General features: G+C 39.4%; 4 protein-coding genes and 1 long non-coding RNA gene across 15 annotated transcripts in view; 4 read left to right on the forward strand and 1 right to left on the reverse strand.

Moving 5' to 3' along the window:
• The first annotated feature begins 8543 nt into the window (after nucleotides 1–8543).
• LOC120745501 (nuclear GTPase SLIP-GC-like) lies at nucleotides 8544–46065 on the forward strand. Of its 5 annotated transcripts, none has more exons than XM_040050419.1 (24): nucleotides 8544–8771; nucleotides 9478–9559; nucleotides 9720–9832; nucleotides 10155–10193; nucleotides 13254–13295; nucleotides 13401–13439; nucleotides 13862–13886; nucleotides 14029–14100; nucleotides 14374–14461; nucleotides 14665–14881; nucleotides 15039–15236; nucleotides 16545–16751; nucleotides 16851–17017; nucleotides 22173–22230; nucleotides 22309–22396; nucleotides 22525–22646; nucleotides 22861–23037; nucleotides 23129–23277; nucleotides 23368–23485; nucleotides 23595–23703; nucleotides 43048–43178; nucleotides 43450–43537; nucleotides 43617–43703; nucleotides 44564–46065. In XM_040050419.1, exons 2-23 carry the CDS (start codon nucleotides 9493–9495, stop codon nucleotides 43697–43699), a joined length of 2397 nt encoding a protein of 798 aa, XP_039906353.1. In that variant the 5' UTR covers nucleotides 8544–8771; nucleotides 9478–9492; the 3' UTR covers nucleotides 43700–43703; nucleotides 44564–46065. The 5 variants fall into 5 exon arrangements, with proteins under 5 accessions (XP_039906353.1, XP_039906383.1, XP_039906364.1 ...); XM_040050449.1 differs by having other exon boundaries at nucleotides 43617–43661; XM_040050430.1 differs by lacking the exons at nucleotides 23368–23485; nucleotides 23595–23703 and adding exons at nucleotides 42629–42746; nucleotides 42856–42964.
• A 1781-nt stretch (nucleotides 46066–47846) lies between these two features.
• LOC120745360 (nuclear GTPase SLIP-GC-like) lies at nucleotides 47847–71591 on the forward strand. 3 transcript variants are annotated; one of them, XM_040050162.1, is made up of 26 exons: nucleotides 47847–48458; nucleotides 48594–48675; nucleotides 48846–48958; nucleotides 56262–56343; nucleotides 56504–56616; nucleotides 56938–56976; nucleotides 58630–58671; nucleotides 58776–58814; nucleotides 59237–59261; nucleotides 59404–59475; nucleotides 59749–59836; nucleotides 60040–60256; nucleotides 60414–60611; nucleotides 61880–62086; nucleotides 62186–62352; nucleotides 67765–67822; nucleotides 67901–67988; nucleotides 68118–68239; nucleotides 68453–68629; nucleotides 68731–68879; nucleotides 68970–69087; nucleotides 69197–69305; nucleotides 69392–69522; nucleotides 70054–70141; nucleotides 70224–70310; nucleotides 71175–71591. In XM_040050162.1, exons 2-25 carry the CDS (start codon nucleotides 48609–48611, stop codon nucleotides 70304–70306), a joined length of 2592 nt encoding a protein of 863 aa, XP_039906096.1. In that variant the 5' UTR covers nucleotides 47847–48458; nucleotides 48594–48608; the 3' UTR covers nucleotides 70307–70310; nucleotides 71175–71591. The 3 variants fall into 3 exon arrangements, with proteins under 3 accessions (XP_039906096.1, XP_039906103.1, XP_039906086.1); XM_040050169.1 differs by lacking the exon at nucleotides 71175–71591 and adding an exon at nucleotides 70833–71168; XM_040050152.1 differs by having other exon boundaries at nucleotides 47850–48458; nucleotides 71185–71249.
• Nucleotides 71592–75404: 3813 nt separating this feature from the next.
• On the forward strand, nucleotides 75405–90163 carry LOC120745440 (nuclear GTPase SLIP-GC-like). Its single transcript, XM_040050301.1, has 24 exons — nucleotides 75405–75735; nucleotides 75870–75951; nucleotides 76119–76231; nucleotides 76395–76436; nucleotides 76572–76610; nucleotides 77577–77615; nucleotides 77907–77931; nucleotides 78093–78179; nucleotides 80263–80350; nucleotides 83353–83569; nucleotides 83691–83906; nucleotides 85651–85854; nucleotides 85945–86120; nucleotides 86722–86815; nucleotides 86898–86985; nucleotides 87103–87224; nucleotides 87436–87612; nucleotides 87704–87852; nucleotides 87942–88059; nucleotides 88169–88277; nucleotides 88364–88494; nucleotides 88786–88873; nucleotides 88967–89011; nucleotides 89830–90163. The coding sequence occupies exons 2-24, from the start codon at nucleotides 75885–75887 to the stop codon at nucleotides 89859–89861; spliced, it is 2466 nt and encodes an 821-aa protein (XP_039906235.1). The 5' UTR covers nucleotides 75405–75735; nucleotides 75870–75884; the 3' UTR covers nucleotides 89862–90163.
• Nucleotides 90164–122666: 32503 nt separating this feature from the next.
• Nucleotides 122667–124747, forward strand: LOC120745532. The gene is made up of 5 exons (XR_005698651.1): nucleotides 122667–122870; nucleotides 122988–123087; nucleotides 123206–123265; nucleotides 123356–123770; nucleotides 124437–124747. It is a non-coding gene; the product is annotated as an uncharacterized LOC120745532 (long non-coding RNA).
• Nucleotides 124748–138916: 14169 nt separating this feature from the next.
• The window catches only part of LOC120745372 (nuclear GTPase SLIP-GC-like), a 12450-nt gene continuing 7187 nt past the window's right edge, over nucleotides 138917–144179 (reverse strand). For 4 of the 5 annotated variants that reach the window (XM_040050209.1, XM_040050184.1, XM_040050203.1 and 1 more), the window contains 11 exons: nucleotides 143759–143813; nucleotides 143578–143665; nucleotides 143351–143472; nucleotides 142780–142956; nucleotides 142538–142692; nucleotides 142284–142401; nucleotides 142044–142152; nucleotides 140485–140615; nucleotides 140220–140301; nucleotides 140049–140132; nucleotides 138917–139943 (listed from right to left, as the gene is read on the reverse strand). In XM_040050209.1, coding sequence (XP_039906143.1) covers nucleotides 139903–139943; nucleotides 140049–140132; nucleotides 140220–140301; nucleotides 140485–140615; nucleotides 142044–142152; nucleotides 142284–142401; nucleotides 142538–142692; nucleotides 142780–142956; nucleotides 143351–143472; nucleotides 143578–143665; nucleotides 143759–143813 — 1162 coding nt within the window. In that variant the 3' untranslated portion in view covers nucleotides 138917–139902. The remainder of the gene's footprint in view (nucleotides 139944–140048; nucleotides 140133–140219; nucleotides 140302–140484; nucleotides 140616–142043; nucleotides 142153–142283; nucleotides 142402–142537; nucleotides 142693–142779; nucleotides 142957–143350; nucleotides 143473–143577; nucleotides 143666–143758; nucleotides 143814–144179) is intronic. The other variant, XM_040050193.1, reaches the window with a different exon arrangement.

Raw genomic sequence — 144179 nt, forward strand, 5'->3', positions numbered from 1 at the left:
TCAAAAAGCAAGAAGAAGAAGACAGTCTGCCTGCTGTTTGCAGTTAGCAAAATATATGGAGAAGTTCTTAAAATGCAAAAAGGAAGATAAAGGTGACAACCCCCTCCCAAAAGTCAAAATGTTTGTGCAAGTACAGCTTTGACTTCCTGAAGCATGGGTTTGTGAACAGAGGAAATGAGGCGGACCCGAGAGCCCAATGTGTGGAGTAATGCTATACATTGAAGCACTGAATTGATTTGGCCTGCCACTGTATATACAGTATGTGCCATGAGATCATCGGAGGGGCTGCTGCAAAGAACACTCAAACGACACTGCGAGCCACCGTATCATGGACATGGCCAAAATTAATTTATTCAATACAGTGTTAATATGTGAATGGGCCCTGGGCCACTTTGTAGTGAAAACGTCAGGCCCTGAGATAAAAACAAAACAAAAAAAACAAAATGTAAGAACCCCTGACATAAGTGATAATGGCTAATTTAAGCAAAAAGCGTCTTCCTCGTTTTCCACAGTAACAAGGTGGACATAGTAATGAGCAGGTCGATCATTGATGTGATATGCCCATTTTGTGTGTATTTTTAATTTATTCAATTTATTCAAAGTAGTAGATTTGATCTAGAAAACCTGTTTAGTTTGAAATATTAGTGAGGACTCACTTGACAGTAGTCTTACAACCGACTGCCCACGGCTGTTGCATTTGACAGAGTAATGCGGCTGCTTCACTTAGGCTACTAGCAGGTTATTGAGTAGACATCTGTGTAGCGGTTTGAAATGTACCACTTTTTCCTTGTCAGGAAATAACTTCCTGTTCATCTGAAATGGCTTGGTTTTCAGTGGAGAGTGTTTCAGTAATAATGTTCTTTATGGCACCTCATAGCATTTTTGACCCATGACAGAGATGTATTAAAATAAAATGAAAAAATAAGTAATTTCAAATCAAACTTAACTTGAACAATAAACTTATTGCCATACATTTTACATTTGGTAAGTGGTCAGTAAGAATGCGATACATTGCTCATTTTGTATATCAGTTTGTTCATTTTGCTCATTTTGTTATAATGGTTCCTAATTCCTGCTAAACACTTTCACTCTGACAGAAGCTAGAATACTCTCTGACATGAAAGTCATAATGAACAAAGTCAAGCACCATATAAACGACAAAGAACAGCTTGGTGCTTTTATAAAGTGAGTATATAAACATTTAAGTAAGACCTTTTACTTTAGGGATAATTAAGCGTTATTTATACAGAGGACCAAATCTCTTTTTGTAAAACCATTTTGGTCAAAGGAAATCATACACATAAGACAATAACATATATATGTTATTATATGTATACTATTACTATTATTATTATTTATAATAATACATTATATATATATATATATATATATATATATATATATATATATATATATATATATATTTATTTATTTTTTAATTCATTCATTTATGTCTGTATTAATGAGGCATGGTGTATTAATTGCTCTGCGAACTGAAGTAGAGTAGAAAGGTTTTATATAAGTACCAGTACATTTACTAAATGACATCATTCTCCAGAAGACACAGGAAAGATTATCCTTTAACTTCCCAAACTCTCCCTGCACCACCTTCATCTCTGAGGAGTCCCCCTCCAGTCATAAGGCTCACAGTCAGAGCATTCTGCGGCACAGGGTCCTCCCTCAAAGGTGCAGACATGTCTTTAATTCAACTTCCAGCTTCAACAGGAGGGATCAGAGTGGTCTCTGGGTATGACATACAATGAAAAAGAAAAAAATGTTTTGACACAAATACAGAAAATTAAGGAAACAGTCACATTACCTCTGATAGCTTGACTTAAAAAGAACTAAGCTATTGAAAGAAATACTGTTGCACAGTGTAGTTGGGTTTACAGAAAAAGAAGCAGGCCAAGGATTAGCTGAAGTGATTTAAAGATTAATGACAGGAACAAATACATTTGTTTTAAGACTGTGTTCAGCTGACTCAGTGAAAGCTAACTCTAGCACTATCAGAGCTGTGATGAAGATGTATTTTTTTCTGTCTGTGAATAAAAATCATTCATGACTGATTTTGTATTTGTAACAACAGCCTAGTGTCCAAGCTCAGCATAAAGCCAGCAGCTGTATTATCACAGCACATCATCATCATCCATAACCCATACAGGACAGACTGTCAGAAGCTCATTGACAAGAGTACTTACAACATGAAAACCACACACATACATTTAAAAAAAGAAATAAAAACAGCAGGTCTATTTCTGTCAGTGAGTGTTTTTAATGTTCGTAAGACATGAACACAACACTGTCAGAATATTTACCATTACAACATGACAGCGGCACACACAAATAAATGAAACCTCCTGTTCATTCATTATTTAGCTCATCACTTCAGCACAGCTGACACAACTGTTTAACCAAACGGTGGACGTTAACTGTCATGAATCCGACAAACCTTTAAAGCACAGCTGCATATTCATTCTGTAGGTTTACTCTTATTTCAAATAACCCTTTTCTGACCTGTGATTAATGAACACAGAGCTCTGAGATCTGATTTCATCTCTGGAAGTGGAAAGTGACTCAAAACAACACCGGAAAACCATAGTGGACAAAAATATATTACATCTGTAGCGATTTAGCACTACCATAAAGAATGAATGGGAAACTGTTTTGATCCGTTTATCTAAGGTTGTGTGACATGGGTCATGTTTCTCATTTTCCACTTTCAGCATGTTTGACAAAAGCAGTGCACAAAGTGCCACTTTCAGTATCCCTGCACTTTCTAGAAAATCACAAAGCGTTGTCCTTTTATACTTTAGAGAAAGGAGCAAATTTATCAGATTATCATCGAGTCTTTTATTATGTCACAGAGGTGAAATGTGTTAAAAAAACATTTTGAGTACTCCAAATAGTGTTTATGCAAATCATTTCTTAGATGACATAATATAATATTCATGGCTCTTACATACAGGCAACATGCTTCAGGAGATACAAACTTTTTACAGGTTTAAGGGGACTCAGTTTACTATTTTAGACCAATGAAGTTATAATTTATTAAAAGTTGTAATTAATACCTGTATCACCATGTTCTAAGTTAGTGTTTATAAATTAAGAACATGTCCCTCTGGTGTTCCTTGGTGTCCACCTTGCAGAGAACCTCTCCTGGACACTCAACACCAACTCCATAACCAAGAAGGCCAAGCCATGTCTCTGCTTCCTGCGGAAGCTGAGGAAATCCAAGCTGCAAGTATGAACTCTATAAATTCAAATTTTTTATTTGTCACACACACACAACCATACACAGTATGACATGGGGGTGAAATGCTTGTAGCTGTACAATGCCCGACCATTAAATGACAGAAAAAAAGTTTTACAATATTTACAATTTACTACAAAATTTACAAATTAACTTAGGAATTTACAGTAAAGAATGTGCAAATAGCAGAAAGAGATTATAAAGATTATAAATTATAGGAATTATAGGATTATAGGAAATGTGTGATGGTGCGTGTGGTGATGTGATATGTGTGAGAGTCCAAATAGCCTGGGGGAAGAAGCTTCTCCTCATTCTCTCTGTTTTGGCCTTAAGGGAGCGGAAGCGCTTCCCAGACCTCAACAGCGAGAAGAGTCCATTGTTGGGATGGGAGAGGTCCATCATAATCTTCCTAGCTTTGGACTTGCACCGCTTGGTGTAGATGGACAGCAGGTCAGGGAGCTCTGATTGAATGATGTGTTCGGCTGAGCGCACCACTCTTTGCAGATCTCACCTGTCCTGCTTGGTGCTGTTCCCAAACCAGGTGCAGATGTTTGCCGTCAGGACGCTCTCGATGGTGCAGGAGTAGAAGTTCTTGAGCACCTTCAGTGGCAGATGGAAGTCTCTAAGTCTTCTGAGGAAGAAGAGACGCTGACAGGCTTTCTTAACCAGGGTGTTGATGTGGCAGGACCATGACAGGTCCTGAGTGATGTGGACACCCAGGTATCGGAAACTGTCCACTCTCTCCACTGGCGTGCCACTGATGATGAAGGGTTTGTAATTCCTCGCCTGCTTTGTAGTGAAGTCCACGATCAGCTCCTTAGTCTTGCTGATGTTTAGGAGGAGTTAGTGTTCTCCAAATACTTTGAAATTATAATCCAACATTGCACGAGAGAAAGAAAACAAAAATTATAATTTGTAAATTCATTGTGTTCGGTAGCACCTAATCCCTTTAATTTCCAACTTTGAACTCCCAAGGCTGGCTGATCATGATGGAAACTAGAGGAAGAATCCTGAATGCTCCTACTTTTAAAGCCCATTTGCACATATGCATGACACCCTCCTTCCCCCCTTCCTCTTACCAGATGTGGTTTGCTCTGTGAACCCCATCCTGTTGTTTCTCTCCCTCTCTGTGATGTTTCACACTGATAAATTTGGGAAAAGGGTCAGTTATTCATTATAGTGGTTATATTTTCTCATCCATATAAAGTACTTTATTGTGCATTTATATGATATAGCTGTTTCACACATGAATATGTTCTTCTTTTTAGCTCTATCACGTGTACAATATATAGTGGAACCCCGACTTACGAAATTAATTTGTTCCAGAGGGTTAAATGGGGTCTTCGTAAGCCGGGGTTCCACTGTACTTTCCTTCATACACTTCATGCATAATCATGTATTAATTACACATGAATGTTGTGCGTTTACCAATCACAGCATACTTAATATAACTTCTTTCTTAATCATAGATGGCAAACTCAGAGAATCTCACATCTCTTAGACTTCCACAATATAAACATGATTAACTATTTACAAAATAATATTTAAATAAACTCAATTTTATCACTCTGCATCCCGATTCCCATAAAAAGGCTGGATGTTCAGACGAACCAGGGGATCTCATTGTCTTTAGTACTTTGAATCTGGAATGAAAATAATTTGTTTTCATTTTATTATCACATCACAAACTGCAGATATTTTATGTGGCCCTACAAATGTTTTCATGCTGTCCCTTTTTGTGTTTTGCAAAATTTAAAATGAATACAGCAGGGAGGAAAAGAATGCATGTTTGTGTGAACCACAATCATTTTATGTAGCAATAAAACATTTGAGTATGTTCAATACGCCATTCTAAAAACACAAACACTGATTCAGCAACAAATTAGAGCCACGATTTATCAATTCTTTTTGCTTTAATTGTCAGTGAATTTATCAGGTATACACCATAATTCAGCAAGTCAAACTTTACAGTTGCATATTATTTGTTGTTTGAGGGTGGGCTGTTAACTATGACAGAGAACATTTACAATTTATATTTTTATTAGTATTTGTAAGGATTAAAAATGGTAGTAAAGATTTCAGAGGTTGTTGTTTTCGGCCCTGAATATCTTAGAAATATGGCACCTAACCAGATTTTTACTCTGGATGGCATTATCTTCACCTCCACTAACACTGTGAGGAACCTTGGAGTGATTTTTGACCAGGATATGTCCTTCAATGCACATATTAAACAAATATGTAGGGCTGCTTTCTTCCATTTGCGCAATATCTCTAAGACAGGGGTGTCGAACTCCAGGCCTCGAGGGCCGGTGTCCTGCAGGTTTCAGATCTCACCCTGGGTCAACACACCTGAATCACATAATGAGTTCATTAACAGGCTTCTTGAGAACTTCAAGACATGTTGAGGTCATTTAGCCATTCAATCAGCTGTGTTGGATCAAGGAAACATCTAAAACCTGCAGGCAGTAGCAGTTTTTGATACGGGCGACACGGGCGGTTGCCCGGGGCGGCTGCCCGGGGCGGCATCACGGGCATCGGCAAAAATAAAAAATAAAATAAAAATTGTCCGTACTCATTCTGCCCCGAAGTCATGCCAGCGCATACTGGGGTTTACTATTGCCCATTTGCGGGAGTGAGGGCGCCCTCCGTTTGCGAGGTGCGCCTGCTGCTTGTGGCACAGAGAGGAGAGGGCGGGGCGGCGGGGGATTCTCTGACCGGCTGGAGCAGCATCTAATAACCAACTCGCAAAATAAAACAAAATAAAAACAAACCAACAAACACGAAAACACCAGACATTATGACACAGATTTATAATTTGCACCGATGTTTTTTCGAAATTGAAAGTGAGCGCGACAGCCCTCGGTGCGCCTGCTCGCTGCTGAAGTCAAAGTAAACTTTATTGTCATTTCCGCTACATACAGTCCAGTATATAGAGAGACGAGACGACGATGCTCCATTTACAGCCGTGCAAGTAAACAAACAATAAATATAAGAAGAGTAAGAAAATAAATATACACTTTAGGACTGGGGGTAAAGGGATCAATAACAATTTAAAATTTATATTTTATAGTTTGATGATTTAAAGTCTGACACACAACCTGTCGAAAGGGCAGGGGGCGGCTACTTCCAGAGCACATTTAATTCATAATGATGTAAATCCAAGCCCATTATGTATTCATGATTTGAATCCTGGGTTGTGTGAAATCCCAGAAATACACCTTAGACAACGTGAATCTGTGAACTAAGGTGTAGGTCTGTTAGGTTATGTTGTGGTGATCCTCGAGTTGGTGGATTTGTGGTCATACTGGAGTGCAAAATTAAAACCAAGATGGACAAGAAAAGTTCAAAGCCATCAGGTCCTCAGTTTAGAAAAAGAGAAAAGAAGAGGAGGAGAAACGAGCAAAAGATACAGGTAAGCAGATGTGTCAGTGGATAATGGCAGGTCATGTAGCCTGAAACAATCAGAATCAGAATACTTTATTAATCCCTAAAGAAAATTATGTGTGTTACAGTTGCTCCAAGAAGAAATGGTAAAAATAGTAACAGTAACAGACTAAACTCCAAACAATACATTATGTTACAGATTTGAATATTAATTAGTCATTGTCAATTGTTGATTTGTCCTGTTCTCGTCTGGTAGCTGTTTGCATACTATGCATGTGTGTGTGTGCATGTTTCTCTGGTGAAATTCAGTATGGTTCCGACAACAGTTTTATGTTTGTTATGCTTTATATTTATACACACACACACACACACACACACACACACACACACACACACACACACACACACACACACACACACACACACACACACAAAGTTTTATGTGTCAGAGGGAATGTTCGCCCAGGGCGCCAAACAGGCTAGGACCGCCACTGCGTGCAGGACACCGACCCTCAAGGCCTGAAGTTCGACACCTGTGCTCTAAAACTAGAAATATCCTGTCTCAGAGTGACGCTGAAAAACTAGTTCATGCATTTATTACTTCTAGGCTGGACGACTGTAATTCATTATTATCATCAGGATGTCCTAAATTATACCCATTATATTGGTATAATAGCTCCCTGTTAAATACAGAATTGAATTCAAAATCCTGCTCCTCACATACAAGGTCTTAAATAATCAGGCCCCATCTTATCTTAATGACCTTGTAGTATAGCACTTCGCTCTCACACTGCAGGCTTACTTGTTGTTCCTAGAGTATTTAAAATATTAAAAGTATTATTTAAAAGTAGAATGGGAGGCAGAGCCTTCAGTTTTCAGGCCCCACAATATAGAACCAGCTTCCAGTTTGGATTTGGGAGACAGACACTAACTCTTCCTTTAACATTAGGCTTCAAACTTTCCTTTTTGCTAAAGCATATAGTTAGGGCTGGACCAGGTGACCCTGAATCTTAGTTATGCTACTGGGGGATTCCCATGGTGCATTGAGTATTTCTTCTTCAGTCACCTTTCTCACCCACTATGTGTTAATAGACTTCTCTGCATTGAATTGTACCTGTTATTAATCCCTGTCTCTCTTCCACAGCATGTCTTTATCCTGTCTTCGTTCTCTCACCCCAACTAGTTGCAGCAGATGGTCGCTCCCCCTGGAGCCTGGTTCTGCCAGATATTTCTTCCTGTTAAAAGGGAGTTTTTCCTTCTCACTGTCGCATAAGTGCTTGCTCATAGGGGGTCATATGATTGTTGGGTTTTTCTCTGTGTGTATTATTGTAGGGCCACCTTGCAATATAAGGAGCCTTGAGGCTGTTGTTGTTGCAATTTGGTGATCTATAAATAACACTGAAATGAAACGAATAGTAATAATAAAGAACTTTTTTAAAAAGTCTTCATCACCCAACATTGTTTCACGCCTTTATTATCAGTACAATGTGGCAGCAGATAATAAAACCTATGGTGATATTTTTAATCTAAGAACCTTAATGTAGTTTGGCAACTTGATAATGTTAGTGGCTCCATAATATAGTTATTTTTCTGTTTGCCTAAGAAGTGAAAGATCCCTGATTTGATTCTGGTTAGCAGCACAAATTCTTAACATGTCTGTTGTGATGAGCTCTTGTGAAAAAGGGAACAGCTGAAAGTATTTTTCTCCCTTTTTTAATGTTTTTTTTCCAGTGTATTTTAAGTATAGATGAAACTGCGTTTTTAAACTATAATATTTGTAAACGTTAAACTTTAAAAAAAAAATCCCCGCTTCCTCTGAGGCAGGTTACCCGTCTGGCACCCACTCCCATCTGCGCTGCACAAACACCTCCTCTTCCTGCCTTTCTCGGTTCTCCGTTCTGCTGTTCCTGCTCCCGCCTTATTCATGTTAGATTTACCTTTCTATTATATGTATATGTACATTTCTATTATATTGCAGTTGCAATAGTGCAGTCTGAGCCACACAGTTCCAGTTTGATTTTAACCGTATCCATTTGTGGACTTTGCTTTTTGCTCGATTTTTATTTTTCCGCCTGTTTCCTGTTTGTGTCTCACTGCTTTCTTCACCAGCCTTTTCCAGCATTACTTCTAACAAAAGGTGAGCAGTTTAAACTTTTAATCTGAATTTAATATCAGTGTCTCTGATTATATATGAGAGTGCGACGATGGCGCACTTGGACAGTTCTTTTAAAGTTGACAAACAAACAAAGTCTCCACTGTAGTTAAATCTAGCTTTTACCAATTACGCCAAATTGCCAAGGCCAAGCCTTATATACCCAGTAAGGACCTTGAGAAATTTATCCATGCCTTTATTGCATCTAGATTAGACTACTGTAACTCTATTTTGGCCTCCAATCCCCTTCTCCGCAGACTTCGGCTTGTTAAAAATGCGGCTGCACGCCTCTTAACTGGAACTGGCAGGTTTGATTCTATCACCCCTATCCTCGCTGACCTTCATTGGCTTCCCATCAAATACCGTATTGATTTTAAATGACTATTGGTTACCTTTAAAATTATAAATAACATTGCTCCCAGCTATCTTGTTGAACTTCGCAGCTTGTACACTCCTAGTAGATGCGCTGCAGCTAATTAGTGCTCTCCGCCTGTTGGTGTATTTATTCCGTTAGTTTCCTTTCTTTAAATTATTGTATTACTGTAAAACACTTTGGTGTACCGCTGGTTTTGAATGTGCTATACAAATAAAGTTCTATTGTATTCTGTATGCATTAAAGGATTAAAGTTGATCATGATGTCTAATCTGTAAAGCAGTGCTGTCTGGTTAAATATTGCATTTTATATTTCAGTTTCATTTCTTGGTCATGGATGATTTCGTAAGAAACACACTGCTTGAATGGGGCCTAAGTGATTGGGTGGAGAAATTTAAAGGTAAAGTATTGATCTGATTGACAGATATTGATTACGATTTGATCTGTTAACTGTAAAACAGCTTATAGAACTGTGCGGATTGCTTTTTCACTCATTAGCGAGAATTTCTGAAGCAAGTTGAGAATAATCTTTATCTCTTCAATTTTACTTTTAATTACAGATGAACAAATCAATGCGGAAAGTCTGTATTATCTAGATGATCGAGAAATTGATATTTTGATCCCAAAAGCTGGACCAAGAGTGATATTCAAGAATAACCTCAAGCTGTTAAAGGTAATTGATTTCTTTGACAATCATTGTTATTTTAGTGTACAGAGGTTTAATTTTTGTTAGAACTATCTTGATATTAAAAACATGTACTGGCAGTAACAATATGTAGCATAATTTTTTTTTTAAATTCTTCACTAATATGGATTTACAATGTTTTGGTGGTGCTAGAAAGAAATAAACACACATCAAGACATAGTCACTTCTTTTCAATTAAGTTACAAACTATTTTGTTTCCTTGAGATTTAGTATCTATACGAGAAATACAATTTTTAATACATGTTTAAGTGCTCAGTATTTTATTTGGCTTTGCACTTTTTATCTGCAGGGTGAACAGGAGCATGCAGAAGCAGCTGGTTTGGTTCAGGTAAGGATTATAATGAATTTCAGACATTGGGCCAACTACCTGAGACAAAATAGAGTTTCATTCTGTTGCCTATAGCAGCGGTCCCCAACCCCCGGGCCTCGGACCGGTACCGGTCCATGAGTCGTTTGGTACCGGGCCGCGAGAGTTGAGGCTCAGGTGTGAAATGTATAGTTTTCAGGGTTTTTATCGGTTTTCAGCGTTATTTTGTTATCGTTTTTATCGTTTACTCTGTTTTCCTGGGTCTTTTCACATGTGTTATGAATAAATTTTCTTTTTTTTCGGTACCGGTACTAGTTTTATTTTGTTGTATTTATCCGCGACACCTTAAAGGCCGGTCCGTGAAAATATTGTCGGGCATAAACCGGTCCGTGGCGCAAAAAAGGTTGGGGACCGCTGGCCTATAGGGTTACATACCGATTGAATATTAATTTTAGTGACCTTCGATTGACATAACCGGATGTCAGTATTGCCAACGTAAATTACAATTTTACTGAATTTATGTTTACCCTTAGCCAGCAGTTTTAAATTTCCCTCACTGTCGCCTGTTCAGGCCATCTTGACTGATGTCTCTAGCTCAGTGTTGGGGAGTAACGGAATACATGTACCGCTGTTACGTATTTAAAATACAAAATATGAGTAACTGTATTCCGTTATAGTTACCGTTTAAAAAGGTGGTATTTAGAATACAGTTACTTTGTTGAAATAAATGGATTACACAGCGGTACTTCCCTGTTTCATATTGTCGCGGGTCAGGACTGTTTGGGTTTTGTTTGACAGCTACGTGCTGTTGTTCCAGGCTGCAGCGTTACGGTTGCCATGGTTGCAGGGTGACGCTCTCTCTCTCTGCGTGTTTCCTGGGTGAGAGAGCGCCTGTTGTTGTTGTGCTAAGCTAATAGGCAGAATGCTACAGGTATAGCTCTAAAGAATGTAGCATCATGGGCAGTGTAGTCCGTGCTGCAGGGAGAATGGACTGCCATACCCGTTATGTGTCTGTGAGCGAGGGAGGGAGAAAAAGAAAAAGTATGAGCTGTCATCGAGCAAAAACGGGAGCTGGAAGCATGTAAATATAATAATAACCACTGCAGCCAAGAAGAGTGCCTGACGAGCCCAGTTGTAAGTAAGCTATTAAGACTTGACTGTACACTGTGTTCGTGTTTTCCTCCGAAAACAATAAGTTCTGTTGGAGCAGCCTTTCAACGCCTCTCTCTGTCTCTCGCAAGCAAAGTTGACCCAGACAACAAAGTAAAGCTAGTTTTCGGCCCGACACAGAACCCACCGTATTAGCCAGAGGTCCCTTTACTACGGTTCGGAGCCGTGGACCTTGAGTAACAGTAATAAATCACAGCAATAGTACATTCACGTAGTTGTAAACAGCATGAGAATATATTAAGTAATCCAAAGTATTCAGAATACATTACTCTCATTGAGTAACGTAACGGAATACGTTACAGAATAGATTTTGGGGCATGTATTCTGTAATGGAATACATTTTAAAAGTAACCTTCCCAACACTGCTCTAGCTTTACATGTCTCAGAACAGAATCACCAATTACCAGAGTTTGATCCCCTGCGGGTGTGTCGCCAAATAGGGAAAAACAATTAGACACAACATGAATGGGTTGGTGGTGTACCAGGGGCTTCCTCCTCATTGTCACCTAGGGCTGCCACAAACGATTATTTTGATAGTCGACTAGTCACCGATTATTTTTGCGATTAGTCGACTAATCAGATCATGCATCCATTGGACATAAAACTACAGCTTATTGCACCAGCAGCATCTGCTCTTATATAACTATCATTAGCTTACAGCTTTAAGTGTTTAAGGTATGTGCTAACTAAAAATAAAGACAAGATGATAGTTTGTTAAATTGTAATGAAATTTGCAGATTGTTTCGGTGAAGTTTAATAAACTCCTTGCTATCTAAAATATAATGGGACACCGGAGTATATTCTCGAGCATCTCACACTTCTGATAATCAGCTGTCTGCTTGATGTTTATTCAGCTGTGTAAAAACTATAACTTTAATCTCAGCCAAACTGATTTACTCAGGAACAAATAAAATACTAAAAAAAGGCCAAACAATAACATTTTTAAGTTATCTAAATGACTTATATATCATGTTTAACCTGAGTAGCGAAAGACGGTGGTGGGTTTGAAAACGATTTGCCGGGAGTCCAGTGTTCTCACGGGCTCTAGTGAGCCTTGAACCCCAGCTAGCTATCGAGCTAGTGGGTAACAGACGTCTCCGAAAACGTCGGAGCGCTTTTGAAAATATGTGGTGTCTTGATAAACTGAGCAGATATTTGAGGTTTACACAGCTACATTCTTGCCTGAAAACATGTTAAACGTTTATTTTGTGACCCAGAAAGAATAATAAGAGTAATGTTAACACTAACTAGCTGCCGCCATTGTTGGAAACTGAGCTGGGCTGCGCTATGAATTCTGGGACACAGCTACTTCTTCTTCTTCGGGGTTTAACGGCAGCTGGCATCCTTGTACATGCAGTGCTGCCATCTTCTGTTTCAGTCCGTTATTACACTCTTAAATCCTACTACTCATTCCTGTGTCTTTTGGGATCTTACAAAGCTTCAAACGACGTGTTGACTATTAAATCAGTCGTCAACAATTTTAATAGTCGACGTAATCGTGACTAGTCGACTAATCGTGGCAGCCCTATTGTCACCCAGTCATCTTGTTTCCCCGACTGCTCGGGACAATCTGCCAGAGGAAGCCAATGGGGCCTACACTACCTTCGGCTGTGCCGGCTAAAGGGGCCTGGCTAGCTACGGGATGTTTAAGGGTGTGAAGTCGAGTCTCCAATTCCGTGTTCCTGAGTGAATGGTTGAAGATTACACCTTGAAATACGTTATAAGTTTTTAATTAAATTGGCTACCCAGATAAACTACACAAAAACACCACTGTGTGTTGGAACAAGAAGTCATACTCTAATGCAGAAAGCAAACACCAAGTGACCCACTGGTGACAATGTTTCACTGGCAGTAATTATATTTAATTGTATTAATTCTTAACTAAGATTTTAATTGTTTTGATTGTGATAGGAAGAACAAAACTCAAATCAGGAACCAATTGTTCTTTTCCAAGTAAGTTAAAAACTGTTTTTTTCCCCCTTCAGATTTAATGTCCATATGACAAATATATGTTTAAGAGCTTAATATTAAACACTGCTTTGCACTTTTTATCTGCAGCTTAAAGAGGAGCATGAAGAAGCAGCTGATGTGATTCAGGTAAGGATTATACTGAACTTCAGACATTTGGGCCAACTGCCTGAGACAAAGTAAAGCTCCATTCTCTGGTTTATAGAGATTGACCACTCTCTACAGAAGCCAATAAATGACTGAATCTAAAAACTTAATTCATAGGGGGTTGGGGAATATACATTTTGCCCTAGCTAGGAGGTTTGCCAACCGTCTCTATAGCTCTTTGTGACTGGGACTTAATTATGCGAAAGAATTGTCTCATAGTATCACCAATGTTTACTAAGAAGAAGGTTATTATAATTTATTTTTCATCAGTCTGCTGGCTAATAAAAAAAATCACTGCATTTACGTTTGTTGATTGTAAAACTTGTATGTTAGTGTCCTTTAAATGCTGTTAACGAACAATGCCAATGCAAATAGTGATCTGTATAGCTGATATTCATCCTCAGGTTTTGCCATCCACAAGTTCCAAAGGTAAGATATATACTATCTATTACATCTGATATTCATCTTTCAAAGCAGAAATATTTTTATTTTGACTAAATGATTCCATTGAGCTTAAGTTTGGATATCGAGAGAGACCCAGCCAACAAACGGATATTTTTTTGTGGCTTAGGAAAGCGAAAGTCGGATCTTCAGGCTGAGTCCCTCAAATGTTTCCCAGCAGCTAAAAGACGTTGTGACTCAGGTATTTTTATTTGTTTCTAAACAACATATCCAATGAAATTTTTCTTGTATAGCAGGAAAAAACTTTATCATCAGGTTGCTGGTATCTGAGGTATTATATTAAATTTTTCTTATTTCAAATCAAACATTGAACAATCAACTTGTGCCATAAGTACTTGGTAAGTGGTCCATAAGAACCTGATACATTACCCTTTTTGGATATCAGTGTATCACATTGTGTGTTTATAATGGTTCATAATTCCTGCTAAACACTTCTTTACTTTCACTTTGACAGACACCAGAATATTGTCTGAAGTGAAAGGCATAATGAAACAAATCAAGGACCATATAAACGACAAAGAAGAACTTGGTGCTTTTATAAAGTGGGTATATAAACATTTAAGTAAGACCTTTTACTTAAGGTATAATGAAGCTTTATTTATATGAGATCCATATCTCTTTTGTAAGACCATTCTGGTGAACGGAAATCATATACACAAGGTGTTCACAAAGAGATGGCTTTCTAATTTTGCGATACATTTCATTGTTGAATAAATTAACTCACATTTAAACTCTTGTTCCATAGGAATAAAATCAGTGATTTAGAGATTAACAAGAGAGAGCTTGTTGGTGTCTTTGGAAGAACTGGGGCTGGAAAGAGCTCGTTAATCAATGCCATCATTGATGAGAAGAATCTTTTGCCCACTGGAAGTATCAGCGCATGCACCTCAGTCGTGATTAAAGTGGAGGCTAACACACGTAGCTTAAAGTATGAAGCGGAAATTGAGTTCATTAAAAAAGAGGTACAATAAAATGAATGTTTATTTTTTACAGTATATGTATATATAAGTATGTATATAATAATTATATAATACATAATTATAATAATTATAATTTCTAGTTAGTCTGCATGACATTTAAGAAAACCCAAATATTGTTTTTGTTTTTATCTTGTTTTAGGAGTGGCATGACGAATTATGGTCACTGAAAACTTACAAGAAAGGTGATGAAGACTATCGGGACATGGTTAAAAAGCTGTCAGCCCTGTATGGAGATGAATGGAAAGACAAATCCCCTGAAAACCTTATAGAACCAAAGTATTTCAAAAATATGCCAGAATTTCTAGCGTCCAAGAGGAAATCTTTGAATTATGACACAGTAAGGTCAAATGCTATTCTATTACTTAGAATGTTTCTTGTTTTACTGAGTAAAATTTGTTTGCAAAGTCTGAAATTGATATAATTTATAGACGGCCTAGTCTATGCAAATTGGGCTTTAACTGTTATTTAAAAAATGAAGAAAGAAAAAAAAAATAGAAGCAGAGTAGAATATAATGCATCTTTGATAAGTGCTACAGACCAAAATCACAAAACAAATCCGTTCTTGCCTTATCAAACCTCAGTGCTGCTTTTGACCGGTTTAAAAACTAGATGTGATCAAAGGACCAAAGACACAAACAAAAATGTGAATGTTTATTTACAATGTTTTCCAGCTGCCTCCTGCAGCTCAGCACACTGAGCTCCCTTGTCAGGTCCTGCCATCCTACTTAAATAGGGAAGACTGATTCTTATATAGACCTTTTCTACTTTATCTGAGCACTCAGAGAGTGGAAAAACAAAAACCTCATTGAAGAAAAGCATTTCAGACATATTCCAGAATTTTTAAACTCCATGAAGAAATCTTTGGAATGTGACACAGTAAGCTCAGAAACTCTAAATAATGCATTCTTTGAGAAAGTATTTATGTTTTCAGTTTGCGAGGACTGACATAATTTACTGTCGGCCGACTCTATAGAAATTGGACTAATTTAACTGCAAGTTTAGTGGATTTGTAACTGAGAACATTTTTATTTATCACACCTCCAAATCCATAAAATGACAACCAAATGTACCAGGGCAGGTTCTAATTCTTTTTGTTTTTTAGTTTTTTAACAGAATGAGTGATAGTCGCTGTGCAACTCAGCAAGTTCATCAAGGAATAGCTTTAAAAAGGAGAAAAAACAAACACATTTGAGTTCCACTGAAATGGATTTAGAGGATTTGAAACAAACACAAAATCATATTATGGATAGATGGTATGAGAAAAGCTTTCAAAAAGTTTTTCATCCTAAAGATGTCAGTAGTAGCTCCTGAGGTCAAGAGTGTACATATGGTTGTACATACTTACATTAGCCTGTGCTGTATTTTGGGTTTTCTGCTCCTAATTTACTGTAATTGTAAGTTTTAGCAAGATTGTAAAGATAGATAGAACTTTATTAATTCCACGGGTTGGTTCCTCTGGGAAATTCAGTTAGGTATAGGTACGTCTTCGGGTATAGTATCACTAAAAGCTACAATACTCACTACACGTTATCGTTGCTCTTCAGTCATATTTTACGTTGCACTCTTTAATCCAATTTGTAAGACACGTTCAGTGATTGTACAGGTTACGTGTTTTGCATTATCGTATTTATTTCATTTATTACAGGCTCAAGAGCTATCTCAAAACCTTCGTATATACACAAAGGGTGGACCAAAGCAGGAAGATGGATATAAAGCACAGCAGTGGTTTTGGCCACTAGTGAAAAGTGTGACTGTCAGGGTGCCACACAATGAGCTCCTCCAGCATGTCACACTTGTGGACCTTCCTGGAAATGGTGATCGTAACAAGAGCAGGAACGAAATGTGGAAACAGGTATTTTATTCACATCCACTGCATCTTGTTTTGTCCTGTGTTGTCTGAACATTGTTTTGTGTAATTATTTAAAATTGACATTCTATGATTCTCTTTCAGATTGTTGTAGATTGTTCTACTGTGTGGATTGTGGCTGAAATTACTCGAGCAGCATCAGAAGTTGAAGCCTGGGAGATCCTAAAAAGTGCACATGGCCTCATTGGAAATGGTGGTCAATGTCAGCAAATCCACTTTATCTGCACCAAGTCTGATCCTGCAGATGATCGGTAAGTGAATTACCAAACCACACAGTGCTGGATGTGTTGGCAAAAGTACTCAATAACTGATATCAAAAATCATATTAAAGACACATACTTTTTTCAAGACTAAGATAGTACCAGTTTACTAGAGAATGCATTTCTTGAAGAAAATTCAGTGTGAACGCTGACAGCTGAATCGTTTGAGTTGAATTTTTGTAATTACTTAGTCTTGTACAGCAGTGTGTACACTGAATACACCAACTCATTCACATGAGAGCAGAAGTTCACACAGAAGAAGTAGTTTCAGAGTTTGAAAGTAGCTGAACAGAATAAGCTCATTAATGACAAAAGAAAATTTAGACTTTGTGAACTTCACCTTTCAGCAATTCTGCACTTTGATTTTCAGATGAATGGTTCGGTGTATTTCAGCTCAATGGATATTTTTCCAACCAAAGGTTCAGAAGTTATGACATTTCATCTCAAACAATTCAGCTATCCACATTCACACTTGAGTTTTCTTTAGGAAATGTGTTCTCTAGTTATTCCTTTGTTGTTATTTCAAGGGCAGGGATTTTTAAAATTTTTTGAAAAGGCTTAAGGTGTTCCAATTGCATGTTAAAGAATAAATTGTGCCATGGATGTTACTGTCAGTGGCCATTTTGCTTATTTGTATTTTCATTGGATCGTTGTAAAGCAGCAGCCATTTTGTTTATTATTAATCTATGTCTTTAGCCGCTAACTAGTCTCACACCGTTTGTCGCTTGTCCGTGAGCTGCGTGCTTCCATTCAGATTTTTACAATTTTATACACTTTCTGAAATATTCCTCTTTTCTGCTGATAGGGTCACATTGACTTTGAATCACTTTCCTTCTTTTAGGCCATATTTCTCTCACACCGTTTGACTTAGACCCTACTGTTACACCAAATTGACCAGAGCAACTGTCTGCAAAACTAAGATATTTATTTCACTTCATTTCTACAGTTTTTCTGTCTCTCAAATCCCTCCCCATTCATGTGTATTGGAGAGTTAGCATGAGGCTAGTGTGAGGCACACAAATCCTCAGGTGAATTTTTTTCCTTTAACATCTAGATACATGCTCAATCATCCAAGTAAGTTAATCCCCAAAAGTTGATTCTGTTCAACTGGACATAGTGTTTTCAGTGGGAGAAATGTTTCGTCGTGACGAAAACTTACTGCAGGTTTCCCCAGCCTTATAAACAGTACCTGGAAATTCACTCCCTGTTTAATTCCACCAACCACTTTTGGAGCAAAGTTTTTACAGAACATTTTTTAACTCGCGTGACCTTAAATTTAAGCTCTACACAAACAAAAATCCACACATGTGTAGAACAACTTCTTGGGATCCCCACAGTTTTTAAAACACATCGATATCACGTTCACTTCCCAGTTTATAAGCAATAAGGCAACAATTCACTCTATTACAGCATCCCTCATTTGAATATAATTTGTGTACTGGTTTGTCTGTGTCTCACCATAGTCTGGGCCCCACCTATGAGGTAATACTCACCACAAGGCTCATCTACAGTTTGTTAGCTTGTCATGTGTCTCACTGAGAGGTTTAGTGGGTAAACTGCTACTCTTTTTGTGGGGGGCCATTGCGTATTGGCTGTAATGCATTCAGTGTGAATGCAGCAACAGCCAATGAAATAAAAAAAGATTGCTTACACAGAACCGTCAGAGAACAGGTTCAAGGCCTGGTAGGAACAAAGCTTGTGTTATATTATCAAAGGATAAACACCAGTTTGTACTTAGATAATGTAGGTAACATTAATTTTTCGCATTACTTTATGATTTTATTTGATTGTCTTGTTTATTTGTAAATTATATTATATAGTGTTACCACCCTTGGTGTGTTTCTGCATTAATTACCTATACTTTCATGAAGTACATTTGAGATGATGTCCTGCTCGCTAAACACTGTTCATAGTGTTGAACTCTGCTTGTTAACCCCTAACTATGGTTGAACTTAGCTTGAGTAGATTTTTGTGGTGTTACTGATCGTGAGGTTAGCCTTAGTTAGCTTTAGGTTTAGTTAATTTTGTGCTGGTTATATGCCCAGTGGTCTGCAGTACGCGGCCCTGTCGGTTTTCTGTTTGAATTTTGCAATAAAACCTTTATTTCACTCCCTGTCCCCTAGCAGAGGGGGTTGTAACAATACCATGATAATCCTGTGTTGTTTATTAGGTGTATGCAAAGACAGTGTTTTGCACCAGGAAGCATCTCTGTATAGACAGTATAATTTAGAAGGGCAGTAAAGAAAGTCTGCATGCAAGTATCCTTGGGCAAGATGCTGACCCCTGATTTGCTCTTGATTGATTGATAATATGTCAAGAGATTTATTCTAAATGACACTTCTTCAGCTGAGAGTCAGAGAGTGGATACACACACACGCTGCAGGTTTACTTGCAAGGGCGGTCACAGAGCGCTCACACGAGAGTGGGGGCCCTGTGATCAGCGCTCTGTTCTTGCACTTGTCTTTATTTATACATGAGAAAAGTAATACAATAATGAATACATTTGTTCTGTGGAATATTGGTGCGTGTGTGTGCGTGTGTGTCTGTGCGTGTGCGTGCATGTGTGTGGTGGAATGTGTGAAGCAGCTCTTTTTCCTGGTAAGAGGTCAGAACTGCTTGTTCTTACTATCTTACTATCGCTGTGGGAAGATTCAGATAAAAATATCAGAACAAGTTTTATAAAGAACAATCAGTTCTAAGTAATAAAAAGGTCATCATGCAGTATTCTATCACATGTAAACTTATATCATTAAAAGCTTATATTGACTACTAAGTACAATTTTCCATTGACATAATACTTTATTCATCCCGAGGGAAATTGGGTTGCTGCCAGCCTTGCCAGCGCCATCTTACCCTTCCGACCATACATACATTACGTCACATGGGGAAGACAGGTCAGAGAGGTATAACAATGGAAGGGGTTAGGGAGGGAAAAAAGAACTCCCCAGACTGGGCTCCAACAGGGAGATCAGTTTGACACAGAAAAAAAAACACCTCAGCACATAGCACATGAATCATCACATCTGACAACATAGAAGACACTTCCAAGGCGTTTGGAGGGGGTGGGGGGTGAATGTAGGTCTGTGTCAGTGTACATGCGTGTGTGTGTGTGTGTTCCGTGTTCAGCTGATCTTCTTCTCCAAGATCTTATCCATATTGCGTTCAATAAACACAGTCTGAGTACTCACAGCCCTGCACATCGTCTATCATGTCAGCCAGCCTTGTGGGATTTTGAACAGCTGTAGCCACTTCTTGTTCTTCAATAAGCCAGGTCCGAGCCAGCTCCAATCAGCCAGAATTCTGTTATCGTGGTTCCGAATTGATAGATGTCATTCAATGTCCTCCATCAAGAGTGTCGCCAGACACACGGCGCAACCAACCATCTGATGTATTCATCTTAGTGTGAAGTTCGTAGGATTTGAACACAACACTGTCAGAAACCCACCCAGCTTATTTACCATTACAACATGGTAAATGGTCTGTATTTGTGTAGCCACAGCCACCCTGGGGCGCACTGACAGAGGCGAGGCTGCCGGACAATGGCGCCACCGGGCCCTCTGACCACCACCAGTAGGCAACGGGTGAAGTGTCTTGCCCAAGGACACAACGACTGAGATTGTCCAAGCCAGGGCTCGAACCCGCAACCTTCCGATTACAAGGCAAACTCCCAACTCTTAAGCCACGATCGCCATGACAGCAACACGAATAAATGAAACCTCCTGTTCATTCATCATTTAGCTCGTCACTTCAGCACAACTGACACAACTGTTTAACCAAATGATGGACGCTAGCTGTCATAAATCAGATAACCCTTCAAAACACAGCTGCATATTCGTTCTGTAGGTTTACTCTTATTTCAGATAACCTTTTTCTTACCTGTGGTTAATGATCACAGAGCTCTGAGATCTGATTTCTTCTCTGGAAGTGGAAAGTTTTAAAAGTGCTGCGACTCAGACTTGAAACAGCGCCGGAAAACCATAGTGGACAAAAGTATATTACATCTGTAGTGATTTAGCACGGTAAGGTTGTGGGTTCAAGTACAGCACGGGACATGTTTCTCATTTTCCACTTTCAGCATGTTTGACAAAAAGGTGTCACTTTTAATATATCCCGTGGTATACACATAGCTAAACATAACTTTCTAGAAAATCACAAAGCGTTGTCCTTTTATACTTCAGAACAGGGTCTCAAACTCATGGCCCGGGGGCCACTTGCAGCCCACGTCACCCCCCTCCTTGCAGCCTGTATATTGACGTGAAGAAATATATTGCAATTTGGCCCTTTAAGTTTGTTGTTGAATGCAATGTTAAAATAAGTTATTTAAAAATTATTTAATATGAAGGAATATAAGCAGAGAGTACATTTATCTGACCTGCTGAAACCACATTCATCTTCTCGGGCTTTAAGGTCATTAGATCACAGACTGCTGGTGGTACCGCGCACTCGTTTTAAAACTCGTGGTGATCGGGCCTTTCAGACTATGGCACCACGGTTGTGGAATTCTCTCCCACTGTCTCTTCGCTGCATGGACTCCATTGATTCTTTTAAGAAACAGCTGAAGACATTTTTATTTAGAAAAGCATTTGATTAATTTCTTCTTATGCTGTTTTTATAGTTTTATTGTTTTACATTGTTTTATTTACTGTTATATTGTTTTTATATTTCCATTTCCTGTGTGGTAAAGCACTTTATGATTTTTATCTGTGAAAAGCGCTATATAAATAAATTTTACTTACTTACTTACAAACATTTTGAGGAATTGTGTTAGTTCAGTGAGGGAGTTATTTGTAAATAAAACTATTTTCACTAGCAGTCAGAACTATTACTTTAACTACTGTGGTCTGCAGAATCTATATAAGCATGTGGCCATTTACCATTGAATGAAACCATAAACAATAAAAAAAAAGGTCAGGAATAATAGAAAGCACGATCCATCAGAAAATAAAAAGAAGGCAGAAAAGCGGGGCCTGAAGTGGTCAGTCCTTTAATTATGCTGATCTTATTGACACATCTTTTTGAAGTGGTAAAGGTATCTTGCACTCCACATGCAAATCCTTTGAAAGACAAACACTCAGCTATTTTCTTGATGTGTTGCTGTATGATTAAGCTATATGTTGAGTCCAGTTTTCTTTTCTATCCATTTAAGAGTTGCACACAACAAGGAAGCCAAGGAAGAAGTGATGAACGAATTCCAGGAACTGAGTGTGAGTTTTAAAGATGTTCAAACAGTTTTCTGTAATGGCGAGGCAAAGCTTTATTAAAATTAAAACACATTATTTCAGGAGCAGTTCAGCGATAAAGGTTTCAAAGTGTTCACAGTGAGTGCTGATGAGTTCCTGGAAAGAAAACGTGTAAAAGAAGATGACAATGGTAGGTTGTAAGCATGTCAGAATATTTTGTGATTAAAAGAAAAAATCTTATTCAATGCACATCTTGTTTTATTTTCCCTCTATGTAAACCAGGACGAAGTTACTAGATTAAATTACTTTTATTTACAGAAATACCCAAACTTCAAGACTTCCTGCAAAATCTCAACGACTGCCACTCTGAGACAATAAACTATGTGAATGGAGCTTATGGGATTCTGTCTTTGATTGAAGGTGCCAAGTGTAGCAAAGCGGTGAGATCAAGTTATCTATGTGGAACTATATATTAATGACAAAATTATAACTTCAAATGTTTCCATAACTCTGACACCTAACAAGATTTTAGTTATCAAGATTTCTTGACAGGAACTGACTGAAAAAAATTTCAAAATGATGAATGAAAATAGAGAGTTGTATTTATGTTATTACTGCTTTAATAGAAAATAAATATACTTTTTTTAATTTCAGGGTGTTGGAAAAGCAGATGATGTATGTAAAGTTCTCGAGAAAAACATGAGAGAAGAACTTGATCAAGTCAAAAGAGCAGTTGATGAAGCGATCAAGGATTTTGAACAGTGTCTTACAGAAGGCGTTAAAAATTCCAAAACCTCTGAAGAAAGACTGAAATTTTTTTTGGACCGTGATGTATGTATCTGAATTATAATTAACATCAAAGCAACAAATTTTGCACTTTATATGAGCACGTGTTTAGAAATGGTTTTCCAATTTGTTTCAGCAAGAGCCTGGTTTTTTCAAGACACTACAGGCTGTGGTTTGGAAATACGGCATCCACCAAACAAAAAAAGGGGAACACATAAATCTCAACACAATGTTAGCTTCATGCTTGACTGACAGCATTGATGAAAAATTCAGAAAGACCTTCCCGTAAGAATAAACACACTTTAAACTGTACACTATACTTAAAACGATTAAAACAAACTTGTCAATACTGCCATCATGAAACATTTTTTTCAGAAATGATGTTAAAGGCGGATCTTTCAATGGAGTCATCAGTGGATTTTCACTTGACACAAAATCACTGATTCAAAAATACCAAGATGTCAAACTGCAGCTGATATTTCTCCAGACAGAGGTACGACATGAAACAATCCAGTTTGTCAGTCCATTATAGCAGAATTGACCTATTCACTCTACAAATACTAATTCTGTTTATTAACTCATCCATGTTTCATGTTTTTAAGGAGGATAAAATTAAGGCAAAACTCAACAAAATAATCCTAAAGGGGAAGAAAATCATCTACAACAGTCTAACAGAGACAATTGAGAAAAACATGAAAAAGTGCTATGAAGGTAAGAAGATTGTCAGCTTGTCACTATAATAAATCACAATTGTACATAAAAAATGTTTTGACAAAGTTTATTCTTTTCTTGTAGACGCACGAAAAATTTCTGGAGATGATGCACTGAAAAAAATGAGGAAGACTATTGAGACACATGTATCCTTAAATAGGAACATGTATGAGGATGCAAAAAAGACCATGTTGAAGAAGATGAATAAATTGATGGTTTGTCAAATTATAACATACAATGACACCAAGTTGTGTTTTTTCTGTATTTGAGTGCTTTGGCTCAGTCTGAACATTCTCTAAACCAGGGCTAGGCAACTCCAGGCCTCAAGGGCCGGTGTCCAGCAGGTTTTAGATATCACTCTGGGTCAACACAGCTGAATTGAATGATTAGTTCGTTACCAGGCCTCTGGAGAACTTCAGGACATGTTGAGGAGGTAATGTAGCAATTTAAATCAGCTGTGTTGGATCAAGGACACATCCAAAACCTACATGACACCAGCCCTTGAAGCCTGGAAGTTGCCCACCCCTGCTCTCTAAACATTAGTGAGGCTGCTGTTAATATTTTTATTTTTCAGCATTACAAAGATTTAGTCTGATACGATGGGTTGGACTGAAGAGTTTGAAGTATAAACTGGCCACAAGCACTCTAAACAAACATCTACCCATTAATTTAGATGTTTCAATTGTTTTAAACCTCAATATTTGACTTTGGAAAAAGTAATAAAAGCTCTGATGTTTTAATTAGACGATCATCTGTAAGGAACTGGAGGAAACCATGGACCACTCCATTAAACACTCACTCAAGGCATCAGCTTTGAGTGAGAGTCTCCCAGGTAAAGAAAATATAGGCTATGAAAGTAAATCTTGTATGTTGAACAATGCCAAAGCATGTTTTATTTATTTTTTTGTTTTTCAGATGTTTCAGAGCATCTTGAAACTGTGCAGCAACATTACAATGAAGTTAAGCGCAGTCAAGAGGGAGAAATGACATCACAGTAACCAGGTAAATATTTAAATGTTATTTCATGTCACAGAATTATTATTAACCATTTTGTGCTAAATTACTTTAGTACTTCCTGTGAATTCTCAAAGAGAGGGGGTGAAATCTGATGACAATCCTAAGAACCTAAATATACATTAACTTTTGTCATAATTTAAAGATCCGAAATAACCATTTTAAATTACATATGGCCATTTAAGCTGTCCGCTTGTATTTTCATCATCTCAGCTAAAAAAAAAAAACCCCAGCTGGTTCTTATCTAACATTGTGCCAGGTAATGTTATGCACCGGTGCCCTAAAAATCCTCATTTCTCTCTGATAAAATGTTTAATTATATTCTTACATTGGATGAGAGTTGTTTTCACGAAGTGTTAAAGTGTGACACCATAATGTTAGATTTACTTTAAAAGAAGTTTACTAGCAGCTGCTAAACAACTGCTAACAGTTGTGAAAACAGCAGCACTACCAACATAAAAGTTCAGGTTTTGCTCAAAAACTTCTCTGAAAATTCTCCACAGTCTTTGGACAGAAGTGACTTATTGACTCATATCAGACTGACAGCTGAGGTAAACATGCTGAATTAATTATTGCTGAGCACAGACAAAGTATTTGAATAATATCACCACTTATAATTTGTGTTATTTTACCCTTTTTACATCAGAGTCACCACAAAACATGTTAAAGTGTTTCCAAAAATGATTTTCTACACAAACAGTAACAGAAACAACAGATATTAAGATTTTCTATTCTAGGCTGAGGAGCTTTCAAGACATCTTAAAGCACATCTTAAGTACTGACACTTGTTCTGTTTGCCTGAGCAACTGAGTGTTAAAAATCTTTGTGCTTATTATTACTGGATGTTTCAGATTTGCTCCACACAGTAACAGCAGAAACCTGATGACCCACTCAACATCTCTGAGGGAACACTGACCAAAAGCATGAGGTCTCTGGATATCACCACAGACATTTCTGTTGTGTTGCCTGCTGTCTTTGAATGCTGTGTTTGACTTTTATGAATTTGATGAAATTAGATTTTTCAGTCTTCACTGAGAGAAGCTCCTGGGTTTGAATCCAGTTTGAGGCCTTTCTGTGTGGACTTTGCTTTTTCTTCCCGTGTCTGTGTGGGTGCTCTCTGTGTACTCAAACTTCTTCCCACAGGCCAAAAACATGCATGGGGGTTAGGTTCATTGGTGCTATTAGTTTTGTATTTTGTCATTCATTTTTATTTTTCATTTCTGTTTAGTTTCAAGACTTACAATTTCAATTTATTTTTCATTGTTTGAAAATGTTTAGTTTTAGTTGGTTTTTATTACTGTTACATTCTGATTTTATCTACTGTTTTTTTTTCTTTTAATCAATTTTAAATCATGCCTTTTTATTGTTTTTTAATGTCTCTGTAAAGCACTTTGAATCACCTTGTTGTTGAATTGTGCTATATAAATAAACTTGCCTTACTGTTAATTTTTTTTAAATTACTGTTGTATTTAGTGGAAATATCAGACAAAATTTAGGAAAACCAGTGGAAACAATAGAAATGTTTCACTTTTTGAAAACAGTTGGCCCATTTGTCTTGTCACATGTCCAGTGTCTCAAACATGTCCATCAATACCAAGTCGGGCGCATTGTAATAACATTTTTACCAAACTAACAAATACTGAAACTAAAACTATTTCCTCTGATTTGTATTTCAAATGAGCTCATTTAATCATTTCTGTTGATTGTTGTTTTTATTTTGTTTAACTAAAATATTCATATCTAGTCTTAGTTTTTAGTTTAGTTTTAGTTGAGTGTAATAACCTTAGCAACCTGTTCAGGGTGTACTCTGCCTCTCGCTTGACAACTGGGAAAGGCTCCAGCAACTCCGAATTGGATAAGCAGAAGAAAATGGATAGATGAAGATTTTTAAGCATGAATTCCTCCCAGGGTTTTTAAGGTTTTAATTGTGAGGGTCTAAACCAAAAGGGCAGCACTCTGTGCAAAGATGTTTTGATATCTATTTTCTCCATTTTGTTATATTTGTTCATTATTTGTAGACCCTAGTTATACAGAAAATTATACAGCGGTAGAACTACAATGTTACAGATTTTTTTATATCTGTAACATTGATTTTATATTTTAGTGCTTTAAACCACAGGGATACTGTGATATTCAGATTCTTTCCAGTTTTAAGGATTCAATTTCAGTACATTTGAATATTTATTTTCGTGATGTATTTGTCATTTTATTCTTAAACTTCTATAGCACATGTCTTATGTATACCATTTTACTTAGATTTCTAACCTAAATATTAATTTTCTGTAATACAATGGTTTCTTTGGTTGTCATAAGTAATAAAGCAGCAGCAAAAATGTCTCACCTTCTACTTTAGTTATTATATCATATTGTTTTCTGTTGTTTCTATTCTGTATTGATTCTATAGTTGTAAGATGGAAACATGGTTTTTCAAACCCTGTTCTTGTGTTTTTTTTCTGACCCTACAACTAAGCTACCTGCCAAAAAGTATTTTGCAGTACCACAGTAGCTTGTAACAAAGAGCAAAATTATCTATGAACTGTAAAGACTGAACCACAAACCATTAATCAACCAGAAGTCAAATGATTGTGGATCCTGCTTCATCAAAAAGGGTTCTTGTCTAAGTGGCCTTACAGGTCAAATACAATCCTCCAGTCTTTAATCCTCCATCTCTCTTCTATAATTCTATAATAATGAACTTTTATGGCCAAAGTTACCTTTTATAACCTTTACATTTACTGTTTCACAAAGGGTTAAAAGACCAATGTCTACAATTTAGACTTTTTGAATGCAGAATATTAAATTAAAGAAATTTAGCAGGAGCAAAGGAAAAATCAACTAATAATAATCATCGCTTAATAAAAGCCCTTGAATTCGACTTATGTAATTAACCTACTCTAATGTAGATTCCGAAGACTGATTTTTGGAGGAATGAGAGAAAGGAGGACGGGCTCATCCAGGCCTGACGATGATTTATCAATTTGGACATGTGTTACACCCCATTCCTTCGTCTTACCAAATGTGGTTTGCTCTGTGAATCCCATTCTGTTGTTTTTCTCCCTCTCTGTAAAATTTCACATTGAGAAGTTTGGGAAAAGCTTCAGTCATTCATTACAGTGGCCATAAGCTCAGTTTTATCACTCTGCATAATTCAGCAAGTCAAACTTAACAGTTGCATGTTATTTGTTGTGTGTCGCTGGGCTGTCAACTTTGACAGATAACATTGACAATTTATATTTTTCTTAGTATTTGTGAGGATTAAAGACGGTAGTAAAGATTTGTGATAAAACTGAGGTTGTTCAATTCGGCCCTGAATATCTAAGAAATATGGTATCTAACCAGATTTTTACTCTGGATGGCATTACCTTGGCCTCCAGTAACACTGTGAGGAACCTTGGAGTGATTTTTGACCAGGATATGTCCTTTAATACACATATTAAACAAATATGTAGGACTGCTTTCTTCCATTTGTGCAGTATCTCTAAAACTAGAAATATCCTGTCTCAGAGTGACGCTGAAAAACTACTTCATGCATTTATTACTTCCAGGCTGGACGACTGTAATTCATTATTATGAGGATGTCCTAAAAACTCCCCAAAAAGCCTTCATTTAATCCAAAATGCTGCAGCCAGAGTACTGACAGGGACTAGAAAGAGAGAGCAGATTTCTCCTGTATTTGCTTCCCTTCATTGGCTTCCTGTTAAATCCAGAATTGAATTCAAAATCCTGCTCCTCACATACAAGGTCTTAAATAATCAGGCCCCATCTTATCTTAATGACCTTGTAGTACCATATTAGAGCACTTTGCTCTCCCACTGCAGGCCTACTTGTTGTTTCTAGAGTATTTAAAAATAGAATGGGAGGGAGAGCCTTCAGTTTTCAGGCCCCTCTTCTGTGGAACCAGCTTCCAGTTTGGATTCGGGAGACAGACACTATCTCTACTTACTCATAGAGGGTCATAAGATTGTTGGGTTTTTCTCTGTATGTATTGTTGTAGGGTCTACCTGTCATGGTTCTGGGTCAGTTTTGACCCAGTATTTTGAGATTTCATGTTTTGGTTTGATTTTGTATTTTTGGTTATTTTCTTGATCTATTGTATGATGATGATCATGATGATTATTTAGTATGTTCCAGCTTATTCTGGTTTAGGTTTAGTTCTGCCCGTGTAAAGTCCGTGTTTCTCAGTCTGCGTCCTTGTGTTGTTTCCTGTTTTATTTTGAAGGTTTGTGTCTTATGTCAGTGTGTCCAGCTTCGCTCCCCCTGTCTCGTTAGCCCCTATCTCTCCCAGCTGTGTCTCCCTCCTGTTTTCCATTCCCTGATTACTTCCCTGTGTATATTAGCCCTGTGTTTGCCCTTGCTCAGTGTCACATCATACCCTCAGATTATGCCTGTGTGTTTTCGTTCTCAGTGTTCACTTCATGTTTTGTTTTCGTGCCAGCAATAAAGCTGAGGTTTTGAGTTGCGTTCTGTTTTCCGAGTCCTGCATTTGGATCCTCATCTCCGCCTGCCCGCACACAGAGCCCTGACACTACCTTACAATAGAAAGAGCCCTGAGGCAACTGTTGTCGTGATTTGGGGCTCTACAAATGAAATTGAATTGAACTGAATTGGACTGACTGGAATAGTAATAATTAAGAATTTTTTAAAAAGTGTTCATCACCCAACATTGTCTCACACCTTTATTATTTGTACTTGGCCAACATGTGGCAGCATATAATAAAACCTATGGTGAAATTTTTAATCTAAGTACCTTAATTTAGTCAGGCAACTTTGCCTAACGTTAGTGTCTCCATAATATAGATATTTTTTTGTTTGCCCGAGAAGTGAAAGATCCCTGGTTTGATCCTGATTAGCTGCACAAATTACTAACATATGAAGCTGTCTGTTGTTGTGAGCTCTTGTGAAAAAGGGAACAGCTGAATGTGTTTTTTCTTCCTTTTTTTTTAATGTTTTGACTTCCAGTGTACTTTAAGTATACATAAAACTGTGTTTTTGTCTTGTTTTAACCTATAATATTTGAAAACTTTAATCCCTTTGATTTATTTTAAACAACAACAAAAACCCACTTTCTCCGAGGCAGGTTGTTACCTGTCTGCCAGCCACTCCCATCTACGCTGCACAAACACCTCCTCTTCCTGCTTTTCTCCGTTCTGCTTTTCCCTGCACTCACTTTACTCATTTTACTGTTGGATTTACATTTCTATTTTATGTATAGATGCAGTTGCAATTGTGCAGTCTGAGCCACACAGTTCCAGTTTGTTTTTAACCGTATCTGTTTGTGGACTTTGCTTTTTGCTCGATTTTTTTCTTCCCGCCTGTTTCCTGTTTGTGTCTCACTGTTTACTTCACATCTCCCTCAGCAGCCTTTTCCAGGATTACTTTCAACAAAAGGTGAGTTTGAACTTTTAATCTGAATTTAATATCAGTGTCTCTGATTATATATGCATTAATGGAGACGTTTGTCACAAATCTAATCTTTAAAGCAGTATTGTCTGGTTAAATATTGCGTTTTATCTTACAGTTTCATTTCTTGGTCATGGATGATTTCGTAAGAATTAAACTGGTTGAATGGGGGCTAAGTGAGTGGGTGGAGAAATTTAAAGGTAAAGTATTAACGTGAATCTGTGATGGGTACAGATATTGATCCTGATGGGATCTGTAAACTGTAAAACAGCTCATAGATCTGTGCCGATTGCTTTTTCATTTATTTAGTATTCCTGAAACAAGTTAAGAATAATCTTGATCTTCAATTACAGATCAAGAAATTGATGCAGGAATTATTTGTGAGCTTGATGATCGAGAAATTGAGAATTTGATCACAAAAGCTGGACCAAGAATGAGATTCAAGAAGAACCTCAAGCTGTTAAAGGTAATTACATTTTTTTTTTTAAACAAGCATAGTTATTTTAGTGTACAGCGGTGAATTTTTGTTAAAATTATCTGGATATTGAAAAATGTGCTGGCAGTAATATTATGCAGTGTAAATTTTGTTAAATGTTTACTAATATGGATTTACAATGTTTTGATTGTACAGGAAGAACAAAACACAAATCAAGAAACAGTCAATTCTTTTCAAGTAAGATACAAACTATTTTGTATCTTACTTAATATTAAACACTGCTTTGCACTTTTTATCTGCAGCATGAAAAGGAGCATGAAGAAGCAGCTGATTTGGTTCAGGTAAGGATTATACTGAACTTCAGACATATGAGCCAACTGCCTGAGACAAAATAAAACTCCTTTCTTTTGCCTTTAGGCATACAGTATTAATTTTAGTGACCTCCCATTAAGGTAACCAGTGTCTCACCAATTGGGGAAAAACAGTTAGAGACATGAATGGGTTAGCAGTGTGCCCGGGGCATCTGTTTAATACTATGCTTCCTCCTCATCATCACCCAGTCATCTTGTTTCTCCGACTGCTCAGGACAATCTGCCTGAGGGAGCTAACGGGGCCTACGCTACCTTTAGCTGCACGGGCTAAAGAGGCCTGGATAGCTATGGGATTTTTAAGGGTGTGAAGCAGAGTCTACAATTCTGTGATCCCGGCCTCCAGAGCTGCAAATAGGCTACATTTTTTGCAAGTATCATTATTGCTGAAGGAGGCTGAGGAGTAACTAAACATCTGATACAATGAGCAGGAAAGTGCAGGAGGGACAGGTGAAAAGGCCATGCTGCTAATGAGTTGGCTATGGCCAAGCTAAGCTAGTGAACCACTGAAGACACAGTGAGTGAATACACAGAGTGTGTGAAGATTACACCTTGAAGTAAGTTATAAGTTTTTAATTAAATTGGCTACGCAGATAAGCTACATAAAAGCATCACTGTGTGTTGGAACAAGAAGTGATAGTTTACCGCAGAGAGCGAACACCAGCGACCCACTGGTGTTTGACAGCATCTCACTGGCAGTAATTATTTGTAGAGTAATTTTATTAATTCTTAACTAATATAATTTGAGTTGTTTTGATTGTGGCAGGAAGAACAAAACTCAAATCAGGAAACAGTCATTTCTTTTCAAGTCAGTTTAAAACATTTTTTTCCTTCAGATTGAATGTCCATACGACAAATATAATTTTAATACATGTTTAAGAGGTTAATATTAAACACTGCTTTGCACTTTTTATCTGCTGTGTGAACAGGAGCATGAAGTAGCAGCTGATGTGGTTCAGGTAAGGGTTATACTGAATTTCAGACATATGAGCCAACTGCCTGAGACAAAGTAAAGCTCCATTCTCTGGTCTATAGAAACTGACCACTCTCTACAGAAACCAATAAATGACTGAATCTAAAAACCTAATTCATAGGGGGTTGGGAAATATACATTTTGCCCTAGCTAGGGGGTTCGCTAACCGTCTCTGTAGGTCTTCATGACTGGGACTTTGTTGTGGAAATTTTGACAATAACCTGGAACACACCCATTGAGCGTTTTGAAAAGGGTGTAATAAACACATTGCAATGTGGATAGAAGCATCCCAGCCAAACCACTAGGATCATCTCTGAATCGTGGCCACCGCCCTTACATCTTATATACCCAGAGACAGACAAACACACTCCACAAACTCTTACATGTTGGCCCCTGTCACGGGGAAACTATACCATCAGCCTCATGCTTAAAATCCTCTCCCTCTCAGAGAGAATTATAACCTTGCTTTCTGCTTAACCGTCACCTAAAGATTTACATCCCTGAAAAGGAGAGGGAGTCTCACTATCTGTTTAACGTCTCCCATGAACTAACAATGCCCCCACTTTGTCAGTGTGTGTGTGTGTAGAGCACAGGGCTCATTTCTAGTGCACATGCATACAACTAAGTGACAGGAGTGCTCTTGCTATACTAAAGTGAGAAAGTGATATTACTATTACTAATGTGATATGATTAAACATGTGATTAATACATGAGAACAGAAATCTGCCACCAAAACGTAATTATGTAAAAGAATTGTGTCATAGCATAAGAAGAGGGTAATGGGAGGGCGTAATGTATTCTTCATCAGTCTGCTAGTTGAAAACATAAATGCATTTAAGTTTGTTGATTGTAAAACTTGTACGTTAGTGTCCTTTAAATGCTGTTAAAGAGCAATGCCAATGCAAATAGTAATAATTTCCTGTATAACTCATATTCATCCTCAGGTCTTGCCATCCACAAGTGATACAGGTGAGACACATGCATCGTATTTATTGCATCTCATATTATTCTGTGTTTTAAAGGCACCAATATTTTTTGCAATCTACATAACTTTACTAAGAATAGATTTACTGAGAGAAAGACTTTTTTCTTTTCTTATTATTTTTTTGTTGTTTTTATCCAATCAGGAAAGAGAAAATCAGACCTTCAAAGTGATGCCAGCAGGTTGCAGTCACCAGCTAAGCGACAGCGTCTGTCTATGCCAGGATTTGAAGGTATTTATGTTTCTTACTAAACAGTGTCACAGTTTAAGGGCTAAACCTCTGTGCAGCACAATTTGTCCAACATCTTTGATGCTAGAAATTACTTTTTCTTTGGGCTTTTGTCAAAATTTAACAGTCACATGATGCATGGGATATTAGGGTTGATTGGTAAGTGGTCACATTATGGTCCTGATATACTCTAATTCACACAGGTTTGTTTTGTTTGTTTTTTTAACATGAGATTTTACATTTTCTGGTTATTCTAGTCTATAATTTCTTCTAAATAGTTCTTTACTTTTATGCCAACAGAACCAGTCATACTGTCTGATGTGAAAAGCATCATGACATTTGTACATGCCAGACTAAATAAGCAGGACAAACTCAGTGATTTCTTAAAGTGAGTATTAAGTTTTTTTCATATTTTGTAATGTATGTAACAACTGTAAAAGTCAAATGCACTCTGTTTGTCCTAAAACAAAACACCCAACACCTTTCATGAGGCTAACCCCCCCACACATACACATACACACACGACGGTGCAAGCTGGACACTTAAAGGCCGATGCCGACAAGAACAAAACAATTCTTCCCTGAGAAACGATAAGTCACTGACTCTCTTGCCCGATTCCGCAAGGCCACCTGCGTAGGCTGCAGACTGTTGATTTTTGCCTAACTGGGAGAAAGGACACTTTCTCAGGCTGAACACAGGACACATATTCTCACACGCATGCACACACGTACACTGCCACTGATATGCACTCACCCCCCACCCTTCCCCGAACCCAATGCCTCCCATCCGATGTGGACAGCGGCTCAACTTCGGAAGCACGATCGTGGCGTCCCAGATGCAGCTGTGCACATTGGCCTATTCCCCGCCTGTTGCTTGTCTTGTTTGTCATGGTGTTAAGGTGGGAAAATATCAGAGCCTCTTTTGTGCTATGGAATTTTTGTTTTTATTGTATTTACGGTCAGCAAGGTCCAATTTTCAATACAGGCAACTGCAAGTGACAAAGATTCATTCATTCATGATTCAGTAGTAAACTAAAACTATCCAAGTTAAGACCAACAAAGACGGATATTTTTAGGAAGTTTTGGTGACTTAGCTACATTTTTGTCCTGTTCCTGGTATTTACCCATTCTTGGGGGAAACATTTTCACTTTAACTGACACAAAAAGGAAGGTGTGGATCAATTCAATTCAGTTAAATTTTATTTATATAGCACAAAAACCAAACAGCAGTCGCCTCAAGGCACTTTATATCATTATTTATTAGATCAAAACAACATACAGTAAACAATTAGTGGAACAAGTGAATAAAACTGAAATATATAGTGATAATTGATTGGAAAATCACTACCATGATTATAACTCTCTTTTAAACTCTCTTTTTTAAATCAATTAACTATATTTAAAATCTTGTTCAACAGGAAAAAAATCAGTGATTTGGAGACAGACAAGAGGGAGCTGGTTGGTGTCTTTGGTAAAACTGGGGCTGGAAAGAGCTCTTTGATAAATGCCATCATCAAAGAGAAGAATCTTTTACCTTCAGGAAGTGTCCATGCCTGCACCTCAGTCATGATCAAAGTGGAAGCCAACACACGTAGCACAAAGTATGAAGCAGAAATTGAGTTCATTGCAAAGGAGGTAAAATGAGTTCTCAAAGTTTGATTTGTTTTTGAAGCTAAATCATGTGTTACACTGCAGTTCTTGGAGCTTAAGGCTGAGTACATACCTCAATAAATGGCTTGTCATCTATTTTTGTAGGAGTGGCGTGATGAGTTGTGGTCATTTCATCAGCTTCTTGACAATAATAAAAATCAGAAAAGGGAAGACGATGATGATTATCATGATGCTGTTGAGAAGCTGTCAGCACTGTATGGAAAAGACTGGGAAAAGTCCTTTGAAAACCTCATGGACTGCAAATATTTCAAAGAAATTCCAGAATTTCTCCAATCCAGGCGGAAGATGTTGACATGTGAATCAGTAAGACAAAAACTCTCATATTACTACTATAACAGACAGCCATGATAGACTACACACTGGGGATGCTGGGAAATGCACACAGGTGAAACTAGGACAACCTGGACACAAAAGGGAACTGACCAAATTAACAAAAGAGTTATGGAAACATAACTCACTTCTGAAAACAGAATGCAGCATAGATTCAAAAGTCTAAAAACCATAAAACACTGAAAACAGATCCAGTGATCCCAACGAAACAGATCTTACTGAGATCCCATAATCACATTTAGATGATCACATATCCAGAAAAAAAATCTGTTCTTGTAATAACTGTGGTTAACAGAACCCAAGACTGGTCCAGGTCCATTATGTAGAGCAGTGTTTCCCAACCACTCTGAGAAGTGATCAGGTGTGCCGTGGAAGACAACTACCTGCTCTAATTAAACGGGTTACCAACTGCTAGTAAAAATGAAGAAGAAGAAATTACACAATAGTCATGCTGTGAGTGAGACGTCGTAGCACGTAATAACAATAGATAAATATTTGAAAAGAAAAAGTAGTAAATCTGACCTGGGTCCTGGAGAAAATTGTGACCCAGATGAAGGCCCTAGCATGAGTAGTGGTCAGAAGAAAGCTAAAAAGGTATATTGGAGACAAACTGCTATACCTGGTACGCGGAAAAATTATCAATATGTTATTTTGTCTTTTTTTCTTTGGTGGTGTGTCGTGTGATTTATCTGATGTGAAATATGTGCCGTGGCTCCAAAAGGTTGGGAAACACTGATGTAGAGCATGATTTATTTTTATTTTTAAATCGCAGTAAGAACCTTTACCTCTTCACACGACAGTGATCAGTTCCTTGTTTTAACCTACTTACCCTTTTTAAATCGCTCTGTAGAAATTCGCTGCTGAGCAAAGTCAACAAAGTGGCCACAAACTTTAGTAAATCAGTGCCTGACAGTCGGTTGTGTCGGTAATGGCATAAAGTGGTGTAAAACCCTGACAGTCAAAACATGCCAAGTTATCCGCTGTAGTGATCCCTTGTAAATAAGGGAGCACCCTAAAGTAGCTTATTAATGTCCCAAAGTGGTGGATAACTGCAAAATACACAGATCAAGTAGTTTCTGCCAATAGTAATACTAACTGTTTGAGACCAAGAGTGTACTTAGTGTGATTTTAAATACAGAATAAAAACTTTTAAATAAATCATAAAAATTTATTTTAATTTTGGTTTTGAATAATAATTAGGCACTTTCTTGAAACTATCAAATGGTTGATTGTTCTAAAAAGGATTTCACATGACCTGAATTTTTATGTCACTGACTTTTTAATGGTTTTTGTAAAGCACTTTTTGTGAGGATTGAAATTAAACTGCACTGCTTTTTTTTTAAATTTATTGCAGGCTAATGAACTTTCTGCAAAATGTGTCAAGTACACAAGAAGTGATTCAAAACAAGGAGAAGGCAATGAAGGAAAAACATGGTTTTGGCCACTAGTGAAGTGTGTGACTGTCAGGGTGCCAAACAATCCTTTTCTCCAGCATGTCACACTTGTGGACCTTCCTGGAAATGGTGACTGTAACAAGAGCAGAGATCAGATGTGGAAAGGGGTAATTCACATTTACTGCTCTTTGCTTATACTGTGTTCTTGTGCAAACAGTAATGTCATCTTTTGATGAAGCACTGAGACATGTTATTCTCCTTTCAGATAGTTGGTGATTGTTCTACTGTGTGGATTGTGACTGAAATTAATCGAGCAGCATCAGAGAAAACAGCCTGGGGGATCCTGGAAAGTGTCAGTAGTCTGATTGGAAATGGTGGCGAATGTCAGCAAATTCACTTTATCTGCACCAAGTCTGATCTTGTTGATGATTCTGATGATCTGTAAGTAAATTTTGCATGCTGATCAACTATACAGTGTTTCCATGTAAGATAAACCCAGGCTAGAATGAAACACAGAGTTGAGTCTTTGTTGTAATGAATGCAGAACATTCGGGTCAAAATGAGTCTCAGAGGCAGATACAATCATATAAGGTTTACTGAAGATGGTGGACAGAGTAACAAAGAGAGGGGGGGGGGGATAGTGGAGAGTGGGACAGGCAGGGGAATTTACACTGTCCTTCAGCAACAAAGTTAAAGTAGTTGCTGTGACAAAAAAACATTTGTATGTAAGCATGTCAGCGTGTGGTGACATCACGATCCAAATAAACATGCTGGCCTTTCTCCAAGTGCTTTAGAATAAATGGTACCAATCTCTGATATTTGCGAGTTTGTTTGTTTTTTAAACAATCAAAATAAATACGTTTAACAAATAAAGTCATATCATCATAAATGACTGGACCTGCGAGGCAGACTCGCACAATTGAAGCTCAATAGGTTTATTTTCAATGAAACCAATATATACAATGAACTGGTGAATTAGTGGAGAGCACCACCCTAAGGTGGTGGTCTGGGGGAGAGTATGCAATGACTGGCAGTAAATATTTTGGTGAGAGGCTCTGACAACCCAGGTTAGAAAGTAGGAGTATGAGAGGATATTACTCAGACCAGACATTTAAAATTAGAATGCAACAAACTGGAGAACCACCACCATCAAGCAGAGAAACATTGCCACAGCCAGTTTTTTTTTTCCTCAAAGATATTTTTATTCATTTGAAGCAGCAAAGAAAAACAGATTTGTTAATTGTTAAAGAATTGTTAAACAGCAAACAAGTAAGTTTCACAGTGACTGTTTGAACTGAAATACTAGAATACAGATTAATGACACACTCACATGTCTTATAATTGCTTTTATCAGTTTACCCCCTGCCCATACCTATAATGCTGGAAGTCGGGTTCGCAACCTGGAGGCTGGAAAAGTATTTCAGGAATTGCCCCCACACCTTGTAAAACTTACTGCTGTTATTGCTAATCGCATACCGGATCTTTTCAAGGCTCAGATAGTACATAAGGTCCCTCAGCCATTGAGCCTGGGTGGGCAAAGGGGCACTCCTCCATCTAAGTGGGATTGCACGTCTAGCTACAAGGGAGGCGAAGGAGAGCATGCAATGCTGTGACGAGGTCAACCGTGCATCAGCCTTCCCAGTGGTGCCAAAAAGCGCAACTAATGGATTAGGATCCATATGGTGTCCAAGAATTAGGGACAACGTTTGAAATATATCACTCCAGAATCCTTCAAGGCTAGGGCACGCCCAGAACATATGGATAAGGGAAGCCTCTGCACTCCCACACTTATCACAAGTGGGGTCAACATTTGGATACATACGAGATAGTTTGACTTTGGAGAGATGGAACCTATGCACAACCTTAAATTGTAAAAGACAGTGGCGAACACATACAGTGGGGCAAAAAAGTATTTAGTCAGCCACCGATTGTGCAAGTTCCCCCACCTAAAATGATGACAGAGGTCAGTAATTTGCACCAGAGGTACACTTCAACTGTGAGAGACAGAAAAAAAATCCATGAATCCACATGGTAGGATTTGTAAAGAATTTATTCGTAAATCAGGGTGGAAAATAAGTATTTGGTCAATAACAAAAATACAACTCAATACTTTGTAACATAACCATTGTTGGCAATAACAGAGGTCAAACGTTTACTATAGGTCTTTACCAGGTTTGCACACACAGTAGCTGGTATTTTGGCCCATTCCTCCATGCAGATCTTCTCGAGAGCAGTGATGTTTTGGGGCTGTCGCCGAGCAACACGGACTTTCAACTCCCGCCACAGATTTTCTATGGGGTTGAGGTCTGGAGACTGGCTAGGCCACTCCAGGACTTTCAAATGCTTCTTACGGAGCCACTCCTTTGTTGCCCGGGCGGTGTGTTTTGGATCATTGTCATGTTGGAAGACCCAGCCTCGTTTCATCTTCAAAGTTCTCACTGATGGAAGGAGGTTTTGGCTCAAAATCTCACGATACATGGCCCCATTCATTCTGTCCTTAACACGGATCAGTCGTCCTGTCCCCTTGGCAGAAAAACAGCCCCATAGCATGATGTTTCCACCCCCATGCTTCACAGTAGGTATGGTGTTCTTGGGATGCAACTCAGTATTCTTCTTCCTCCAAACACGACGAGTTGAGTTTATACCAAAAAGTTTGCTCACCGTTCTCATGATCATTTTGACCCCACGGGATGAGATCTTGCATGGAGCCCCAGATCGAGGGAGATTATCAGTGGTCTTGTATGTCTTCCATTTTCTGATGATTGCTCTCACAGTTGATTTTTTCACACCAAGCTGCTCGCCTATTGTAGATTCACTCTTCCCAGTCTGGTGCAGGTCTACAATACTTTTCCTGGTGTCCTTCGAAAGCTCTTTGGTCTTGGCCATGGCGGAGTTTGGAGTCTGACTGTTTGAGGCTGTGGACAGGTGTCTTTTATACAGATGATGAGTTCAAACAGGTGCCATTCATACAGGTAACGAGTGGGGGACAGAAAAAGCTTCTTACAGAAGACGTTACAGGTCTGTGAGAGCCAGAGATTTTCCTTGTTTGAGGTGACCAAATACTTATTTTCCACCCTGATTTACGAATAAATTCTTTACAAATCCTACCATGTGGATTCATGGATTTTTTTTTCACATTCTGTCTCTCACAGTTGAAGTGTACCTCTGGTGCAAATTACTGACCTCTGTCATCATTTTAAGTGGGGGAACTTGCACAATCGGTGGCTGACTAAATACTTTTTTGCCCCACTGTAGGGTTCACTAACTTGAGTATTAAGTCACATGTAGGGATGAGTATTGATAAGATTTTCACGATTCCGATTCCATTTTCGATTCTGTTTAACGATTTGATTCTTTATCAATTCTCTTATCGATTCTTTTTTAAAAAAGGAGAATACTAAGGTCGATTATATATCTTCTCTTTGAACAAGATAGAAATTTAGGAGTAACATGGCCTTACAAACCCAACAGTGAGATCCAGCCTACGGCTCTTCAATGGAGTGCCACAGGGTCCCCAGGAAAAAAAATTGTAAATGTAAAATAATAAAATAAATATTCTTCTGTAGCAATAACAAAGTATAACATAAATTATTCTTTAGCAATTACACAAGAATATCCAGTAATGTCCCTGCCTACAATTAAACACATTCACTTACCGAAAATCGGAGCATCTGCTGTGGCAAATGGGTGACAGCCTTTTACCTCAAACTTAGTCACTGCTCGGTGACATTCGTCTATCCTGGCCGGAAAGAAGATGCTACCGGTAGACTGCAGCGAGAACTGCCAGCATCTGAGCCAGACTCTCTCTGTCTCTCTCATCATGGTCACCTAAATGCAGTGCACAGTAATGGCAGGTTTTGTAATAAGGCAGATCGCGCTAACATAATATGCACCGTTAGTTGATTATTTACCTGCCGCATTAACGGGAGAGGACGTGTAAACGTTATCGCTGCTGCTGCGTTGAGATTCATGAGTCCGGAGTGGAATTTAAAACACGACATTCATTTAAGGTTATCGCGTGTTTTGTGAGCAAATGCTTTTGCACATTCGTAGTGTTTCCTCCCTTAAATGAAATATCTACTTTGCAAGTATTGCAAGTTGGCCTGTTGTCATCCATTCTCGTAAAGTATAACCAAACTTTTGAGCGTTAGGCGCCATGTTTCCTGCCAGGTAAATGACGCTCCGTAACATGGTGACGTCATTCGGGGCGACTGAAATCCATAAGGGAATCGTTTGCAAAAATGGCAAACAATTCCAAGGGATTGAAACAGTGGAAACCGGTTCTCAACAAGAACCGGGTTTCGATACCCATCCCTAGTCCCATGTATCCATAGACAATGATTGATTTGAATCTCGTTCCCAGGCCATTTTAATCCGATCTATCGAAGAACCATTCATGCTCACCAGCCTGTCATACATAAGAGAGATAAATCCTTTTCGTGTTGGAACTAGGGTAACGAGCATATCCCCTGGGCTTGCAGCTGGTGCTACCGGGAAGTTTGGAATCTGAGATTGGAGGAAATGTCTGATCTGCAGATATCTGAAAAGATGTGTACGTGGGAGATTAAACTTATCAGAAAGCTGAGCAAAAGATGCAAAGGTATTGTCAAAAAACAGTGAAGTGAATGGTGAAGATCCAATCAGGACAGAAGAGCCTGTGGTTGAGTGCAATGGCAGGTGGCTCTATAGCCGTATTCACAGCCAGTTTTTAAATACAATCTACATGTTAACAATGAGTTAAAGATGTGCAACAGTCAGGGAAAGCTCAGCTTGGTCAGAAAGGGAGATTCCCATATTTTCACCAAAAAGGCCAGCAATAAAACAAAACCACCCAGCCTGCCGCAGATTAGTGATGGTGATGATAATAGTGATGATGGTAACAGTACATATTTGCACATTTCTTTTAGTTCATCAGCTGATATCCTTGATCGAATAGTTAAAAGAAACATTCAAGCCAAGGATGGAGTAAGGAAAGAATTCAACAAGCGAACCAAGATTAATGTGAGTTTTATAGGCTTACAGAAAATAATACAGACTCTCCATAGTTGTAAGGATGCTTTAAAATCAAGTCATTTCCCCCCCAGAAACACTTCACTGATGACAGTTTCAAAGTGTTCACAGTGAGCTCCAAAGAGTTCCTAAAAGGGAAGCATCTAAGTCCAGAAGAGACTGGTAGGTGAAGTCTTGATGCACATGATGTTTTAGTTTGCTCTGACTGAAAGAAGAATTATTTAATTTGAATTAAAGTACGTAATGTTAAACTGTGGCACTGAAATTTCTTCTCAACAGAAATACCAAAACTTAAAGGATTTTTGCAAGATCTCAATGACTGTCACTCAGAGACAGTAAACTACGTGAGTGGAGCTTATGGGATTCTGTCTTTGATTGAAGGAGCCAAGTGCAGAAAAGAGGTCAGGTCAATGGTGGAACAATATTTTAATGACAAATTGATCACTTCAAATGTTTCCATAAATCTGACACCTAACAAAATTTTAGTTATCAAGATTTCTTGACAGGCACTGAGTGACAACATTTCAAAATGATGAATAAAAAAAGAGTTATATTTATGTTATTACTGCTTTTATAAAAAATAAATATACTGTTTTAATTTCAGGGTGTTGGAAAAGCAGATGATGTATGTAAAGTTCTCGAGAAAAACATGACAGAACAACTTGATCAAGTCAAAAGTGCAGTTGATGAAGCGATCAAGGATTTTGAACATTGTCTTACAGAAGGCGTTAAAAATTCCAAAACCTCTGAAGAAAAACTGAAATCCTTTTTGGACCGTGATGTATGTATCTGAATTATAATTAACATCATAGCAACAGATTTTGCACTTTATATGAGCATGTGTTTAGAATTGTTTTCCTGATCTGTTACAGAAACAGCCTAGTTTTTTTTAAGACACTAGAGGCTGTGGTTAGAAAAGACGGCATCCACAAAACAAAAAAAGGGGAACACATAAATCTCAACACAGTATTAGCTTCATGCTTGACTGACAGCATTGATGAAAAATTCAGAAAGACCTTTCCGTAAGAATAAACAAATATTAAACCGTACCATATTAGACTATAATTAAAACGATTAAAACAAACGTGTCAATACTGCCATCATGAAACATTTTTTCAGAAATGATGTTAAAGGCGGATCTTTCAATGGAGTCATCAGTAGATTTTCACTTGACACAAATTCGCTGATTCAAGAATACCAAGATGTCAAACTGCAGCTGATATTTCTTCAGACAGAGGTACGACATGAAACAATCCAGTTTGTCAGTTTATTATAGCAGAATTGACCAATACAATGAAAAAAATCTCATTTTGTATTTTAACTCATCCATGTTTGATGCTTTTAAGGAGGATAAAATTAAGGCAAAACTCAACAAAATAATCTTAAAAGAGAAGAAAATCATCTACAGCAGTCTAACAGAGACAATTGAGAAAAACATGAAAAAGTGCTATGAAGGTAAGAAGATTGTCAGCTTGTCACTATAATAAATCACAATTGTACATAAAAATGTTTTGACAAAGTTTATTCTTTTCTTGTAGATGCACGAAAAATTTCAGGAAATGATGCACTAAAAAAAATGAGGAAGACTATTGAGACACATGTATCCTTAAATAGGAACATGTATGAGGACGCAAAAAAGACCATGATGAAGAAGATGAATGAACTGATGGTTTGTCACATTACAAATTATACTGAGACCATGTTGGGGGGTTTTCTACATTTGAGTGTTTTTGCTCAGTCTGGACATTCTCTAAACATTAGTGAAGTGGCTGTTAACATTTTTATTTTTGAGCATAACAAAGATTTAGTCTGCAATGATGAGCTGAACTGAACTGAAGAACTCTAAACAAACACCCACCCATTAATTCAGGTGTTTCAGTTGTTTTAAACCTCAATATTAGACTCTGTGAAAAGTAATGAAAGCTCTGATGTTTAATTAGATGATCATCTGTAAGGAACTGAAGGAAACCATGGACCACTCCATTAAACTCTCACTCAAGGCATCAGCTTTGAGTGAGAGTCTCCCAGGTAAAGTAAATATAGGCTATGAAAGTAAATTGTTAGTAAAATGTTGAACAATGTTTTTATATATTTGTTTGCTTTTCAGATGTTTCGGAGCATCTTGAAACTGTCCAGCAACATTACAATGAAGGTAAGGGCAGTCAAGAGGGAGAAATGACATCACAGTAACCAGGTAAATATTTAAATGTTATTTCATGTTACTTTAAAAGTTCCTGTGAATTCTCAAAGGAAAAAGGGTGAAATCTGATGACAATCCTAAGCACCTAAGTATACAGTAACTTTTAAATTTTTTCTGTTTAGTGTCAATAAGTGTGCCATAATTTAAGATCAGAAATAACCATTTTAACCCTGGAGAACCCATGGGGTCAAATTTGACCCCATGGGTTCTCCAGGGTTTCCCTAGAAAACCAATGGGGTCGGCTCTGACCCCATGGGTTCTCCAGGGTTAAATTACATATGTCCATTTAACCTGTCCATTTGTATTTTCATCATCTCAGCTAAAAAAACAGCTGGTTCTTAGCTAGCATTGTGCCAAGTAATGTTATGCAGTGTTAAAGTATGACACCACAATGTTACATCTGCTTTAAAAGAAGTTTAGCAGCTGCTAAACAACTGCTAACAGTGGTGAAAACAGAAGCACTACCAACATAAAAATTCAGGACATACTTCCCTGAATATTGTCTTTGGACAGAAGTGACTTATTGACTCATATCGGACTGACAGCTGAGGTAAACATGCCGAATTTGTTATTGCTGTGCACAGAAGAAGTATTTGAATAATATCACTACATATAATTTTTGTTATTTTACCCTTTTTACATCTGAGTCACCTCAAACATGTTAAAATAAAGTGTTTCCAAAAATGATTTTCTACACAAACAGTAACAGAAACAACAGATATTAAGATTTTCTATTCTAGGCTGAGGAGCTTTCAAGACATCTTAAAGCACATCTTAAGTACTGACTCTTGTTCTGTTTGCCTGAGCAGCTGAGTGTTAAAAATCTTTGTGCTTATTATTACTGGATGTTTCAGATTTGCTCCACACAGTAACAGCAGAAACCTGATGACCCACTCAACATCTCTGAGGGAACACTGACCAAAAGCATGAGGTCTCTGGATATCACCACAGACATTTCTGTTGTGTTGCCTGCTGTCTTTGAATGCTGTGTTTGACTTTTAATGAATTTGGTGAAATGAGATTTTTCAGTCTTCACTGAGAGAAGCTCCTGGGTTTGAATCCAGTTTGAGGCCTTTCTATGTGGACTTTGCTTTTTCTTCCTGTGTCTGTGTGGGTGCTCTCTGTGTACTCCAACTTCTTCCCACAGGCCAAAAACATGCGTGGGGGTTAGGTTAATTGGTGATCTTGGATATAGATGTGCATGTGAGCAAGAATGATAGTTAGCTGTGTGACACAGTTATTATAGTTTTGTATTTTGTCATTAATTTTTATTTTATTTCATTTTGACTTTTTGTTTTTATTTCAAGTTTCAAGACTGTTCTTGTTTCAATTTATTGTTTGAAAAAGTTTAGTTTTAGTTGGGTTTTATTACTGTTATATATATATTTTTAATTATTGTTGTATTTGTAATTATTGTTGTATTTAGTGCAAACGTCAGAGGTAACATTTAGGAAAACCAATAGAAATAACAGTTGGGTCAACTGTTTTTTTTTATAACAGTTGACCCACTTGTCTTGTAGATGTTCAGTGTCTCAAACATGTCCATCAATAACATGTCAGGCGCATTGTAATAACATTTTTACCAAACTAACAAATACTGAAACTAAGGCTATTTCCTCTATAAACTGATTTGTATTTCAAATGAGGTCATTTAATCATTTCTGTTGATTATTGTTTTTATTTTGTTTAACTAAAATATTCATATCTAGTCTTAGTTTTTACTTTAGTTTTATTTGAGTGGAATAACCTTAGCAACCTGTTCAGGGTGTACTCTGCCTCTCGCCTGACAACTGGGAAAGGCTCCAGCAACCCTGGATTGGATAAGCAGAAGAAAATGGATGGATTGAGATTTTTAAGCATGAATTCCTCCCAGGGGTATTACGGTTTTAATTATGAGGGTCTAAACCAAAAGGGCAGCACTCTGTCCAAAAATGTTTTGGTCTCTTTTCCCTCTTGTCCCCCTTTTGTCATATTTGTTCATTATTTGTAGACCCTAATTATACAGAAAATTAGATACAGCGGTAGAACTACAATATTACAGATTTTAATTTTAGTGCCTTAAACCACAGGAATACTGTGATATTCAGACTCTTTTCAGGTTTAAGGATTCAATTTATGTTTTTCTTTCAATAGCAGATTTTCTTTCCCTTGTAGTAAATTTGAATATTACAATTTAATGTCTTTAGATATGATTCATTTATATTCATGATGCATTTGTCAGTTTTATTCTTGAGACCTTTATAGCACATGACTTATGTATACCATGTTCTTACATTTCTAACATAAATATTATTTAGTGTAATACAATGGTTTAATTTGGTTGTCACATGAGTAATAAAGCAGCAGCAAAAAAATACGTCTCTGCTTCTGCTTTAGCTATTATATCATATTGTTTTCTGTTGTTTCTATTCTGTATTGTTTCTATAGCTGTAAGATGGAAACATGATTTTTCAAATCCTGATCTTGTTTTTTCTGACACTAAAAATAAGCTACCTGCCAAAAAGTATTTTGTAGCACCACAGTAGTTTGTAACATACAACAAAATTATCTATGAATTGTAAAGACTGAACCACAAACCAAGTCAAATGATTGTGGATCCTGCTTCCTCTGAAGGTGTTCTTGTCTGGGTGGCCTTATAGGTCATCTACAAACCTCCAGTCACATGTCTTATCAGCAGCTCTCTTCTATAATCTGTGTACCTGGTAACTAACTGGGTTAAAGTTTAGTGGCCTGTAAAATAGGGAGCAAGGATCTGTTAACATTTATAGCCAAAGTAACCTTTTATAACCTTTTGTTATATTACAATATTACAGGTGTCATCGACCTGGGTCTGAGCGACCCAGGGTCCACGAGCAGTTGGGGTCTCATTTTATATATTTTTCTGCACTGTGCTGCCTTTCCCAAGCATGTTCATGCTTGTGTGTGTATAGGGAGGTGTGTCTGTGTGTGCGTGTGCAGTTGTGACGGGCACCTTCAGGCTTGGTGGGTGTGGCCCTGCCAGGTTGCTGGCCACACCTGAAGATCATCACACACCTGGAGCTGATCAAGCCTCGTTGGGCAGCTGCTTAACAGTGCGGCTGAGCGCTCCTTGACGTGGGATCGTTGTGTGAGACTCCACATCAGTTTCCTAGAGTTACAAGTTCAGTGTGTATATGCCCGCCGATAAAGTGTCCTGATGGCTGCCTCTATTATTTTTCCCCCCAGGAGGAGTGTGGAACGGTAGAGAAGAGCAAGCATGGAGACTGCAGAGACACAGGAGCGGAGAGCACTAACACGGACATTTTGGGAGAAGACACTGCACGGGAGTCGACGGAACGCACTGGAATGTATTGTTATGTAACATTCTCTTCACTGTAAATAAACGCACTGCTTTCATCGCATCTTACCAAGTGTGGTAAGAGGAAGAAGGGGGGAAGATGGGCATCCCATCCTGTTGTTTCTCTCGCATGTGAATATACTTTCCTTCATACACTTCATGTATAATCACATATATTCTATTAATTACACATGAATCTTCTGCATTTACTAATCACAACACACTAAATATAACTTCTTTCTTAATCATACACGGTAAACTCAGAGATTCTCACATCTCTCAGACTTCCACAATCTCACGCAGAAACACAAGGATGAGCAAAGTAGTCAAAAACACTTGTGGAATCTGGGTGAAAAAGTCAGGTATGAAAATAATTTCATTACCCAAACTACACTTTCTATTTCATCATGTTGATTAAATTTAAACACGATTAACCGTTAGCAAAATAACATCTAAGTAATCTCGGTTTTATCACTGCATCACGATTCCCATAAAAAGGCTGGATGCTAAGTCCTTTTACTCCACTTTTAGAGATGAACCGAGGGATCTCATTCTCTTTGGCACTTTGAATATGGAAGGAAAATCATTCGTTTTAGTTCTATAATCACATCACAAACTGCAGATATTTTATGTGGCCCTACAGATGTATGTTTTCATATGCTGTCCCTTTTTGTGTTTTACAATCTAAATACACTAACAGTAAAATGAATAGCGCAGGGAGGAAAAGAAGGCATGTTTGTGTGAACCACAATTATTATATGTAGCGATACAACATTTGAGCATGTTAAATACGCCATTCTAAAAACACAAACACTGATTAAGCAACAACTTTCAGCCAAGATTTATAAATTCTTTTTCCTTTTAACTGTCAGTGAATCTACTACCTATACACCATAATTCAGCAAGTCAAACGTAACAGTTGCATTTATCTATTGTGGGATGGTTGTGGCTGGCCCGATGACTGTGACATAACAGAGTGGCAATTTCTATTTTTATTAATACTTTTGAGGATTAAAGATGGTATTAATAATTATTGTTTTAAAAGTGTTCATCACCCAACATCGTTTCACTCCTCTGTTAAAAAGTAAAACAAAAAAGAAAAACAAAACATTTGCTCCGAGGCAGGTTATTACCTGTCTACCAGCCACTCCCTTCTGCACAAACACCACCTCTTCCTGCTTTTCTCAGTTCTCCGTTCTGCTTTTGCCTGCACCCGCTTTACTCGTGTTGGATTTGCCTTTCTATTATATGTATAGATGCAGTTGCAATTGTGCAGTCTGAGCCACACATTTCCAGTTTGTTTTTAACCGTATCTGTTTGTGGACTTTGCTCTTTGCTTGATTTTTATTTTTCCCGCCTGTTTCCTGTTTGTGTCTCACTGCTTCCCTCACATCTCCCTCAGCAGCCTTTTCCTGCGTTACTTCTAACAAAAGGTAAGCAGTTTGAACTTTTAATCTGAATTTAATATCAGTGTCTCTGATTATATATACATTAAAGGAGAAGCTGTTCACAAATGTCTAATCTTTAAAGCAGTGCTGTCTGGTTAAATATTGCATTTTATCTTACAGTTTCATTTCTTGGTCATGGATGATTTCGTAAGAACCAAACTGGTTGAATGGGGGCTAAGTGAGTGGGTGGAAAAATTTAAAGGTAAAGTATTAACGTAAATATGTGATGGGTACAGATATTGATACTGATGTGAACTGTTAACTGTAAAACAGCTCATAGATTTGGGCTGATTGCTTTTTCAGTCATTAACAAGAATTTCTGAAGCAAGTTGAGAATAAACTTTATCTCTGCAAATTTATTTTTAATGACAGATGAACAAATCGATGCTGAAAGTCTGTATGAGCTTGATGATCGAGAAATTGATAATTTGATCACAAAAGCTGGACCAAGAGTGAAATTCAAGAAGAGACTCAAGCTGTTAAAGGTAATTAAATTTCAAAAAAAATATTGCTATATACAGAGGTGAATTTTTGTTAGAATTATCTGTATATTTAAAAATGCACTGGCAGTAATAATCAGTGATGGGAACAACAGCAATAAAAGTAACGCTGTTACTTTTTTCAGTAACTAGTAATCTAACTAATTGCTATTTCTATCTTTACAATGTTGTTACTGTTACTAACAAGAACATGTGGTGTGGACACATTACAGTTTTTCAACACACAGATGGTTGAAGCTGTCTTCAGCTAATTTAAAGTGGAGACTTTCAGAATTTCAGACATATTAGCCAACTGCCATATTAGCCAACTGCCTGAGACAAAGGAAAGCTTCATTTTGTTGCCTATAGGGTTACATACTGATTCAATATTAATTTTAGTACCAGGAGCTTCTGCTTAAGACTCTGCTTCCTCCTCATCGTCACCCAGTCATCCTGTTTCCCCGGCTGCTCGGGACAATCTGCCAGAAGGAGCTAACCTTTGGCTAATAGATTGTAATTGTTTTGATTGTGGTAGGAAGAACAAAACTCAAATCAGGAAACAGTTAAAGTGGAGACTTTAAATTAGATTTTCTCCTGAATAGTATTGCTATGTTTGCTGCAGGAAGAAACTGTAAAAGCTGCATTTTCTAAGGAGCAAAAACAAAAAACTCCACCCTTTCTATGGGCTTAAATTGTGGTCATAAATATTTTGTACTTGTAAATCAAATGTGTAGTTGTAAACTCAGTTTTGTAACCTTGTAAACCAGAATATCTAAAATTTTGTGGTTTGTGCATCTATTTGTGTGTGTCTGTGTAAAAAAAAAAAGAAAAAAGTGTTTTGCATAATTTAAAATGAATACAGCAGGGAGGAAAAGAATGCATGTTTGTGTGAACCACAATCATTTTATGTAGCAATAAAACATTTGAGTATGTTCAATACGCCATTCTAAAAACACAAACACTGATTCAGCAACAAATTAGAGCCAAGATTTATCAATTCTTTTTGCTTTAATTGTCAGTGAATTTATCAGGTATACACCATAATTCAGCAAGTCAAACTTTACAGTTGCATATTATTTGTTGTTCGAGGGTGGGCTGTTAACTATGACAGAGAACATTTACAATTTATATTTTTATTAGTATTTGTAAGGATTAAAAATGGTAGTAAAGATTTCAGAGGTTGTTGTTTTCGGCCCTGAATATCTTAGAAATATGGCACCTAACCAGATTTTTACTCTGGATGGCATTATCTTCACCTCCACTAACACTGTGAGGAACCTTGGAGTGATTTTTGACCAGGATATGTCCTTCAATGCACATATTAAACAAATATGTAGGGCTGCTTTCTTCCATTTGCGCAATATCTCTAAAACCGGGGTGTCGAACTCCAGGCCTTGAGGGCCGGTGTCCTGCAGGTTTCAGATCTCACCCTGGGTCAACACACCTGAATCACATGATGAGTTCATTAACAGGCTTCTTGAGAACTTCAAGACATGTTGAGGTCATTTAGCCATTCAATCAGCTGTGTTGGATCAAGGAAACATCTAAAACCTGCAGGCAGTAGCGGTTGTTGATACGGGCGACACGGGCGGTTGCTCGGGGCGGCATCACGGGCATCGGCAAAAATAAAAAATAAAATAAAAATTGTCCGTACTCATTCTGCCCCGACGTCATGCCAGCTCATACGGGAGTGAGGGCTCCCTCCGTTTGCGAGGTGTGCCTGCTGCTTGTGCCACAGAGAGGAGAGGGCGGGGCAACGGGGGATTCTCTGACCGGCTGGAGCAGCATCTAATAACCAACTCGCAAAATAAAACAAAATAAAAACAAACCAACAAACACGAAAACACCAGACATTATGACACAGATTTATAATTTGCACCGATGTTTTTTCGAAATTGAAAGTGAGCGCGACAGCCCTCGGTGCGCCTGCTCGCTGCTGAAGTCAAAGTAAACTTTATTGTCATTTCCGCTACATACAGTCCAGTATATAGAGAGACGAGACGACGATGCTCCATTTACAGCCGTGCAAGTAAACAAACAATAAATATAAGAAGAGTAAGAAAATAAATATACACTTTAGGACTGGGGGTAAAGGGATCAATAACAATTTAAAATTTATATTTTATAGTTTGATGATTTAAAGTCTGACACACAACCCGTCGAAAGGGCAGGGGGCGGCTACTTCCAGAGCACATTTAATTCATAATGATGTAAATCCAAGCCCATCATTTATTCATGATTTGAATCCTGGGTTGTGTGAAATCCCAGAAATACACCTTAGACAAAGTGAATCTGTGAACTAAGGTGTAGGTCTGTTAGGTTATGTTGTGGTGATCCTCGGGTTGGTGGATTTGTGGTCATACTGGAGTGCAAAATTAAAACCAATGGAAGATGGACAAGAAAAGTTCAAAGCCATCAGGTGCTCAGTTTAGAAAAAGAGAAAAGAAGAGGAGAAACGAGCAAAAGATACAGGTAAGCAGATGTGTCAGTGGATAATGGCAGGTCATGTAGCCTGAAACAATCAGAATCAGAATACTTTATTAATCCCTAAAGAAAATTATGTGGGTTACAGTTGCTCCAAGAAGAAATGGTAAAAATAGTAACAGTAACAGGACTAAACTCCAAACAATACATTATGTTGCAGATTTGAATATTAATTAGTCATTGTCAATTGTTGATTTGTCCTGTTCTCGTCTGGTAGCTGTTTGCATACTATGCATGTGTGTGTGTGTATGTTTCTCTGGTGAAATTCAGTATGGTTCCGACAACAGTTTTATGTTTGTTATGCTTTATGTACAATCCTTAATATTTATACACACACACACACACACACACACACACACACACACACACACACACACACACACATAAAGTTTTATGTGTTAGAGGGAATGTTCGCCCAGGGCGCCAAACAGGCTAGGACCGCCACTGCGTGCAGGACACCGACCCTCAAGGCCTGGAGTTCGACACCTGTGCTCTAAAACTAGAAATATCCTGTCTCAGAGTGATGCTGAAAAACTAGTTCATGCATTTATTACTTCTAGGCTGGACTACTGTAATTCATTATTATCAGGATGTCCTAAATTATACCCATTATATTGGTATAATAGCTCCCTGTTAAATACAGAATTGAATTCAAAATCCTGCTCCTCACATACAAAGTCTTAAATAATCAGGCCCCATCTTATCTTAATGACCTTGTAGTATAGCACTTCGCTCTCACACTGCAGGCTTACTTGTTGTTCCTAGAGTATTTAAAATATTAAAAGTATTATTTAAAAGTAGAATGGGAGGCAGAGCCTTCAGTTTTCAGGCCCCACAATATAGAACCAGCTTCCAGTTTGGATTTGGGAGACAGACACTAACTCTTCTTTTAACATTAGGCTTCAAACTTTCCTTTTTGCTAAAGCATATAGTTAGGGCTGGACCAGGTGACCCTGAATCTTAGTTATGCTACTGGAGGATTCCCATGGTGCATTGAGTATTTCTTCTTCAGTCACCTTTCTCACCCACTATGTGTTAATAGACTTCTTTGCATTGAATTGTACCTGTTATTAATCTCTGTCTCTCTTCCACAGCATGTCTTTATCCTGTCTTCGTTCTCTCACCCCAACTAGTTGCAGCAGATGGCCGCTCCTCCTGGAGCCTGGTTCTGCCAGATATTTCTTCCTGTTAAAAGGGAGTTTTTCCTTCCCACTGTCGCCTAAGTGCTTGCTCATAGGGGGTCATATGATTGTTGGGTTTTTCTCTGTGTGTATTATTGTAGGGCCACCTTGCAATATAAGGAGCCTTGAGGCTGTTGTTGTTGCAATTTGGTGATCTATAAATAACGCTGAAATGAAACGAATAGTAATAATAAAGAACTTTTTAAAAAAAGTCTTCATCACCCAACATTGTTTCACGCCTTTATTATCAGTACAATGTGGCAGCAGATAATAAAACCTATGGTGATATTTTTAATCTAAGAACCTTAATGTAGTTTGGCAACTTAATAATGTTCGTGGCTCCATAATATAGTTATTTTTCTGTTTGCCTAAGAAGTGAAAGATCCCTGATTTGATTCTGGTTAGCAGCACAAATTCTTAACATGTCTGTTGTGATGAGCTCTTGTGAAAAAGGGAACAGCTGAAAGTATTTTTCTCCCTTTTTTAATGTTTTTTTTTCCAGTGTATTTTAAGTATAGATGAAAATGCGTCTGTAAACTTTAATCCCTTTGATTGATTTTAAACAAACAAACAAAAAAAACAAACCCCACTTCCTCTGAGGCAGGTTAACCACCACCCACTCCCATCTGCGCTGCACAAACACCTCCTCTTCCTGCCTTTCTCGGTTCTCCGTTCTGCTTTTCCTGCTCCCGCCTTATTCATGTTGGGTTTACCTTTCTATTATATGTATATGTACATTTCTATTATATTGCAGTTGCAATAGTGCAGTCTGAGCCACACAGTTCCAGTTTGATTTTAACCGTATCCATTTGTGGACTTTGCTTTTTGCTCGATTTTTATTTTTTCCGCCTGTTTCCTGTTTGTGTCTCACTGCTTTCTTCACCAGCCTTTTCCAGCATTACTTCTAACAAAAGGTGAGCAGTTTAAACTTTTAATCTGAATTTAATATCAGTGTCTCTGATTATGTATGAGAGTGCGACGGTGGCGCACTTGGACAGTTCTTTTAAAGTTGACAAACAAACAAAGTCTCCACTGTAGTTAAATCTAGCTTTTAGCAATTACGCCAAATTGCCAAGGCCAAGCCTTATATACCCAGTAAGGACCTTGAGAAATTTATCCATGCCTTTATTGCATCTAGATTAGACTACTGTAACTCCCTCTATTTTGGCCTCTGTCAGTGGTGTGTGACATTTTTAAATACGATGAAGGAATACAAGACAGTCAAAATGAGTTTTATAGAGCTACGTGCACGGGTGAGTGATCGAGTGATACTCACAACCGAGGCATTGCAGTCAGATTTATTTATACCAAGAGACAGTTGCATAGCATTTCCTGTTTTTCAAGCTTACTTAGTATGTGTGTGTGTGTGTGTGTGTGTGTGTGTGTGTGTGTGTGTGTGTGTGTGTGTGTGTGTGTGTGTGTGTGTGTGTGTGTGTGTGTCAGGATGTAATGGCATGTGATACAAAAATATATGAACATTTTAATACATTTGAAAGCTTTATAACGGAGGTATCTTTTAATAATAGACATCTGCAGTTTAAACTTAAAAGTTACTTCTATCATTCCCTGCTGTTGTTCAAATATTTTGCATCTTATCAACTTCTAGTCACTTGCGGGTACATTTTCAACTAGAGTGTCATTTAGCAAAGTTAAATGTTCAACATTATAAATTCTTTTTCCTTATTTATTAATACTGCCAACACACACTATGGGGCTTGGTGGTACTAGGGTTGGAGGAGGTTATTGAGGCAGCCTTCTACCCTGAGCTAAACTCAGGGCGGCCTCAATTTTGTGCGATGAAGCGCAACCTTTCCTCTTCCCCACCACACAATACCTCACAGGGAAACAGAAGAGTAGTACAGAGACCTAGAGTCTCTATTCAAAGGCGTACTTACTCTTTACACACATACATTACGCGCTTAAAAAAACCTGCTTTTACTCGACACTCCTTCCCTTATTAAAGTTTTTAGCGGGTGCGATCCACACAGGAAATGCAATCCCGTCTTATAGGTTACTTTCTAACCTGCCCTTGTTAAAGTGTTTAGCGGGTGCGATCCACACAGGAAGTGCAATCCCGTCTTATAGGTTACTTTCTAACCTTCGGTCCACACAGGACCTCTCTTAGTATCCACACAGGATTCTCTTATTATCCACACAGGATTCTCTTATTATCCACACAGGATTCTACGGTTGTGAGTGTCGTTCTAAAGTCGATTTATTCTAAACGCATGATGTTCATGACTGTGTTATATTCACCTTCAAAGTAGCGCTGTGTTCTTTCCCGGTGTAATCGAGTCCTGCCGCCGTGAAGCCTGTCTAAAACACTGGCCAGTAGACGAATTTTTACGACTCTGGGCTTTCCTCGTCTTCCTGGAAGCGAGCGTTTGCAGTGCAGGCGATCACAACGTCAGGATCCGATGACTCCGTCTGTGGACAGTTAGATGATATAATAATATCAGTCAACTCTCCGGCTCGGAGGACCAATTAAATGTCAGTGGTGTGTGACATTTTTAAATACGATGAAGGAATACAAGACAGTCAAAATGAGTTTTATAGAGCTACGTGCACGGGTGAGTGATCGAGTGATACTCACAACCGAGGCATTGCAGTCAGATTTATTTATACCAAGAGACAGTTGCATAGCATTTCCTGTTTTTCAAGCTTACTTAGTATGTGTGTGTGTGTGTGTGTGTGTGTGTGTGTGTGTGTGTGTGTGTGTGTGTGTGTGTGTGTGTGTGTGTCAGGATGTAATGGCATGTGATACAAAAATATATGAACATTTTAATACATTTGAAAGCTTTATAACGGAGGTATCTTTTAATAATAGACATCTGCAGTTTAAACTTAAAAGTTACTTCTATCAGCCTCCAATCCCCTTCTCCGCAGACTTCGGCTTGTTAAAAATGCGGCTGCACGCCTCTTAACTGGAACTGGCAGGTTTGATTCTATCACCCCTATCCTCGCTGACCTTCATTGGCTTCCCATCAAATACCGTATTGATTTTAAATGACTATTGGTTACCTTTAAAATTATAAATAACATTGCTCCCAGCTATCTTGTTGAACTTCGCAGCTTGTACACTCCTAGTAGATGGGCCTGTTGCTCTTAGTGCAACCTAGGGCACGGTTGAAGACCAGAGGGGATCGTGCTTTTGCCATAGCTGCACCCAAACTCTGAAATAATCTTCCTATTTTGCTATTCCTGAGTCTGAATCAGTTCAATCTTTTAAATCGCGGTTGAAAACCTTTTTAATTCGATTTAGCCTTCCCTAGTTAGTATTTGTATCCTGCAAATGTTCTTTTAGAGTTTTAATGATTTTATTTTATTTTATTGCTGAATAATCTCCTAGTCGAGTTGTGTTTGTATTTTCTTTTGCATATTTTCACTGCGCTGCAGCTAATTAGTGCTCTCCGCCTGTTGGTGTATTTATTCCCTGTTAGTTTCCTTTCTTTAAATTATTGTATTACTGTAAAACACTTTGGTGTACCGCTGGTTTTGAATGTGCTATACAAATAAAGTTCTATTGTATTCTGTATGCATTAAAGGATTAAAGTTGATCATGATGCATTAAAGGAGAAGTTGATCACAAAGATCTAATCTTTAAAGCAGTGCTGTCTGGTTAAATATTGCATTTTATATTTCAGTTTCATTTCTTGGTCATGGATGATTTCGTAAGAAACACACTGCTTGAATGGCGCCTAAGTGATTGGGTGGAGAAATTTAAAGGTAAAGTATTGATCTGATTGACAGATATTGATTATTATTTGATCTGTTAACTGTAAAACAGCTTATAGAACTGTGCGGATTGCTTTTTCACTCATTAGCGAGAATTTCTGAAGCAAGTTGAGAATAATCTTTATCTCTTCAATTTTACTTTTAATTACAGATGAACAAATCAATGCGGAAAGTCTGTATTATCTAGATGATCGAGAAATTGATATTTTGATCCCAAAAGCTGGACCAAGAGTGATATTCAAGAATAACCTCAAGCTGTTAAAGGTAATTGATTTCTTTGACAATCATTGTTATTTTAGTGTACAGAGGTTTAATTTTTGTTAGAACTATCTTGATATTAAAAAAAATGTACTGGCAGTAACAATATGTAGCATAATTTTTTTTAAATTCTTCACTAATATGGATTTACAATGTTTTGGTGGTGCTAGAAAGAAATAAACACAAATCAAGAAATAGTCACTTCTTTTCAATTAAGTTACAAACTATTTTGTTTCCTTGAGATTTAGTATCTATACGAGAAATACAATTTTTAATACATGTTTAAGTGCTCAGTATTTTATTTGGCTTTGCACTTTTTATCTGCAGGGTAAACAGGAGCATGCAGAAGCAGCTGGTTTGGTTCAGGTAAGGATTATAATGAATTTCAGACATTGGGCCAACTACCTGAGACAAAATGGAGTTTCATTCTGTTGCCTATAGCTGCGGGCCCATCCCCCGGGCCTCGGACCGGTACCGGTCCATGAGTCGTTTGGTACCGGGCCGCGAGAGTTGAGGCTCAGGTGTGAAATGTATAGTTTTCAGGGTTTTTATCGGTTTTCAGCATTATTTTGTTATCGTTTTTATCGTTTACTCGGTTTTCCTTGGTCACCTAGGGCTGCCACAAACGATTATTTTGATAGTCGACTAGTCACCGATTATTTTTGCGATTAGTCGACTAATCAGATCATGCATCCATTAGACATAAAACGTACAAGCTTATTGCACCAGCAGCATCTGCTCTTATATAACTATCATTAGCTTACAGCTTTAAGTGTTTAAGGTATGTGCTAACTAAAAATAAAGACAAGATGATAGTTTATTAAATTTTAATGAAATTTGCAGATTGTTTCGGTGGAGTTTAATAAACTCCTTGCTATCTAAAATATAACAGGACACCGGAGTATATTCTCGAGCATCTCACACTTCTGATAATCAGCTGTCTGCTTGACTTTTATTCAGCTGTGTAAAAACTATAACTTTAATCTCAGCCAAACTGATTTACTCAGGAACAAATAAAATACTAAAAAAAGGCCAAACAATAAAAATTTTAAGTTATCTAAATGACTTATATATCATGTTTAACCTGAGTAGCGAAAGACGGCGGTGGGTTTGAAAACGATTTGCCGGGAGTCCAGTGTTCTCACGGGCTCTAGTGAGCCTTGCCCCTGGCTCGCTATCGAGCTAGTGGGTAACAGACGCCTCCAAAAACGTCGGAGCGCTTTTGAAAATATGTGGTGTCTTGATAAACTGAGCAGACATTTGAGGTTTACACAGCTACATTCTTGCCTGAAAACATGTTAAATGTTTATTTTGTGACCCAGAAAGAATAATAAGAGTAATGTTAACACTAACTAGCTGCCGCCATTGTTGGAAACTGAGCTGGATCGCGCTATGAATTCTGGGACACAGCTACTTCTTCTTCTTCGGGGTTTAACGGCAGCTGGCATCCTTGTACATGCAGTGCTGCCATCTTCTGTTTCAGTCCGTTATTACACTCTTAAATCCTACTACTCATTCCTGCGTCTTTTGGGATCTTACAAAGCTTCAAACGACGTGTCGACTATTAAATCAGTCGTCAACAATTTTAATAGTCGACGTAATCGTGACTAGTCGACTAATCGTGGCAGCCCTATTGTCACCCAGTCTTGTTTCCCCGACTGCTCGGGACAATCTGCCAGAGGAAGCCAATGGGGCCTACACTACCTTCGGCTGTGCCCCGGCTAAAGGGGCCTGGCTAGCTACGGGATGTTTAAGGGTGTGAAGTCGAGTCTCCAATTCTGTGTTCCTGAGTGAATGGTTGAAGATTACACCTTGAAATACGTTATAAGTTTTTAATTAAATTGGCTACCCAGATAAGCTACACAAAAACACCACTGTGTGTTGGAACAAGAAGTCATACTCTAATGCAGAAAGCAAACACCAAGTGACCCACTGGTGACAATGTTTCACTGGCAGTAATTATATTTAATTGTATTAATTCTTAACTAATGTAGATTTTAATTGTTTTGATTGTGATAGGAAGAACAAAACTCAAATCAGGAACCAATTGTTTTTTTCCAAGTAAGTTAAAAACAGTTTTTTTCCCCTTCAGATTTAATGTCCACATGACAAATACATGTTTAAGAGCTTAATATTAAACACTGCTTTGCACTTTTTATCTGCAGCGTGAACAGGAGCATGAAGAAGCAGCTGATGTGGGTCAGGTAAGGGTTATACTGAACTTCAGACATTTGGGCCAACTGCCTGAGACAAAGTAAAGCTCCATTCTCTGGTTTATAGAGACTGACCACTCTCTACAGAAGCCAATAAATGACTGAATCTAAAAACTTAATTCATAGGGGGTTGGGGAATATACATTTTGCCCTAGCTAGGGGGTTTGCCAACAGTCTCTGTAGGTCTTTGGGACTGGGACTTAATTATGCGAAAGAATTGTCTCATAGTATCACCAATGTTTACTAAGAAGAAGGTTATTATAATTTATTTTTCATCAGTCTGCTGGCTAATAAAAAAAATCACTGCATTTACGTTTGTTGATTGTAAAACTTGTATGTTAGTGTCCTTTAAATGTTGTTAACGAACAATGCCAATGAAAATAGTGATCTGTATAGCTGATATTCATCCTCAGGTTTTGCCATCCACAAGTTCCAAAGGTAAGATATATACTATCTATTACATCTGATATTCATCTTTCAAAGCAGAAATATTTTTATTTTGACTAAATGATTCCATTGAGCTTAAGTTTGGATATCGAGAGAGACCCAGCCAACAAACGGATATTTTTTTGTGGCTTAGGAAAGCGAAAGTCGGATCTTCAGGCTGAGTCCCTCAAATGTTTCCCAGCAGCTAAAAGACGTTGTGACTCAGGTATTTTTATTTGTTTCTAAACAACATATCCAATGAAATTTTTCTTGTATAGCAGGAAAAAACTTTATCATCAGGTTGCTGGTATCTGAGGTACTATATTAAATATTTCTTATTTCAAATCAAACATTGAACAATCAACTTGTGCCATAAGTACTTGGTAAGTGGTCCATAAGAACCTGATACATTACCCTTTTTGGATATCAGTGTATCACATTGTGTGTTTATAATGGTTCATAATTCCTGCTAAACACTTCTTTACTTTCACTTTGACAGACACCAGAATATTGTCTGAAGTGAAAGGCATAATGAAACAAATCAAGGACCATATAAACGACAAAGAAGAACTTGGTGCTTTTATAAAGTGGGTATATAAACATTTAAGTAAGACCTTTTACTTAAGGTATAATGAAGCTTTATTTATATGAGATCCAGATCTCTTTTGTAAGACCATTCTGGTGAACGGAAATCATATACACAAGGTGTTCACAAAGAGATGGCTTTCTAATTTTGCGATACATTTCATTGTTGAATAAATTAACTCACATTTAAACTCTTGTTCCATAGGAATAAAATCAGTGATTTAGAGATTAACAAGAGAGAGCTTGTTGGTGTCTTTGGAAGATCTGGGGCTGGAAAGAGCTCGTTAATCAATGTCATCATTGATGAGAAGAATCTTTTGCCCACTGGAAGTATCAGCGCATGCACCTCAGTCGTGATTAAAGTGGAGGCTAACACACGTAGCTTAAAGTATGAAGCGGAAATTGAGTTCATTAAAGAAGAGGTACAATAAAATGAATGTTTATTTTTCACAGTATATGTATATATAAGTATGTATATAATAATTATATAATACATAATTATAATAATTATAATTTCTAGTTAGTCTGCATGACATTTAAGAAAACCCAAAGATTGTTTTTGTTTTTATCTTGTTTTAGGAGTGGCATGATGAATTATGGTCACTGAAAACTTACAAGAAAGGTGATGATGACTATCGGGACATGGTTAAAAAGCTGTCAGCCCTGTATGGAGATGAATGGAAAGACAAATCCCCTGAAAACCTTATAGAACCAAAGTATTTCAAAAATATTCCAGAATTTCTAGCGTCCAAGAGGAAATCTTTGAATTGTGACACAGTAAGGTCAAATGCTATTCTATTACTTACTATTACTTAGAATGTTTCTTGTTTTACTAAGTGAAATTTGTTTGCAAAGTCTGAAATTGATATAATTTATAGACGGCCTACTCTATGCAAATTGGGCTTTAACTGTTATTAAAAAAATGAAGAAAGAAAAAAAAATAGAAGCAGAGTAGAATATAATGCATCTTTGATAAGTGCTACAGACCAAAATCACAAAACAAATCTGTTCTTGCCTTATCAAACCTCAGTGCTGCTTTTGACCAGTTTGAAAACTAGATGTGATCAAAGGACCAAAGACACAAACAAAAATGTGAATGTTTATTTACAATGTTTTCCAGCTGCCTCCTGCAGCTCAGCACACTGAGCTCCCTTGTCAGGTCCTGCCATCCTACTTAAATAGGAAAGACTGATTCTTATATAGACCTTTTCTACTTTATCTGAGCACTCAGAGAGTGGAAAAACAAAAACCTCATTGAAGAAAAGCATTTCAGATATATTCCAGAATTTTTAAACTCCATGAAGAAATCTTTGGAATGTGACACAGTAAGCTCAGAAACTCTAAATAATGCATTCTTTGAGAAAGTATTTATGTTTTCAGTTTGCGAGGACTGACATAATTTACTGTCGGCCGACTCTATAGAAATTGGACTAATTTAACTGCAAGTTTAGTGGATTTGTAACTGAGAACATTTTTATTTATCACACCTCCAAATCCATAAAATGACAACCAAATGTACCAGGGCAGGTTCTAATTCTTTTTGTTTTTTAGTTTTTTAACAGAATGAGTGATAGTCGCTGTGCAACTCAGCAAGTTCATCAAGGAATAGCTTTAAAAAAGGAGAAAAAAACAAACAAATTTGAGTTCCACTGAAATGGATTTAGAGGATTTGAAACAAACAAAAAGTCATGTTATGGATAGATGGTATGAAAAAAGCTTTCAAAAAGTTTTTCATCCTAAAGATGTCAGTATTAGCTCCTGAGGTCAAGAGTGTACATATGGTTGTACATACTTACATTAGCCTGTGCTGTATTTTGGGTTTTCTGCTCCTAATTTACTGTAATTGTAAGTTTTAGAAATTCAGTTAGGTATAGGTACGTATTCAGGTATAGTATCACTAAAAGCTACAATACTCACTACACGTTATCGTTGCTCTTCAGTCATATTTTACGTTGCACTACTTCTTTAATCCAATTTGTAAGACACGTTCAGTGATTGTACAGGTTACGTGTTTTGCATTATCGTATTTATTTCATTTATTACAGGCTCAAGAGCTATCTCAAAAACTTCGTATATACACAAAGGGTGGACCAAAGCAGGAAGATGGATATAAAGCACAGCAGTGGTTTTGGCCACTAGTGAAAAGTGTGACTGTCAGGGTGCCACACAATGAGCTCCTCCAGCATGTCACACTTGTGGACCTTCCTGGAAATGGTGATCGTAACAAGAGCAGGAACGAAATGTGGAAACAGGTATTTTATTCACATCCACTGCATCTTGTTTTGTCCTGTGTTGTCTGAACATTGTTTTGTGTAATTATTTAAAATTGACATTCTATGATTCTCTTTCAGATTGTTGTAGATTGTTCTACTGTGTGGATAGTGGCTGAAATTACTCGAGCAGCATCAGAAGTTGAAGCCTGGGAGATCCTAAAAAGTGCACATGGCCTCATTGGAAATGGTGGTCAATGTCAGCAAATCCACTTTATCTGCACCAAGTCTGATCCTGCAGATGATCGGTAAGTGAATTACCAAACCACACAGTGCTGGATGTGTTGGCAAAAGTACTCAATAACTGATATCAAAAATCATATTAAAGACACATACTATTATCAAGACTAAGATAGTACCAGTTTACTAGAGAATGCATTTCTTGAAGAAAATTCAGTGTGAACGCTGACAGCTGAATCGTTTAGTTGAATTTTTATAATTACTTAGTCTTGTACACCAGTGTGTACACTGAATACACAAACTCATTCACATGAGAGCAGAAGTTCACACAGAAGAAGTAGTTTCAGAGTTTGAAAGTAGCTGAACAGAATAAGCTCATTAATGACAAAAGAAAATTTAGACTTTGTGAACTTCAGCTTTCAGCAATTCTGCACTTTGACTTTCAGATGAATGGTTCGGTGTATTTCAGCTCAATGGATATTTTTCCAACCAAAGGTTCAGAAGTTATGACATTTCATCTCAAACAATTCAGCTATCTGCATTCACACTTGAGTTTTCTTTAGGAAATGTGTTCTCTAGTTATTCCTTTGTTGTTATTTCAAGGGCAGGGATTTTTTAAATTTTTTGAAAAGACTTAAGGTGTTCCAATTGCATGTTAAAGAATAAATTGTGCCATGGATGTTAATGTCAGCGGCCATTTTGCCTATTTGTATTGTCATTGGATCGTTGTAAAGCAGCAGCCATTTTTTTTATTATTAATCTATGTCTTTAGCCGCTAACTAGTCTCACACCGTTTGTCGCTTGTCTGTGAGCTGCGTGCTTCCATTCAGATTTTTACAATTTTATACACTTACTGAAATATTCCTCTTTTCTGCTGATAGGGTCACATCGACTTTGAATCACTTTCCTTCTTTTAGGCCATATTTCTCCCACACCGTTTGACTTAGACCCTACTGTTACACCAAATTGACCAGAGCAACTGTCTGCAAAACTAAGATATTTATTTCACTTCATTTCTACAGTTTTTCTGTCTCTCAAATCCCTCCCCATTCATGTGTATTGGAGAGTTAGCATGAGGCTAGTGTGAGGCACACAAATCCTCAGGTGAATTTTTTTTCTTTAACATCTAGATACATGTTCAATCATCCAAGTAAGTTAATCCCCAAAAGTTGATTCTGTTCAACTGGACATAGTGTTTTCAGTGGGAGAAATGTTTCGTCGTGACGAAAGCTTACTGCAGGTTTCCCCAGCCTTAAAAACAGTACCTGGAAATTCACTCCCTGTTTAATTCCACCAACCACTTTTGGAGCAAAGATTTTACAGAACATTTTTTAACTCGCACTTGTGACCTTAAATTTAAGCTCTACACAAACAAAAATCCACACATGTGTAGAACAACTTCTTGGGATCCCCACAGTTTTTAAAACACATTGATATCACGTTCACTTCCCAGTTTATAAGCCATAAGGCAACAATTCACTCTATTACAGCATCCCTCATTTGAATATAATTTGGGTACTGGTTTGTCTGTGTCTCACCATAGTCTGGGCCCCACCTATGAGGTAATACTCACCACAAGGCTCATCTACAGTTTGTTAGCTTGTCATGTGTCTCACTGAGAGGTTTAGTGGGTAAACTGCTACTCTTTCTGTGGGGGGCCACTGCGTATTGGCTGTAATGCATTCAGTGTGAATGCAGCAACAGCCAATGAAATAAAAAAAGATTGCTTACACAGAACCATCAGAGAACAGGTTCAAGGCCTGGTAGGGACAAAGCTTGTGTTACATTGTCAAAGGATAAACACCAGTTTGTACTTAGATAATGTAGGTAACATTAATTTTTCACATTACTTTATGATTTTATTTGATTGTCTTGTTTATTTGTAAATTATATTATATAGTGTTACCACCCTTGGGGCTGTGTTTCTGCATTAATTACCTATACTTTCATGAAGTACATTTGAGATGATATCCTGCTCGCTAAACACTGTTCATAGTGTTGAACTCTGCTTGTTAACCCCTAACTATGGTTGAACTTAGCTTGAGTAGATTTTTGAGGTGTTACTGCTCGTGAGGTTAGCCTTAGTTAGCTTTAGGTTTTAGGTTTAGTTAATTTTGTGCTGGTTATATGCCCAGTGGTTTGCAGTACGTGGCCCTGTCGGTTTTCTGTTTGAATTTTGCAATAAAACCTTTATTTCACTCCCTGTCCCCTAGCAGAGGGGGTGTATGCAAGGACAGTGTTTTGCACCAGGAAGCATCTCTGTATAGACAGTATAATTTAGAAGGGCAGTAAAGAAAGTCTGCATGCAAGTATCCTTGGGCAAGATGCTGACCCCTGATTTGCTCTTGATTGATTGATAATATGTCAAGAGATTTATTCTAAATGACACTTCTTCAGCTGAGAGTCAGAGAGTGGATACACACACACGCTGCAGGTTTTACTTGCAAGGGCGGTCACAGAGCGCTCACACGAGAGTGGGGGCCCTGTGATCAGCGCTCTGTTCTTGCACTTGTCTTTATTTATACATGAGAAAAGTAATACAATAATGAATACATTTGTTCAGTGGAATATTGGTGTGTGTGTGTGTGTGTGTGTGTGTGTGTGTGTGTGTGTGTGTGTGTGTGTGGTGGAATGTGGGAAGCAGCTCTTTTTCCTGGTAAGAGGTCAGAACTGCTTGTTGAGCTTCTTACTATCGCTGTGGGAAGATTCAGATAAAAATATCAGAACAAGTTTTTATAAAGAACAATCAGTTCTAAGTAATAAAAAGGTCATCATGCAGTATTCTATCACATGTAAACTTATATCATTAAAAGCTTATACTGACTACTAAGTACAATTTTTCATTGACATAATACTTTATTCATCCCGAGGGAAATTGGGTTGCTGCCAGCCTTGCCAGAGCCATCTTACCCTTCATACATTACGTCACATGGGGAAGACGGGTCAGAGAGGAATAACAATGGAAGGGGTTAGGGAGGAGAAAAAAGAACTCCCCCAGACTGAGCTCCAACAGGGAGATCAGTTTGACACAGAAAAAAAAAAAAACACCTCAGCACATAGCACATGAATCATCACATCTCACAACATAGAAGACACTTCCAAGGCGTTTGGAGGGGGTGGGGGGGTGAATGTAGGTCTGTGTCAGTGTACATGCGTGTGTGTGTGTGTGTTCCGTGTTCAGCTGATCTTCTTCTCCAAGATCTTATCCATATTGCGTTCAATAAACACAGTCTGTGTACTCACAGCCCTGCCCATCGTCTATCATGTCAGCCAGCCTTGTGGGACTTTGAACAGCTGTAGCCACTTCTTGTTCTTCAATAAGCCAGGTCCGAGCCAGCTCCAATCAGCCAGAATTCTGTTATCGTGGTTCCGAATTGATAGATGTCATTCAATGTCCTCCATCAAGAGTGTCGCCAGACACACGGCGCAACCGACCATCTGATGTATTTATCTTAGTGTGAATGTTAGATATAAAACACTTGAATATAGAAAAAAGTGTTTGAATGAAATTTTTATTTAAAGAATTGAAAATAGCAGGTCTGAGCTCTATTTCTGTCAGTGAGCGTTTCTAATGTTCGTAAGATATGAACACAACACTGTCAGAAACCCACCCAGCTTATTTACCATTACAACATGACAGCAACACACGAATAAATGAAACCTCCCGTTCATTCATCATTTAGCTCGTCACTTCAGCACAACTGACACAACCAAATGATGGACGCTAGCTGTCATAGATCAGATAACCCTTCAAAACACAGCTGCATATTCGTTCTGTAGGTTCACTCTTATTTCAGATAACTTTTTTCTTACCTGTGGTTAATGATCACAGAGCTCTGAGATCTGATTTCTTCTCTGGAAGTGGCGACTCAGACTTGAAACAGCGCCGGAAAACCATAGTGGACAAAAGTATATTACATCTGTAGTGATTTAGCACTACGATACAAAACGAATGCGAAACAGTTTAGATCTGTTTGTCTAAGGTTGTGGGTTCAAGTACAGCATGGGACATGTTTCTCATTTTCCACTTTCAGCATGTTTGTCAAAAAGGTGCCGTGGTATACACATAGCTAAACATAACTTTATAGAAAATCACAAAGCGTTGTCCTTTTATACTTCAGAACAGGGTCTCAAACTCATGGCCCGGGGGCCACTTGCGGCCCACGTCACCCCCCCCCTTGCAGCCTGTATATTGACGTGAAGAAATATATTGCAATTTGGCCCTTTAAGTTTGTTGTTGAATGCAATGTTAAAATAAGTTATTTAAAAAATATTTAATATGAAGGAATATAAGCAGAGAGTACATTTATCTGACCTGCTGAAACCACATTCATCTTCTCGGGCTTTAAGGTCATTAGATCAGAGACTGCTGGTGGTACCACGCACTCGTTTTAAAACTCACTTACTGGTGATCGGGCCTTTCATACTGTGGCACCACGGTTGTGGAATTCTCTCCCATTGTCTCTTCGCTGCACGGACTCCAGTGATTCTTTTAAGAAACAGCTGAAGACATTTTTATTTAGAAAAGCATTTGATTAATTTCTTCTTATGCTGTTTTTATAGTTTTTATAGTTTTATTGTTTTACAAGAGGCGGCACGGTGGCACGGTGGTTAGCACTGTTGCCGCACAGCAAGAAGGTCCTGAGTTCAATTCCACCATCAGGCCGGGGTCTTTCTGTGTGGAGTTTACATGTTCTCCCCGTGTCTGCGTGGGTTCCCTCTGGGTACTCCGGCTTCCTCCCACTGTCCAAAGACATGCAGTTTGTGGGGATAGGTTAATTGGATAATCCAAATTGCCACTAGGTGTGAATGTGAGTGTGAATGGTTGTCTGTCCTTGTGTGTTAGCCCTGCGACAGACTGGCGACCTGTCCAGGGTGTACCCCGCCTCTCGCCCCATGACAGCTGGGATTGGCTCCAGCACCCCCCGCGACCCTGAAAAGGATAAGCGGTAGCGGATGGATGGATGTTTTACATTGTTTTATTTACTGTTATATTGTTTTTATATTTCCATTTCCTGTGTTTGTGATTTTTATCTGTGAAAAGCGCTATATAAATAAATTTTACTTACTTACTTACAAACATTTTGAGGAATTGTGTTAGTTCAGTGAGGGGGTTATTTGTAAATAAAACTATTTTCACTAGCAGTCAGAACTATTACTTTAACTACTGTGGTCTGCAGAATCTGTATAAGCATGTGGCCATTTACCATTGAATGAAACCATAAACAATAAAAAAAAAAGGTCAGGAATAATAGAAAGCACGATCCTTCAGAAAATAAAAAGAAGGCAGAAAAGCGGGGCCTGAAGTGGTCAGTCCTTTAATTATGCTGATCTTATTGACACATCTTTTTGAAGTGGTAAAGGTATCTTGCACTCCACATGCAAATCCTTTGAAAGACAAACACTCAGCTATTTTCTTGATGTGTTGCTGTATGATTAAGCTATATGTTGAGTCCAGTTTTCTTTTCTATCCATTTAAGAGTTGCACACAACAAGGAAGCCAAGGAAGAAGTGATGAACGAATTCCAGGAACTGAGTGTGAGTTTTAAAGATGTTCAAACAGTTTTCTGTAATGGCGAGGCAAAGCTTTATTAAAATTAAAACACATTATTTCAGGAGCAGTTCAGCGATAAAGGTTTCAAAGTGTTCACAGTGAGTGCTGATGAGTTCCTGAAAAGAAAACGTGTAAAAGAAGATGACAATGGTAGGTTGTAAGCATGTCAGAATATTTTGTGATTAAAAGAAAACAATCTTATTCAATGCATATCATATTTTATTTTCCCTCTATGTAAACCAGGAAGAAGTTACTAGATTAAATTACTTTTATTTACAGAAATACCCAAACTTCAAGACTTCCTGCAAAATCTCAACGACTGCCACTCTGAGACAATAAACTATGTGAATGGAGCTTATGGGATTCTGTCTTTGATTGAAGGTGCCAGGTGCAGCAAAGCGGTGAGATCAAGTTATCTGTGTGGAACAATATATTAATGACAAATTGATAACTTCAAATGTTTCCATAACTCTGACACCTAACAAGATTTTAGTTATCAAGATTTTTTGACAGGAACTGACTGAAAAAAATTTCAAAATGATGAATGAAAATAGAGAGTTGTATTTATGTTATTACTGCTTTTATAAAAAATAAATATACTGTTTTAATTTCAGGGTGTTGGAAAAGCAGATGATGTATGTAAAGTTCTCGAGAAAAACTTGAGAGAACAACTTGATCAAGTCAAAAGAGCAGTTGATGAAGCGATCAAGGATTTTGAACATTGTCTTACAGAAGGCGTTAAAAATTCCAAAACCTCTGAAGAAAAACTGAAATTTTTTTTGGACCGTGATGTATGTATCTGAATTATAATTATTATAATTAACATCATAGCAACAGATTTTGACCTTTATATGAGCATGTGTTTTTAAAATGGTTTTCCAATTTGTTTCAGCAAGAGCCTAGTTTTTTCAAGACACTACAGGCTGTGGTTAGAAAAGACGGCATCCATCAAACAAAAAAAGGGGAACACATAAATCTCAACACAATGTTAGCTTCATGCTTGACTGACAGCATTGATGAAAAATTCAGAAAGACCTTCCCGTAAGAATAAACAAATTTTAAACTGTACACTATACTTAAAATGATTAAAACAAACTTGTCAATACTGCCATCATGAAACATTTTTTTCAGAAACAATGTTAAAGGCGGATCTTTCAATGGAGTCATCAGTAGATTTTCACTTGACACAAAATCACTGATTCAAAAATACCAAGATGTCAAACTGCAGCTGATATTTCTCCAGACAGAGGTACGACATGAAACAATCCAGTTTGTCAGTCCATTATAGCAGAATTGACCTATTCCCTCTACAAATACTAATTCTGTTTATTAATTCATCCATGTTTCATGTTTTTAAGGAGGATAAAATTAAGGCAAAACTCAACAAAATAATCCTAAAGGGGAAGAAAATCATCTACAACAGTCTAACAGAGACAATTGAGAAAAACATGAAAAAGTGCTATGAAGGTAAGAAGACTGTCAGCTTGTCACTGTAATAAATCACAATTGTACATAAAAAAAATGTTTTGACAAAGTTTATTCTTTTCTTGTAGATGCACGAAAAATTTCTGGAACTGATGCACTGAAAAAAATGAGGAAGACTATTGAGACACATGTATCCTTAAATAGGAACATGTATGAGGACGCAAAAAAGACCATGATGAAGAAGATGAATATATTGATGGTTTGTCAAATTATAACATACAATGAGACCAAGTATTGTTTTTTCTGTATTTGAGTGCTTTGGCTCAGTCTGAACATTCTCTAAACCAGGGCTAGGCAACTCCAGGCCTGAAGGGCCGGTGTTCAGCAGGTTTTAGATATCACTCTGGGTCAACACAGCTGAATCAAATGATTAGTTCGTTACCAGGCCTCTGGAGAACTTCAGGACATGTTGAGGAGGTAATGTAGCGATTTAAATCAGCTGTGTTGGATCAAGGACACATCTAAAACCTACATGACATCAGCCTTTGAAGCCTGGAAGTTGCCCACCCCTGCTCTCTAAACATTAGTGAGGCTGCTGTTAATATTTTTATTTTTCAGCATTACAAAGATTTAGTCTGATACGATGGGTTGAACTGAAGAGTGTGAAGTATAAACTGGCCACAAGCACTCTAAACTAGCACTCTACCCATTAATTTAGATGTTTCAGGTGTTTCTAAACCTCAATATTTGACTTTGGAAAAAGTAATAAAAGCTCTGATGTTTTAATTAGACGATCATCTGTAAGGAACTGGAGGAAACCATGGACCACTCCATTAAACACTCACTCAAGGCATCAACTTTGAGTGAGAGTCTCCCAGGTAAAGAAAATATAGGCTATAAAGGTGAATCATGTATGTTGAGCAATGCCAAAGCATGTTTTATTTATTTTTTGTTTTTCAGATGTTTCAGGGGATCTTGAAACTGTGCAGCAACATTACAATGAAGTTAAGCACAGTCAAGAGGTAGAAATGACATCACAGTAACCAGGTAAATATTTAAATTTTATTTCATGTCACAGAATTATTATTATTAACCATTTTGTGCTAAATTACTTTAATAGTTCCTGTGAATTCTCAAAGAGAGGGGGTGAAATCTGATGACAATCCTAAGCACCTAAATATACATTAACTTTTGTCATAATTTAAAGATCCGAAATAACCATTTTAAATTACATATGGCCACTTAAGCTGTCCGCTTGTATTTTCATCATCTCAGCTTAAAAAAAAAAAAAAAAACCCAGCTGGTTGTTATCTAACATTGTGCCAGGTAATGTTATGCACCGGTGCCCTAAAAATCCTTATTTCTCTCTGATAAAATGTTAGATTATATTCTTACATTGGATGAGTTTTTTTTCACTAAGTGTTAAAGTGTGACACCATAATGTTAGATTTAATTTAAAAGAAGTTTACTAGCAGCTGCTAAACAACTGCTAACAGTTGTGAAAACAGCAGCACTACCAACATAAACGTTCAGGACATGCTCAAAAACTTCCCTGAATATTCTCCACAGTCTTTGGACAGAAGTGACTTATTGACTCATATCGGACTGACAGCTGAGGTAAACATGCCGAATTTGTTATTGCTGTGCACAGAAGAAGTATTTGAATAATATCACCACATATAATTTTTGTTATTTTACCCTTTTTACATCTGAGTCACCTCAAACATGTTAAAATAAAGTGTTTCCAAAAATGATTTTCTACACAAACAGTAACAGAAACAACAGATATTAAGATTTTCTATTCTAGCCTGAGGAGCTTTCAAGACATCTTAAAGCACATCTTAAGTACTGACACTTGTTCTGTTTGCCTGAGCAGCTGAGTGTTAAAAATCTTTGTGCTTATTATTACTGGATGTTTCAGATTTGCTCCACACAGTAACAGCAGAAACCTGATGACCCACTCAACATCTCTGAGGGAACACTGACCAAAAGCATGAGGTCTCTGCATATCACCACAGACATTTCTGTTGTGTTGCCTGCTGTCTTTGAATGCTGTGTTTGACTTTTAATGAATTTGGTGAAATTAGATTTTTCAGTCTTCACTGAGAGAAGGTCCTGGGTTTGAATCCAGTTTGAGGCCTTTCTGTGTAGACTTTGCTTTTTCTTCCTGTGTCTGTGTGGGTGTTCTCTGTGTACTCAAACTTCTTCCCACAGGCCAAAAACATGTGTGGGGGTTAGGTTAATTGGTGTTATTAGTTTTGTATTTTGTCATTCATTTTTATTTTTCATTTCTGTTTAGTTTCAAGACTTACAATTTCAATTTATTTTTCATTGTTTGAAAATGTTTAGTTTTAGTTGGGTTTGTATTACTGTTACGTTCTGATTTTATCTACTGTTTTTTTTCTTTTAATCAATTTTAAATCAAGCTTTTTTATTGTTTTTTAATGTCTCTGTAAAGCACTTTGAATCACCTTGTTGTTGAATTGTGCTATATAAATAAACTTGCCTTGCCTTACTGTTAATTTTTTTTTTTTAATTACTGTTGTATTTAGTGGAAATATCAGAGACAAAATTTAGGAAAACCAGTGGAAACAATAGAAATGTTTCACTTTTTGAAAACAGTTGACCCATTTGTCTTGTTACATGTACAGTGTCTCAAACATGTCCATCAATACCATGTCAGGCACATTGTAATAACATTTTTATCAAACTAACAAATGCTGAAACTAAAACTATTTCCTCTGATTTGTATTTCAAATGAGGTCATTTAATCATTTCTGTTGTTTGTTTTTATTTTGTTTAACTAAAATATTCATATCTAGTCTTAGTTTTTAGTTTAGTTTTAGTTGAGTGTAATAACCTTAGCAACCTGTTCAGGGTGTACTCTGCCTCTCGCCTGACAACTGGGAAAGGCTCCAGCAACCCTGAATTGGATAAGCAGAAGAAAATGGATAGATGAAGATTTTTAAGCATGAATTCCTCCCAGGGTTTTTAAGGTTTTAATTGTGAGGGTCTAAACCAAAAGGGCAGCACTCTGTCCAAAAATGTTTTGATATCTATTTTCTCCATTTTGTTGTATTTGTTAATTATTTGTAGACCCTAGTTATACAGAAAATTATACAGCGGTAGAACTACAATGTTACAGATTTTTTTTTTTTTTATATCTGTAACATTGATTTTATATTTTAGTCCTTTAAACCACAGGGATACTGTGATATTCAGATTCTTTCCAGTTTTAAGGATTCAATTTAAGTAAATTTGAATATTTATTTTCGTGATGTATTTGTCAGTTTTATTCTTAAACTTCTATAGCACATGTCTTATGTATACCATTTTACTTAGATTTCTAACCTAAATATTAATTTACTGTAATACAATGGTTTCTTTGGTTGTCATAAGTAATAAAGCAGCAGCAAAAATACGTCTCACCTTCTACTTTAGTTATTATATCATATTGTTTTCTGTTGTTTCTATTCTGTGTTGATTCTATAGTTGTAAGATGGAAACATGGTTTTTCAAACCCTGTTCTTGTGTTTTTTTTCTGACCCTACAACTAAGCTACCTGCCAAAAAGTATTTTGCAGTACCACAGTAGCTTGTAACAAAGAGCAAAATTATCTATGAACTGTAAAGACTGAACCACAAACCATTTATCAACCAGAAGTCAAATGATTATGGATCCTGCTTCATCAAAAAGGGTTCTTGTCTAAGTGGCCTTACAGGTCAAATACAATCCTCCAGTCTTTAATCCTCCATCTCTCTTCTATGATTCTATAATAATGAACTTTTATGGCCAAAGTTACCTTTTATAACCTTTACATTTACTGTTTCACAAAGGGTTAAAAGACCAATGTCTACAATTTAGACTTTTTGAATGCAGAATATTAAATTAAAGAAATTTAACAGGAGCAAAGGAAAAATCAACTAATAACAATCATCGCTTAATAAAAGCCCTTGAATTCGACTTATGTAATTAACCTACTCTAATGTAGATTCCTAAGACTGATTTTGGGAGGAATGAGAGAAAGGAGGATGGGCTCATCCAGGCCTGAAGATGATTTAACAATTTGGACATGTGTTACACCCCCTTCCTTCGTCTTACCAAATGTGGTTTGCTCTGTGAATCCCATTCTGTTGTTTCTCTCCCTCCCTGTAAAATTTCACATTGAGAAGTTTGGGAAAAGCTTCAGTCATTCATTACAGTGGTCATAAGCTCAGTTTTATCACTCTGCATAATTCAGCAAGTCAAACTTAACAGTTGCATGTTATTTGTTGTGTGTCGCTGGGCTGTCAACTTTGACAGATAACATTGACAATTTATATTTTTCTTAGTATTTGTGAGGATTAAAGATGGTAGTAAAGATTTGTGATAAAACAGGTTGTTAGATTCAGCCCTGAATATCTAAGAAATATGGTATCTAACCAGATTTTTACTCTGGATGGCATTACCTTGGCCTCCAGTAACGCTGTGAGGAACCTTGGAGTGATTTTTGACCAGGATATGTCCTTCAATACACATATTAAACAAATATGTAGGACTGCGTTCTTCCATTTGTGCAGTATCTCTAAAACTAGAAATATCCTGTCTCAGAGTGATGCTGAAAAACTAGTTTATGCATTTATTACTTCCAGGCTGGACTACTGTAATTCATTATTATCAGGATGTCCTAAAAACTCCCCCAAAAGTCTTCAGTTAATCCAAAATGCTGCAGCAAGAGTCCTGACAGGGACTAGAAAGAGAGAGCAGATTTCTCCTGTATTTGCTTCCCTTCATTGGCTTCCTGTTAAATCCAGAATTGAATTCAAAATCCTGCTCCTCACATACAAGGTCTTAAATAATCAGGCCCCATCTTATCTTAATGACCTTGTAGTACCATATTAGAGCACTATTAGAGCACTTTGCTCTCCCACTGCAAGCTTATTTGTTGTTCCTAGAATATTTAAAAGTAGAATGGGAGGGAGAGCCTTCAGTTTTCAGGCCCCTCTTCTGTGGAACCAGCTTCCAGTTTGGATTCGGGAGACAGACACTATCTCTACTTACTCATAGAGGGTCATAAGATTGTTGGGTTTTTCTCTGTACCTATGTATTGTTGTAGGGTCTACCTGTCACGGTTCTGGGTCAGTTTTGACCCAGTGTTTTGGTTTGATTTTCTATTTTTGGTTATTTTCTTGATCTGTTGTATGATGATGATTATAATGATGATGATGATTATTTAGTATGTTCCAGCTTATTCTGGTTTAGGTTTAGTTCTGCCCGTGTAAAGTCCGTGTTTCTCAATCTGCGTCCTTGTGTAATGTTCCCTGTTTTATTTTGAAGGATTGTGTCTTAAGTCAGTGTGTCCAGCTTCGCTCCCCCTGTCTCGTTAGCCCCTATCTCTCCCAGCTGTGTCTCCCTCCTGTTTTCCATTCCCTGATTACTTCCCTGTGTATATTAGCCCTGTGTTTGCCCTTGCTCAGTGTCACGTCATACCCTCAGATTATGCCTGTGTGTTTTTGTTCTCAGTGTTCACGTCATGTTTTGTTTTCGTGCCAGCAATAAAGCTGAGGTTTTGAGTTGCATTCTGTTTTCCGAGTCCTGCATTTGGATCCTCATCTCCGCCTGCCCGCACACAGAGCCCTGACACTACCTTATAATACCAAGAGCCCTGAGGCAACTGTTGTCGTGATTTGGGGCTCTACAAATGAAATTGAATTGAACTGAATTGGACTGACTGGAATAGTAATAATTAAGAATTTTATACAAAGTGTTCACCCAACATTGTCTCACACCTTTGTTATTCGTACATAGCCAACATGTGGCAGCATATAATAAAAACTATGGTGATATTTTTAATCTAAGTACCTTAATTTAGTTAGGCAACTTTGCCTAACGTTAGTGGCTCCATAATATAGATATTTTCTGTTTGCCCGAGAAGTGAAAGATCCCTGCTTTGATCCTGATTAGCTGCACAAATTACTAACATATGAAGCTGTCTGTTGTTATGAGCTCTTGTGAAAAAGGGAACAGCTGAAAATGTTTCTTCTTCTTTTTTTAATGTTTTGACTTCCTGTGTACTTTAAATATACATAAAACTGTGTTTTTGTCTTGTTTTAACCTATAATATTTGAAAACTTTAATCCCTTTGATTTATTTTAAACAACAACAAAAACCCACTTTCTCCGAGGCAGGTTGTTACCTGTCTGCCAGCCACTCCCATCTACGCTGAGCAAACGTCTCCTCTTCCTGCTTTTCCCAGTTCTGCTTTTCCCTGCACTCACTTTACTCATGTTGGATTTACATTTCTATTTAATGTATAGATGCAGTTGCAATTGTGCAGTCTGAGCCACACAGTTTCAGTTTGTTTTTAACCGTATCTGTTTGTGGACTTTGCTTTTTGCTCGATTTCTTTCTTCCCGCCTGTTTGCTGTTTGTGTCTCACTGCTTACTTCACATCTCCCTCAGCAGCCTTTTCCAGCATTACTTTCAACAAAAGGTGAGCAGTTTGAACTTTTAATCTGAATTTAATATCAGTGTCTCTGATTATATATGTATTAATGGAGACGTTTGTCACAATATCTAATCTTTAAAGCAGTACTGTCTGGTTAAATATTGCATTTTATCTTACAGTTTCATTTCTTGGCCATGGATGATTTCGTAAGAACCAAACTGGTTGAATGGGGGCTAAGTGAGTGGGTGGAGAAATTTAAAGGTAAAGTATTAACGTGAATCTGTGATGGGTACAGATATTGATCCTGATGGGATCTGTAAACTGTAAAACAGCTCATAGATCTGTGCCCATAGCGTTTTCATTTATTTAGTATTCCTGAAACAAGTTAAGAATAATCTTGATCTCTGCAACTTTATTTTTAATTACAGATCAAGAAATTGATGCAGGAATTATTTGTGAGCTTGATGATCGAGAAATTGAGAATTTGATCACAAAAGCTGGACCAAGAATGACATTCAAGAAGAACCTCAAGCTGTTAAAGGTAATTACATTTTTTTTTAAACAATCATTGTTATTTTAGTGTACAGCGGTGAATTTTTGTTAGAATTATCTGGATATTGAAAAATGTGCTTGCAGTAATATTATGCAGTGTAATTTTTGTTAAATGTTTACTAATATGGATTTACAATGTTTTGATTGTACAGGAAAAACAAAACACAAATCAAGAAACAGTCAATTCTTTTCAAGTAAGTTACAAACTATTTTGTTGCCTTGAGATTTTCTATCTTTATCTATATCTATCTGTATCTATACGAGAAAGAAAAAAATTTAGTACATGTTTAAGTGCTCATTGTATTTGGCTTTGCACTTTTTATCTGCAGCATGAAAAGGAGCATAAAGAAGCAGCTGATGTGATTCAGGTAAGGATTATACTGAACTTCAGACATATGAGCCAACTGCCTGAGACAAAGTAAAACTCCATTCTTTTGCCTTTAGGCATACAGTATTAATTTTAGTGACCTCCCATTAAGGTAACCAGTGTGTCACCAATTGGGGAAAACAGTTAGAGACATGAATGGGTTAGCAGTGTGCCCGGCCTTCTGTTTAATACTATGCTTCCTCATCATCACCCAGTCATCTTGTTTCCCCGACTGCTCGGGACAATCTGCCAGAGGGAGCTAATGGGGCCTACGCTACCTTTAGCACGGGCTAAAGAGGCCTGGATAGCTATGGGATTTTTAAGGGTGCGAAGCAGAGTCTACAATTCTGTGATCCCGGCCTCCAGAGCTGCAGATAGGCTACATTTATTGCAAGTATCATTATTGCTGAAGGAGGCTGAGGAGTAACTAAACATCTGACACAATGAGCAGGAAAGTGCAGGAGGGACAGGTGAAAAGGCCATGCTGCTAATGAGTTGGCCATGGCCAAGCTAAGCTAGTGAACCACTGAAGACACAGTGAGTGAATACTGTGAGTGAATACTGTGAGTGAATACACAGAGTGTGTGAAGATTACACCTTGAAATAAGTTCTAAGTTTTTAATTAAATTGGCTACGCAGATAAGCTACATAAAAACATCACTATGTGTTGGAACAAGAAGTGATAGTTTACCGCAGAGAGCGAACACCAGCGACCCACTGGTGTTCGACAGCATCTCACTGGCAGTAATTATTTGTAGAGTAATTTTATTAATTCTTAACTAATATAATTTGAGTTGTTTTGATTGTGGCAGGAAGAACAAAACTCAAATCAGGAAACAGTCATTTCTTTTCAAGTCAGTTTAAAACATTTTTTTTCCTTCAGATTGAATGTCCATACGACAAATACAATTTTAATACATGTTTAAGAGCTTAATATTAAACACTGCTTTGCACTTTTTATCTGCAGTGTGAACAGGAGCATGAAGAAGCAGCTGATGTGGTTCAGGTAAGGATTATACTGAATTTCAGACATATGAGCCAACTGCCTGAGACAAAGTAAAGCTCCATTGGGACTGGGACTTAATTATGTAAAACAACTGTCTCGTCGGATCACTGATATTTAGTAAGAAGAAGGTTATTGTAATTTATTTTTCATCAGTCTGCTGGTTAATAAAAAATAACTGCATTTAAGTTTGTTGATTGTAAAACTTATATGTTAGTGTCCTTTAAAATTTGTTAAAGAGCAATGCCAATGCAAATAGTAATAATTTCCTGTATAACTCATATTCATCCTCAGGTCTTGCCATCCACAAGTGATACAGGTGAGAGACATGCATCGTATTTATTGCATCTCATATTATTCTGTGTTTTAAAGGCACCAATATTTTTTGCAATCTACATAACTTTACTAAGAATAACTTTAAGTGCTGAGAGAAAACCGTTTTTTTGTTCTTATTTTTTGTTGTTGTTTTTATCCAATCAGGAAAGAGAAAATCAGACCTTCAAAGTGACACCATCAGGTTGCAGTCACCAGCTAAGCGACAACGTCTGTCTGTGCCAGGATTTGAAGGTATTTAGGTTTCTTACTAAACAGTGTCACAGTTTAAGGGTTAAACCTCTGTGCAGCACAATTTGTCCAACATCTTTGATGCTAGAAGTTACTTTTTCTTTGGGTTTTTGTCAAAATTTAACAGTCACATGTTGCATGGTATATTAGGGTTGATTGGTAAATGGTCACATTATGGTCCTGATATACTCTAATTCACGCAGGTTTGCTTTCTTGTTAAACATGAGAATTTACATTTTCTGGTTATTCTAGTCTATAATTCCTTCTAAATAGTTCTTTACATTTATGCCAACAGAACCAGTCATACTGTCTGATGTGAAAAGCATCATGACATTTGTACATCCCAGACTAAATACCGTATTTTCACGACCATAAGACGCACCGTACTAAAAGGCGCAGTCTCAGTTATGTGTGCCATTACTGTATTTAACACACACATAAGGCGCACCTGATTATAGGGCGCCTACAATTATGCGTGTTTAAAAATAAAGCGGGAGCAAAACTGAGTTTGGTACTCACATTTTTATTACCGGTAATTGTCATCAATCAAACCCATCGAAGTCCTCATCCTCTGTGTCTGAATTGAACAGCTGCGCTAAATCTCCATCAAACATTCCAGGGTCACTTTCTTCACCGTCAGAGTCACTTTCCGTGCCGTGCGGCTCCTCGGAAATGATGCCGGCTTTTGCGAAAGCTCGAACAACAGTGCCAGCAGACATGTTAGCCCAAGCATCTACAATCCATTCGCAAATTGTGGCGTAACTCGCCCGGCGCTGCCTTCCACTCTTAGTGAAACTGTGGTCTCCATCGGTCATCCATCGCTCCCACGCCGCTCGCAGCCTTACTTTGAACGGGCGGTTCACAACGATGTCCAGCGGTTGGAGTTCCTTTGTCAGGCCTCCCGGAATGACAGCAAGCTCACAGTTCATTTGTTTCACTTGTTTTTTCACATCGGCTGTGAGATGGGCACGCATAGAGTCACAGATCAACAGCGATGGTGATGCGTGGAAAAAACCACCTGGTCTCCTTACATACACCTCCCTCAGCCAGTCTTTCATCATTTCCTCATCCATCCAGCCCTTTTCATTTGCCTTAATGATGATTCCTGCTGGAAACTTCTCTTTAGGCAAAGTCTTTCTCTTAAAAATCACCATAGGCGGCAGTTTCTGTCCATTAGCATGGCAGCCAAGCACAACAGTAAAAGAAGACTTTTCGTGCCCCGTTGTGCATATCGCTACCGTGCTGGTCCCCTTCTTCTCCACAGTGTGACTCACCGGGATGTCGAAAGTGAGCGGCACCTCGTCCATGTTAGTGATGTGGCTGGGCTGGATGTTTTTGTCGCCGATGTGTTTGCTGCAGTAGGAGCGGAAGATGGCCAGCTGTTCATTATAATCTGCTGGAAGTTGCTGCGCTACCGTAGTCCTGGTCCGGATGGAAAAATGGCACAGTTTCATGAAACGAAAGCACCAAGACGGACCTCCTCGGAAATGTTCAATTTTCATTTCTTCTGCTAGCGAAACCGCTTTTAGTCGAATGGTGACTGTCGAAACGCTTCTCCCACTCGTTCTTTGCTCGATGATCCACCGCTCGAGTCTTTCCTCCAACTCGGGCCACCTCGCCTTATGTCCGCGGAAACTCAGCTGCGTTTTCTTGACCTGCCGGAGCTTGTTTTCCAGCTTCCTCCACTTGCGAACCATCGATTCATTAATCTTAAATTCTCTCGTGGCTGCTCGATTTCCATGTTCCTCCGCGTAGCTGATGGCCTTCAGTTTAAACTGTGCTTCATAAGCGTGTCTCTTTCCAATTTTCAGGGTTGTTAAAACAACGATGTTCCACATAATGTACATACCTGTCCTTTTATACAGGTATGTGCAATTGTCCCGGTGTATATACAATTAACACCCACACTTCACCCTTTAGCGTTCTCATGGTGTTCTCTACTACGTCCTCCTTACAACACACAGGGCGCACTGCACTATAGGGCGCGCCGCACTTTTTAAAGAAAATCTAAGGCTTTTATGTGCGCCTTATAGTTGCGAAAATACGGTATTTGTTTTAAATAGTTTTTTCCTTTCTTTGTCCACAGAATCAATCATACTGTCTGATGTGAAAAGCATCATGACATTTGTACATGAAAGACTAAATGACCAAGACAAACTCAGTGATTTCTTAAAGTGAGTATTAAGTTTTTTCATATTTTGTATATTTTGCCGAAGCTGCTGCATTGAGCTGCGGCCGCAAGGTGGTTGGTGCCTGCCGTGGTGGTAATCCCCGAACCAAATGGTGGACACCAGAGGTGAAGGGAGCCACCAGGCTGAAGAAGGAGTCCTATCGGGCTTGGTTAGCCTGTGGGACTCCGGAGGCAGCCGACAGGTATCGACAGGCCAAGCGGAATGCGGCTCGGGCAGTGGCTGAAGCAAAAACTCGGGTGTGGGAGGAGTTCGGAGAGGCCATGGAAAAAGACTTTCGGACTGCCTCGAAGAGATTCTGGCAAACCGTCAGGCGTCTCAGGAGGGGAAAGCGGTGCTCTACCTGCACTGTGTATAGTGCTGGCGGAGCGCTGCTGACGTCGACTGAGAAAATTGTCGGGCGGTGGAAGGAATACTTCGAGGACCTCCTTAATCCCACTGACACGTCTTCCGAGGAGGAAGCAGAGTCTGGGGATGAGGGGAATGACCCGCCAATTTCCGGGGGCGAGGTCACTGAGGCAGTTAAACAACTCCTTGGTGGCAGAGCCCCTGGTGTTGATGAGGTCCGCCCCGAGTTCCTGAAGGCTCTGGACGTTGTAGGGCTGTCCTGGTTGACACGCCTCTGCAATGTTGCGTGGAGATCAGGGGCAGTACCTGTGGACTGGCAGACCGGGTGGTGGTCCCCATCTTTAAGAAGGGGGACCGGAGGGTGTGTTCCAACTACAGGGGGATCACACTCCTCAGCCTCCCTGGAAAAGTCTATGCCAGGGTGCTGGAAAGGAGAGTTCGTCTGCTAGTCGAACCTCGGATACAGGAGGAACAATGCGGTTTTCGTCCTGGTCGCGGAACACTGGACCAGCTCTTTATCCTCTCGAGGATACCTGAGGGTGCATGGGAGTTTGCCCAACCAGTCTACATGTGTTTTGTGGACTTGGAGAAGGCATTCGACCGTGTCCCTCGGGGTGTCCTGTGGGAGGTGTTGCGGGAGTATGGGGTGTCTGGCCCATTGCTACGGGCCATTCGATCCCTATACAACCGTTGCAAGAGCTTGGTTCGCATTGCCAGCAATAAGTCGGACTCGTTCCCGGTGGGTGATGGGCTCCGCCAGGGCTGCCCTTTGTCTCCGGTTCTGTTCATAATTTTTATGGACAGGATTTCTAGGCGCAGCCAAGTGGCGGAGGGCTTTCGCTTTGGTGGCCTCAGAATCTCATCTCTGATTTTTGCGGATGATGTGGTTCTGTTGGCTTCATCGGGTGAGGGCCTCCAGCTCGCACTGGAACGGTTCGCAGCCGAGTGTGAAGCAGCGGGAATGAGGATCAGCACCTCCAAATCTGAGGCCATGGTTCTCAGCCGGAAAAGGGTGGAGTGCCCACTCCGGGTCGGGGATGAGTTCCTGCCCCAAGTGGAGGAGTTCAAGTATCTCGGGGTCTTGTTCGCGAGTGATGGGAGAAGGGAGCCGGAGATCGACAGACGGATTGGGGCTGCAGCTGCAGTAATGCGGACGCTGCACCGGTCAGTCGTGGTGAAGAGGGAGCTGAGTGTAAAAGCGAAGCTCTCAATTTACCGGTCGATCTACGTCCCTACCCTCACCTATGGCCACGAGCTGTGGGTAGTGACCGAAAGAACGAGATCGCGGATACAAGCGGCGGAAATGAGCTTCCTCCGAAAGGTGGCTGGCCTCTCCCTTAGAGATAGGGTGAGAAGTTTGGCCATCCGGGAGGGGCTCAGAGTAGAGCAGCTGCTGCTCCACATCGAAAGGAGCCAGCTGAGGTGGTTCGGGCATCTGACAAGGATGCCCCCTGGGCGCCTCCTGGGCGAGGTGTTCCAGGCATGCCCCACCGGGAGGAGGCCCCGGGGCAGACCCAGGACACGCTGGAGAGATTATATCTCTCGGCTGGCCTGGGAACGCCTTGGTATTCCCCCGGACAAGCTGGAGGAGGTGGCTGGGGAGAGGGAGGTCTGGGCCTCTTTGCTTAGGCTGCTGGCCCCGCGACCCGACCTCAGATAAAGCGGATGAAGATGGATGGATGGATGGATATTTTGTAATGTATGGGCCTGGTTCCACTCCTGATCATGTGACAGTTTCACAAACAGATCAAAGAGAGATTGTGTTTGAAGAAACCAAAAATGCAGAAAATATCTGTAAAACATCCTCAAAAACTGCTAGTTTTGTGTAATTGAGTCACACAGAGAAGATGGTCCCTTTTCAAGAGTCTTGACACACGCAAAAATAAGCAGTATATTCAAATGATCAGAACAATTTAAATGATTCAGTCCAAACCAACTTTATGGAAGTCACACTGGTTACACCAAGATACAGTCACAGGAATGAGTAACTACACTGATGAGGATTTAAAATTTATTAACCTAAATGCACTAACTGCATGTCTTTGGACTGTTGGAGAAAGCAGGAGTACCTGGAGAGAACCGAGGCAAACACAGAGAGAACACGTAAACTCAAAACAAAAATGCCCCCAACCAGATGGTGGTGTGAGACAACAGTGCCATCATGCCATCGTGCTGCCTGAACATGAACCCTTTTGGTTCAATAGTCATCAGTTAGTTTCTTGTGTCAGTCTGTTTGACGTGTTGGTTCTTTGTTTAGTTATTTTAACATCATACTTTTGACTTACAGCCGCACAATTATAGATGACAGAATGATTCGGTAGTAAACTAAAACTTTCCAAGTTAAGACCAACAAAGACTGATATTTTTAGGAAGTTTTGGTGACTTAGCTACATTTTTTTTTCCTGTTCCCGGTATGTACCAACTCTTGGTGGAAACATTTTCACTTTAGCTGACACAAAAAAGGTGTAGATCAAAACAACATACAGTAAACAATAAGTGGAGCGAGTCTATAAAACTGAAATACCTAGTAGTCATTACTATTAAAAATAACAAAACTCTCTTTTAAACCTTTTGAAGCATGCTTAAAAATGTTTTCATGACTGAATCAATAAACCCATATTTAAAATCTTGTTCAACAGGAAAAAGATCAGTGATTTGGAGACAGACAAGAGGGAGCTGGTTGGCGTCTTTGGTAAAACCGGGGCTGGAAAGAGCTCTTTGATAAATGCCATCATTGAAGAGAAGAATCTTTTACCCTCAGGAGGATTCATTGCCTGCACCTCAGTCATGATCAAAGTGGAAGCCAACACACGTAGCACAAAGTATGAGGCAGAAATTGAGTTCATCACAAAGGAGGTAAAATGAGTTCTCAAAGTTTGATTTGTACTTACAGCTAAATCATTTGTTATAGTGCAGTTCTTGGAGCTTAAGGCTGGGTACATTCCTCCAATAAATGGCTTGTCATCTATTTTTGTAGGAGTGGAAAGATGAGTTGTGGTCATTTCGTCAGCTTCTTGACAATAATGAAAATCAGGAAAAGGAAGAGGATGATTATCATGATGCTGTTGAAAAGCTGTCAGCACTGTATGGAGAAGACTGGAGAAGGTCCTCTGAAAACCTCATGGAGAACAAATATTTCAAAGAAATTCCAGAATTTCTCCAATCCAGGCGAAAGATTTTGAGATGTGAATCAGTAAGACAAACTCATATTACTACTATAACAGACAGCCATGATAGACTACACACTGGGGATGCTGGGAAGGGGACATACTGTAGGTGAAACTAGGACAACTTGGACACAAAAGGGAACTGACCAAATTGACAAAAGATTACAAATTGGAAACACATCTCACTTCTGAAAACAGAATGCAGCATAGATCCAAAAGTCCAAAAAACACAAAACACCAAAAACAGATCCAGTGGTCTGTCTGTCTAAGAACCTTTACCTCTTCACACAACAGTGATTAGTTCCCTGTTCTAACCTAACTACCTGTTACGGCCCTAGCAGGGCCTCCTCCTGAAGGTGCCTGTGTGGGTGTGTCCCACCACCTCTTCTGCCTGAGGTGCCACCTTTCCCTGTTACACAGCTGACTCACATCAGTAATTAAAAGTATTTAAGCCCAGGGAAAGGTGAGCTCTGGGCCAGAGTGCCAGTAGTGTGGTTATAGCTAGTGAGCTGAGTGTTTGTGGTGTTTGCAGCTAGTGAGCTGCTCTCTTTTTGGCTTACGTTTTACTTTATTGACCAACGCCTGAGTTTTGTTTGTTTTTCTTAAATGGTGATAGCGGCTCTTTTAGTTGAGCTACTTTAATAAAACTCTTTAATTTAACCCTTTTGCCTCCTTGACTCCTTTTTCTGACCTGGACACTTTTTGTTGCTTCCCTCTCACCGCCTGGACCCTTTTTAAATCACTCTTTAGAAATTAACTGCTGAGCAAAGTGGTTGAAAACTATGCAAAATTCCCACATGAAGTAGTTTCTGCTGTTGAGAACAAGAGTGTAGTAAGTGTTATTTAAATAGAGAATAAAAACTTTTAAATAATTCATAAAAATCTATTTTCATTTTGGTTTTGAATGATAATTAGAGACTTTCTCAAAACTATCAAATGGTTGATTGTTTTAAAAAGGGTTTCACATGACCTGAATTTCTCCTCAGTCTTGATCCAATATAACGCAAGGGGAAGCTTGTACATGACACAATCTGATCATTTAAATCGAAAATTGACGAAGGTTCCCTTGCACATCTATTTTGGCATTTCCCTGTCTTTAGAGCTTTTTGGAGCCAGATTTTTACGTGGTTTTCAAACCAATTTAGGAAAAAAGTACCACTTGATGGTACACTGGCTATAATTGGATCATTTGCATCAATCGAATCTTTTTTTCCTTTTCACAAAAACAGATAATTACAATGGGTATGCTGGCTGCAAAGAAACTTATTCTTTTACAGTGGCGGTCTTCTTCGGCCCCGTGTTTTAAAAGGTGGCTTAATGAGATGGTGTCTGTGGCCAGGGTGGAACAGATAATATTTGATAGAAAGGGGAAACTGGCGAGTTTTTGTACGATTTGGTAGCCATTTCTAGAATTCTTAATTAACTGATCATAATTCATGCCTCACGCTCTGCGCGAATTTTCTTATTTTATTTTACTCTTTATTTAGTTAATGTTGTTATAATTTTTTCTTCCTCTTTTTTCTCCTTTTTCTTTTTTACTTATAAGTTCACAAATGCTAAATGTAGTAATTGTCCTCAGTTGAATCTGTATAAGCATGCTGTGTTTAATATAAAAGCAAAAAATAAAATGATTAAAAAAAAAATCTTTTTTTTAGTGATCCAATTTCTTTAAGTTGTTTTTTTTATGTCACGGACTTTTTAATGGTTTTTATAAAGCACTTAAACTGTAAGATTAAAATTAAACTGCACTGCTTTTATTATTTATTGCAGGCTAATGAACTTTCTGCAAAATGTGTCAAGTACACAAGAAGTGATTCAAAACAAGGAGAAGGCAATGAAGGAAAAACGTTTTGGCCAATAGTGAAGTGTGTGACTGTCAGGGTGCCAAACAAGTCTCTTCTCCAGCATGTCACACTTGTGGACCTTCCTGGAAATGGTTCCTTTAACAAGAGCAGAGATCAGATGTGGAAAAGGGTAATTCACATTTACTGCTCTTTGCTTATACTTTGTCTGTAAAACAGTCATGTTTCTATTAAGCACTGAGACATGTTATTCTCCTTTCAGATAGTTGGAGATTGTTCTACTGTGTGGATTGTGACTGAAATTAATCGAGCAACGTCAGAGAAAGCAGCCTGGGAGATCCTGGAAAGTGTCAGTAGTCTGATTGAAAATGGTGGCGAATGTCAGCAAATTCACTTTATCTGCACCAAGTCTGATTTTCTTGATGATTCAGATGATCTGTAAGTACATTTTCCATGCAAACTCCCATATTTGCGAGTTTGTTTTTTTAAACAGTCAAAATAAATACATTAAGCAAATAAAGCTATATAATCATATATGACTGGACCCGCAAAGCAGACTCGCACAACTGAAGCTCAATAGGTTTATTTCCAATGAAACAAATGTATACAATGAACTGGTGATTTAGTGGAGAGCACCACCCTAAGGTGGTGGTTTGGGAGAGAGTACTCAATGACTGGCTGGAAGGAAAAAAGACGGAGACTGTAGTGAACAGGTAAGTATTTTGGTGTGAGGCTCTGACAACCCAAGTTAGCAAGTATGAGAGGATATTAACCAGACCAGACATTTAAAAATAGAAGGCAACAAACTGGAGTACCAGCACCATCAGGCAGAGAAACATTGCCACAGCCAGTCTTTAAATACACTCTATGTGTTAACAAAGAGTTACAGGTGTGCAAAAGTCAGGCAAAGCTCAGTTTGGTTCCCACATTTTCACCTAAAGGCCAAGAATAAATCAAAACCGCCCAGCCTGCCCCAAATTAATGATGGTGATGATAATAGTGATGACGGTAACAGTACAGATGTGCACATTTCTTGTAGTTCATCAGCTGATATCCATGATCGAATAGTTAAAAGAAACATTCAAGCCAAGGATGGAGTAAGAAAAGAATTCAACAAGAGAAGCAAGATTAATGTGAGTTTTATAGGCTGACAGAAAATAATACAGACTCTCCACAGTTGCAAAGATGCTTTAAAATTAAATCATTTTTCCACAGAAACACTTCACTGATTACAGTTTCAAAGTGTTCACAGTGAGCTCAGAAGAGTTCCTAAAAGGGAAGCATCTAAGTCCAGAAGAAACTGGTAGGTGAAGTCTTGATGCACATGTTGTTTTAGTTTGCTGTGACTGAAAGAAGAATTATTTAATTTGAATTATAGTACGTAATTTCAAACTGTGGCACTGAAATTTCTTCTTAACAGAAATACCCAAACTTCAGGGATTTTTGCAAGATCTCAATGACTGTCACTCAGAGACAGTAAACTACGTGAGTGGAGCTTATGGGATTCTGTCTTTGATTGAAGGTGCCAGGTGCAGAAAAGAGGTGAGGTCAAGTTATCTATGTGGAACAATATATTAATGACAAATTTAAAACTTCAAATGTTTCCATAAATCTGACACCTAACAAAATTTTAGTTATCAAAATTTCTTGACAGGCACTGAGTGACAACATTTCAAAAATGATGAATAAAAAAAGAGTTGTATTTATGTTATTATTCCTTTAATAAAAAATAAATATACTGTTTTCATTTCAGGGTGTTGGAAAAGCAGATGATGTATGTAAAGTCCTTGAGAAAAACATGACAGAACAACTTGATCAAGTGAAAAAAGCAGTTGATGAAGCGATCAAGGATTTTGAACAATGTCTTACAGAAGGGGTTAAAAATTCCAAAACCTCTGAAGAAAAACTGAAATTCTTTTTGGACCGTGATGTATGTATCTGAATTATAATTCACATCAAAGCAACAGATTTTGCACTTTATATGAGCATGTGTTTAGAATTGTTTTCCTGATCTGTTACAGAAACAGCCTGGTTTTGTCAAGACACTACAGGCTGTGGTTAGAAAAGACGGCATCCACAAAACAAAAAAAGGGGAACACATAAATCTCAACACAATGTTAGCTTCATGCTTGACTGACAGCATTGATGAAAAATTCAGAAAGACCTTCCCGTAAGAATAAACAAATTTTAAACTGTACACTATACTTAAAATGATTAAAACAAACTTGTCAATACTGCCATCATGAAACATTTTTTCAGAAATGATGTTAAAGGCGGATCTTTCAATGGAGTCATCAGTAGATTTTCACTTGACACAAATTTGCTGATTCAAAAATACCAAGATGTCAAACTGCAGCTGATATTTCTCCAGACAGAGGTACGACATGAAACAATCCAGTTTGTCAGTCCATTATAGCAGAATTGACCTATTCCCTCTACAAATACTAATTCTGTTTATTAACTGATCCATGTTTCATGTTTTTAAGGAGGATAAAATTAAGACAAAACTCAACAAAATAATCATAAAGGGGAAGAAAATCATCTACAACAGTCTAACAGAGACAATTGAGAAAAACATGAAAAAGTGCTATGAAGGTAAGAAGATTGTCAGCTTGTCACTGTAATAAATCACAATTGTACATTAAAAAAATGTTTTGACAAAGTTTATTCTTTTCTTGTAGATGCACGAAAAATTTCAGGGAATGATGCACTGAAAAAAATGAGGAAGACTATTGAGACACATGTATCCTTAAATAGGAACATGTATGAGGACGCAAAAAAGACCATGTTGGAGAAGATGAATATATTGATGGTTTGTCAAATTATAACATATAATGAGACCAAGTTGTGTTTGTCTATATTTGAGTGCTTTTGCTCAGTCTGAACATTCTCTAAACATTAGTGAGGCTGCTGTTAACATTTGTATTTTTCAGCATTACAAGGATTTTGTCTGCAATGATGCGTTGAACTGAAGAGATTAAAGCATGAACTGGCCACAAGAGCTCTAAAAAAATCACCCACCCATTAATCCAGATGTTTCAGTTATTTTAAACCTCAATATTTGACTCTGTGAAAAGTAATAAAAGCTCTGATGTTTAATTAGATGATCATCTGTAAGGAACTGAAGGAAACCATGGACCACTCCATTAAACTCTCACTCAAGGCGTCAGCTTTGAGTGAGAGTCTTCCAGGTAAAGAAAATATAGGCTATGAAAGTAAATCATGTATGTTGAACAATGCCAAACACATGTTTTTAATTATCTATATGTTTGTTTGCTTTTCAGATGTTTCAGAGCATCTTGAAACTGTGCAGCAACATTACAATGAAGGTAAGTGTAGTCAAGAGGGAGACATAACATCATAGTAACCAGGTAAATATATAAAGGTTATTTCATGTTACTTTAACAGTTCCTGTGAATTCTCAAAGAAAAGGGGTGAAATCTGACAACAATCCTAAGCACCTAAATATACAGTAACTTTTAATTTTTTAGTGTTTAGTGTCAATAATAAGTTCTTCATAATTTAAAGATCAGAAATAGCCATTTTAAATTACATATGGCCATTTGAGCTGACCATTTGTATTTTCATCAGCTAGAAAGAACCCAGCTGGTTCTTATCTAACGTTATACTAGGTAATGTTATGCAGTGTTAAAGTATGACACCACAATGTTAGATCTACTTTAAAAGAAGTTTACAAGAAGCTGCTAAACAACTGCTAACAGTGGTGACACCAGAAGCACTATCAACATAAAAGTTCAGGTTTTGCTCAAAACCTTCCCTGAATATTCTCCACAGTCTTTGGACAGAAGTAACTTATTGACTCATATCGGACTAACAGCTGAGGTAAACATGCTGAATTTGTTATTGCAAAGCACAGAAGAAGTATTTGAATAATATCACCACTTATAATTTGTGTTATTTTACCCTTTTTACATCTGAGTCACCTCAAACATGTTAAAATAAAGTATTTCCAAAAATGATTTTCTACACAAACAGTAACAGAAACAACAGATATTAAGATTTTCTATTCTAGGCTGAGGAGCTTTCAAGACATTTCAAAGTACATTTTAAGTACTGACACTTGTACTGTTTGCCTGAGCAGCTGAGTGTTAAAAATCTTCGTGCTTATTATTACTGGATGTTTCAGATTTGCTCCACACAGTAACAGCAGAAACCTGATGACCCACTCAACATCTCTGAGGGAACACTGACCAAAAGCATGAGGTCTCTGGATATCACCACAGACATTTTTGTGAAGTTGTGTTGCCTGCTGTCTTTGAATGCTGTGTTTGACTTTTAATGAATTTAATGAAATTCGATTTTTTTAGTGCATGTGGGTTAGGTTAAATGGTGATTTTGAATATAGATGTGCATCTGAGCAAGATTAATTGTGTTTCTCTGTTAGCCATGCAACAAAGTTATTATAGTTTTGTATTTTGTCATTAAGTTTTATTTTATTTATTTGTGACTTTTTGTTTTTATTTCAGTTTAGTTTCAGTAAGTTTCAAGACTGTTTTTGTTTCATTTTTTACTGTTTGAAAATGTTTAGTTTTAGTTCAGTTTTATTACTTTTATACTTTTTTTAAATTATTGTTGTATTTAGTGCAAATGTCAGAGGCATAACTGAGGAAAACCAGTACAGGTATTACAATAGAAACGTTTAACTTTTTTAAAACTGTTGACCCACTTGTCTTGTAGATGTCCAGTTTCTCAAACACATCCATCAATGCCATGTCAGGCACATTGTAATAACTTGTGATAACATTTTTACCAAACTAACAAATACTAAAACTAAGGCTATTTTCTCTAGAAACTGATTTGTATTTCAAATTAGTTCATTAATTCATTTCTGTTGTTTTTTGTTTTTATTTAACTAAAATATTCATATCTAGTCTTAGTTCTTACTTTAGTTTTATTTGAGTGGAATAACCTTAGGAACCTGTTCAGGGTGTACTCCGCCTGTTGCCTGACAACTGAGAAAGGCTTCAGCAACCCTGGATTGGATAAGCAGAAGAAAATGGATGGATTGAGAATTTTAAGTATTAATTTCTCCCAGGGGTATTACGGTTTTAATTGTGAGGGTCTAAACCAAATGGCCAGCACTCTGTCCAAAAATGTTTTGGTCTCTTTTTTCTCCCTTTTGTCATATTTGTTCATTATTTGTAGACCCTAATTATACAGAAAATTAGATACAGCGGTAGAACTACAATGTTACAGATTTTAATTTTAGTGCCTTAAACCACAGGAATACTGTGATATTCAGACTCTTTTCAGGTTTAAGGATTCAATTTATGTTTTTCTTTCAATAGCAGATTTTCTTTCTCTTGTAGTAAATTTGAATATTACAATTTAATGTCTTTAGTCATGATTCATTTATATTCATGATGCATTTGTCAGTTTTATTCTTGAGACCTTTATAGCACATGACCTATGTATACCATGTTCTTACATTTTTAACATAAATATTATTTAGTGTAATACAATGGTTTAATATGGATGGATGGATGAGTAATAAAGCAGCAGCAAAAAAATACGTCTCTGCTTCTGCTTTAGCTATTATATCATATTGTTTTCTGTTGTTTCTATTCTGTATTGTTTCTATAGCTGTAAGATGGAAACATGATTTTTCAAATCCTGATCTTGTTTTTTTTGACACTAAAAATAAGCTACCTGCCAAAAAGTATTTTGTAGCACCACAGTAGTTTGTAACATACAACAAAATTATCTATGAATTGTAAAGACTGAACCACAAACCAAGTCAAATGATTGTGGATACTGCTTCCTCTGAAGGTGTTCTTGTCTGGGTGGCCCTATAGGTCATCTACAAACCTCCAGTCACATGTCTTATCAGCAGCTCTCTTCTATAATCTGTGTACCTAGTAACTAACTGGGTTAAAGTTTAGTGGCCTGTAAAATAGGGAGCAAGGATCTGTTAACTTTTATAGCCAAAGTAACCTTTTATAACCTTTTGTGTGATATTAAAATATTACAGGTGTCATCGACCTGGGTCTGAGCGACCCAGGGTCCACGAGCAGTTGGGGTCTCATTTTATATATTTTTCTGCACTGTGCTGCCTTTCCCAAGCATGTTCATGCTTGTGTGTGTATAGGGAGGTGTGTCTGTGTGTGCGTGTGCAGTTGTGACAGGCACCTTCAGGCTTGGTGGGTGTGGCCCTGCCAGGTTGCTGGCCACACCTGAAGATCATCACACACCTGGAGCTGATCAAGCCTCGTTGGGCAGCTGCTTAACAGTGTGGCTGAGCGCTCCTTGACGTGGGATCGTTGTGTGAGACTCCACGTCAGTTTCCTAGAGTTACAAGTTCAGTGTGTATATGCCCGCCGATAAAGTGTCCTGACGGCTGCCGCTATTATTTCCCCCCCAGGAGGAGCGTGGAACGGTAGAGAAGAGCAAGCACGGAGACTGCAGAGACACGGGAGCGGAGAGCACTAACACGGACATTTTGGGAGAAGACACTGCACGGGAGTCGACGGAACGCACTGGAATGTATTGTTATGTAACATTCTCTTCACTGTAAATAAACGCACTGCTTTCATCGCATCTTACCAAGTGTGGTAAGAGGAAGAAGGAGGGAAGATGGGCATCCCATCCTGTTGTTTCTCTCGCATGTGAATATACTTTCCTTCATACACTTCATGTATAATCACATATATTCTATTAATTACACATGAATCTTCTGCATTTACTAATCACAACACACTTAATATAACTTCTTTCTTAATCATACACGGTAAACTCAGAGATTCTCACATCTCTCAGACTTCCACAATCTCACGCAGAAACACAAGGATGAGCAGCGTAGTCAAAAACACTCGTGGAATCAGGGTGAAAAAGTCAGGTATGAAAATAATTTCATTACCCAAACTACACTTTCTATTTCATCATGTTGATTAAATTTAAACACGATTAACCGTTAGCAAAATAACATCTAAGTAATCTCAGTTTTATCTCTCTGCATCACGATTCCCATAAAAAGGCTGGATGCTAAGTCCTTTTACTCCACTTTTAGAGATGAACCGAGGGATCTCATTCTCTTTGGCACTTTGAATATGGAAGGAAAATCATTTGTTTTAGTTCTATAATCACATCACAAACTGCAGATATTTTTATGTGGCCCCACAAATGTATGTTTTCATATGCTGTCCCTTTTTGTGTTTTACAATCTAAATACATTAACATAAAACAAATAGCGCAGGGAGGAAAAGAAGGCATGTTTGTGTGAACCACAATTATTTTATGTAGTGATACAACATTTGAGCATGTTAAATACGCCATTCTAAAAGCACAAACACTGATTAAGCAACAATTTTCAGCCAAGATTTATAAATTCTTTTTCCTTTTAACTGTCAGTGAATCTACTACCTATACACCATAATTCAGCAAGTCAAACATAACAGTTGCAAAAACGCAAAAAAAGTAAAAGAAAACACAAAAAGCAAAAAGGAAGAACCTGGATATAAGAAAGTATTTTTCAAAGAAACCTGTAAGTCACTTAAACTCAAGTTTACTCATATAATGTGTCCGTCATAATAACGTTACAGGCTATAATAATAATAATAATAATAATAATAATAATGGATTGGATTTATATAGCGCTTTTCAAGGCACCCAAAGCGCTTTACAATACCACGATTCATTCACTCTCACATTCATACACTCTCACATTCACATTCACATTCGTACACTATGCTAGGCTTTGGCCCACATCAGTCTAAACTTGTATGTAACTATGAATAACGTGTTTTGGAAACTAACTGCACAACAGGCAGCACTATTAGTTATCTCAGTCTCCAAGAATAACATATCTAATTTTGATTGAAACTGTCAGAGAAAACGGCAGCCTCGAGCAAGCCAGGATATTAGTTTACAGAGGCTGTTAAAGTTATATGTCTAACGTTAAAATATTAGTGGCACAATAATTTCATCCTAATGGTACTGACATATTCATAGGGTTCATTTTTGAGACAAAATATCATGAGGTAGTCATGATTTTGCAAATATTCCACCTTGTAGTGCAGTTTGCACAAATTGTTTTAAAAATGCACTCAGCCTACAAACATTACTGATGAGTCAAGATCTGCACAAATTGACAGAAACACTGAAGCAGCTCCACATTTTATTCTTATTGTCATGTATGTCCTATTTGTCAGGTGACAGAAGAACCAACACAAAGCTCAGAGAGTAATGTTGATACAAGATCACAGGTGAAGTTGGATGATGACTTGTTGGTTCATTACTGTATTTGAAGCACATGTGTGACTGCATGTATGTGGAATGTCTCACTGTTATTCATCAGGTGAGAGAGGCAGCTCTGCCATGTTGTAGCTCGGACAGAGGTGAAGAGGCGAGGTCACAGGTGACTGACTGATGGTTTGGTGCTATAGATTAACTAGTATTTATTATCATGACAATTGTTAGACTGCTGATGTAAATTGATTCATTAGTGTAAAAAAACCACCAGGTCATTCAGTGTTTCCTTAGTGCTAATGTATAAGACATGTTGGTGTACTATAACTGAAGTAATGTTTTTAAGTCCTTTTATAACACAACCATTTCCTGAAGTCATTTTCTCATGCTCTCTTCATGCTCTTTACATTAATTCTTTCACATTAATGTGCTTCACACAACCACAGATGCACAGGCATTCAGTATGGACTTTGTTTCAGAAATGACTCAAAAAATAAATTAATAAGACCAAGAAATAAAATAGAATGAAAAATAATATAAGACATTTTATAGATACAGATACAGAGAGAGAGAGACAAAAGCAAAAAGCAATATTTGGCCTGAAACTAGGTCAACCAAAGAGACACAGAGACTGACATGATTTAAATTTTATGGAATTTAATTCATGATACTGTTAAACTAAGTCAACTTAAGCCATAAGTCTATATATGAGCGTCTTTTCTGTTGTTTGCTTTACCGATGTTTCATGAGCCAGTAAACAAGTTCAACATGGTTTCAAACAAGGATCCTACTTAGATATTTAATTCTGGCGTTTGGTAAGGTAATAAAGCCACATATTAACAGTGGTGTTTATTTTTCAAAAATAGATAAAAATCATTTACTGTATTTACACATCTTTTTTGGAAATTATTTGAATTTACTCTGAATACCACCACAAATCCAGAGTGAATAAGCATGCCAACCAATTTTTTTCAGTCATATTTAAAGTAATAAGAATTTAATTTTAATCATTTTTTACTTGGCAGGATACAAACATTCTTGAGCAAACCAATCTGTATTATATTCAACGGGCTTGTCAAATTCCAACAAGTAGAATAAGTCTCATTTATTAGTCTCATCAGCCATTAGACAATATTATAGAATAGAATAGAATAGAATAGAATAGAATAGAATTCAATAGAATTCAACTTTATTGTCATTGCACATGTCACAGGTACAGGGCAACGAAATGCAGTTTGCATCCATCCAGAAGTGCTTTAGCCATGATATAGATATATTACAATATATATTAGCAATAATATAGATATGTAAGTATATTACAGAAATAGGTCTATTATGGTATGTTATAATGTACACGGTATGAAGTATGTTATGATTCATAACTTATGAATATTCTATAACTATAAGTATGCACAGGCTATGAACAGGATATAAACATGAAAAAAAATCTATACAGAATATGAAATAAAAAAACTATACAGGAATCTGAGATATACAGTTATACAGAAATGTGAACTATGCAGGTTACAAACAGTTGTAGGATTAAAAATTATCGTATGTACAGAATGATTATTTACACAGAACTATACAGTAGTGCAGTTAAGATAAGTGACATATGTGGATAATTTCTACAGAGACTATATAAAGTGCTAGTGGTTGTGAGTGGTGGTTCAGTCCATGTTATTATTGTGTGTTTGAGGGTACAGTTGTCCATTGTGTGTGTAGGTGGTTGTGGGTGTTTGTATGTCCAGTCCATGTGTTTAATGTGAGTCAGATGTCAGGAGGCAGAGTTCAGGAGTCTGACAGCTGTGGGGAAGAAGCTGTTCTGGTACATGGTGGTCTTAGTCCGGAGGCTCCTGTAGCGCCTCCCAAAGGGCAGGAGGGTGAAGAGTCCATGTGATGGGTGACTGGGGTCTTTGATGATTTCCCCAGCCCTTTTCAGACACCGCTTCCTGTAGATGTCTTTTATGGCAGGAAGTGGTGCTCTGGCGATGCGCTGGACAGTTTTCACGACCCTCTGCAACGCCTTCCGGTCCGAGGCAGAACAGTTCCCGTACCAGACTGTTATACAGTTGGTCAGGATGCTCTCAATGGTGCAGCGATAGAAGTTCACCAGGATGTCTGAGGACAGGTGGTTCTTCCTCAGAGTCCTCAAGAAGAAGAGGCGCTGGTGAGCCTTCTTGACCAGCTTGGAGCAGTTGGTCGTCCGGGTGAGATCCTCGGAGATGTGGACTCCCAGGAACTTGAAGCTGCTCACACGCTCCACAGCCGTCCCCTTAATGTGGATGGGTGGATGTGGGTCAGCATTCCTCCTGTAGTCCACGATGAGCTCCTTGGTCTTCTCGATGTTAAGCAGCAGGTTGTTTGTGTCGCACCACTCAGCCAGATGATCCACCTCCTCCCTGTAGGCGGCCTCATCGTTGTCACTGTCAACTTAATGATGGTGTTAGAACCATCAGCAGGTCTAACACTAATTATGAGGTGATATGAAGTTTTTATCTCAGTAATAGTAATCTGTATCAGGATACAATAAACCACATTTATCCACTCACCCTGGATTTTTAGCATGAATGCACAAAATGTTTATATGTCACAATAATTTGCATTTCATTTTGAATAGAGGTAAACTGACATGTATGAAAATTACTTAGTGAATGCAAAGTTGGGAAAGGCAAGCTTGTGCCTGTTTACTAATAATCTAGGTCTGTTTCCTACAGGCACATGTGGTAATTAGTGATATAATCCTACATTGCACTGATTACATTATGTCCACACTGTCACACCAAAATGGTAAATGACCTGTATTTGTATAGCGCTTTTACTAGTCCCTAAGGACCCCAAAGCGCTTTACACATCCAGTCATCCACACATTCACACACTGAATAAAATGACTCCAAAATGTTTAAAAAGCCAACCATCCACATACATGCATTTACACCTAACATCCCTCAAGAAGAAGGCTTTGAGCTGAGTTGTCCTTTCCACTTCCACAAAGATAGTCCTTGATGCACTGTCAGGAATCATCCTGCTGTCCTCTGCATCACGTTTGATATAAAACAGCTGGACCACAATGACTGAAATAGCCGAGCACACATAGTTGGATGTACAAACACAGTTCTCTTTAAACCTGACAATGAACTGTATTTCTCCATAGCAGCCATTCTTGAGTTTAATGACACAGTCTGTTCTGTCTGCCTCTTCATGGTTTACAGAGTAAACAGTATTTCTGTTGATGAAGCTGTCAAAGGCTTCCACTGATCTGCATGAAACCAATCGATTTAAAAGCTTTTCTATTGCTAGTTTTATGGATCCTGTGATATCCAGATGGAGTGAATTTCCAAGCAGATTGTAACAATCAGTGGTTTCATTTACTGGTGAAATTCCCCAACCCAAAACCTGGATTGGGGTCATAAACAAAGGAACGAAGGTGGCTTGGCAGGCACTGCCAACTGAGAAACTTGTCTTAAATTTTTTTAGGGTTGTAGTTTATGTTGCTAGTTAGGGCCCTTAAATTTGCGCTGTTCCTCTGATGGAGGCTTTAACATTCGGAAATAAGAGTCCATTTGTGAAATCTGTTGACCTACATACCAGTCTTTCATTGAGTTCAGCCACAATCCAATAAGTTGCTTAGTCACACCAACTAAACCTGAGTGCATATATTCTGGTACAAATCCAAACACAATGTCAAACAAAGGAAGTCTGGAAAGTAAGGACATTCCTTTTACTCCACACTCTGAGGTGTTTTCATGGGAGCTTTCAGCCTCTCTTGCATTTTCAACAAACATATTTTTTGATCTTGATGCTTGTTTAGTTTCATCATATCGGTATGACCTCACAGATCCAGAGCCCTTTGGTACCACTGTGCCAGGGTGTAAACACCAGTCACAACCATATTCCCCATTGAATTGTTTGCAATTCCGGAGAAGTGGCCTCGCCACAGCGTCAGAGGAGCAAACCAAGCAGAAGACTTTTGATGAATGAAGAGTGCCTCTGCTGTCTCTCCACTGAAATTGATTATCTGGGATTAATTTTCTAAGGAGATTCTGGTACATCATCCCATCCATCACATCTTTAATGTTATCATTCTCATCTTTAACTGTTTTAGGTAACAACTCAGTGCTGTGGTTCTCAAGGATACCTTTCAGAAGGTCTTTCAGGGATGAGTACAGAAAGAAGTTTCCATTTTGAATGCTGCTTGCTTTGTTGAACACTGAGGCACAGTGAGAACAACAAGAATCTTCCCATGAAGATTTTACACACCTGACAGTAAATGTGGTTGGACTTTGTCCTCGAGCTACTGTTGCCCTGGAGCAAATTGGCTCATTACTCTGAAAAGATAAACAGACATGTTTTCTATACACAAATAATATTAGCATAACAAAACAATTTGAGAAGAAACATCAATATTCCTTCATCTTGTGTTGTCAATTGTTGAAACAAACTCCAAATAAAATGGAAAAATGTTGTGGTCCTGCATGTAAAACAAGGCCAAAACATCAGCCAGGCCTACCTATACTCTTAATATTTCATATTCAATTGATGAAGGTGCATTTCAGATATGCATATTCAAACAAATTTGAAGCTGTTTGCATTTGTTAGCTTCATTATTTATTGCTCCTTAATGCAGCTTTATGAAGACAAAATGTTTGTTTGCAGATAAAATCATTGTAAATCACTGAATTTTCAACCAGTTTAAAAGTATCTTTTCTGACTTCATTTCTTACCGTGTCTTTGCCATCTGTTTTGTCAGACGCTGAAGCAGATTCCAAATGTTGAGGAAAAATGTTTGGCTCCTGCGTGAAAACAAATACCAAATAATCATTCAGACAAGGCACAGTCCTTCATGATGTTTACTCACAGTTTGTGAAATACTGATAGTTTCCATACAAATATTGTGCCACAGTTTCAAAATGCTTTATTTAAATAAAAATTATTTATGATATCTTGTTTAATCTCTCCACTTACCTTTACTTTCATCAACATGTTGACAAAAGCATAACTTTTTTCATTGGCACTAAAACTATAGAGACTAAAGATCTTATGCTTCACCATCTGCATACTTTATTCTTCATACGAAGAAACAAAAACAACTGAACTTCTCTAACCTCCATTTGATCACAGACATCCCTAGTTTCTCAAGCACGCCCTACCATCCCAACACATCCTGTTTCCCCTAGGATACCTTCATCTACCTGCTACATTACATAATTTACAGAATCAACTGACCAATCAATCCATCATTACAAAATTGTATTTATATCATTCACACAAATCTTCGATACAATCAGCACATGGAAATTGAGACTATATGTGTTGTCTCCTATGTCACCACTAGATGTCACTGAAACAAAGCTTTGAATGAATGAACCAATTTTCAACAGGACTGATGAAGTGGTTCAATAGAGGGTTCATTGTTTCATTTGCACATCACTAGGCAGGAGTTGGACCCAAATGCAGTGTTCGGAAGTCGGAGAGGTAAACTAAAAAGTGACCTTATTAACTTCAACTAAGTGCAAAATATTCAGTTAAAAACAAAAACAAAAGTCTTTTAGTCTTCCTCACAGGTACTCTAAAACGGCGGCCGGAAGGCAACAACTCAAACTCACTGTGAAGTGGATGGTTCAAACAATTAATAATAGAATGAGCCTTCATCGTCAGGTTACCAAACCAGGCAGCGATACAAAAAGACATCACAGATTCGATAAAACTTCTATAAAACAAAGACAACATCTCAAATGAGACATTAAAAGATCTAATTTTCCTTAAAAAGAACAGTCTTTGTTGAACTTTTTTAGTAGTGGCATCAGCATGAGATTCAAAACACAGTTTATGGTCAAGTACCACACCTAGATATTTATAACTCTCAACTATCCCAATATCGGCAGTTTTAATGACAGTAGGTGATGAGCTATAAGAGGACTTCCTAAAATCAATAATCATGTCTTTAGTTTTTGACACATTAAGTGAAAGGAAGAACTCATCACACCAAATCATAAAATCATCTACAACCTGTCCATGGCCTGACTCGTCCCCCACTAGAAGACTGACGATCACTGTGTCGTCAGCAAACTTCAGGATATGTCTGTTCGAAAAATTGCTGCGACACTCATTTGTGTACAGAATGAACAGAAGGGGAGAGAGGCAGCAACCCTGGGGTGATCCAGTGGAGGAGGAGAGCACATCAGACAATACATGATTCACCCTCACGCATTGTGACCTATTAGTCAGAAAGTCTGTCACCCAGCCGACCAGACTAGTGTCAATGTATAAAAGGCTCTGGGATTTTATGTCTATGTTCCGCAATATTGTGTGGGGTGGAGTCGTGTGAAATGACGTAGGCAGAAGTTGGGGGTATCGCGATGCTACTCGAGAAGAGGGTTTTCTGTGTTAGTTCTGTTACCTCGTAAGCTGTGGTTGCCATCCTTCACGTGACGCTCCGAGTGTTAAGTTCATGACTGGAAGTAAGTTTCCTTAAATATGTTTATTTTCCGATTCTGATGTTGGTCGCGGCTTTAGTTACATTCTACCGCATTGTAGCACCGCATTGTTTCATCTCGTGACTCGAAGCATGTTCCGCCGGCCGCCGCCATTATGTAGTAATTTTATTCGGCCACACGATGGCGCCAAAGTCCTTTGTTTACAGTTAGAGTGGATGTTTCGGCTATGTATGACATTCTCACTGTGTTTAATTGTGTCCTTTCTGTGTTTGGAGCAAGAGATGTAAGATTGGCGTAGTTCAAATTATATATGTCCTGTTATGTGTATATTCAGATGGATGTGTTGGTTTATTTCATGTAATCCTTTATATGTATCTTAGTGAAGCTGTTGCTGTATATATTTATATACTCATGGCAACTTGTTTGTTACTACAGACTGCTGGCAACACTGAGCATCTAGGTGGCAATAAAACAGCTGGCGGTGACAATCCAGCAAAGTGGAAGTCTGTTGTCCTCCTTCCTGTATCCTGACCGATACACCATCTTGTTAGCTGCTGAACCTAAAAGAACTAGCCCTCACCAAGTACTCCTCAATATTGGTCCTTCGAGCCGGAGCAGCCATCAAAATGGAGCCAGATGGAGTGACATGTCCTGATGCAAGGCCTAAACGCCATACACGCCGACCAAGCCGGTTTGAGGACTTTGATGTTAACTATACAGGCCACCTCTTTAGGGAAATGCTGCAGTGGGGTACCCCACAGCCTCACACAAGAAGCGACAGAGTTCAGCCTCAGTATAGCCATACGCCACCCCTCTACAGCGACAGGGATGGGGCCTATTACAATACACCCCCTCCACTGGGAAGAAGTGAACAAGATGTGGACCTTAATAGGAGCCTCTCACCTGAATTCGCACCTTCCAATTGGCCAGGGTCTTCAATACACACATTTCATACAGAATTCAGAGCCTTGCAGGCCGAAAGAGAGCAGCTACTCCAATCACAGCAAGTTTTACAGGAGGGCCTCAAAGAACTGAAGGAAGCAAAGAGTGACCTCAGAGAGCTGATTGAAGTGGCTCACCTGCTGAGGAAGGATATGGCTCACCTGACTGCCTCACAGCCTAGCACCAATCATCCCCCCAAGCGCGGTTCAGGAGAGGTATACACCACCCCTGAGACAATGCCACAGGAGGAGGATGAGGAGGTGTGGCCCGACCCACCGCCATGGCCTGAACCGATGGAAGAGTTGCACACGGGATTCTCCCAAATGAAGGTTGACGAACAATACTCCGATGATGGTGTACAGTACCACCCTCTACCCCGCACAGCATATTTAGCTGGTGAGCCTTCACTGCCAAGTCATCGCTGCACCCCATATCAGGACCCTGTGGTTAAGGATGGAAACACGTTTCATGCCCCTCCACAACACCCTGTGCCACCCCCCTGCTGGGCACCAAGTAAGACAGGTTTGCTCCCAACCAAGCCTGTTCCAGCCAGTTCCCCCTCTCTTGTCACTGGAGTAACCAGTGGGCACGGCAGCAACCCATCTGCTCCTCTTTCGGCTGAGCTAGTGTACAGGGGGCCCAAACCAACCATTCCAAGGTTCATTCATTCTGATCCCTCTGAGTTTGCTAGGCTCCGCATGGCTTTAGAGAACCTACTCCCTCCTAATGCTACTGAGCTCTTCAAGTATCAGATACTTGTGGACCACCTCAAACTAGATGAAGCTCGACTTATTGCCGATGCTTACCTGAACTCACCCAAGCCTTATACTGACACCATGGCAGCCCTCCACGACAAATTTGGACAACCTCATCAGCTCGCCTTGAGAAAGATAGCAAGTGTCCTGGATGGTCCTGAAATAAGGCGAGGTGACACAGTAGCCTTCCAAAGGTTCTCCCTTCAGGTGCAGTCACTAGTTGGGCTGTTACAAACATTAGGACTGGAAGGAGAAGCGGAGTTGAACTGTGGGTCCCACGTTGCCCGACTAATAAGTAAGCTTCCTGCCGAACAGAGAGCTGATTTTCGTCGACACCAGTTTAAGCAGCCCGGGAGCACCTACACTCTGTACGACCTATCTGCATGGCTTCGTCAGGAGTCCTGGTGTCAAGGATTTGACGGCCAAGCAGGTGTAAGAAGCAGTAGAGAAAGGACCAGTGTAAAGGCTGAGGCCCGTCCAGGCCGACAAACCGTGACAGTCCTACATAACCTAAAGGGGCCATCAGAACACACCTTTCCACCAGTGAAGGAGAGTCGAGCTAGAGGGAAGGTCAAGAACAAAGCCTACTGTGCATACTGTGAGAGCACAGAACACTATTTTAGCCAATGTGATGATGTAGCCAAGCTCTCCAAAGAGGAAATAAAGGACTGGATACAGGTCAACAAACGATGCTGGCGCTGTGCCCGAACTCATTTAGCTGCTCAGTGCACGCTAAAGAAACCCTGCAGCCGCTGCCAGGGCAAACATCTGCTGGCTCTTCACGAGGTAAATGCCAGGACAGAAGGAAACAACACTGGCATGGTTGCAAAGGAGGAAAGCTGCCTAACCAGTTCGGCTTCGGGTTCAGTCTATCTCGATCGCCATGGGGCTGGCAATCGTGTCATGCTGAAGATTGTACCTGTGCTTTTGAGCCATGGAGAGCGGACTCTAGACACCTATGCGATACTTGATGACGGTTCAGAGAGGACCATGTTGCTCCCTGCTGCTGCAAAGACTCTTGGTCTGGCAGGCATCCCGGAGGACCTGCCATTACAAACCGTCCGCCAAGATATTCAGATGCTTCATGGACGTACCGTATCCTTCCGCATCTCTGCTGCTACCAACCCTGGATCCTACTACAAGATTGATGGAGCGTTTACAGCTGATCATCTCAACTTAGCTCACCATACCTATCCTATCGACCAGCTGAAAAGGAAGTACAAATACCTGCATGGGATCCCGGTCCCTGCCCTGAAGGAAGCCAAGCCGCTGCTTCTCATTGGTTCAGACCAGCCACACCTGATCACCCCCATAGAACCAGTCCGCCTCGGCCCACCTGGAGGCCCAGCAGCAGTCCACACCCGGCTTGGCTGGACCCTTCAAGGGCCAAGTTTTTTCATGGGGCGGCAGACCCAGCCTGTCCTATCCCTGTATACATCCGCCCAATCAGACGAGTTGCTCAAACATGTGGAGCGGCTCTGGCAGGTGGACGTGGTGCCTTACCGATCCGAGAAAGAGGTGACTCGGTCGAAACAGGATCAGCAGGCTGTGGCCCTGCTCGAGGCAAGAACAACTCGCAGGAAGGTCGATGGAGTCTTCAGGTATGCTACACCTCTACTCCGTCACCCACAGATGCCGCCACTGAATGCACCAAAGGAATCAGTCATGCCCATGCTTCGAAGCACAGAAAGGCGCCTGCTAAAGGATCCCAGTCGGGCTGATTCCTACAGGGCAGAAATGCAGAAGCTGATCCAATCAGGAGCCGTGAAGGAAGTTACGCACGAGGCTTCGCCCAAGGAGAACTGGTACATACCGCATCATCTGGTCAGTCATAACGGGAAGAATCGTCTGGTGTTTAACTGTTCCCATAAATACCTTGGACAGTCCCTGAACCAGTTCCTGTTGCCTGGCCCTACTCTTGGGGCTTCCCTGCTGGGGGTGCTGGTCAGGTTTCGTGAACACCCCATAGCTGTGAGTGGAGACATCAAGGGGATGTTCCATCAGGTACTGCTCCTCCCTGAAGACCGGCCCCTGTTGAAGTTCCTTTGGCGGGACTTAAAGGTGAATGAACCCCCTAAAATCTTCGAGTGGCAGGTCCTGCCATTTGGGACAACTTCAAGCCCCTGCTGCGCCACCTTCGCCCTGCAGCATCACGTGATGGAGCACACACAGCCTGACGACAGCCTGAGATTCTCCATCGAGAGGTGTTTCTACGTAGACAACTGCCTACAGAGTGTTGGCTCACCGGAAGAAGCGAGAGATCTGGTGGATCGGCTAAGAGAGTTGCTGCAATCAGCTGGCTTCGAGCTACGTCAGTGGGCTTGTAATGATCCAAGTGTCCTGAGCCATTTGCCTCCAGAAGCTAGATCACAGAGTCTGGATCTGTGGCTAGCCGAGGACAAATCCAACCCGCTAGAGACCACGCTCGGGCTCAGCTGGGACTGGAATACAGACTCCTTGGGTTATAAGCACAGGCCCGTGTCCTATGAGATGCCAACCCTCAGAAACATCTATAGAGTCCTAGCCTCACAGTACGACCCTTTGGGCTATCTGTTACCCTTCACCACTCGGGCCAAGCTCCTCCTCAGGCAGTTATGGGATAAGAAGCATGGTTGGGACGACTCGAATCTTCCCTCTACCCTTCTACAAGCTTGGTCCGACTGGGAGGTGGAGCTTCAGTTTTTACCTCACCTTACCTTCCCACGTGCCTATGTTCCTGCCAGTGCAAACTTAAAAGGGGCCATCCGTGAGGTGCACATTTTTGGGGATGCTTCTGAGAAAGCTTATGGAGCGGTGTCTTATATGAGGACTGTAGAACAGGATGGGCAAGTTCACCTCGCCTTCCTCCTAGCTCGCTCCCGGGTGGCCCCCAAACGAGCTCTCTCTATTCCCCGCCTCGAGCTCTGCGGAGCTTTGCTGGCAGCGCAGCTGGCCAGTACCCTGAAGAAGGAACTCACCTCAGCGATTGAAAGAACAGTCCTGTGGTCTGATTCGACCACTGTTCTTACCTGGTTGAGCTCACAGTCCTGCCGCTACAAGGTTTTTGTAGGAGCCAGGGTGGCTGAAATACAGGAGTTGACGGAACACTGTACTTGGCGCTACATAGACTCAGAGAGTAATCCAGCGGATGACCTGACGAGAGGGAAGGCTCTGGCCGAGCTCAAAGTGCCTAATCGGTGGTCAAATGGACCCCCCTTTCTGCTCAACAGTCCTGACACATGGCCAGAGAACCCGAGTTCCGAGCCCAGTGATGACGAACTTGAGCTCCGGAAAACAGTCTTCTGTGGAACCTCTATCACCTCCACACCTACCTGTCAAGATGGAATGGCATGCAAGACTTGGCAGGAGCTCTTGGATGTTACTGTTAAAGAGCTTTGTGGTCAGGGACTCTCGACTGCGCCATCTAGTGCCGAGGACTATCAGAAAGCTGAACAGGCCATCCTCCGGCAGGCTCAACAGGAGTCATTTCCCGAGGAGTGCAGATTGCTTTCAGAAAGGAAACCTGTCTCATCCAGAAGCCGCTTGCTTACCCTGGCACCTGAACTGGATACCTCAGCCGGCCTCATCAGAGTAGGGGGTCGGTTGCGACGCCTAGAAGGTCTGGACGGACCTATATTGCATCCGATTGTCTTGGATCCTTCACACCCTTTCACATGCCTGCTTATCCAGAAATATGATGTTGATCTGCATCATCCAGGCCCCGAACGGGTCTTCGCGGAGCTGCGGAGGTCTTACTGGATACTGCGTGGAAGAGAGGCAATTCGCAAGCACCAGCGAACCTGTCCTGAGTGTCAGCGCTGGAGGGCACAACCCTCTGTTCCCAAGATGGCTGACCTTCCAGCTGCTCGGCTTAGACTGTACAAACCAGCCTTTTACTCAACCGGTGTTGACTGTTTCGGGCCTATGTTTGTGAAGGTAGGAAGACGTCATGAGAAACGCTGGGGAATCATTTTCAAGTGTATGACGACGAGGGCGGTACATCTTGATCTCCTAAGTAGCTTAGACGCGGATGCGTTCCTCATGGCCCTGAGGCGATTCATAGCCAGAAGAGGGACACCGGCAGAGTTATGGTCTGACTGTGGGACCAATTTCAAAGGGGGAGAACGAGAACTCAGAGAAGCCTTTGCCAACATGTCAGAGACATTGCAAGGGAGGCTCGCCCGTCAGAAGATCAAATTCCAGTTCAACCCCCCGGCAGCCCCACATTTTGGAGGTGTATGGGAGAGGGAAATCCGTTCAGTGAAGACAGCTCTGCGCACCTGTGTGGGTTCCCAACCTCTTCACGAGGAGGTACTCCGTACAGTTCTGCTGGAGGTTGAATTGATCCTTAACGCAAAGCCCTTAGGCTACGTTTCCACCGACGTAGCCGATGTGGACCCTGTGACACCCAATAGTCTCCTCATGGGGCGGCCTGATGGATCACTACCCCAGGTGGTCTACTCTGAGACAGAGAACCTCAGTCGGCGACGTTGGAGGCACTCACAGATTCTTGCTGATCAGTTCTGGGCAAGATTCATCAGGGAATACTTGCCTGGCTTACAGGCAAGGCAGAAGTGGCAGTCAACTCCTCCTGACCTTCTGGAAAAGGCAGTTATTATGGTTGCAGATCCACAGCTGCCTCGAGCCTTGTGGCCAATAGGCCATGTGATTAAGGTTCATCGTAGTGATGATGGACTTGTCCGATCTGCTGATGTGAATGTTAATGGACGTGTTTACACCAGACCAGTTGCTCGGTTGGTAGTTTTACCTGCCGTGCCATCGGAAGACAGCGATACTGAGAAGAATAGCAAGTCGCCTCCCACAACTGATTAGGGAGCCTTTTTTGGGGAGCAAATGTGTAACCACATTTGGGGGCGGCTGTATAAAAGGCTCTGGGATTTTATGTCTATGTTCCGCAATATTGTGTGGGGTGGAGTCGTGTGAAATGACGTAGGCAGAAGTTGGGGGTATCGCGATGCTACTCGAGAAGAGGGTTTTCTGTGTTAGTTCTGTTACCTCGTAAGCTGTGGTTGCCATCCTTCACGTGACGCTCCGAGTGTTAAGTTCATGACTGGAAGTAAGTTTCCTTAAATATGTTTATTTTCCGATTCTGATGTTGGTCGCGGCTTTAGTTACATTCTACCGCATTGTAGCACCGCATTGTTTCATCTCGTGACTCGAAGCATGTTCCGCCGGCCGCCGCCATTATGTAGTAATTTTATTCGGCCACACGATGGCGCCAAAGTCCTTTGTTTACAGTTAGAGTGGATGTTTCGGCTATGTATGACATTCTCACTGTGTTTAATTGTGTCCTTTCTGTGTTTGGAGCAAGAGATGTAAGATTGGCGTAGTTCAAATTATATATGTCCTGTTATGTGTATATTCAGATGGATGTGTTGGTTTATTTCATGTAATCCTTTATATGTATCTTAGTGAAGCTGTTGCTGTATATATTTATATACTCATGGCAACTTGTTTGTTACTACAGACTGCTGGCAACACTGAGCATCTAGGTGGCAATAAAACAGCTGGCGGTGACAATCCAGCAAAGTGGAAGTCTGTTGTCCTCCTTCCTGTATCCTGACCGATACACCATCTTGTTAGCTGCTGAACCTAAAAGAACTAGCCCTCACCAAGTACTCCTCAATAGTCAAGCTTGAAATGATTGTAAAGCTTGTCAGCAAGTAAGAAGGGTTGAATTGTATTGAATGTCGATGAAAAGTCAGCAAATAGTAATTTTGCATGGGTGTGGGGGGCCTCAAGATGCTTATACAAGAGATGCAGGAGTGTGACAACAGCATCCTCCACACCTCTCCCTGCTCTATAGGCGAACTGGAAGGGGTCAAGATGGTGTTCAACATGCATTAAGATCTCCTTAATTATCTTCTCAAATGACTTCATCACTAAAGAAGTCAGAGCCACAGGCCTATAATCATTCAGTACCTTAGGAGAACTGCCCTTAGCAACAGGAACAATGATAGCATGTTTCCAAATCTTAGATACTGTCTGTAGCTCTAAAGAAAGTGAGAAGATATGGTGAAAAATCCCACTCAGCTGATCAGCACAAGTTCTCAGTAATTGTCCACAGATGTTGTCAGGTCCAGGACTCTTGCTTTTAGTGTGTCTAAAAAGATTAGCTACCCCCCTCTCATCAATACAAAATGATGGGGGAGTGATAGTCTTTTCCCTCAGTGTGCTTGTCTGCCTAGAACAGTCAAAGTTCTCAAAACGAAGGTAAAAACTGTTAAGACTGTCTGCCAGATTTTTGTCAGAGGTAAACCCCTCTAAGGTAATATTACTTTTACCTTTCGTCTGTAGCCCTGCCATTGTTTTCATACAAAGCCAAGCTCTTTTGAGGTTGTTACTGCTGAGTTCTGCCTCAATCTCCCTTGTTAAAAGCAATTTTCCATTTTAAGAATCAGATCCTTAATATCTTTAGAGAGCCACGGTTTGTTATTAGCGAAAGTCTTAAATTCTCTGACTGGAATCACAGAGTCTTTGCAAAAAGAGATGTAGCTACACACCGAATTTCCCAGAGGAACCCACCCGAGGGATTAATAAAGTTCTATCTTATCTTATCTTATCTTACATCACTGAGTTCATCCACATCAGAAGTGCTCTCTTAAAACAAGGATCAGTCAGTGCAATTAAAACACCCCTAAAGGGCAACACAACTGTCTTTTGTCCAGACATTAGTCCGCTTCACACAGGCCTTCTCCTTCCTAATCACAGATCTGTAAGCAGGGAGGAGGTGAATAACATTGTGATCCAAAGAACCTAGCGCAGGTCCGGCCACAGACTTATATGCCCCCTTAATTGGTCCATAACACAAATCCAGCGTTTTGTTATGCCTTATAGGACAAGTGACATATTGAAAGAAATTGTTCAGTGATTTCTTAAGATTACAATTGTTAAAATCACCAAGAATAAAATTAGGAGCATCCAGAGAGAGAGTCTGCAGATTGTGTACCACTTTAAAAATGGCGATGAATGTAAACAACAGTGACAAAAATTTGAGGGAACTCCCTCGGTAAGTAAAAAGGCCCGACAGATACTGAAAGGAGCTTGATGTCAGGAAGACACAACCACTCCCGCACAGTAAAGTTATTACACCAGCCCTGGTTGATATACAAACATACCCCTCCTCCGTGAGATTTGCGTGTTACTCCACAGTTCCGATCCAATCTGACAGGGGTCCCAAAGCCACTGATTCACAGTGAAGTGTCAGCCACGTCTCGGTAAGCGCCATCAGACAAGCCTCCCTGTTTTGTTCCTAAGAGATTGGACATTGGCCAGAATCATAGAAGACAGAGGAACATTATTCTTCCTCCGAAGTTTTCTTACACGCTGACGCACGCTGCCTTTCTTTCTGCGTTTTCTCAAGTGGTGGGGCTTTCCAAATTAGTCTTTGACCGGGCAAATAAATCCTCACCAAGAATCACATCTGTCCGAGCATTAGAAGAGTCCTACATAGAATAAACAGGACCACCGTAATCCAAGTAGTTCCTCACGTGTATAAGTGATTGTCAGTGAGAGTGAATGACTCCAGGTGAATATCGCCAACAACAATAAAACTAAGGTGTAGAAGATCTCCATCTCGGCAAAAAACCTCATAAAAAGTTAAAACCACGGTTAAGAACAGGGTTAAAACAAAGTTAAAAAGAAAAAGAAAAAGAAAAAAAACCCGCCAGTAAACACCTGCTGCAGGTCGCCACAAGAGCAGCGCCCAGCCAAATTCAAGAATGTGTCACGATCCTGGGTCTTATGACCCAGTGTTTTGAGTTTTAGTTCATTTTGATGTTTATAGTATGTTTAAGCTCATTAGGTCTCCTATGTTCATTTGCTTATTAGTTCCCCCTTGTGTTTCCAACCCATGTTAAGTCTCCCCTGCTCTTCATGTGTTTCATGTCTGTGTCTTACGTTGTCAAGTTCTGGTTGTCATGTCTGCGTCTCATTATGTTTCCTATTTTATTTTGAAGAGATCTTGTGTTTTTATATTATGGGTTTTGTTTTGAGTCCTTTGTTGTACTGTTTCTTGTTTCCTTAGGTCTCAGTTATGGTTATCATATGTCAGTGGTGAGTGACATTTTTAAATACGATGAAGGAATACAAGACAGTCAAAAGGAGTTTTATAGAGCTACGTGCACGGGTGAGTGATCGAGTGATACTCACAACCGAGGCATTGCAGTCAGATTTATTTATACCAAGAGACAGTTGCATAGCATTTCCTGTTTTTCAAGCTTACTTAGTATGTGTGTGTGTGTGTGTGTGTGTGTGTGTGTGTGTGTGTTCGTGACAGGATGTAATGGCATGTGATACAAAAATATATGAACATTTTAATACATTTGAAAGCTTTATAACGGAGGTATCTTTTAATAATAGACATCTGCAGTTTAAACTTAAAAGTTACTTCTATCATTCCCTGCTGTTGTTCAAATATTTTGCATCTTATCAACTTCTAGTCACTTGCGGGTACATTTTCAACTAGGGTGTCATTTAGCAAAGTTAAATGTTCAACATTATAAATTTATTTTCCTTATTTATATGTCGTCCTCTTCTTCCTCAGAGTCTGTGTTACTTTCATTGTTTTCAAGGAGCATCATAGTCTCTGGTGGGGATGTGACATGGGGAGTTATGGCTGTTGCGATAAGTCTGTTTATCAGTGCTCTGATACAAGGTATGCAACAGCATCCGCACAAGGTGAGTATGGCTGCGAATACTGCTACGGATACCAGGATTGATGACACCAAACTCCGATATTTCCCAAACATGTCCATCCAGTTGTCTCACGTGGAAGTGTCAACTCCAGAATGCTCCTTCATTTTCTCGTTCAGGGTCTTCAGGCCCTCTAGGGCTCTGGTTAAACTTCCATCAGCTGCTGTGTTGTTTGGGATGAAGGTACAGCATCGCTCTCCAAACATCGAGCAAACTCCATTCTTCTCGCTCAGTAGCATGTCCAGCGCAATTCTGTTCTGGAAAGACATCAGTGATGTAGCTCTCAGTTGCTCAGCTACTGCATGGAGGCCCGATTGTGTCAGGTTTCCTAGGCGTTGCACATTGTAATGGACGTAGTTTATGCGGTCCACGTTCTTGTTGATTGTGCACCACCAACATATTGAAGATTCAAAACCGGCAGCCACTTGGTCCACCAGTTTGTATTCATCTGGTACTCCTCGGGGAATTCCTATGGCGTCGACGTAAGTTGGATCTGGTCCAGGTTGTACTGGTGCCGATCTCTTCTTTCGGCCCTCCAGTTTCAGTTGTCCTGCTGTTATGGTGATGTCAGTGGCTGAGAGTTTGATGACTTGGACGGGCAGCAACAGTGACACCAGTCCAGTTTCCGGGCAGGCGGTCGTACAGTTGTGGGTCCCCGCACCACCACCAGACATCGGCTCTGCTCTCTGGTTTGAATGAGGGGTCCACTTCTGTAATGGTTAGACAGCTTGATGCATTAAGGCTTCCCAGCCTCTCTCCTGGACCTGTCATATTTATGCAGGTGTGGTTTGTTGCTGTCACGTCTCGTGAGAAGATGGGTTTTCTCTTTTCTTGTTTGGTGATGGGGAAAATTCTGTCCCATTTTGTGCAGTTTGAGTTTCCAATGTTGGTACAGTTCATGACAGCTGTCAGGCAATCTTCTCCTATAGGTGCAGGTACCACTCTCAGTATTGGTCTTGGTCCTAGGCAGACCATGCAGTCATCATTAGCATCTTGAGCTGCTTGTTCTGCCAGCAACAGCCAGTTGTTTATGTGTCCTGTGATACCTGTGGTTATTCGGAACCAGTCATCTGATTTCAGTTTTGGTCCTACTATCATCACTGCTGTCATGGTTGTTGATAGTGGGCCTTTGGTCAAAACAGGAGTTGTGTCTGTAGAAGAGGGGCTCGTTGAGGTGTTTACTTCCTTCGTTATGTTGTTACATATTGACAGGAAATGATGTGGGTCTTTTCCACTCTTGTATATGAACAGGGTTAGATGATAGCAACTTGAGTCTCCTGCCAGCGTTCCACTGAGCGTGCTGGATTTTTTAGTTGTTGGAACCAGGTGGGTTCTTTTCTGTGAACTTGGTGGTTTCTCCAGCAGTGGGTTGCTTTCTGTGTTGAAGTTCAGTATCAAATGATCATTTGCTTGAGTCAAGTCCAGTTGTTTTGAAATATTTTTTGCAGACCCTTGTAGTTTATCTTCTTTGTATGGTATCCAATCGTTTCCAGTATAAGTGAAAACGGTGTCCCAGCCTGGGTTATTGCCATCCGAACTGGATAGGTACCAGTTGTAGCCTTTCCAGTCACTGGCTTTGTATCCTCCAATGTAAAATGAGTTCAGGGGTATCCATACTGTGGAGGTGAAGCTTGTTTTGTTGTAACACAGGTAGAGGTCGTCTGTTTTCTTTGCCTGTCCGTCTGTGTTATTACAAGGGTTGAACCCGTGTGTCTGGGAGACAACCAGCAAGCTCAGAAGAGTTGGTAATAGCATGTTGGTCATCTTGATTGGATGATTTTCCCTTGGGTGAGCGTCTCTTCTTCTTGACCTTGTGTCTCTCTCTCAAGACCCCCAGTGAGTAGACCCCGGCCAGAGAGGTGGGTTCACGAGTGTTGCCACCTGATCACCCTACCCCCCACCGGGCGAACACAAAGAGGTCTGGAGGAGACTAGGGTCTATGCTTTAGATAGGCTCTACCCTTTTGGTGTGACTTTGATGAATCCACGAAGGTCGTTCAGCAATTTTGCATGCCGTGGGCGTGGGGATCAGGACCTGGTAGGGGCCTTCCCACCTGGGAGTGCTCCAGTTTTTTCTTTGGAGTACTTTGATCAGGATCCAGTCGCCTGGTTTCAACCTGGAAGAGACTGGAAGAGAATCACTCGGCAGTTGATTGTTCGTTATTATTTCTTTATTCTCTAGCAGCTTTGCCATCCATTCTGCTAATGTTGTTTCTCTTATTGATTTATCTATTGGCTCACTGGTAACAGGGAGGGGGAAGGGTCGCCCATGTACTATCTCAAAAGGTGTTAGTTTGTTTGAGCCCTGTGTTAGTCTCATCCACATTTTAACCAACCCTATGCATTCGGGCCATGGGCGGCCGGTTTCCTCCATACATTTTCTTAGCCTTTGTTTTATAGTGCCATTTGTCCTTTCCACCAATCCTGCGCTCTGTGGGTGGTATGAACAGTGGTGTTTTATGCTGAAACCTAACGCTTCAGATACCTTTGATATGACTTCATTCACAAAGTGTGTGCCATTATCAGATCTTATTAGGCTCGATATTCCGTATGTTGGAATATAGTGATTGCACAGACATTTTGCTACTGTTATTGCGTCAGCCTTTTTCACTGAATAGATCTCAGGCCATTTTGAAAATACATCTATTATTACTAGTGCGTACTCTAGTTGCTGGTGTTTGTTTAGTTGGATGAAATCCATATGTATGGTATGAAATGGGTGAGGTGGAGTGGGGAAATGACCTCTTTTGGGCCTTAGATTCCCTTGGGCATTATGTTTCTGGCAAATCATGCATGTTCTGATAGACTCTTGTGCTGAAGCCTCAAAATTTTGAGTATAGAAGTGTTTGGGGAGGATACTCATCATTCCACCCCTTGACAAATGCTTTAAGCTATTTGTCACTAATGCTGCTGTCTTGTGTAGCAATTTTGTAGCCGTGCTCCACACTTTAACCATTTCTTTTGCTCCGCTATAGGAGCGGCTTCCTATTCATTTTGAAGTACATCAAGTGGTATTAGCTGTAAAGTTTCAGACATTAAAGTTCATATTGGTTGCTGTGCGGCCTTCTTTGCGGCTTGGCCTGCGAAGTTATTGCCTTCAGTAATTTCTGAATTATCTTTTCTGGTGTGCAACGCATATTGACTGTCAGTGTGAATATATATATCTTGACCTTTGCGCAGCATGCACGTATGATAGCCGTTAGTTATTCACTCTGTGCTGAAAAAGAGGAAGCTAAAGGTTTCGCTTCTAAAACAGTAGGACAACTGTGTACTAAAAATGTCTGGTCGGGGTTTCATTTTTTTTTTTTTTCAGTTAGCTTCAGCATACAGCTGTGTTCGGCACCATCTACTTCCGCAGGAAGGAGAGTGCTTGTCACAGTCAGGCAAAGCTAAAACTGTGCTTGTTTGCAGGGCAAGTTTTAAGTCAATAAATGCTTTGTCTGCCTCTGGTGTCCATTCTATGTCATCTTTCAGAACTAAGTGTTTGCCATAGATCAAGTTTTGCAAAGGTCGGGCCAGCAGTGCATATTCAGGTACCCAACATCTGCAAAAGTTGCAAAGACCTAAATAACTCATCATTTGTTGTTTGGCGACAGGCTTAGAAGCGTATTGTACAGCTACTTTTCTGCTGTCTAACAGCTGTCTGCCTTGTCCTGTCAGTCTGTGGCCAAGGTACGTGACCTCTTTGCTCTAAGGTCATGTACTAGCCGATATTTCCCCGTGTTTGCTTTTTTTTTTTTTTTTTTTTTTACTGGGAAAATCGGAGTATTACATGTTGCTTCAGTTGTTTTTATTAAAAGGCCTATTGTTAAAATACTGCACGCTTTTTCTTCTCTATAGATGCAACATTACATTTTCACTTAAGGCATGTTTAAATAATTTCTTGTTTCTCAAAGAATTCACACATTTCACTCATCTTACATATTTCAACTTTGAAGTCAAAGTTTTCTTATTTCATCTCTCTCTCTATATATATATATATATTTAAACTTTGAATTGCTCACAGTTTACAGCTCTAAAACTGGGCATTTGTAAATCATATGCCTAATCACTATGTGTCACTGTGATCCACAAGTATTGCCACAAATTTGTTTCCAAACCAACAAAATAAAATAATCAAATAAAACAAAAAACAAAACATACATGAGTCAGGACACAAAAAGAAAAATGCTGCTACTGAAACAGAGCAGAAGTGTGAGGGAAAACGGAGCTCACACTCTATCACTCATACAAATAGCAAGCTGTTCTTCATTGCGCATGTTATAATCAGGTGTAATTCATGCATCTTTTCACTGATTTCTTAATTCAAAACCATCCCACTTCTGATTCTTTCCAAAAATAGTCTCACATGTAACACTTTGTGTATGTGTGTTTTCTATTCATTGATAGACTGCTCCCTGTGCAGCTTCCGCTCGGAAACAAATAAATAAAAACGTTTAACTCGCTCATTAGCTTAGTAGTGTCCACATATTTAAATCAGCTTCTCAATCTTGTAGCTTTAGCTATTATCTACAGGGTTTGACTTATTAGTTGTCATTATAAATGTGCTCTACATCTCAGTAATATTTATCTAGGATAAATGACAGATTTTCAAGCAGGTTAAGTGCCTCTATGCACCTAATTGGTTTAGATATCGCCTTTATTTTCTTCATCTCATATGCCATTATACTGAGTTCGAGCAAACCTTAAGCTTGATGCAGACTACTTCATAACAATTATCCATCTCACATCATACTGACTAGGATATTTCTTGTCATTAATATTATATTTTTATTAATATTATCATCTTTTTCTTTCTATATAATGACAACAGTATATTACAACATTTTATCAGTGTAAATCACTATACTACTACTGAGCCAATTTAATATTTTAGGATCATCTTACTCAGCAAACAGATAATTTAGAATTCATCCAATCCGTACAAATTTGCTTTTTCTCTGAACAGGTTTGTGCCTACTTTTTAGACTGGTCTTCTGTTTGCCTCATCTCAGATCCAACCTTCAGTCACATTCATTCTCTCTGTTGCCTGTCGAACCAAGTAATTTATTATTATTTTTATTTCTAATTTTATTTTGTATCCATCAAGGGCTCTGGGTGGGCTGCAGTCCCACCCGTCATCCAGGCTGGAGACATTTACCTTTTCACACACTTTCCTTGGCTGAACAATGAGACAGCCTTAATCTACCTTATGCATCTCTCTTTTTATAGAAAAGGTTTTCATGTGAATGATTTCCTTTTATTTATTTTATATAATCTGGGCATGATCATCATGCCAACTATATTTCATTGTTTAGTTCTGTTTGTAAGGTTCCTCTTAAAACAGTTACTGCAGAGGGACTGCAAACCATTTGGTTTCAGCGGGTGGCTTCTTAGCCTGTTTGTTCTGCTTTTCTTTTCTTTTTCTTTTTGTATTTCTATATTTTATTTTATTTTATTAATACTGCCACACACACTGTGGGGCTTGGTGGTACTAGGGTTGGAGGAGGTTATTGAGGCAGCCTTCTACCCTGAGCTAAACTCAGGGCGGCCTCAATTTTATGCGATGAAGCGCAACCTTTCCTCTTTCCCACCACTCAATACCTCACAGGAAAACAGAAGAGTAGTACAGAGACCTGGAGTCTCTATTCAAATATGTACTTACTCTTTACACACACATACATTGCGCGTTTAAACGAAAACCTGCTTTTAATCGACACTCTTTTTTGTAGTCAAGTTTTTAGCGGGGGCGGGTCCACACAGGACATGCAATCCCGTCTTATAGGTTACTTTCTAACCTTCGGTCCACACAGGACCTCTCTTAGTATCCACACAGGATTCTCTTATTATCCACACAGGATTCTCTTATTATCCACACAGGATTCTCTTATTATCCACACAGGATTCTCTTATTATCCACACAGGATTCTACGGTCATGAGTGTCGTTCTAAAGTCGATTTATTCTAAACGCATGATGTTCATGACTGTGTTATATTCACCTTCAAAGTAGAGCTGTGTTCTTTCCCGGTGTAATCGAGTCCTGCCGCCGTGAAGCCTGTCTAAAACACTGGCCAGTAGACGAATTTTACGACTCTGGGCTTTCCTCGTCTTCCTGGAAGCGAGCGTTTGCAGTGCAGGCGATCACGACGTCAGGATCCGATGACTCCGTCTGTGGACAGTTAGATGATATAATAATATCAGTCAAAATCTCCGGCTCGGAGGACCAATTAAATGTCAGTGGTGAGTGACATTTTTAAATACGATGAAGGAATACAAGACAGTCAAAAGGAGTTTTATAGAGCTACGTGCACGGGTGAGTGATCGAGTGATACTCACAACCGAGGCATTGCAGTCAGATTTATTTATACCAAGAGACAGTTGCATAGCATTTCCTGTTTTTCAAGCTTACTTAGTATGTGTGTGTGTGTGTGTGTGTGTGTGTTCGTGACAGGATGTAATGGCATGTGATACAAAAATATATGAACATTTTAATACATTTGAAAGCTTTATAACGGAGGTATCTTTTAATAATAGACATCTGCAGTTTAAACTTAAAAGTTACTTCTATCATCATAGGTTTAGTTCTTTGGCTTTGTAATATGGCTTCCCTGTGTTCCATGTTGTGTCTACTGTGACGTTTTTGTACCATGTTTCAGGTTCCTATGTTCCGTCTCCCCAGTTGCTGTTAAGTTTACATGTCTAGAGTTCAGTCAGTATGTTTCCTGTTTTATTTTGAAGAGGTCTGGTGTTCCTGTGTTCATCGTGTTTTGTTTACTCTTCCACTGTGACGTCGTTATGTTCATGTGTCAGCTGTTTCCCCATGTGTTCCCACTTCCCTCATTATCCTCCTGTGTGTATTTAGTCCGTGTGCTTTCAGTCATTCTTTGTCAGGTTGTCTGCTCATCCGTGTCACAACTTCAGGTATCTATGGCAGTTCACCATGTTTAAGGTTTTTTTCATGTTTAGTTTTAGTTCACCCAGTTTAAGTTATTGTTTAGTTTCACCAATGCCCTTTTGTTTGTACCCTCTTTGCTAGCCTCAATGAACGGTTTGTTTTTTGTTAAATCCACGCCACGTTCAGTTTTTGGTCTGCGTTTGAGTCCTCTTTTGCAAACACATACAGTCTGCCCCGGCCAGACTGTGACAGAATGTGTAAGAATAGTCCCCTCCCAGCACTGATACAGGTGACATTAGTGTTATTAAATAGTATAATATTTAAAGTTTGAACTCAACAATCAAACCAATTAAACTCAACAAAACTGCAGATCATTTCTTAAACATTGTGTCATTACTCAGATAATTCTGTTAACATGTTGATTCGAAGAACTAAAAATGTTTTCAGCAACTTGAGTTTAGATGTGTGGAGTTAGATATGTTACAGAAGGTGTTGAAAGTAATAGAGATACCAGACAGTGAAGCCAAGTGGCACACCCTGAGAAGGTTTTTTTTTTTATTTTTATAAACAGGTTTCTTATTTGCATAGGCAAAAAGCTGCTGTTGATATCCGGGAGTAGGTACAAGTGATTTGCATGCTAGTTTGACTACCCACACCCAATTTTCCTCAAAACCAATGCACAACCATCACCACCACCATTTATTATGCATGCAAACCATTTGTTATGTGTGCAAATGATTTGTACTTGTCCTATTCTGGGATATCAACAGCTGCTTTTTGTTCATGCAAATAAGAAACTTGTTTATCCAGAAATACTAATACTTTCTTTCACTTTGGTGGTATGTGCATTTCTTTTAACAACAGGGTAAAACAACCAACATTGCAAAAAAATGTTTTATACCTAAAATAAATACACATACTTTTATTTAAGGTTTCAAGGTTCTCATGGGCCATGTGAAAGTCATTTTAGAAGAGTTATTCTTTTTGCAGAATGTGAATGCTACCTGACAAAAAAAACCAAAACAAAAAAATGTTGGAGAAGTGGAGGCTAAAGGACGGCAGAATACTAAATGCATAAAACTAAAGGAAAACTCGCTGCTCAAAAGTTTCACAACACCCCAGTGATCGTGGAAATCACCAGCTCATTTCTGATGGAGGCTTTAAAATGTGAAGACGGGAGCCTATTTGTAAAATCTGTTCATCTACATATCAGTCTTTCATGGAGTTTTACATTCACCCAAAGACACATACACTAACTAAAACTGAGTGTAAACATCTGGGTACAAATCCACACAATGCAACACAATGTCAAACAAGAAAAGTCTAGAAAGCAACAACACTCCTTTTATTCCATACTTTGATTTTTTTTTTGTCTTTTGACTTTTCAGCCTCTCTTACATTTTCAACAAACATATTTTCACAGAGCCTTTTGTTGTCACGGTTCCAGGGTGTAAAAACCAGTCACAACCATATTCCAGAGAAGTGGACAGCATCAGAGAAGCAAAACAAGCAGACTTTTAAAGAAGTGATGAGCGCCTCTGTTGTCTCTCCACTGAAATGGTTTTTGAGCTAAATCACAACATTCATCTCTTCAGAAATGTGTTTATATGAGGCAAACTTTAATGGCTTTATGTTCCAGGATTTGACCATTTTTTGTAAAATTTAATAAAATATTACGTTACTCTTGGTCCCCCTTTTTTAGGGATCAAAGCACTGATTCTGTATGAATCCTCAAGACTTAGGAGAGCTTTTTGTCAATGCTCTCCTCTGCAATGGAATTAAGTTACAAAATCACATTTAAAAAAAAGTGTCACTGTGGCATTTGTTGTAGAGTAGTATTTTGTTTTTACCAAAACCAAAACTGTAATGAAATACTTTAACTTCAAATCTGTGAATCAGCTCACTGAAATGCCATTCAGTCAATTTATCCTGGACAAAATTACATGTCTTCATCCACAGTTCAGTGGAAACAAACATAGCATATCCCACATTAATGAAACAAACTTGTTTCTACAAAAAACAACAACAACAAACAAACAAACAAAAAAACAACAACACTGGCTTCATTATCTATAAATATTCTTCTAGTCTCTTTTACTACTCTTTTGGTAATCAGTATGAATCTCCAAGATTTAGAAAAGCCTCCCTGTTAATGCCTTCATCTGAAGTAATTCCAAAAACATGAGATGCAGCTAACATTTTCAGACGTTTATATTCATCAGCTTTGGATATGGAAGTTTTTTGTTTCCTGTTAAAATGGTAAATGGCCTGCATTTGTATAGCGCTTTACTACACTGTAAAAAAAAAAAGTCAGTAAAATATACAGCAAAACACCATCAAATTCCAACGGTAATGGAGCGTAAAACCAAAAACTTCCTTTTACTGTATTAAATAGATTGAATAACCATTAATTGTGAGACTGGATAAAACTTTGTTTTTTACTGTAATAAAATGTTGAAATTATAAATATTTTCTGTGAAAACAAATAAATATGCATACATTTTACAATTACATATTGTAATGTTGAAAATGTCTGAAAAACTTTTACGGTTTTACGGTATTATTTGAGTAAAACTACATCTTTTGGGGTTGTGCACATTGGAATTCACAGTATAAAGCTGTAGATTTTTAAGCAAACAAAAACATTCATTTTTACAGAAACAAGATGTTAAAAAATAGGGTCCATCGTAATAATACAACCAGTACATACCATTAAAAAAAAGCAAATATCAGCAGTGAAAGACAATAAAACTGATAGTATTTTTTTATTTTAAAATTCAGATACTGATATACAGATTAAAAGTTAGGCCTGCAGTATATCATTGTTAACCTTCTGATAAAAAAATCAACAGCAAAAGAAGATGTTAAAAATAAAGTTTATGGTTGTGAATAAAATTGATTTCAATAATCTTTTTTTAATTATTATTTTAAAACAACTTTATGTTGTTCTGTTTCACGCCATATTATCAGACCACCTTAAGTGGGTCGGCCTTAAATTTTGAATTTGTGTGATCGCTGTTGATTGGTAGCTAAACTGCTGGTAAACTGTGTACAGACGTTTTACGTTCGAATTGCAGAGAAAAAAAATCTGGTAGCAACATTGTGCAGTATGAGCGAACCATTTCACCAAAAAAAGGGGAAGCAAGGCAAGACGTGGCTGCAGCGGTCTGCAGACGTGACTTCTGATCAAATTCGAACCTCCTAAAGAAACAAAGAGCGACGTTACATTGCGGGATGACGTCACCTGAAAATGACCAATAGCGCGGCGCGCTGCTGAGCTGTGTGCCAACCGCTCTTTTTTTCATGCAGGAGACTCAAGTTGGCTTCGCTAACGGACACAGTTTTGAACTGGTATATTAGCGCCATTTATTGCTGCTTGGACCACAGCATCAGAATTTGTAGACATCCTGGCAGCTTACAGTTAGTTCGAGGTGAGGTGAGTACATGCGACTTCAAGTTATCTCTGTTATAAAAATCCACCAGCCCAGCGTTTATAGATAATTTTAGCAGTTCGTTTTTTATGAGTGAGGTTGTGAATTTAGTTAGCATTTGTGAGTTGAGTTAGCATTATTGTTGCGAGGGAAGCATTGCTCTGGATTAGTTTCTGTATATGGCGTGCTTAATTCGCTAGGGAGGAATTACCAAAGTACATGGAGTTATGTTAACGTGTAATTTCTGTGGTAAGGTAGTTCAGTCATCAAGGGGCTATGTGCTTCATTGTAAACTGCATTGGAATGAGCCACGTTGTTTCTTTCGGTGTATTGAAGCAGGCTGCAAGCAGACATACACCAGGTATGGCGTGTTTAAGGCTCATTTTTACCGAAGACACTCTGCCCCCACCCATGTCACTGGTGTGGTGGTGGTTTCTTCGTTTACATGTGCAATGGCGATGTGTGAACGTCAGTGTCAGAACTCTAAAGAGTTAATAGCTCATCTGAAGAGCCATATTGTGGAAGGACACGTGGTCACTTGTCCAGTAAGAGGATGCACAAATACCTTTAGAGTTAAATCACCTTTTACTGCTCACATGTCACGTAAACACAGATTTTTCAGACAGCAGCATTGGTGATTTATATAGAGAGTCTGCATGTCAATCATCATCTGTTCCAACCACATCAGATGACTTTGTACCCTTGATTTCCGAGCCTGCTGCACAGTCTATTACACATGAAGATAACATGGAAATGCCCCCTGAATTCTGTGATCTTTTTCTGAGAAACGTTTCACTATTCTACTTAAAATTGCAGGGTCAGTTTCTACTGCCTGCTTCAACCATACAGAACATTGTAGAGGAAATGCAGAACATGCATGAGTTGGGACAGACATACAGTTTGGGTAAACTTGCATCACTGTTAAAAGATGACACATCATTATCAGAGGAGGACATCAACAAAGTCTGCGAGTCTGTCAAAACCTATGATCTTTTTTCTGCATGTCATACCGGGCCATTGAGGACAGTGCACTCCAGAGCTCAGATCTTTAAAAAAGCCTTCAACTATGTGGAACCAAAGAAAATATTTTTAGGGAGAGATGAAAACAGAAAAGATAGGTTTGCCTATTATGTGCCTTTAAGAGAGACTTTGAGATGTCTGCTAGAGTCTGATCTGTGGCAGAAATCAGAAGAGCCCTCTACTGAGCCTCCTGCTGATGTTCTGTGTGACATAAGTGATAGTAAGCTGTTTTAAATACAATGATTTTTTTGGTCAAAACCCATTGACTTAATTGATTTCTATCCATTAACATCTTACATGAAGTATGGGTACCAAATGGTTCCATTGAAACACAGTGTGCTGTCACAATAATGGTGCTGTTAGTTTGGTACTTACGAAACACTGTATAAAAGTGTAGTATCAAGCAAAGAAGAAAGTGTACTTTTATTGGTCCCCGTGGGGAAAATCCCTCTCTGCATTTAACCCATTCACTCAGTGAAGCAGTGGGCAGCCATTGGGCGCCCGGGGAGCAGTGTGTAGGGACGGTACCTTGCTCAGGGGTACCTCAGGGTAGCTGTTCAGGGGAATCGAACCCCCGACCTTCCGATCATGTGGCCGCCACTCTACCTACTGAGCTATCCCTGCAAGATCAGCTTCATATTTTAAGACCAAAGGTACCACTTGGTGTAAATTGACCTTTATTCACATTCTTTTATCAGACATCTTGGAAATGGGGGACAGCATAAGGAGTTCCATTACTAAGGTGCTGCCGGACCTGTCTGCCTCAATCCTTGAAATTGTACTGGAGGCACTACAATTATTAGGAGTGGAGACATCTGAGAAACAAACCAGTAAGTATTATGATTTCATTGCACAATAGCCATGAAGGGCTTTCTGTTTTTTCTATTATGCTTTGGCCAAGGTCCAAAAAGTACAATTAATCTATTGTTTGTGATATTGTTTTACAGCACCAAATATGGAAATTTCAAGCCAGGCCAGCATATCGTCTCCATCTGTTTTAAGGTTTAAGGGTGGTGGCACAGCTAAGACCCAAGAGTCTCTTTCAAGGTTAGTAAAGTAAACAGATTCAAGAAGATATTTTACACATTTCTTTGTCGTCTGTCTCTAAATCTTATTTTGTCTTTATTATGATTAAAAAGGTTTGTTTTGTTCCTGCCCTTTTCAGACACTGAATTTGAGCAGAAACCATAAGGATACTCAAAGGACCTGTGACTCTCAGGAAATGGTGAGATTTCAGGTCATAATCTTTTTTTTCTCCATTAAATTAATTTTCCTTTTTCCCTTTACAATATTGCTGTTTTGTTTTTGTAAACAGCATCAAATGAGAGGGACAGATGAAACAGTTTCAAGACAATGGCAGGAAAAACATGCTGAAGATTGAAACAAACCTTGGCTGGAAACATTTGGTATGTGTTTTACCGTAAATCAAATTGTTGAAAAACATTCAGCTACACTGCAACACAGGGAAACTTGATTTGCACTTATTTTGTTACTTTAATTTCTTGTCTCATTATTTTTGTCAGTTATTATTGTTTATGGTGTATGCCCTTCTTGTTTTCTTTCTGAATGCAGAAGGTATCTAGCCAGTCCACAATGAAAGCTTCGTTGCACCCCATGAGTCTTCTGGCAGAAATGATGGCGGCTGTATTCTTTGGTTTCCCTAAACATCACACCCTGCCTGTTTATACGAGGCTCTTCAATTAAGTCTGCACCCAAAGATTCAATGAGAGGTAAGCAGTGGTATTATTCAAGTTTTGCTAAAGAAAGATGGACAGGAGACACTAATCTTAATCAGCCGAGCTCAGGTTCATGTCCAGGTGAGCAGTTTCATACGCTATAAAATGTAGATTGAATGATAGGTCTCATCACCATGCATTCAGCCATTAACTTCAAGTTCTATGATAAATCAATACGAAACTTAAATACGTTTTCCAACAAATTATGATTGTGATTAGGGCTGCGTTGTCTATGTATCACTTTTACATAAGTAGATTTAAAGTATAACTATTGCCAAAACGCAACCTGGGCTGGTTTTTATTTTTTTTATTTTTTATTTTTTTACTGTATCAATTTTGATGTGCTCAAATTTATGCCCCGGCCCCCTAGTATTCCCATTCACTGGCTATTGACCACAAAACAAAATCACGGTCAATCTCAAAAACGGCTTGTTTGTCGTAATTATGCTTTTAGATATATGTTTGTCTTGTTTACAGTAAAAAAAAAACAAAAAAAAAACAGCCCAGGTTGCATTTTGACAATAGCTATCCTTTAAGAACTGTATATTTTACACTTAAGAAATCATTCATCATTAGATCTGTTTTTGGCAGCACGTTTTGTTCATTTCTGTGCATTTTGCTCAAGCACTGATCAAACTTTGTCCATTTTTTTTGCTGCAGAGGGGATCCTGCCAGTCCAAAGTGAACTCCTGATGGACATTGAAGTACTCCTGCAGAGCTTGTATCTTCGACACCATGCGCATTAGAAACTCCACCGAGTCCTTTCCTTCACCAAGGCAGGACCCAGTGACTCATTACTGTTGATAGGTCAGGGGCAGGTAATATTTTGTTTCATGTTTATTCATTCCTCCATGGATTACCAGCCATATATATGGACACATGCTGTATTCTCAAGATCTATGCTGTTTTGTAGGAATAAAGAAAATGATATGTTTAGTCTGTTTTCAAATGGTATGTCAAATTTTCTCATTGTTTATCAGTAATATTCTCTACCTTGGATGTATATGAGCATCTTTAGATTTTTCTATATTTAGCGGTTGCAAATGTAAAATGTACGGTAAACCATTTATGTTCCTCATATTGTACTGTATTTTTAGCGGTAAAATACCAGCAGCTGTGGTTGCCAGGAATTTACCGTAAAATGTATCTGGTCAAAATAAAATGCTGTAATTTGTTATACGATTTCACTGTGTTTTTTACTGTCAAAGGTTTTAATAAGGTTTAACATATTTCTGTTATTTTTACAGTTATTTACAATAATAGGGTCTATCCTATTACTGTTAAATTAACAACAATTACTGTAAATATTATTATATTATAACTTTTTTTTACTGCAAATATCCGTAAAAAGCTATGGAAAGTTGCATTTTTTTTTACATTAAATTGCTGTATAATTGACAAATATATTTGTTTTTTTCTATCATGATTTTGGTAAAATAATACGTTGTCTACCTTAAAAATTAGGGCTACAAAACCAGTATACGTATTGTCTTTTACAGATTCCACATTTTTTACACGGTATATTCCTGGCAACCACAGCTGCTGGTATTTTACCGTAAATTTGACAGATTTTTTTTTTACAGTGTAGTCCCTAAGGACCCCAAAGCGCTTTACACTACATTCAGCCATTCACCCATTCACACACACATTCACACACTGGCAATGGCAAGCTACATTGTAGCCACAGCTGCCCTGGGGCGCACTGACAGAGGCGAGGATCGAACTACCGACCTTCTGATTAGTGGCTGACCTGCTCTGCCACCTGAGCTACAGCCACCCCAGCCACCCCTGTTCTTCATTATAGTCATACATTATATGGAGATTTTTTATTAACATTACAGGGAGTGCAGAATTATTAGGCAAGTTGTATTTTTGAGGAATAATTTTATTATTGAACAACAACCATGTTCTCAATGAACCCAAAAAACTCATTAATATCAAAGCTGAATGTTTGTGGAAGTAGTTTTTAGTTTGTTTTTAGTTTTAGCTAAAAAGCTGGTCTACAATACGGCAGCAGTGATCAGTGAGATGCTTGGCTACAAGTTGAACAGCCACAAGGAGCAGTACCCTCCATGGAGAAGGAGGCTAGAGGGCAAGATCAAAGTAGCACGGAGGGAGGTTAGCCAACTAACGGAGTTGCAGAAAGGTGCGACAAAGAAAGTGCATAAGAAATACAGCAAGCTGTCCATACCTGAGGCCTTGGAAACTGCCAAGCAAAGACTCACAGCCTTGGCCAGTCGCTTGAGGAGGTACACCAGAGAGATAGAAGGCAGGAGAATAAACCAGCTGTTCTCCACAGAACCAGCAAAGGTGTACTCTCAGTGGCAAGGGAACAATAATAAGAGAACAGCACCACCAAGGCTGGAGACGGAGCAATACTGGAAGAGCATATGGGAGAAGGACGCAACCCATAACGGCAATGCTCAGTGGCTAGTGGATCTGAGGGCAGACCATAGCGACCTCCCTGAACAGGGTCCAGTAACCATCACAGTGGCAAATATCCAAGAAAGGGTCTCCAGTATGAAGAGTTGGACAGCACCAGGGCCCGACATAGTTCACGCCTACTGGCTAAAGAAGCTGACTGCACTCCACGAGCGTCTGGCAGCACAAATGAACCAGCTGCTAGTTAACGAGGGACACCCGGGATGGCTAACCGAAGGTCGGACGGTCCTGATCCCCAAGGACCCCAAGAAGGGACCGGTCCCCTCCAACTACCGACCAATAACCTGCCTCAGTACTACATGGAAGCTCCTGTCAGGCATCATATCGGCTAAGATGAACAGGCACATGGGTCAATACATGAGCGGGACACAGAAAGGAATTGGCAAGAATACCAGAGGCGCAAAACACCAGCTACTGGTAGACAGAACAGTCAGCCGAGACTGCAAGACCAGACTGACCAACCTGTGCACTGCCTGGATTGATTACAAGAAGGCCTATGACTCAATGCCCCACAGCTGGATACTGGAATGCCTAGAATTGTACAAGATCAATGGGACCCTAAGAGCCTTCATCGGGAACTCAATGGGGATGTGGCGTACAACACTAGAGGCCAACTCCAAGCCCATAGCACAAGTCACCATCAAGTGCGGGATCTACCGAGGAGATGCTCTGTCCCCAGTGCTGTTCTGCATAGGCCTGAACCCCCTCAGTGAGATCATTAACAAGACTGGCTACGGATACCGACTACGAAACGGAGCAGTTGTCAGCCACCTCCTGTACATGGATGACATCAAGCTGTATGCCAAGAGTGAACGAGACATCGATTCACTGATCCACACTACCAGGCTATACAGCAATGACATTGGAATGTCGTTCGGACTGGAGAAGTGTAGTCGGATGGTAACAAAGAGAGGGAAGGTAGTCAGAACTGAGGGGATTGAACTACCAGAAGGCAACATTGCAGACATAGAGGACAGTTACAAGTACCTGGGGATCCCGCAGGCGAATGGGAACCATGAAGAGGCCGCTAGAAAAGCTGCAAACACCAAGTACCTGCAGAGGGTCAGGCAAGTCCTGAGGAGTCAGCTGAATGGTAAGAACAAGATCCGGGCCATCAACACGTACGCCCTGCCCGTGATCAGGTACCCTGCTGGGGTAATAGGCTGGCCAAAGGAGGAGATAGAAGCCACTGACATAAAGACAAGAAAGCTCCTTACCATGCATGGAGGGTTTCACCCCAAGTCCAGCACCCTGAGGCTGTACGCTAAGCGGAAGGAAGGGGGCCGGGGACTGGTGAGTGTCAGCACCACAGTCCAGGATGAGACAACAAACATCCAAGAATACATCACGAAGATGGCCCCAACTGACCAAGTGCTCAGTGAATACCTCAGGCAGCAGAAACCCAAGAAAGAGGAGGGAGACAAGGAACCATCATGGAAGGACAGGCCCCTGCACGGTATGTACCACCGGCAGATAGAGGAGGTGGCTGATATCCAGAAATCCTACCAGTGGCTGGACAAAGCTGGACTGAAAGACAGCACAGAGGCACTAATCATGGCAGCACAAGAACAAGCTTTGAGTACAAGATCCATAGAGGCTGGGGTCTATCACACCAGGCAAGACCCCAGGTGCAGGCTGTATAAAGATTCCCCAGAGACAATCCAGCACATAACAGCAGGGTGCAAGATGCTAGCAGGCAAGGCATACATGGAACGCCATAACCAAGTGGCCGGCATAGTGTACAGGAACATCTGTGCTGAGTATAACCTGGAAGTCCCGAGGTCAAAATGGGAGATGCCCCCAAGGGTGGTGGAGAATGACCGAGCTAAGATCCTGTGGGACTTCCAGATACAGACGGACAAAATGGTGGTGGCTAACCAACCGGACATAGTGGTGGTAGACAAACAGAAGAAGACGGCCGTAGTGATCGATGTAGCGGTTCCGAATGACAGCAATATCAGGAAGAAGGAACACGAGAAGCTGGAGAAATACCAAGGGCTCAGAGAAGAGCTCGAGAGGATGTGGAGGGTGAAGGTAACGGTGGTCCCCGTGGTAATCGGAGCACTAGATGCGGTGACTCCCAAGCTAGGCGAGTGGCTCCAGCAGATCCCGGGAATAACATCGGAGATCTCTGTCCAGAAGAGCGCAGTCCTGGGAACAGCTAAGATACTGGGCAGGACCTTTTAACTTTTTGTGTTTGCTCTCCTGGTTTGCCATTTATCCTTCAAGTATGAAAGGCTTTGAGCTAAAAGGGAAAGGCCTCTTTTCTTTTTAGTGCTTGTTTATTTCGAGTTATTGTCATGTTTGTGAAAATAAATTTTTCATTTGGAAAAATGTTAACATGTGGTCATTTTTCATATATGTATTATAAAACACACAACTACATATTAGTTTGTTTGATTTTTTTAAACTTAGACCAGTGAAATACAATAACATTCATATTTAATTTTAAGTACAATTTTGAATAAGTTCAGTTTGCAAAATTAAGTAATTTGAACAAAATTTTGGATTAAATTACCATCTATATTTCAGTTACATTGACCAAGCAAGTCAATGTTATTTTTTTTTTGTGTGGTTTTCACTTAACCTTACATTTGTTTGTTTTTTTGTGATTAATATTTTATTGTACTTTTAGAACACTACAGTCCACCGCAGAGACAGATTACATCACATAAAAAAAACATCAGCATAGCAGCAGAACAGTAGAGAATACCAAACCAAAATGAGGGGGGGCAAACAAAGCAAGAGATAAACAAAAACATGAAAAAAAACAACAACAAAAAACAAACAAACAAAAAAGAAACAAAAACAGCCAGCCTTTGACTATGTGGGTCTTGCTGCATGCCAAACTCTGACATCCCTGAAAGTGCTTCGTCAGAATTCCAATGTCTATCCCACTCTAAGTTCTAGTCTGTTCGTTTTATTCTGGACAGATATGGATCCCACTTCAGATGGAAACTCTCCACGTTATTCAGGAGCCTGTATGAGAGTTGTTCTAGTGCAGTGAGTCTCCCTAATTGAATATGCCATACAGAGACAGGTGGGGTGGAAGGGGCCTTCCACTGAGAGATAATGAGTTTACGCCCCAGCATCAATGCAGTCTGTACCCACTCAGCAGCCTTGGGCGGAGCATATTTAAGGAGTGATGGGTCCCCCAAAACAAATAGTCTTGGTGAAAAAGGAATATCCCATCGTATGGTTGATTTGATAAAGTCATGTATCTCAGTCCAAAAGATTTGGGTTTTAGGACAGCTCCAAATCACATGGGTCAATGTGCCTACCCCAGTCTGACATGTCCAGCATTTAGGGGACTGTATGAGGTTCGCCCTATACAGTCTGTGTGGCGACCAGTAAATTCGGTGTAGTAATTTGAATTGGATTAGTCTCGTTCTAAGTTCCCTGGACACCTTTTTACTATTCTGCAAAATTGTAGTCCATTCCTGATCTGTAAAAGCCACACCAAGGTCAGATTCCCAAGCTAACCGGAGAGCGGGTAGCCCTTTACTCGTGCCCTTAACAAGCATTGAGTAATATTTAGAGATTTCACGACCCCCCCCCCCAAAAGATTTTTTTGATGTAGCTGAGATATTCAATAGTTGGAGGTGGTGTGGAGGAGGAACCAAAGGTTTTGAGCAATAAGTGCCGGAGCTGCAAGTACCTCCAAAACTGACTTTGTGGCAACTGAAACTGTGCTTTAAGGTCGTTGAAGGACTTGAGAATTCTCCCCTGATACAGGTCTCCAAGAACAAGTAACCCTCTCTGGACCCACAGTCTCCAGAAAAACGGCGACTTATTAATGCAGAGTTTGGAGTTTGGGATTGAGCCATATGGAGGCCTCAGTATGAAGGCGGGAGTTAAAATTTAGCAGCAAGGCCACCTTCTTCCAGACCGTCTGGAGAAAAGAAAGAATGGGGTGGGTTTGTATATCTGGTGGGAGCTTGGTGGTTAAAATGTGCATCGGAGGGAGTGGTGAGCACGAAGTACTCTCCAGACTAAGCCATGGGGGGGCTCGTTCTGGAGGGAGATCCCAGTGAACCATGTGTCTCAGACTGAAAGCATAATGGTAAAATAGTAGATTTGGGACCCCCAAGCCACCCGACTCCACTGGCTGCTGTAGCTTTTTAAGCTTTATTCTAGGGCGTCTGTTATTCCATATGAATTGGTTGCATAATCTGTCAAATTGATGAAAATATTTTGATGGGATTTCTAGCGGGAGTGTTTGTAGTAGGTAATTAAATTTTGGAGCACAATTCATTTTGATGATATTAACTTTACCCCAAAGGGTGAGAAACAAAGGAGACCATCTAATTATGTTGGTTCTGAACTTGTCCAATAGGGGTTCAAAATTAGCCTGAACTATGTTGTATAACAAACGGGGGAATGTAATGCCCAAGTATTTAATACCAGTCTGAGGCCAACTGAAATCCCCTGGCTGGAACAGGGTTTTGGGGCAGAAGGCTGTCAGAGGGAGCGCTTCAGACTTTGACCAATTTACCCTATATCCTGATATATTAGAGAACCGGTTAATAATTCTTAAGAGAGCAGGTAGAGAGCGTTCTGGCTGCAATATTAGGACCAGGGCGTCATCAGCATAGAGCATCAATTTGTGATTATTATTGTGGACCTGGATACCTGGAAAATCAGGGTCTCTACGTATTGTCGCTGCCAGAGGCTCTAAAGCTAAAGCAAAAAGCGGAGGACTCAGTGGACAGCCCTGTCTTGTACCTCTGTGGAGGTCGAAGGACTGTGATATAATACGGTTTATTAGTATTGATGCTCTTGGATTGTTGTAGAGAAGTTTGACCCACCTTAACCTTACATTTGTTTTTAACTCATGAGTTCTGTTATATTTGCTCAATTTTTTCGTGTTTGTGTAACTACTACAATTATTCATTTCAACTCAATTTCTTTAAGCTTTAGTTATTCAATTGACCAAGTATATTGAACAGTTTTGACTGGTTTCCAATCTACTTATTTTTTAAGTGTAAAAGTGTTGCATCAAAAATGTTAAGTAAATGTGAGTTTTAGTTTTTAGAGTGCATCACCTCTTTTCCAAGTGTCCTATTCCACCCACTGCACACACCCAAAGCAAACAACCTCATGCAAATAGAATACACCATATTTACTCAAAAGCAAAATGAAGCTTGAACTACTTGCTGAACACAGGGTATCTGATGGCCTGATATCATACCAATGTTCTCTATCTAGTCTTCTCTGTCATTCAATATTCTCACTGTGATCCTCCTTTTCTTTAATTTTTTGCTCCTTGTTATAATTTCTGTTGGGAATTCGAGTGATATTGTGTGATGGAATTGTGCAAAACATATCTTAGATATCATCGTTTTTAAAGAAAGATTTAAAAATCATTTGATCTCAAAATCATCTAAATTGCCTATAGGTGTGAATGGTTGTTTGTCTCTGTGTGTTAGCCCTGTGACAGACTGGTGACCTGTCCAGGGGATGGACATACAGTGGGGCAAAAAAGTATTTAGTCAGCCACCGATTGTGCAAGTTCCCCCACCTAAAATGATGACAGAGGTCAGTAATTTGCACCAGAGGTACACTTCAACTGTGAGAGACAGAATGTGAAAAAAAAAATCCATGAATCCACATGGTAGGATTTGTAAAGAATTTATTCGTAAATCAGGGTGGAAAATAAGTATTTGGTCAATAACAAAAATACAACTCAATACTTTGTAACATAACCTTTGTTGGCAATAACAGAGGTCAAACGTTTACTATAGGTCTTTACCAGGTTTGCACACACAGTAGCTGGTATTTTGGCCCATTCCTCCATGCAGATCTTCTCGAGAGCAGTGATGTTTTGGGGCTGTCGCCGAGCAACACGGACTTTCAACTCCCGCCACAGATTTTCTATGGGGTTGAGGTCTGGAGACTGGCTAGGCCACTCCAGGACTTTCAAATGCTTCTTACGGAGCCACTCCTTTGTTGCCCGGGCGGTGTGTTTTGGATCATTGTCATGTTGGAAGACCCAGCCTCGTTTCATCTTCAAAGTTCTCACTGATGGAAGGAGGTTTTGGCTCAAAATCTCACGATACATGGCCCCATTCATTCTGTCCTTAACACGGATCAGTCGTCCTGTCCCCTTGGCAGAAAAACAGCCCCATAGCATGATGTTTCCACCCCCATGCTTCACAGTAGGTATGGTGTTCTTGGGATGCAACTCAGTATTCTTCTTCCTCCAAACACGACGAGTTGAGTTTATACCAAAAAGTTCTACTTTGGTTTCATCTGACCACATGACATTCTCCCAATCCTCTGCTGTATCATCCATGTGCTCTCTGGCAAACTTCAGACGGGCCTGGACATGCACTGGCTTCAGCAGCGGAACACGTCTGGCACTGCAGGATTTGATTCCCTGCCGTTGTAGTGTGTTACTGATGGTGACCTTTGTTACTTTGGTCCCAGCTCTCTGCAGGTCATTCACCAGGTCCCCCCGTGTGGTTCTGGGATCTTTGCTCACCGTTCTCATGATCATTTTGACCCCACGGGATGAGATCTTGCGTGGAGCCCCAGATCGAGGGAGATTATCAGTGGTCTTGTATGTCTTCCATTTTCTGATGATTGCTCCCACAGTTGATTTTTTCACACCAAGCTGCTTGCCTATTGTAGATTCACTCTTCCCAGTCTGGTGCAGGTCTACAATACTTTTCCTGGTGTCCTTCGAAAGCTCTTTGGTCTTGGCCATGGCGGAGTTTGGAGTCTGACTGTTCGAGGCTGTGGACAGGTGTCTTTTATACAGATGATGAGTTCAAACAGGTGCCATTCATACAGGTAACGAGTGGGGGACAGAAAAGCTTCTTACAGAAGACGTTACAGGTCTGTGAGAGCCAGAGATTTTCCTTGTTTGAGGTGACCAAATACTTATTTTCCACCCTAATTTACGAATAAATTCTTTACAAATCCTACCATGTGGATTCATGGATTTTTATTTTCACATTCTGTCTCTCACAGTTGAAGTGTACCTCTGGTGCAAATTACTGACCTCTGTCATCATTTTAAGTGGGGGAACTTGCACAATCGGTGGCTGACTAAATACTTTTTTGCCCCACTGTAGTTATGATTAAGTGATAATGCCTGTGGTAATAACTGCTTCCCTGCTAGACAACAGAAGTAATGTTTTTAATAATTGTTAAACTTGTGATGTAGTGAAAACCCTGCTTACTCTAAAGTGAGGCCATTCATCTCTGAAAGGTTTACAAGATGAATCTTAAAGGTCAAAAGGGGATCAGTTTTTCTTAACTGGCTTGGCGCATTTCTCCAAATATTAATCGCTCCCGCAACAGTAACACATCATGTTTGACCACAAAAAAACTCCAACCCAATTTTCCAACTCAAATATGCAAAGTTTTCATGTCAAAGAATAAGAAATCGTCACTAAAAACAAGAGGCTAATCTGATACTGTGTAAAACAGCATGAATAAAATATAATAAAGATAAAAAATATAAAAGATACACAGAAAATATCTTTAGTTTTATACAATATCATTTCAGAGTGTGATGTAAATCTTGTACTCTGGCTAAGATGTTTGTTAACCTATAATCTGCATAATGTAAACTGTAATTTTTGTGGTGTGTTTTAAACTACAGTGGTGTGAAAAAGTATTTGCCCCCTACCTGGTTTCCTTTTTTTTCTTGTATGTTTGTCACACTTAAATGTTTCAAATCATCAAACAGGCGACATAGGTTTGGATTTTTTTCCTCTTAATAATAAACACCTTCATTAAGAAACTCCATTTTGTTTACTTGTATTATTTTTGTCAAATTTTTTTATTTGTTTGCTGTTCTGAAACACTGAAGTGTGACAAACACAAAACATGAAAATGAGGAAGGGGAGCAAACTTGTCTCACCACTGTATGTTGGTCCTGCAATGCAATTTTTTGGTGGTTTTAGGGTAAAAAGATCGGGCTATAAAAAATGTTTCCATTTTATGACTAAAATAAATATTTGCTTGCACTTAAGATTTATTGAACAGTATACAATATCAAATACATGCATTCTTTTAGAATCATTTCAGATAAGGAAGCAAGAAAACTAAGTGATATGTTAGATGCATCACAATGTGCTGGAGTAAAAACGCAGTTGTGGGAGTGCAACCGGAGTCAAAATAAACAATGTGACCACCAGTGAGCTTTAATAATTGATAAATTGTCAAACGAGCAAAATCCCAAATACATGCCCTGCAAAGGCCAGGTTTGTTTGCTTATAGAGATATTGAAAGGGCTATACACTTCAGCTTTACAGTCATTTAAAGAGCTTCCTGCTTTTGCTTTACAGTCATTCACAGAGCTGTATGCTTTTGTTTTACAGTTACTTAGAGGGCTGCATGCTTTTACCGTACAGCCGTTTAAGGAGCTGCACGCTTTTGTCTTACAGCCCCAGAAAGGGGCCCAGGCATTTGCTTTACAACGCTCCAAAGAGCTGCATGCTTCTGTTGTACAGCCGTTTAAAGGGCTGCACACGCCCTGAAGCAGTCCAGTTAAACGTAGCTGCATGCTTATGCTGCACAGTTAAAGGCAGCTGCATAACAAGAAGTGTCCTATGCCCATACTTTAGCAGTGCCATAACACTATCAAAGGTTTCTTCCTGATCCTCAGTGTTACGTTTTCAAACAGTATTAATCAACATGTGTTCATACTAGAGATGGACCGATCCGATATTACGTATCGGTATCGGTCCGATACTGACCTAAATTACTGGATCGGATATCGGAGAAAAATAAAAAATGTAATCCGATCCATTAAATATCACGAAAGCACCTCACAAAACTTGCAACACGCCGTAACTCACCTCAGAACGTTAGCAGTCGGAGCAGTATGCATCACGTGATAGAGCAGCTGTGGCATGCGGGACCTGTCGGTGGTCTGGATAGCATGTGGAGCTTCGCTAGCAACCCGGCATTTCATCTCCGACAAAGTTATCCCCAAGAGAAGTAAAGCAAGTGTGTAAGTCCATCTCTGAATGTTTGTAAAGCATTCCCACGTTAAGCTTAACAAGCGACTGCCTCTCGCTCTCCGGCTGCTACTTCAGTCGTGAAACTGCTTAATGATCAGCTGATCGGCTTTTCTGTCGCGACTCCGTCTCTCTTCTTTGTTTTTGGCCCACTTTGCACCAGAAAGAGGAAACCAGCGGCTGAACAACAGCAGAACGTTTAAGCTTGATAAGCTGTTGTTAGAATTTATTTAATATTACTTTCTACTCGAGGATCTTTTTCTACGTAGCTGACGGCTGGTAACTGTGCAGGGGCGGATCTAGCAAAGTTTAGCCAGGGGGGCCGATAGGGCATTAACAGGGAAAAGGGGGCACAAAGACATACTTTTCTTTCTTATTCTCATTTAAAATGTCTAGCTTTTAATAAATAATTATCTGACACCCAAAGTTTTAATTTGATGTAAAAGGAATAGAAGTCAATTACTGTATATAGTAACTGTTAAGTCTAATATACCCTAGTAAGCTATAGTACTTTTTCCTTTTGGAAGGTACCATCTGTGCAGTCTGCAATTTTGTTGAAGAAAGATGTTGAATCTATTTAATATTTCTTGAAAAATAATTTATTTCTGTGCATTTTTTTCACACTGCATCAAATTAAGGTTGATTACGTCGATTAAGCATCATGAGGTGGCGCGTGAGGGGTGGTTCCCTATTTTTTATTTATTTATTTTTGTTGTTGCTGGGAGTTGGAACCCTATTAGTTAGGTTGCTTAATATTTACGCTAAGTACTCTTTAAAATACCAGAATAGGGAGGATGGTGTAGGTTTAAGTTTATTAGATTGATCAGTATTGCTGAACTATGAAATTTTTTTTTGTATACAGGTATAACAGAATAGCTTTAGTGTAGTTGTTGTTTTAAACTTGAGTATGAACTTATACAAAATGCAGCAAGATATTTAAAAAACAGTTTTGTTGATTAAAAAACACTATATCGGATTCATATCGGTATCGGCAGATATCCAAATTTATGATATCGGTATCGGTATCGGACATAAAAAAGTGGTATCGTGCCATCTCTAGTTCATACAACAACTGGCACAAATCTTTCATTAATACAATGGTAGATATCCATCCATCTTCATCCGCTTTATCCGGGGCCGGGTCATGGGGGCAGCAGCCTAAGCAGAGAAGCCCAGACCTCCCTCTCCCCAGCCACCTCCTTCAGCTTATCCGTGGGAACACCAAGGCGTTCCCAGGCCAGCCGAGAGATATAATCTCTCCAGTGTGTCCTGGGTCTGCCCCGGGGCCTCCTCCCAGTGGGACATGCCCGGAACACCAACCCCAGGAGGCGCCCAGGAGGCATCCTTGTCAGATGCCCAAACCACCTCAGCTGGCTCCTTTTGATGTGGAGGAGCAGCGGCTCTACTAAGAGGCCCTCCTGGATGGCCGAACTTCTCACCCTATCTGTAAGGAGCCACCCTTCAAAGGAAGCTCATTTCCGCCGCTTGTATCCGCAATCTCGTTCTTTCGGTCACTACCCACAGCTCGTGGCCATAGGTGAGGGTAGGGACGTAGATCGACCGGTAAATTGAGAGCTTCGCTTTTACACTCAGCTCCCTCTTCACCACGACGGACCGGTGCAGCGTCCGCATCACTGCAGCTGCCACACCACTGCAGCTGCCGCACCACTCTGTCTGTCTACCTCCAGCTCCCTTCTCCCATCACTCGCGAACAAGACCCCGAGATACTTGAACTCCTCCATTTGGGGCAGGAACTCATCCCCAACCCGGAGTGGGCACTCCACCCTTTTCCGGCTGAGAACCATGGCCTCAGATTTGGGAGGTGCTAATCCTCATTCCCGCTGCTTCACACTCGGCTGTGAACCGTTCCAGTGCGAGCTGTAGGCCTTCACTCAATGAAGCCAACAGAACCACATCATCCGCGAAAAGCAGAGATGAGATTCTGAGGCCAACGAAGTGAAAGCCCTCCGCCACTGGGAACGAGTCCAACTTATTGCCGGCAATGCGAACCAAGCTCTTGCAACGGTTGTATAGGGATCGAATGGCCCGTAGCAATGGGCCAGACACCCCATACTCCCGCAGCACCTCCCACCCCGAGGGACACGGTCGAATGCCTTCTCCAAGTCCACAAAACACGTGTAGACTGGTTGGACAAACTCCCATGCACCCTCAAGTATCCTTGAGAGGATAAAGAGCTGGTCCAGTGTTCCATGACCTGGACGAAAACTGCATTGTTCCTCCTGTCTCCGAGGTTCGACTAGCGGACGAACTCTCCTTTCCAGCACCCTGGCATAGACTTTCCAAGAGAGGCTGAGGAGTGTGATCCCCCTGTAGTTGGAACACACCCTCCGGTCTCCCTTCTTAAAGATGGGGACCACCACCCCGGTCTGCCAGTCCAGGGGTACTGCCACTGATCTCCACGCAACATTGTAGAGGCGTGTCAACCAGGACAGCCCCACAACGTCCAGAGCCTTCAGGAACTCGGGGCGGACCTCATCAACACCAGGGGCTCTGCCACCAAGGAGTTGTTTAACTGCCTCAGTGACCTCACCCCCGGAAATTGGCGGGTCCTTCCCCTCATCCCCAGACTCTGCTTCCTCCTCGGAAGACGTGTCAGTGGGACTAAGGAGGTCCCCGAAGTATTCCTTCCACTGCCTGACAATTTTCTCAGTTGAATTCAGCAGCGCTCCGCCAGCACTATACACAGTGCAGGTAGAGCACCGCTTTCCCCCCGAGACGCCTGACGGTTTGCCAGAATCTCTTTGAGGCAGTCTGAGTCTTTTTCCATGGCCTCTCCAAACTCCTCCCACACCCGAGTTTTTGCTTCAGCCACTGCCCGAGCTGCATTCCGCTTGGCCTGTTGATATCTGTCGGCTGTCTCCGGAGTCCCACAGGCTAACCAAGCCCGATAGGACTCCTTCTTCAGCCTGGTGGATTACCACCACAGCAGGCACCAACCACCTTGCGGCCACAGCTCAATGCAGCAGCTTCGGCAATGGGGACGCTGAACATGGTCCATTTGGCCTCAATGTCCCCAGTCTCCCTCAGAATGCTGTTGAAGCTCTGCCGGAGGTGTGCGTTGAAGATCTCGCGGACTGGGGCCTCTGCTAGACGTTCCCAGCACACCCTCACTACGCGTTTAGGTGCACCGGGTCTGTCCAGCGTCCTACCCCGCCACCTGATCCAACTAACCACCAGGTGGTGATCAGTTGACAGCTCAGCCCCTCTCTTTACCCGAGTGTCCAGAACATATGGTCGCAGGTCTGGTGATATGATAACAAAATCGATCATCGACCTGCGGCCTAGAGCGTCCTGGTGCCACGTGCACTTATGGACACTCTTATATTCGAACAAGATGTTCGTTATGGCCAAACTGTGCACAGAAGTCCAATAACAAAACACCACTCGGGTTAAGATCAGGGAGGCCGTTCCTCCCAATCACGCCCCTCCAGGTCTCGCTGTCATTACCCACGTGAGCACTGAAGTCTCCCAGCAGGACAACAGAGTCTCCAGGTGGAGCACCTTCCAGGGACTCTAAGAAGGCTGGGTACTCTGAACTGACACCTGGCGCATAAGTGCAGATGACAGTCAGGACCCGTTCCCCGACCCTAAAGCGCATGGTAGATATATTTAACCTAAATATATGGGTCATGTGATTTAAACATGCAAGGTAAATGCTTAACACAATGAGTCCACTATATAAACACTTCATTGTGAGTATGCATAGTATATATGAGTATATGTTATTAAACACAATTTATGAGAGTAACTGTAATTACATGTCTAGTGTATACAGGTATATATGCCATAATAAAATTCAAAACACATTGTCGGGGGAGGAAACACGAGAGACTTAATGAAAACAAAAAATCAAAGCAGGAATTCAGAAATGTGCACAGAAGTAAATAAAATGTAATACACTTAAAATAATTAATAAAAAAATAACACAAAAAAACCCTCAACCTAAACCCAAACTGTAATATATTCATCGATAATTCCAAACCCAGAAAAAGCAATATGGCAGGGAGATGACAGAAGTAGCTGATAATTTTCTACAGCTTTACTTACACCTATTTCTCACTATTTGTCATTTACACACATGTTATAACTGCAAAAAAAAAAAAAACAACCCAAAAAACAAGTATTTGTATTTAGAAGTATGAAGTAAAAGTGTTAAATATCATTTCTGTGTTGGATAAGGCTTAATGTTTAACTGATAAGCATTACATTAAAATAAATGCTCCCATCCAAATGAACCAAGAGTATACACATCAACTTAAAACATTAAATTATGATATTTAAAACATGCAACAAAATCAAAATGCTTTTGGAAACCGTAAGCTCAGACTCTTACAATTAAAACCATAAATCTCAGGTTTGAATGGGGAAATGCATTACATGCCTTTACGCTCTGCTACAAGTGATCAAAAACATACTGCATTTTTTTTTTTAAAAAAAAGAAAGAAATCAAAGCATGATTTAGACCCTTGTGATTAACACCTTATTATTAGCAGTTTTACCTAATATCTTAGTTAATTAGCAGTTTTAATTAATATCTATAATATTCAAATGCTCTGTGTATAAAATTCATTAAAAGTCAAAAGTACACATCAACATAAAATTAAAAGAGAGCAAAACAAATATTATTGTGACAGTATCTAAAGACCTCCTGTCTCTATCAGTGTTTCCTCAGGGATGTTCTGTGGGTCATCAGGCCTCAGCTGTTTCTGTGGAGCAAATCACATCAGCTTCTGGATGGATCAGTTGTATTGTAAATAAACACATTGTTCACAGTAATAAGCAAAATAGTTCATGATCAAAGCCCTTTAAACAATTTGTGAGATTTTAAGATTTACCCAGTATGTTTTTTTTTTTTTTCATCTTGACCGCCATTAATTCATCATAATGTTTCTTCACCACCTGAAGATGATCTGAAACATCTAAAAACAAAGTATTTGTATTCATTAAATATTTATTGTTAGTGTTTGTATTGAGAGGATTCGTAATACTTTATATATTCTGTTTACCTGGCAGTGAGCAGGCCTCAGTCTTGAGTGAGAAGTCAATGGATTCCTTCATGGTTTTCTTCAGTGTCCTCAGAACAGTTTCCTAATTTATTATCAAACCCTTTGTTAGTTTTTACAGCGGTAACTATTGAATCCAAGAATAACTGGACAAGAGATAAATTATTGACATGATATGTGTTTCAAAGCTACTTCGACATTTTTGCGCATCTCACCAAAATCAAGAAAATACATTCATATAATTTGTTGATTTTAAATTGTAACAAACCTTCAAATCGCTCAACTGCTCCAACATGACATTTTTTGCCTCTTCAAACATGTACTTCTTTGAGTGCACATGCCTTTCAATAGTGTGTCTCATCTTCTTCAGGGTGCCTCGTCCTTCAAATGCTGCTGCTTCTACAAGGAGACAAAAAATATTTATGCACAGTTGAATGGAAATACAGTGGTTCCTCGCTATAACGCGGTTCCCTTTTCGCAGCCTCGTTGTTTTGTGGATTTTTTTTTTGTGCAATTTTGCATGTTGTATTTTTTTTTTTTACAGCACATTGTGTTCTGCGTCCTGATTGATTGACAGTGGTCTACAGTGAATCTCATGCTGTGTCTTCTGTACAGTACAGAATGCGCTCAGCTTGTCAAATGTACATAAATCTTTGATCGCTAACAGTGTAACTTTGAAGTGCTGCACTTAACGTAAGTTTTCTCTCCAATAAACATAAAAAAAAACCACACTGCAAAGCAGAAGATGAAGCATCACCAAACTTTCACCAAGCTTTCAAACCAACTTCCTCCCAAGCCAAAAACTAAAAAATATGATGAAGCATATCTTGCCTTTGGACAGACATGGCCACTCTGTGTGAGGATCTTAATGTATTCTACGCTAGATTTGACACAACGAACACCACAAGACCGAACAGTGTACACACCGTGGATGACGTCAGTGTGCACACTGTCTGAGGAGGATGCGCAGACGTGATTCAGGAAGCTGAATGCACGTAAAGCTACTGATCTGGACGGGATCCCCGGCCATGACCTCAAGTCATGTGTGGCTCAGCTGGCTGAAGTGTTTACACACATCTTCAAACTTTCCCTCTCTGTGTCTGTAGTCCCAGCCTGCTTCAAAACGGCCACCATTGTCCCTGTACCCAAATCCAAATCACCTGTGCCCGCCTCCTGACCCCCCGCCTCCTGCCCGGCTCATCGACAGACACCCAGCCTTCACTGTCCAGCATATCCTGGATGTGCGGCGGCGAGGTAGAGGGCAGCAGAGCTGGGCAGATCGTTGATATTTGACCCTGTGATGATTTCTGACTTTTTAAGGTCAGAGGTGTGACCGGCCGCAAGGAGGCATCCAGTGTTTTTCAACAGAGCCGGCTGTTCCACCTCTGGGAGGAGCCACCGTGTTCCTGCTCATTGCTCTCACCTGTGGGTAATTAAGCCATCAACATATAAGGCCGGCGCTCTCAACTTCTCTTCGCCAGATTCTCACCTAACCACAGTTAGTGCAGACCACCCCTGTATTTTGTACACGTCATAGAAAACTACCTTGACGTCATAGCAAACCATACCTGAACTTATTTCAGTGGCTCTGACCCTTCCCTGGGACCCAGCCATCCAGTCTGACTCTCCCTTTGGCCCTAACAACAGTTGACACTTCACTGATTGTTTATGTAGCTCAAGTCGCAGAAGCGCTCCTTCATTTTGCTTTTGTTCTTAGCGCAAGTTAAAATACACAGCTCAGTTTTGTAGCCTTGTTTCCTTACACTTGTTGTGTAAAAAACAGCAAAAAAATTTGGGAACCACTACCTTAATTCATTTCTTTCTTACCTCTATAGCATTTTTTCATATTATCCTTGATTGTCTCTGTCAGACTGTTGTAGATCAGTTTCTTTTGTGTGAGGATGGTTTTGTTGAGCTTTGCCTTTATTTTATTTTCCTGAGAAACATGAAATATGGATTAACATTATTTAAAACAACATCAAGGTAAAATACGTACTAGTTCAGGGTTTAAATGACTTTCTAATAATAGATAAACTATCAGGGTCATTAATAGGGAAGTTCTTTTACCTCTGTCTGGAGAAATATCAATTGCAGTTCAACATCTTTGTACTTTTCAATCAATGAATCAGTGCTGAGTGAAAACGCATCGATGGCGCCATTAAAATGTCCACATTTTACGTCATTTCTGAATGTTGTAAAGATATAGTTTATAATGGCAGTATTAGCAAGTTTATAATATAATACAATTTTATAATATAGTGCAATTTGGATACATGTATTGTTGTACATATTGGTGCTGTTCAGAATTAGATTATTCTCACGGGAAGGTCTTTCTGAATTTTTCATCAATGCTTTCAGTCAAGTAAGACGCTAAAGTCACGTTGAGGTTTTTTGGTTTTCCTTTTTTTGGTTTCTGGATCCCATCATTCCTAACTGAGGACTTTAGTGTCCTGTGAAAAGTTCCGTCACTCATTTTCTGAAACAAAGGAGTAGTTTTGAATTTTTTGTTTAAACATGGTAACAAAGTAACCTGTTTTTGATCTAATTGTAATTAAAAACATACACTGGGGTGTAAGAAGGACTTCAGTTTTTTTTCACATAAATTTTGGGATTTTTCAACTCCCTCACTTAGGCGTTGTTCAAAAGCTTTTATAATTTTTTCAATTGCTTTTTTGACTTGATTAAGTTGGATGAACAACTTTCCCTCAAGGAGATCATACAGATCGTTTTTTTGTTCAACCTGAAAAAAAGAAAGATCATTATTTAGGGCAGTAAAACATAACATATTGGTTCTTTACTCATTTTTGAGGGGATCTTGACAAACTCAGGTTTTTAACATGAAGCTCATGCATAAGTTCAGTCAGATAGGTCTGTCATCATTCGACTGCCTCTGTCTATTCTTCAGCTCACTTCCATTTTCCCACACTATCGACCTCATTACTCTAGTCAATGATTTTTTTTTTCTGCAAGCAAGTTTTTGCTTGCAGCAAAGCAGCTTCTGTTCTCTGTGCTTTTATCTGCTCTTCTGTCATTCTGCCTTTCAGATTCTCAATCATGCAACTCGCCTCCTCCCCATCATGCATTTTTATGAACTTTAAAAAGATTATGAATGAGGCTTTATTGCCTGCTCTTACCACTTCTCTTATTGTGGCTCCTTGAATCAAAGACAGAATTCCATAAGCTCCAGACACATAGTTTAAGGTCTCTGAATGAGTGTCATTTAGATTTTTCAAAATTTCCTTAAGTTTTGGTATTTCTGTTAAAAAATTGAAAAGGACATGAATCTGAGCAATACATTTTCTGTTACACAAAAACATACCTTAAGTCGCTGTATGTTCATTCATAAAGTGACTTCACCTACCATTGTGATCTGGATTTGCATTCTCCCCTTTAAGGAACTCTGTGGAGCTCACTGTGAAGACTTTGAAACAATCCTCACTGAAGTGATTCTGAGAACATTTTTGATAGTTAGTGTTTCTTTTTGGGGCAGAAGATACAAGATATTTTTTTTTTTTGATTTTGCTGTCAGATTATAAATTTACCTTAATTAATTTCCGCCTTTTGAATTCATTCATCACTGCACTCTTGATTTTCTTTCTTTTAGAAAGGAAAGAAAAATTGGATGTAAAATTAATTTACTGTTAGTATTGTAATGGAAAATTTTGATTATTCTCATTTAAACTGTAAGCATTTGAGTGCATACTCAGTTGTGTTTTTTAAATATATTTTGTAAAGAATATTATACATCGCATATTGTGATATTAGGACCAATATCTCATAGAATGTAATAATAATATATTAGACATTCCTTATAATGTCTAATAATGTTTTATTAGATGAAAATAAGCAATATTAGCATACCTGTAAAATCGCAAATGATAGTTCTAAAATTAATTTGTCATTTGTATCAAAGTGTGTTGGTGTGCTTAGCAAGATAGCCACACTGGAGACCATGAACAGTTT

This window comes from Simochromis diagramma, unplaced genomic scaffold, assembly GCF_900408965.1.
Source record: "Simochromis diagramma unplaced genomic scaffold, fSimDia1.1 OVJJ01000321.1, whole genome shotgun sequence".
Classification (NCBI taxonomy): domain Eukaryota; kingdom Metazoa; phylum Chordata; class Actinopteri; order Cichliformes; family Cichlidae; genus Simochromis; species Simochromis diagramma.

Bases quoted from the DNA above. Each gene is read 5' to 3' on its own strand.
- LOC120745440 (XM_040050301.1), top strand. From the start codon at position 75,885: ATGGATGATTTCGTAAGAACCAAACTGGTTGAATGGGGGCTAAGTGAG. The intron at 88,060-88,168 runs GTACGACATGAA...CATGTTTTTAAG, and splicing joins TGATATTTCTCCAGACAGAG to GAGGATAAAATTAAGACAAA. The intron at 89,012-89,829 runs GTAAGTGTAGTC...TGGATGTTTCAG, and splicing joins GCAGCAACATTACAATGAAG to ATTTGCTCCACACAGTAACA.
- LOC120745501 (XM_040050419.1), top strand. From the start codon at position 9,493: ATGGATGATTTCGTAAGAAACACACTGCTTGAATGGGGCCTAAGTGAT. The intron at 13,296-13,400 runs GTAAGTTAAAAA...TTTTATCTGCAG, and splicing joins AACCAATTGTTCTTTTCCAA to CTTAAAGAGGAGCATGAAGA. The intron at 14,462-14,664 runs GTGGGTATATAA...CTTGTTCCATAG, and splicing joins GAACTTGGTGCTTTTATAAA to GAATAAAATCAGTGATTTAG.
- LOC120745360 (XM_040050162.1), top strand. From the start codon at position 48,609: ATGGATGATTTCGTAAGAACCAAACTGGTTGAATGGGGGCTAAGTGAG. The intron at 56,344-56,503 runs GTAAAGTATTGA...TTTTAATTACAG, and splicing joins TTGGGTGGAGAAATTTAAAG to ATGAACAAATCAATGCGGAA. The intron at 60,257-60,413 runs GTACAATAAAAT...ATCTTGTTTTAG, and splicing joins TTGAGTTCATTAAAGAAGAG to GAGTGGCATGATGAATTATG.